This window comes from Apostichopus japonicus, chromosome 16 (assembly GCF_037975245.1).
Source record: "Apostichopus japonicus isolate 1M-3 chromosome 16, ASM3797524v1, whole genome shotgun sequence".
Taxonomy (NCBI): Eukaryota; Metazoa; Echinodermata; class Holothuroidea; order Aspidochirotida; family Stichopodidae; genus Apostichopus; species Apostichopus japonicus.
Genome location: NC_092576.1, coordinates 42,996,311 through 43,119,652, shown reverse-complemented (window position 1 = coordinate 43,119,652; position 123,342 = coordinate 42,996,311). Strand labels below are relative to the sequence as shown.

The following is a 123,342-nucleotide window of genomic DNA, read 5'->3' as shown; positions in this document are numbered from 1 at the left end:
ATTCACATAATTTAAATTCTTGTACGCAGAGATTTTTTATTTTCTTGTAATTGTAATATGGTCTGGTCTCTATTTACTACGATTAACTGATACACAAGCTAACCACGACATTTCCATAAAGGAACTTTTGACAGTATTCTCTGCTGTGCTAATGGGCCCCCGGAATGAAACAGTAGTATTGACGTTTTTGTTTAATAACCCACGTCATCTCAATTGAAATATATAATCGTAATTGTATAATCGGTTTATGTGGATCGTCCACATTATATTATACGTATGATGTTGTATTGTTTATTGATTATAAACCAAAACCGTATAATTGAAAATATTAAAAATTAATCAAGTACATTAATTCACAATAACGGCCTTCTGAATAAGGGCTACACACCCTCATATCTTGATGTGTTTCAGGTAGGAATCAACCCGTCAAATATGGGTCTGTTTTATATCCTGTATTTACAGAACTCGTAGATCTGTTTAAATCATGTGTATTGAATGTATTTAATATATTCATATAGAAGTATTGACGTCTTTTTTTCTGTAACACACGTAATCTCAATTGGAATATATAATCGTAAGTGTACGAGCGGATTATGTGGACCGTCCACATAATCTTATACACATTTCATTGTATTGTTTATTGATTATAAACCAAAATTAGGGTTTGAAATTTATCAACTACATTAATTCAAAACAACTGTGCTGAAAGGAAGGACCCAGCACCAAATATCTACATATTCAGTAAGGAATCAACCCGTCAAATATGGGTCTGTTTTATATCCTGTATTTACCGAACTCGTAGATCTAATAAAATCATGTGTACTGAAGGTATTGAATATATTCATATAGTAGTATTAACGTCTTTTTTTTTCTTTCTGTAACACACGTAATCTCAATTGGAATATATAATCGTAAGTGTACGAGCGGATTATGTGGACCGTCCACATAATCTTATACACATTTTATTGTATTGTTTATTGATTATAAACCAAAATTAGGTTTGAAATTTATCAACTACATTAATTCAAAACAACTGTGTTGAGAGGAAGGACCCATCACCAAATATCTACAGATTCAGTAAGGAATCAACCCGTCAAATATGGGTCTGTTTTATATCCTGTATTTACCGAACTCGTAGATCTAATTAAATCATGTGCACTGAAGGTATTGAATATATTCATATAGTAGTATTAACGTCTTTTTTCTTTCTGTTACACACGTAATCTCAATTGGAATATATAATCGTAAGTGTACGAGCGGATTATGTGGACCGTCCACATAATCTTATACACATTTTATTGTATTGTTTATTGATTATAAACCAAAATTAGGTTTGAAATTTATCAACTACATTAATTCAAAACAACTGTGTTGAGAGGAAGGACCCATCACCAAATATCTACAGATTCAGTAAGGAATCAACCCGTCAAATATGGGTCTGTTTTATATCCTGTATTTACCGAACTCGTAGATCTAATTAAATCATGTGTACTGAAGGTATTGAATATATTCATATAGTAGTATTAACGTCTTTTTTCTTTCTGTTACACACGTAATCTCAATTGGAATATATAATCGTAAGTGTACGAGCGGATTATGTGGACCGTCCACATAATCTTATACACATTTTATTGTATTGTTTATTGATTATAAACCAAAATTAGGGTTGAAAATTTATCAACTACATTAATTCAAAATAACTGTGTTGAAAGGAAGGACCCAGCCCCAAATATCTACAGATTCAGTAAGGAATCAACCCGTCAAATATGGGTCTGTTTTATTTCTTGTATTTACCGAACTCGTAGATCTGTGTGAATCATGTGTATTGAATGAATTGAATATATTCATATAGTAGTATTAACGTCTTTTTTTTCCTGTAACACACGTAATCTCAATTGGAATATATAGTCATAAGTGTACGAGCGGATTATGTGGACCGTCCACATAATCTTATACACATTTCATTGTATTGTTTATTGATTATAAACCAAAATTAGGGTTGAAAATTGATCAACTCTATTAATTCAAAATAACCGTTCTTATGAAAGACCCCGCACCAAATATCGACAGATTCAGGAAGGAATCAACCCGTCAAATATGGGTCTGTTTTATAACCTTTAATTACTGAACTCGTAGATCTGTTTAAATCATGTATATAAAGATTTATATTAAAAACAGATAACTTTATCAAAAACAAAAATATATTTTTGCATGTCATACGGTTTACCTTTAGGTTAATATATTCTTAACAAAACTTTATTTGGGAACATTGGTAAGAAAAAAGTGTAAGCAACATCAACAACCCTGGTTACATGGGTTAGGATTATTATAGGAAAACCCGCAAGAATAACCCTAATCCTTAAGCCTTAATATTAGTATGATAATACTGTTGACCGTTCACATGACTGTCTTAAAAGCAGCTTGTTAAGAAAGATCACAACCAAAATATTTTCTTTTGGTTAATAGAATGTATTTGGATAGTAGTATTAACGTTTTTTTTTTAGTAACACACGTAATCCCAATCGGAATATATAATCGTAAGTATATGAGCGGATTATGTGGACCGTCCACATCATCTGAGACACACGATATTGTATAACATATTGATTCTTAAGCAAAGCTCATCTTGAATATATTCAGAAATGATCAGCTAATCTTATACCCACTGACAGCCTTCTGAACAAGGGCCAAACCCTCAAATCTCGAAATATTTCAGTTAATCATCACTACGTCAAACAAGGGTCTGTTTATATCCTTTATTTTCCGAAGTTATAGATCTGTCTATATCATGTGTCATTGAGCATAGAAATATTGATATTAAAAATAGATAGCCATATAATATTAAATTTGTGCATGGAAGTCGGTTTACCTACATTGTAATGAAACTTGATCTCAACTTTAATTGGGAACATTGGAAGTGAACCACTCCTGTAAACTGACCTCAATGACTACCGGTGCAAAGTTATGGATGGTATTGCTGCCCCCCCCCCCGCACCCTTACCCCCCGACTTAAAAAGCCTGTGAAAATAAAACTTACTACTACCCTTATCCTGTAAGATAATACTCATAACCATTCAAATATTAATTGTTCAAAACGAAGCTGTTAAGAAAATAGTGTGTATTAGGATAGTAGTGTAACGTGAATGGTTTTTATACTCATCCGTAGTAAGCGGTGCACTTAGCTACATAGCCAGCCATGTCATGAATATTTATAGTCAAGTTCGATGTCATTTAGGAGGGTTAAATGCTTATTGATGTGTTTTATAGTCTAATTAAGAGAGTTATGGGTTTAGTAAAACGGTATTATCAGTGAGTTAAATGTCTACAACATATCTGCATATGTTTGTGGGGATAATGTTGTTGTTGTTAATGAAATAGTTAAAGAGTTTTACGTCACATGTTGTATTGTTTTATTGCTTATTATATGTACCAGAGTGTCACCACCGCATCAATTTCTGAAATTAATCTATTATATAAGTTGTATTCACATTTACTAAATATTTGTACCCAGAGATTTTTTATTTTCTTGTTACTGTAATATGGCCTGGTCTCTAGTTACAACGGTTAACCATGCAGGTAAAAACAGAATCTAACCACGACATTTCCGTAAAGGAACATCTGACAGTATTCTCTGCTGTGCTAAAGAGCCCCCGGAATGCAATAGTAGTGTTGAGGTTTTTGTTTAATATTCCACGTCATCCTAATTGAAATATATAATCGTAATTGTATAATCGGTTTATGTGGATCGTCCACAGTATATTATACGTATGATGTCGTATTGTTAATTGATTATAACTAAATGCGTAATTGAAAATATTAAAAATTAATCAAGTACATTAATTCACAATAACGGTCTTCTGAATAAGGGCTACACACCCTCATATCTTGATGTGTTTCAGGTAGGAATCACCCCGTCAAATATGGGTCTGTTTTATATCCAGTATTTACCCGAACTCGTAGATCTGTTTGAATCATGTGTATTGAATGTATTGAATATATTCATATAGAAGTATTAACGTCTTTTTTCTGTAGCACACGTAATCTCAATTGGAATATATAATCGTAAGGGTACGAGCGGATTATGTGGACCGTCCACATAATCTTATACACATTTCATTGTATTGTTTATTGATTATAAACCAAAATTAGGCAATAAAAATTTATCAACTACATTAATTCAAAACAACTGTGTTGAAAGGAAGGACCCAGCACCAAATATCTACAGATTCAGTAAGGAATCAACCCGTCAAATATGGGTCTGTTTTATATCCTGTATTTACCGAACTCGTAGATCTGATTAAATCATGTGTACTGAATGTATTGAATATATTCATATAGTAGTATTAATGTCTTTTTTTCTGTAACACACGTAATCTCAATTGGAATATATAATCGTAAGTGTACGAGCGGATAATGTGGACCGTCCACATAATCTTATACACATTTCATTGTATTGTTTATTGATTATAAACCAAAATTAGGGCTTAAAATTTATCAACTACATTAATTCAAAATAACTGTGTTGAAAGGAAGGACCCCGCACCAAATATCGATAGATTCAGTAAAGAATCAACCCGTCAAATATGGGTCTGTTTTATATCCTGTATTTACCGAACTCGTAGATCTGTTTGAATCATGTGTATTGAATGTATTGAATATATTCATATAGTAGTATTAACGTATTTTTTTCTGTAACACACGTAATCTCAATTGGAATATATAATCGTAAGTGTACGAGCGGATTATGTGGACCGTCCACATAATCTTGTACACATTTCATTGTATTGTCTATTGATTATAAACCAAAATTAGGCAATAAAAATTTATCAACTCTGTAAATTCAAAATAACCGTTCTTAGGAACCACCCCGCACCACATATCGACAGATTCAGTAAAGAATCAACCCGTCAAATATGGGTCTGTTTTATATCCTTTATTTACCGAACTCGTAGATCTGTTTGAATCATGTGTATTGAATGAATTGAATATATTCATATAGTAGTATTAACGTCTTTTTTTTTCTGTAACACACGTAATCTCAATTGGAATATATAATCGTAAGTGTACGAGCGGATTATGTGGACCGTCCACATAATCTTATACACATTTCATTGTATTGTTTATTGATTATAAACCAAAATTAGGGTTTAAAATTTATCAACAACAATAATTCAAAATAACTGTGTTGAAAGGAAGGACCCCGCACCAAATATCGACAGATTCAGTAAAGAATCAACCCGTCAAATATGGGTCTGTTTTATAACCTTTATTTACCGAACTCGTAGATCTGTTTGAATCATGTGTATTGAATATATTCATATAGCAGTATTAACGTCTTTTTTTCTGTAACACACGTAATCTCAATTGGAATATATAATCGTAAGTGTACCAGCGGATTATGTGGACCGTCCACATAATCTTATACACATTTCATTGTATTGTTTATTGATTATAAACCAAAATAAGGGCATAAAAATGTATCAACTCTGTTAATTCAAAATAACCGTTCTTAGGAAACACCCCGCACTAAATATCGATAGATTCAGTAAAGAATCAACCCGTCAAATATGGGTCTGTTTTAAAACCAGTATTTACCAGAACTCGTAGATCTGTTTGAATCATGTGTATTGAATGTATTGAATATATTCATATAGAAGTATTAACGTCTTTTTTCTGTAGCACACGTAATCTCAATTGGAATATATAATCGTAAGTGTACGAGCGGATTATGTGGACCGTCCACATAATCTTATACACATTTCATTGTATTGTTTATTGATTATAAACCAAAATTAGGCAATAAAAATTTATCAACAACAATAACTCAAAATAACTGTGTTCAAAGGAAGGACCCCGCACCAAATATCGACAGATTCAGTAAAGAATCAACCCGTCAAATATGGGTCTGTTTTATAACCTTTATTTACCGAACTCGTAGATCTGTTTGAATCATGTGTACTGAATGTATTGAATATATTCATATAGTAGTATTAACGTCTTTTTTTCTGTAACACACGTAATCTCAATTGGAATATATAATCGTAAGTGTACGAGCGGATTATGTGGACCGTCCACATAATCTTATACACATTTCATTGTATTGTCTATTGATTATAAACCAAAATTAGGGTTTAAAATTTATCAACTACATTAATTCAAAATAACTGTGTTCTTATGAAAGACCCAGCACCAAATATCGACAGATTCAGTAAAGAATCAACCCGTCAAATATGGGTCTGTTTTATATCCTGTATTTACCGAACTCGTAGATCTAATTAAATCATGTGTACTGAAGGTATTGAATATATTCATATAGTAGTATTAACGTCTTTTTTCTTTCTGTAACACACGTAATCTCAATTGGAATATATAATCGTAAGTGTACGAGCGGATTATGTGGACCGTCCACATAATCTTATACACATTTCATTGTATTGTCTATTGATTATAAACCAAAATTAGGGTTACAAATTTATCAACTACATTAATTCAAAATAACTGTGTTCTTATGAAAGACCCAGCACCAAATATCGACAGATTCAGTAAGGAATCAACCCGTCAAATATGGGTCTGTTTCAAAACCAGTATTTACCTGAACTCGTAGATCTGTTTGAATCATGTGTATTGAATGTATTGAATATAATCATATAGTAGTATTAACGTCTTTTTTTCTGTAACACACGTAATCTCAATTGGAATATATAATCGTAAGTGTGCGAGCGGATTATGTGGACCGTCCACATAATCTTATACACATTTCATTGTATTGTCTATTGATTCTAAACCAAAATTAGGGTTACAAATTTATCAACTACATTAATTCAAAATAACTGTGTTCTTATGAAAGACCCAGCACCAAATATCGACAGATTCAGTAAAGAATCAACCCGTCAAATATGGGTCTGTTTTATATCCTGTATTTACCGAACTCGTAGATCTAATTAAATCATGTGTTCTGAAGGTATTGAATATATTCATATAGTAGTATTAACGTCTTTTTTCTTTCTGTAACACACGTAATCTCAATTGGAATATATAATCGTAAGTGTACGAGCGGATTATGTGGACCGTCCACATAATCTTATACACATTTCATTGTATTGTTTATTGATTATAAACCAAAATTAGGGTTTAAAATTTATCAACAACAATAATTCAAAATAACTGTGTTGAAAGGAAGGACCCCGCACCAAATATCGACAGATTCAGTAAAGAATCAACCCGTCAAATATGGGTCTGTTTTATAACCTTTATTTACCGAACTCGTAGATCTGTTTGAATCATGTGTATTGAATATATTCATATAGCAGTATTAACGTCTTTTTTTCTGTAACACACGTAATCTCAATTGGAATATATAATCGTAAGTGTACGAGCGGATTATGTGGACCGTCCACATAATCTTATACACATTTCATTGTATTGTTTATTGATTATAAACCAAAATAAGGGCATAAAAATGTATCAACTCTGTTAATTCAAAATAACTGTGTTCTTATGAAAGACCCAGCACCAAATATCGACAGATTCAGTAAAGAATCAACCCGTCAAATATGGGTCTGTTTTATATCCTGTATTTACCGAACTCGTAGATCTAATTAAATCATGTGTACTGAAGGTATTGAATATATTCATATAGTAGTATTAACGTCTTTTTTCTTTCTGTAACACACGTAATCTCAATTGGAATATATAATCGTAAGTGTACGAGCGGATTATGTGGACCGTCCACATAATCTTATACACATTTCATTGTATTGTCTCTTGATTATAAACCAAAATTAGGGTTACAAATTTATCAACTACATTAATTCAAAATAACTGTGTTCTTATGAAAGACCCAGCACCAAATATCGACAGATTCAGTAAGGAATCAACCCGTCAAATATGGGTCTGTTTCAAAACCAGTATTTACCTGAACTCGTAGATCTGTTTGAATCATGTGTATTGAATGTATTGAATATATTCATATAGTAGTATTAACGTCTTTTTTTCTGTAACACACGTAATCTCAATTGGAATATATAATCGTAAGTGTGCGAGCGGATTATGTGGACCGTCCACATAATCTTATACACATTTCATTGTATTGTTTATTGATTATAAACCAAAATTAGGGTTACAAATTTATCAACTACAATAATTCAAAATAACTGTGTTCTTATGAAAGACCCCGCACCAAATATCGACAGATTCAGTAAGGAATCAACCCGTCAAATATGGGTCTGTTTTATATCCTGTATTTACCGAACTCGTAGATCTGTTTAATCATGTGTGCTGAATGAATTGAACATATTCATATAGTAGTATTAACGTATTTTTCTTTCTGTAACACACGTAATCTCAATTGGAATATATAATCGTAAGTGTGCGAGCGGATTATGTGGACCGTCCACATAATCTTATACACATTTCATTGTATTGTCTATTGATTATAAACCAAAATTAGGGTTACAAATTTATCAACTACATTAATTCAAAATAACTGTGTTCTTATGAAAGACCCAGCACCAAATATCGACAGATTCAGTAGTGAATCAACCCGTCAAATATGGGTCTGTTTTATATCCTGTATTTACCGAACTCGTAGATCTGTTTGAATCATGTGTATTGAATGTATTGAATTGATTCATATAGTAGTATTAACGACTTTTTTTTCTGTAACACACGTAATCTCAATTGGAATATATAATCGTAAGTGTACGAGCGGATTATGTGGACCGTCCACATAATCTTATACACATTTCATTGTATTGTTTATTGATTATAAACCAAAATTAGGGTTACAAATTTATCAACTACATTATTTCAAAATAACTGTGTTCAAAGGAAGGACCCCGCACCAAATATTGACAGATTCATTAAGGAATCAACCCGCCAAATATGGGTCTGTTTTATATCCTGTATTTACCGAACTCGTAGATCTGTTTAAATCATGTGTATTGAATGTATTGAATTGATTCATATAGTAGTATTAACGACTTTATTTCTGTAACACACGTAATCTCAATTGGAATATATAATCGTAAGTGTACGAGCGGATTATGTGGACCGTCCACATAATCTTATACACATTTCATTGTATTGTTTATTGATTATAAACCAAAATTAGGGTTACAAATTTATCAACTACATTATTTCAAAATAACTGTGTTCAAAGGAAGGACCCCGCACCAAATATTGACAGATTCAATAAGGAATCAACCCGCCAAATATGGGTCTGTTTTATATCCTGTATTTACCGAACTCGAAGATCTGTTTAAATCATTTGTATTGAATGTATTGAATATATTCATATAGAAGTATTAACGTCTTTTTTTTTCTGTAACACACGTAATCTCAATTGGATTATATAATCGTAAGTGTATGAGCGGATTATGTGGACCGTCCACATAATCTTATACACATGATGTGGTATGACATATTGACTCTAAAGCAAAGCTCCTCTTGAATTTATTCAGAAATGATCAGCTAATCTAATTCACACTGACCATAACCATGCTAACCACATATTTCGATAAAACGAATATACTTCATTTTAACTTTGGTAATTGTTTTTTGTGTCATACATATACACTATTATGGCAATAAGTGAGTACATTATAAAGGGTCAAAAGGCTTATACCCATATCATTAACATTTCCCTTACATTGGGTAGATTGCATGGGTATTGTCAGTACTTTATGTCTGTATTTGGTGTGTGGCGATTAGATATGCAATTCCACGGATTCGCCACTTGTTTAGACTTTTGGTCTGGATTTTCTTTTAGTATTAAAATGTACGCATATTGTGCACCTTGCATATACAATCGTTTTTACATTGCCTGCTATGTATAATGTATATAAAGTTAGTATACAGGGGGATTATGGGGACTGTCCACATAATAATGTCCACACTATCATGTATACCGACTTTTCTCTCAATAAATAAAATTGCATTTCTGAAGGTATAGATAGCTCCACTCACCATAACAGCAGAAACCACTTAATTTTTACGGGCCTAGCTTGTGTACATCTAGTAGTCCCCGTAACCCTGTCATATGCCAACGTCCACATAACCCAGGTAATATATGTATATATATATATATATATACTTGCATATATATATACTTGCATATATATAGTTGTAAAGTTAACATTTCTTCAACAAAAGTTCATCGTTAGATTGTGACCGTTCAGATATATTCTCACCTTAAAATATTTCGTCTCCTCCATAGCTTAACTGAATGTATGTATGTAAATATTTTAGATCCTCTTGCAAGCAGGAACTCGCGAAGAAGCCTCATTGGCTTATTGGCGAAGTCATTGGCGCCTCATTGGCGAAGTCAGTCTCTTACAATCATATTTAACGTCCATGATTGTGAACTGTCAATTGTCAACAACTCTGTAACTGGACGACATACATTAATCTGGGAGTGACTCGAACCGGGACCTTATGATTGAAAGGCACCGGCGTGCCTGAGCAGGCCACTGAGCTAACACTCCTGTTCTGCTGTTCCTTTCTACGATAACTGTGATTTTTATTTCTCAGACGACTTCAGGAAAACAACCTCACAGAAATACCTGATAACATTTTCAACAATACACCAGAGATATATTACCTGTGAGTAATCTGAAAAATGGTTATAAATGACAGGAATGAAAATGTGTCATGACCGGACAAAATAATTGTCGATTGCAAAGCATACAGTGGTGTATTATACAATCAATTTTCATGTATGATGTCAATATTAGCTATGCTTCTATAATAGTTTAATACTACTCTACATTGAAAAGTCAAGAGCGGGTTCTATGAAATTCTCTTTGAAGTGGTATGTAATGTTTCTTTCATGAACTTTTCGCTGGGGGAAATTAACCAATAATCGTTTGGCCGTGTTACTAACTGAGTCAATATAAATATGTAGTGTGAGCGTATTATTTGCAACTATTTGTACTTGAAATTATTTAAAATGCTCATTTATAATACTTAGTAATGACTTCATTTTGTTGGTGAAATACTTCATTAATAAGTTTTTTTAATAAAATTTATTTACTCATTTCAGGAGTACTTACTCAAACAGACTTGTTAATATTTCCAAAGAGACTATTCACGGCCTCGATGAACTGACCACCTTGTAGGTCGATCTCTGTTGAGTATATATATATATTTTTGGTTTCCTTACAATGACAGCAGAAGAAAAAGAAAAAGATAAACCAATAACGCACTTAAGTATATGAAGACGTGTTCACGTCTTTTTAGTTATTTACTAGCTACCTGTGTTTAAGTGATTATGTGCGGCAGTTGTCAGATTTGAAAGTAGTTCGCGAGTATTGCTATCGGAAGGGATAACTCTATCATAATTGTAAGTTTTGTTTTCTAAGCAACGTTGGATTCTTTTGCTTGTAAACTTAACGGTGAAATCCAAATGTCACCACTGTGTGCTATTTGAATTTACTCCGACCACTTCAAGTGTAGTTTATATATTTTACACTAGTAAATTAGGAGGCTATTAACATGAAAAGAGTCACCAAATCAATTCCAAATTCAAACACAACGATCAAATTTAATGGAATAGCTTCATAAATACAATAAGTATGTCTCTCCTTGATTATAGGTGAATAAAAAAATAAAAAAACTAGGCGGTTCACAGAAAATCGCGCTAAGCATAATGTGCGTGACAGAATAGTCACATATATTTATCATTATACTCGAATGTATGTGATTGGGTAATTATATGGCTCGTTGCTGTAAATGCACCTGTGAGAAGGTCACATGTGTATATCATCGCATCGATATAGTGTAAAGTATCATAGTTACATCAATCCTCTAACGCATGTGAGGATTTGTCACACATAGGCCTATACATAATACAGTATGTGTGTTACACAATAGTCACACATTCAATGCATATATCATTAATCATATAAGCGTTATTCGATATTCACATCCGTTCATGATTTCTCTTATTTTAAAGGAACTTTGGAAGAAATAACATATCACACATACCATCCGATATGTTCATCGAAATCAATTTGACGAGGACACTGTGAGTTGTTCATTATGATTTCTATCAATAGTTAGCAGAAAATTCTTATGTTGATTTCCTAATAATATATATATATATATATATATATATATATATATATATATATATATATATATATATATACATATATATATATATATATATATACATATATATATATATATATATATATATATATATATATATATATCATCTTGATATTAATATGTTTTATCAGTATATCTCCCTATATATGCACTGAATATACATTTACGACCAAATATACAATCTACAAATGCCCAGTCATGTGTAATTTCTACTGCTTAATGTTAATAAGTTGTTTCTATCAAACTTTAATTATTCAATTGTTCTTCTGACAATGTGTTGCTGGTATGTGCGGTGTAGCAAGCGATAGCTCAGAACATTCGATATCAAATAGCCCTCACATGAAAATAGCTCCAATTGAGATGTATGACAGTATGCCTACTCAAATAATGTGTAACATTAAGAAGGGCCTGCAGGATCTTCTTTAAAGGCTGACTAACAGAAACAAAATGGACAAAATACAAGCTCAAAAAGCAGATAGGTTATTGAGCAGGGTGAACAGAAAAATAAAAATGCGGGTTCATTAACAAATACAAAGTAGATTAGCACGTAGATCGAGTATGCTTACTCCTCGAGTGTATAGCAGTTTAGCAGTTGAACTATTAAAAAAACGTTTGTTTTTACTTTACACTACATAACATAAAATACCTCTACGCACAAGGTGCTAAAATAGAACACATGATATTATAATGAGTCCGTCTATTCTTAACAATGTAAATGTGTGTGTTTGTTTACTTTGTAGAAATCTTTCTCGTTGCAGTGATTTATCCCATAATGTCATCTCGGCAATACCCGTTGGTCTCTTCAGTAACCGCAATAGAACGTACAACCTCACCATACTGTTTTTACAAAAGAATAGGATAGAGTTTATACCCAGAAATGCATTTGATGGACTTTATGTAATCCAATATATGTAAGTACCACCTAAGATGATATATGATGTAATGCAATCAGGATCACGTTTAGAGTTAGCTTGCAATGATTTCATAGACGTTTACATTACTGCTGTGATTATGTGATTACATGATTATGTGATTACATTTAACGACATATAGGATGATATTGTACTTATTATCATCTAATATGAATGAATGAATGAATACATGAATGGATGAATGAATTAATTAATTAATGTATTGATGAATTAATAAATTAATGAGTTAATGAATTAATAAATGAATGAATGAATGAATGAAGGAATGAATAAATGAATGAATGAATGAATGAATGAATGAATGAATGAATGAATGAATTTAATTAATTAACTAAACAATGAAATAATGCAAGATGAATTTTGAAACAATTGATATATCATTAATGTCATGTTTTATATTACAATGCAATTAAAATTCAATATATCGCCATAACTATAATGTCTGGGTGACAGAAGCGTTCATAATAAAACGATATTTGTATAGGATATGAAAGTTTGAAGACATTTATGGTGTGTCAACTGACGTCGGGTTTCTGTTATAACAATTGAAATATTTTATGTGTCGAGATAGATGGAAGTTACAGTAAAGTATGCGTCCCTCAATATTAAATAATATCACTAAATAAAATAAACCGTACGGTCAACTCTCAGCTGAGCCAGAAATATGTGCATAAACAAGTTTACTGAGCAATACTTCCAAAAGTACATTTTTTTTTGGGGGGGGGGGGGGTAGGGGGTATTTACTATTGAAGTAAAGGCACATGATCACCAGCGATCGTTTGGTTGGTTTTGAATGAAATGAATTGTTTTTCTTTTGTTTTACATATTGCAATGCTCTCCTGCTAATCGTTTATGAATATTCATGTAGATTCCTCTGTGACAACAAAATCCAATCCTTAGCTGATGGTGCGTTTCAAAGAACCAGTGTAGCGGCAATGTGAGTGTGAACCCAATTCCCTTTACATTTTAGTTATATTGAACCGTTTGATTTAATTATGCTAGTACACTCGATAGAATAAAAGTCAAGCTGGTTCTAAGTTGACTTTAATTTCATAAATGTTTTATTATTAACCATGCCATATGAATCAATCTATTTGAAAAACAATTAGTACATTACTTTTCTGTGTTTCTTGCCAAGATGAGGTTAAACATTCAATATAGATAAGAACGTAGTGTAAATTACAATTTCTGGATATCTTTTCATTAGAGATTTAAGATTAGGGAATTCGTGATTGAAGATAGCATCTATAATGTTGAAAATTTATCAAATAAGCTACTATAAAATACCTCAGGCAGCATTGATTTGCATTTTGTACACGCTTAAATTGATTACATTGAATGTTTTCTGAGGGTTTGAAACTCGTACTTATACGCTCAGATGCATCAAAATAAAAACAAAGCATGAAACGCAAGCATAATTCTACAGGGCTAGAATATTTTAAAGGTAGCAGTAAATGCTTACAAATGTTTTGAACATAAATGAGCTTTCTGAGTTTTTGCCATCTTCTTTTTCGATGATTCCTAATCCTTACACTATCTCGTCATTAACACAATGCATCGATTTGATGGTTACGTTCTGCAAGGATCGTTTAATCAACATAATGTTCGTACATAATGTGGCAAAGAGTAACATGTATACGTACTGCTAACGTTTGACTACATTACATGAATATATCACGTGATTGCGCTTATCGAACAACGAGGCTTTAATCAAACCACTTCATGTTTCTTAAAACGGTAGCTGTAGTCACGTCATACGGTAAGTCGTTAGGCAGAATTATTCGCTTATTTAAAATATTGGTATCGGTTTAGCAAACAGTGCAATTTCTCTTACGAATCCATTGTTACTTTTTTTTTTCCATAGATTTTTGTTCAGTAATAAATTATCATCTCTTGAAGGAAATCCATTTTCAAATGAAAATATATCGGAAATGTGAGTATGAGGACAAACAATTCCCATATATTTGGGAGACTTATTTGAATTTTTAGTAGATCGATTGGAATGAATCTTTGCACGTTCGAACGCGACTTGGTAAAATGTAAATTTGTTGATAACTGGGCGGATAAACATATTTCCTCTAAACTTGTTTTTATATACCATGGATTATAGAACATATTAAGTCCCTTCTGATGAACACATTGTAGTTGAAGCAACGAATCTTTTCCATCACTTTCTCTTGGAGTTTACGTTTTTAACTGCTAGTGATAACGTAAAGGAGCTTCGCAAAATACGGTTGACAAACTTGCCTCATTTCCTTCCCTAAGTGGCGTCTTCTTTACCAATCCAGACCCAAATAATAGTTATATTATTTGTTAATGCATACAAGTGTTGACTTTGTAAGTGTACATCCCAACAATTACACTGAAGGAGAAAAAAACACGGACCTCATAACGTCTCGTCATTTCAATAATTTAAGAAAAACGTCAACTTTTTAGGGTAACATATTCTTATCATGATGGCACGTATTAGATGTCGTAATTTCCACACATTCGTATTTTTTATATCCTAAATCATGCGTTAGTAATGTCATCGATTGAGCTAAAGAAAAGTTTGACATTTCCTTGAAAAATATTCGGATTTTTATACTAATTGTAATGACAAATCACGTTTGATTTTCTCGTTTAGCCACCTCTACAGTAACGAGATTCAACATGTATCTTCATCGGTTATGATGGGATTGAGAAACAGCACAACAGTTACTTTGTAAGTTACGTCTTCTACCCAAGTTTTCGGCACTTGTTCTCTTCAATAGTACCTTAAATTGTCCATTTCTCTCCCTTCAAGCGATTGGTGTACCCTCAACAGCTGAACCAGGAATTTTTAATTTAGCATGTCAAACTAGCAACATGTAATAACATTGAAGTCTCATGCAAATGCCTTCTTCTCAACTGTTTGGTACTTTGTTTTAAATTATTGAAAGTTAATGTCATATTTTTCATTATTTGGTAATGATGTAGGTAAGATTATTTACATGTATAATAATAATAATACACAGTTCTTATAAAGCGCAAGTACACACTTAAGTCTCAGTGCGCTGATTATTATTAACCCCTGGTCATTGGTAACTTGTCACACCCACACACCAAAGTGTGCACAATTCAATCAATCTCTCCTGGGGCACCACAGTGCACCACAACCACGTGTCCCCCGGGGGACTTCCCATAGGGTGCAGCCACAAACCGGCGCAAACAACTATATTTACAAGTTACCTCGCAGGTCCCCATTTATACACCTGGGTGAAGAGAGGCAATGGAGATAAAGCGCCTTGCCCAAGGACACAACGCAATGATCTGGCCAGGGCTCGAACCTGTAATCCTTAGATCACAAGTCCACTGCCTTAACCACTTGACCACAACGCCCTATGTTGTTCTCCTTTTTTATCAGATACCTAAGCTGTCAGTATTTATCAGATGCACCTTGGGCATTCAACCACGTGACAGTGTAAGTGTTAAGCAGGTCATCCTGTAAATCTTGAATATTTTCATAACTTTATAATACTGCAAATGTACTGTATAAGGCATGTACTGTCTTTTTTTGGACTTTTATACCAATGGCCGATGTAACTATAGATCCTCTGTTGGTTTTCATGGAATTCGCATATGCGAAACTTGTTTCGATATAAGTAAGCTTAAAAGGGTATGTCAATGGCATACGATTTTTCTGTAAAAGAGATTTTTATTTTGTTTATATATTCCACACTGTTAGTTAAACACAACATCTCAAAATGTTTGGCCATTACTCAATATATGGTTGATTGGCTGGAACTTAGATTTTACTCACTAAACACTCTATTCTTCCAGGCTGTCATCACAGAAAGTGTGCTGTGATGTCATACCAGCAAATTGGTATTGGAAGCTTGTTTTTCTATTGTAATCTTCTTGTTGCTTTATTATTAATTCCTGATGAATTTAGAAGGTGTGCTTAGTTGCCAAGTTTCTCTGTATTTAGAATTCATCAAAATGAAGATTTCATCAAATTTGATAACAATGCTATAGACATCAGTTTGCACTGTGGATGAGTGAGTTTTACTCTCTAGCCAGATGCATTCCAAAATACCACCAACATTCGCAAACAAAATCATATATTCAGCTTACCAAATGCTATGAGGATGCAGTTGTGATCAAAGATGCAGATAATATCAGGCATTTTATCGACAATGATTCTAACCACCTGAATATCTTTTTAACTATCGTTAAATTTATCCCCCAAAAACATATCTGATAGTAAGTCATTTTTTTTCTTCAAATTAGACATGTTAATTCAAATAACAGGCTTAAATGATTTTACATCTTGATATTAAAGGACTGTTGAATGTATTTAAAAAAAATGTAAACAAAATGTTCTTCAATCATCACTGAAAGTTAACAAAATATTACCTACCAATTTATCTCGCTATCATGTAATTGAATGATTTACCTTAAATCAACAGAAAATGCGCATCTCCCTTGTTTGTCCCTACGATATCATTTACACAAGAATCAATACCAATTGCCCTGCGATATCAACGTTTTACGTGTAACCACACCAAGAGAGGTATAAGTGAGTGCCATCCATGTCCCCCCCCCCCCCCCGGAACGTTTGGTGACGGACGTAATGGATGTACGGCGTGTCCACCAGGTGAAAACATTAAAATGTCTTTTAATAGTAATGCTAATACTTATTTATATAGAGCATTGATCCGACGATCTCAATGAGCTTTACAAGAACCAAAAAAGAGACGAAAGAGAAAACTACTAAACATCTTCTCGACCAGCAAATATTTATACTGAATGCCCTTAAGTGACAAGCAACTAAATCTCGGAGAGTTAAAGTATGGATTTAAGTAACCTATCATGCGGATTTAATTAGTGAAACCATACGATTAAATTGCATAATTTACAAGAACTGATCTACAAGGAATGACTTACAGCTCCAGGGATCATACGTCTCAGTCTATCAGCTCTAAGTGTGAAAACCTGGTGGCATTATCAAGTTCAGAATAATATGATGCATATATAGCATAGGGAGCAATGATTAAATCTCCCAACACTCTCAATATCGTCAGTGCATGTTGTTCATGTTGGTAAATGCTCGAGGTTTCATTCTTTTAACTAACACAACTGGTATCCGTTCATAAAGCAAGTCGCAAGAATATTGTCTAGTGTGCGATTAATCTTCACTGATTGGTGTATACAACATGGTCCAACTACAAAACGAATAGTTTTTGTTACCTTCTTTGTTTGATTCATTTTGAACTAACGTAGGGGGATTTTACCAGGACGAAATTGGACAAATGTCATCTTTTGAAGGAGGCCTGAACTGTAAAGATTGTAATATTGGTACTTTTGTGAGGAATGGAAGCGGACAATCAACAGAACAGTGTCAAGTCTGTCCGGAAGGAACAAACCAAACTATGGCGGCTGGTTTCAGAGCTTGTGTTTGTAAACACGGTTACACAAGAAATAATCGGTTTAAATCTTGCGAACTCTGTCAAGAGGAAGGTCTCAATTGTACTTTTCACGAGTATAAGGCGTTACTACCTGGCTACTACTGGAATTGGTCGTTTCCTACTGCAAATCTTGACGAGTACCAAAGCTTTGCGAAGAATTTGGAAGATGAATCGAGATTCTATGAAAACCAGTTTATTAACTATTCTAAAGAAATTCCAAAAATTTACAAATGCCCGCGATCAGCTAGCTGCGTCAACCATATGAGTTATACATCAAAGGGAATATCTGGATCATGTGGATATGGTTACACTGGCTGGCTTTGAAGCAAATGCAAGGAAGGATTTTTCATGGTTCTTAACACATGCGTCGTTTGTCCCGAGAAAATGTGGCTCATCGCAGAAGTCTTTTTGGTATTAATCTTGTGCTTACTTTTCTACCTGTTTGCTTTATGGCAATAAAAACGCGAACAGAGACTTAATGCGAACCAGCGAACCATTTTAGACACGATTGTTTCTAGAGTCAAGATCATCCTGGGATGTTATCAAGTTGTTGGAGAATTTTTTGAATCACTTCATGATGTTAGTTGGGCTGGTGGACTTCAAGTCATCGGGGAGTTTATCTCATACATCGAGCTGAATGTCATGAAAGTTCTGGTGCGTCCGCAATGTTATGACCAGAACCTCAATTTTAACCCAAAGGTAGAATTCATCATCGGATTAGCTCTTCCAGTGTTCATTGTCGTTGTAGCATGTTTGTGTTATTTTGTTTACAAAGGATGGAGCTCTTACAAGTCAAGAGCAGTTCACTGTCAACATATCATGCAAGATAATCTCTCGAAGTTAAGGACCAAACTAACCACACTAGTTATGGTCTTACTGTTTGTTATGTACCCATCAATCTGTACTGTTATTTTTCAGCTTTTACCTCGAGCCTGCAAAGAATTTTGTCTGGATCACCAAAATATGCACTGCTTTCATCTGCTTCGATCGGATTATGAAATACAGTGTGAGAGCTTGTCATTTTATCAATATGCAGCATATATTGCCACAGGCGTTTACGTTGTATCCTTCCCCTGTGTTCTGTTTTATCTTCTCCGAAAGCACTGTTCGATCAACTCCCAAAAATCTTCTCGTGGAATGTTCATCCAAGAACCATTACTGCAGAACGTAGACGAGAACACTCCGCTATTGAACGACCAATCTGTGCAGCCAGCTATTCCGATCTGGCTAAACTTTCTCTGTGAGAATTATAAGCCACAGTATTGGTTTTGGGAGATTCTAGAGCTAACGAGAAAGGTTACACAGACGGTACTTATAACTTTACTTGGTTGGGAAGATAAGCTTACTATGTTACTGACGATTGGTATATCTGTGATGTTCCTGACCTTCCATGCACGATTCTGGCCAATGAAAGATGCCTTTGATCAGCGTCTACAGGTAATGAATATTGATTACATTAATCAGAAAAGATTTTCGTAAATAATGTATTATTATATTCAGTAACCATGTATCAACAGTTTAAATAGTTTCTAAATACAGTCCGATTGCTTCATTGTCTACTATACCATATTACTTAACATTTTTTTTTTTTAATTTCCAGATGTTTTCACTAACAGCGATTTTTATCAACGTTGTTGTAGCAGCACTGCATGTGCCAGAAGGATACGAGGGAGCCATCAACGTTTTCCTAATCATTTTGAATGTATTGGTTCTCGCTATTATTGCAGGTAATGTAAACAATATTTGTTATTCGCTTTCGAATGTTTATGCTAATGAAACTATGTATAATATTTTTTTTTTATATAATATTGCATCGGTACATTAACAACAACGCAAATGGTACATCCTTACCATAAATGACTTGAATAGCTCCGTTAATTCAAAACCTATTCCTGATTGTGATTCGTTCAATAATATGTTAATGTAGATTTCCGAAATGCATATTAACTTGCTGGTTTAATGCCGCATTTCAATTAAGTTTTTTAGATAATAAAAACAGTCTCAATCACATGTGCTACCTGTTAACATGAAAAGCAACCAACAATCCAATGGAATTTGTTCAATGAGTGTAATAGACTATGAGGTTACTTTTGCTTATAATAATAAAATCAACCAACACATGATCCTGCAAACACATGATCAACCAGCAATATGATCCTGTTTGAGAAGTGTATTTGAAATAATTCTATCAATACTTTTCTGCCTATATCTTAAATATTGTACATAAACATCATAGTTTTCTTCTTGTTTTTGTCTTTAGGTGAAATGATGTATATACTGATCCGAAGGCTTCGGCGACTACAACCTCTCAACATTTTAACAGCCATTTTTCGAAAAGGAAGAACCCTTTTCAAGAGGAAGTTGTAATTCTTGTTAAACAAAACGGGATTAACATTTTTAACCGTCATTTTATAGTTTGTTCAAAGACAGCAAGTCTAAGAAGATTACACAAACAATTACTTAAATGTTGTGTTTTCGTCAACATGTCGATAGCATTTCAATTGAGCGAAGTTTACACATAATAAACATAAAGAATTGATATAATTTCGAATTAGCAACGAGTTGATTATTTTAATTAATTTGATCTTACAAATATTTTTTGTTTGTATCGATGATTGAAAATTTAATCGAAATATGTGACAATCACATTGCTTAAATGCACAGTGTTATTATTGTTTTCATTTAACATCGCCGAGTTGGGACCAATGTGGGACTTGTTAACATATGGTGCGCGTATGTCGTGCTGCAAGTCAGCTGTATACACATTATAACTAATAATATGGAGATAAAAGTTAGGAACTGTGTATACTGTCAGTACGTGTATTATGAAACATGATGTGGGAGGATAGTATGGAGTGGTATTTAGCATGATTAAGGGGTTAATCAACGGTCTAGCGTGCGTTACTGACAGGATTAATGCACGATCGGGGGATAATGCTAGCGATGCACGAGGGCGGAGCCCGAGTGCATCCAGCGATATCATTAACACCCGGAGTGCATTAATCATGTGAGTAACGCACGCTAGACTGTTGATTAACCCCGTTCATTCATAAACTACCATTTTTGTGTGGGAAAAATCATAAAACAAAACATTTTTGGTTACATATAACCAAAGATTTATTAAAGTGATGCCCCGTAATTTTACCGTGCGTTACTCACAGGATTAACCACGGTCAGCTGACCTGAATGGACCAATAGGATTTAGGAATCTTTACTAAGTATGAATGAACATTAGATAAAATGTTCAGTACCTGTTAATACTGTCAGTATGAGTGCTTTGAAGCATGATATGAGAGGACAATAAAGAGTGGTAAGAACATTAAGTACATTATTCCAACTATGATCATGCTTAGTAATTTTGTTTTGTTATATGTCTTTCTTTCATGAACAATTTTTACTTACAGGATTACACTTACAGAACTCCACACTTTACCTGATCGCATATCGTAATCACAAGTTTTGTTGTATACATTTTCCAAACTATTTCTCTTTCCAATCATATTTTTGACTACCTTAAGTGATCGCTATTTTAGTAATCAATATATAACTTCAGTTCACCCAAGTCCTTCTACAGTATCAGTGTCTGTGTCTGTGTCTGTGTCAGTGTTCAGTTTCAGTGTCTGCATTATGCTTGGAGTGTTAGCTCAGTGGTTAACACCGGTGCCTTTAAATCATAAGGTCCCCGGTTCGAGTCACTCCCGGATTAATGTATGTCGTTCAGTTACAGAGTTGTTGACAATTAACAATTCATAATCATGGACGTTAAATATGAATGTGAGAGACTGACTTCGGTCAGCTTGCGGCTTTGATAAACCAATTAGGCTTCTTCGCGAGTTTCTAATTCAAATTCAAATTCAAATTCAAATAAACTTTATTAAGCACCAAAAATGGGCAATTAAATGCTCGCAATAAGACAATACAATGATAAGATGGAATAAGAAAATACAAATAGTATACATGAAAATACACTAAAAGGAAACCAAACTATGAATTGCACATATTAATTTAATAGGATAATAAGAATTCAAACTATTAAGAAAAATAAGAATTGCAACTGACTGAAGGAATAAGAATCAAAACTCTCGAAAATGGTCGAACTATAAGAATCGAAACTAATAGGAATTTAAACCTAAAACTAAAAAACTGAAAAACCTATACGACAGTCTGACGGATCAAAAACGAAAGGATCAAAATTCAATTTTGAAAACAATTAAACTGTAAAAGGCACCTATAAAGCAATATGCTGCTCCTAAACAAATAAAAAATAATGATAATATGCATAAGAGAAAAGAGACTATAGTCTAGTACCCTAAAAAGGTGACCCTAAAACATTGCACAAAGCCTAGTGTATTAAGAATGAAATAATCAAACATAAGAATCGAATTATGAATATTGCACAATGAACCTAACGAAACGCTGCCTATCTGGTGTGAGTATTATTAAAATGTGTCACAGTTTCTGCTTGCAAGAGGGTCTAATATACATACATACATACACCCATACATACAAACATACATACACGCATACATACATGTATGTATTTTTTCAAACCTATGAAATGAACGATGAAACAGCAACATTTTCAGCTCTATCAAAATACATATCAACGGAGATATACGCTATCGAAAAGCACGTTTCCTCAATCCATTTTTAATTTCCTGAGAAATACATGTAGCTGTTTTAATTTGTGTATAGCATTCGTTGCAGAACGGTAAGCTTAATTTGTTCTCGGTTTCAGAAAAATAAAAGGCTATATCATCGTTTTGAGGCAAACTCAGTTCAATTCCATGGGTTATGATGAAATTAAGTTAGTGATAGAAAGATAGAAATGGGCTAAGAAAACAACAACAAAGAAACACCATACGTCTATATATGAACAAAGGAAACAAGAAGACGTGACATTGAAAGTTTTTAGTAAAGCAATTGGTTTACATATACAATTAAAGCGTTTAACTATAAGTAAATGCAATTATGTCACAAATTCATATCCAAAAAGATTTAAACGTCAACTATGGAGACTTTTCGATGAACATAAAATCCCACGTCATCTTGGTATACCGCACTCACAACAATACTCTGAGTGAGTGTAAAGTTGTATACCTGAGCTGCCAAAAGCTTCAACGATATTACTCCTTTTTCCCCGAAGTGCCATAATTCTGTGTTGTCGGAGTTTGCAGTTATACATCAGCCAACACAAGCATCAGCTTGTTGTATCTTTCGAGTAGAAGAACCGACGTAAAACGCCATAGAGTTTTGATCAATTTTGTGAGATCCACGCGAAAAGATTTTTCAGCATCTGGAGTATCTCATGCCCATGAGCATGACCCTGCCTCTGTGTATGCCGCAAATGTCTCACTACTTTCGACAGCTGTGGCGGACATAGCTAATGTGAAATTGACCGTTTCAAGTCTCCTCGTAAACACCCTGGACGTCCTTATATGTAACATTGTATCACGCAATTGACAGTATACTATTTACTGTTTGAGATGGCTGAATGTAGACCGTGTATATAACCTGCCTAGAGTAGCATTGTTAGTACATGTAATGAGTGACAACTACCGCCAGGGATGGCTTGCAGCATGTGTAGATAGCTTAAGTAGGATTTCATCGCATGTATCCATTTCATTTGCTGTATTCCAGTATCGTAGTTCGTGATACATGAGTTATATGTTCCGTTATGTTTGTTCCGGCATCTGTCTGGTCCAAGGAGTGGAATAAAACGGTACTATATAGCGATCGGACGATCTATTTCGTTAGAGACTGTCTTGTGATTGTGGGATGTTACTGGTCAAGGCGTGTTTTTCAACTAGACCTAACTCTATGGAATAACACCGAGTCAGGGTAGTATTTCGCCCAGGATTGAACGAGAAACGTGGATTTGGAAATTCACTGCTAAATTTGGTTTATTGACAGGATACTTTTTCTGTGTTTTACTTTTGGATAATAAAACGAGTAAGTACTATGTTCAGCTGAAGCTTAGTCATGTATATGCTACCCTGGTTGATTCGGGCCAGCGTCTTCTCGTAGTTGTTCGATTATGTTTAGTGTTTTGTTGATAGTAAAGTACAAATAGAGAGAAGACACTGTACGTTCTCTTTATTCAAACATTTTAAGCTAAAAAAGATCTAATGCAGTTTTCAAGGAGAGTGGGTCACACGTGTAACTTAGTGCTCATTTATTTGTCTGCATGAAGGAAGCAATTACTCCTTAAACAAATAATTTACACCGTGGGCTAAAACCATCTAACATCATTGCAAACTGTCTACCGTGCGCAGAGTCCCATGTACAATAGACAGCAGGTGATTTAAAAACTGTGAATATTCAACTAACTTCACTTATCAGAGCCATTCCGTGTCTCAACATAGACAACTGATCCTCAACAAAAACAAAGCTGTATTTTCTTTGACAACAGATCTATTATCCTCCGCAGGACCTCTCCCGCGCAGGTTTCATAGGGGTGAAACTTCTTTATAATTATTGCAGGGCGGAGCTATTAAAATACACAAATCTAATTTGTTTGTGATCCTAAGCTTTTGCACATACATCCTTACGGGGTCATGTACAAGCCTCAGACATACCTATCATGTAGGTACTCAAGACACCAAGACGTTCTTAAGATAACTGCCCGTGTATTGCATCTGGGTATCGGAGATATCTTATTAACAGATTAACATAATCAAACATTTGGATGGCGCTGTGCTTGTACAATATGTGACAATACCTACCGGGTACAAGGACCTCACATGCGCGTGTGTTCATATTTAATTCTGTGTTATGATCTTAATGGCAGTTGATCGTTACCAGCCAGACACAGCCATTACATGTTAAATGTGCATGTAAGCGCACTAACGGCATATATATTTTTCAACTATATATGTCGCATGACAACTGTTTCAACAAGGTATCATGATATGGAACTTGAGGTATAAACCAGTGAAATGCTCAAAATGAAGTCATAAGTCAAGAGCTATTTGGAAAGGTTAGTAGTACGCATGCTATTGAAATTCAAGACGCGCTACTTTATGAAAACAAGTGCACTCTTAGAAGGGATATATTTCATAAAACAACGAAAATAGGTATCAGCATGGCAAAACAATAAAACATGTCCAAAATAACATACTATATTACAAGCTGAAATTAGCTGGGAATAGGAGACGTGCCGTTACAAAAATAAATCTATAAATATTCGACCACTGCCGCTAAAACACAACAAACGACAATTTAATGCACTTGACAATCACACAGTCAAAAGTTGAAGTGACATTCCAGATGGAATACAGACGAACGTAATTATTCCAACCATTGTAAGAAATATAAATTCGAATTCATATTTATTGTAACAACATTTGGTTTGTTTCCCCCTTTTCATCCAATGTCAATCTGACACACACATGAATGATGTCATAGAAGCCTACTGACACATTAATGGTATGCTCTAACTTACATATTACATTAACATTTCATACATCGCAATATAAAGACACCTATGTCATTTACATATTGTTAACTGTAAAATCCCATTAGGTAAAACTGAAACCATAGAAAATAAAGGTCAAGTCAATCCTATTCGCCTGTTAGCATATGATTCACCTAATGACAGTAAACGTGTCAAAATCCCAATGTAGCTATGTAGCTGTGTAGAAATTGCTTGTTAACTTTAATACGATGTTTACAATATGTATGTTTTTTAGTGGCAAAACATTTTCTCTGGATTATCCATTTATTCGCGCCTACTTGCTCAATCTAATTCTCCAACTTGTTCAAAACTAATGCTTAACTCCCGATCAAGTTTGCGTGGCCGTTGATGTTAGTGTAACGGTTTTATTTCTGTAGGCTGGGAAATACAAAACAAATATATTAAAAATTATAACCCAGTCTTGCAATTTTGTTCTGACAAAGTTTCTAAACGTACTGACTTTTTGTTTGTCTTTACGTCTCATATTCGCAGTGTGATAAACAATGTTTAACAGTTCAGGATTTATGTTTTCCTGCAACTAAGGACGTCGCTGGGTTTATATTTTAACGCAGACGGTCATTTTCTATAACAAAAATATCTAGCTTTCTTGATAATTACAAAATTATAATAAAAATCATATTCGTTAAACAATCAACACTTCAACAGATTAAATGATATTCAGGTAAATTATCCAAATTCAAAATCTTAAAGTAACATCTTTTCGCTATGAATGCCTGTGAGCATTTGTTTGTGTAACCCGTGATGTTATTTGAAAAACGTAATGGAGGTGTATTTAATAGTTCCTTTAATTGTCTTCTTGCCCTGTAGTGCCTCTGTTTGTATGTGTGTTCATTAGATCTGACAGGTGTGATAAATGCTTAGAGGTGCCCCTGTAGTGCCTCTATTTGAATGTGTGTCCATTAGAAATGGCAGCTATGAGTAATGCCTAGGTGTCCCTATACTGCATATAATTGCATGCGTGTGTAACACGTGATGTTATTTGAAAAACGTAATGGAAATGTATTGAATAGCCACTTTCGTTATGAGGTCCATCCATCCAGGTGAAAGCTTTCCTTATTGCCTTATCACAGTGTTGAGAATCTTTAGAGAAGGAAGTATTTTAGCTATAAGTGCTGTCTGAGCGCAATTTAAAACAAACGGAGGAAAGTTAAGGTCAATCGATATACAGTTACATTTGTAGCCGTAAACAGATTGTTTCGATAACAACACTAAATAAGCTTACACATATACATCAATAATATCACGGTACACTCTCTGACGGCATGATCGTCTGATATAACTTGTTTGTGAGCGAATCAAATCAGAGGATCAGTCTATGTATTGATTCATTGCCAATGTTCTAAAAATAGGACTGTTCATACTTTACATGTTATACATATTTAAATACGACACTTCTCAAAACAGGAAACTACAGGAAACTACAGGAAGTAATTAAGACGTTGTTTCATTCCATAATGTGTGTACGTGGATTACATTGTATCACATCGTAACGGGGATAAGTATAGGGAACCGTTCCGCCATTTTGTAATGTTAAATTTGAGAGTCTGGAAAGTAAACGAAATAGTTTAAGGGGAGAAAATTGGGTAGAAGTAAGATAAAATTGATCATCAAGGAAAAATAAATAAAAATATTGCCATACAGTTTAATAAACACAATAATTGCCAGTATCAGACTACAGAGCCAGATGACGTTAGTTTCTACCGGTAACGTAACAAGTAGGTTTGATTCGTATGACCAGTCTATGTTATATATATATATATATATATATACTGTTGAGAGGGAATATATAATGAAGATACTACGTCGTATTTTCGTATTTATAGTAGTCGTGGACAGTTCAGTACTACCTTGAAAATAAATAAATTTATATATTCTTAAATAGAACACAATCCGAGGAAGTAAAGCCCATTACAATGAGAAGGTAGAATGGATCTGGAGTCCACTTAGTACTGGTTCTTATCAAAATCACCATGCCTGTGTTTGCTTAAAATCCTTAGTACATAAGCTTTGTACAATATCATGAAGCATATAGCTTATGTATCTATAATGTGTACGTGATTTAACACAACATTACCGTACTTACCCTTTGGCGTTAGGGTGTTGTCCGTTCACCCGAGTTCCGTGATTGCGCACTAGAGAAGCCGTCGTGGAATAAGGAAGTGTATCTCGCAATTACCATTGTAGCATATAGACTAAGGCTGTATGCATGCAATGTAACGTAACGGTTATTCAGGAATATTAAAAAGGAACTAGTGGTAAATCAAAATTTGTTTTACGTAGCCTGTTTTACAACCGTACAAACTTGAAATTAGGGATGATAGTTAACTGGTTCTGCTGAAAATTCCAGATGTCACTTGTTAATATGCACACCAACTTGAGAAGTTTTATCTTTGGTTGAGAACAATACTGAGTGGTTGTGTGGCTAATGGAGATGGAAGCACTGCTTTCCTGAGCTTAAAGGTAATGGTAGCCATTTTTGCTCAAATAATATACGCATATAAAATACGGAAACATGAAATGGTATTGCTTTTGCAACAAAGGCTTGGCATTGTGGACCCTTGGGAGAGATCTACACCACTAACGTATAACTTTTCCTATATTCCGGAGGCTAAAGTATATTGTCAAACACAATTACTGTATATTGTTTGCATCTTTAGGTAAAAAAGCAGATCCTCATAGCATTTTGATTATTGTAGATACACATTCTCAATATTTAGTGATGTTTTATGCTGACATATATCAAAAGCAAACTTAGTTATATCATTAATGCAGTAGAATGTGTTTTTTTGTATGTGTTTTCTTTATAAAATGTACATATTATTTGACCCCAATGGTGTATTTACAAAACTCTTGCATATTAATAAAGTTCTAATGCAAACAAAATATGAGAACATTACAAATGTATTGTACATCGTGACATCTTAAGTGTAAATCAACAGAGGTTTGTAGATAATATGCTCTGATGGTAACACATTAACCCACTATATGTAATCGAACAATATTCGAGAAGGGAACTGATTTCCTGCCCAAAATATGAGAACATTTAGAGAACCATATCTAGAGTTAGGGATGTTATTGCGATGATATTTTTCAACTGATAATTTAACATATTTTACTTTTCCATGTTCTTATCGTATGTTATCATTGCACCGGAATAATTCCAGCTATATCAACGTGAACTTGCACTTGTTAGGTATGGCCCATAGCACCAAAAGCATGAGCTATGAGGTAGACGCAATTTCAAATACTCCACCACCCCCCCCCCAAATAAAAATAAATGAATACAAAAAGTAAATTCTGCGAAGCTTTTCTGTCCATTAGAATCTATATGAAATAACACCAGGTACTTCTTGGTTTTAGTTTTAGCAGTAGCAAGACTATCTTGCAACTTTACCTTCGTATCATACCGGTGTATACTTTCTCTAAGTAATGTAAACCTCAGATAAAGCAATGATTCGATAAATGGTTGTCAAAACTGTCTGACTATATCGTGGTACAGGTATAGGCCTAACATAGTATTATATCAATATAAGATGTATGTGCAAGTTAGGTTCAAATTTAGCCGTAGTGAACATTTGTGCTTGGAGTGATATGAACAGTATACATATTTATGAAGTATGGATAACTTTAACCTATACCTTTAGTGTACCTATTGTTGCGCCAGTTTTGTATTTTGGCATTATTAATCGAATTGTGTAATAAAAATTCATCAAATCTCTAAAACTGACAAACTTTATATTTCCATACGATTTGTGAACTTAGTGGCTTTGAAAACAGGCTTGAAAACAGGCGCTCTTAATGTCCACGCACAGTATATGTATATAAAAGCGAAGACAACACGATTTTTTCTTTCTTTCTTTTTTTTCGTTGGGGTAGGGGTGGTTTGCAGGAAATACAACACGTGTGTCGATATACTTAAAATAAACGGGACAAAAATTATGTGAATCTAAGTCATTATGTAAATACAAATTGCTGCCAATTAATGACAATAACAAGTCGTCATGTGGCGATATTAGCATAGCCACACAATGACCAAGAACGTATTAATTATCAAATAGTCGTTTCACTGTCACACAATGACCGCCAAAACAGACTAAATTCACAAGTTATTGTGTGGCAGTTCATACTGTCACAAAAAGACATTTCCTTATGTGGCCTATCGATTAGCACATAAGTACTCCTGCTCAACACGTTCCTATGCGGTGATTGATACCACGTAGGGACTTCATGTGATCCGTTTCCATCCGGTATGACTATTCAATATTTACACCAGATTATATGTACTCCTTTTACTAAACAGACGCGTAACAATTATACACTGTAAGTATTATGTACACTCGTTCGCGTAAGGTCTTTGTCTTATTTATATTGTGAATGCTGTACGGTTTGGTCTTACTGTAGGCGCTTGGGATGTCGAACACAGACTGGTTAATTAATACTGGATTCCTTGTAATTGAACCCCAACGGAATGGGGGGGGGGGGGGGCGCAGCGGTAGTTGTCAATTAATACCTGTCTCCCACGGAATACTTAAGTTACCTTGTATGTTACTTATTGGTCTCATCAAATAAGGCAAGTAATGTATTGTAGTAGAGCCTGCCAGATACCACACAGGGAACATGGTCTCATCTTAATTGTTAATTTCCATTGAGTTCTGGGAACATATTTAACTATGTAGGGATCAACGATAAAGGTATGCGGGAATGGAACAACGGGATGGATACAAGGGGATGGATACAAGGGGATGGATACATCATGAGCAAAACTCACATTTATACACAAATCTAGGGAGATTTTAAATGTGAATGTTTTCGCATAGGTATTTCATATACATATAGAAGGGTTTCTTAGTGTAATTTCAACAGCTAAATACATGTTATATTTCATACTTAGGATGGATGGCTATGATTCCATACAGAGTACTCTAATAGTCAATACAATTGGGCTGATTCTTCCAACACTTTACAAACACATTGCTCAACGTACAGCGTGTGAAATAGAAAATGAAACCGAATTAAATCCGTTTATAAATTTTTAAGATTTTTTCCGTAAAGAGAATGACCGTGCGATGAGTATATCTAATAAATATCTATGAACAAACTTTGGATTAACATATATTGCATTCTTCCGCCAACCAATCCGACAGTGCATGGTAAAGTGTATTGTTCTCACATTATGATGATATTGTGTCCATTTTATATATATATATATATATATATATATATATATATATATATATATATATATATCTATATATATATATATATATATCGCGTGATTATAATATGACTGTCGTAAGGCAATATCTGTTGCGGGTTTGCCCTCTGCACTAAACTATATGCTGCATTATGACATACACAATCTATAATTACTTCAATTATAAAGCTTCGTGCTGAAAGCCATAGTAATTCAGATGTACCACGGAACCGTTTTTAAGTTTGTTTTATGAGCAGATTGGATCAGGAGAATTGACGTGTACGTACAAACTAAGTTACCTCTGACCTCATGTATAAAAATTAGATCAATCCAATTTACGCATCGTTGTGAATACTGTATGTTTTGTTTACATTTATGTCATATAATTAAGCGAATTATAGTAGTACTTTATTCCCTCTCTATCGTTACACACCAATCTAGCAGGCTACAACTCATTTGCTTTTAACTCAGAGTAATACCATTGCAATAGAGTTGTCAACATTACTCCTCGTATATTCACTCAGACACATAGATTTTTTTCACAATTCGTCATCGGCATAAGTAAACCTATGCCAATTGTTAGGCTTGTTTAGGGCAAAAAAGTAGCTAATTGCGATGCAAATTTTGAATGGATGTCATTTTGTTAAAAATGCTGTATTTCATGTTATTTTATGGCGATGTTGAAAACTGTTTATCAAGCAGGTTCCCTTTTGCCACTATTACGTTCGGCCTCTTTCAAGTAGAGCGACAGAGAGGGGACTATCTTGTAATTTTACTGCTGAGAGGGAGTAAATAATGGACACGACGTCGTATTTATAGTGGTCATGGACAATTCAATACTGCCTTAGACATATATAAATTATATACATATTCTTAAATAGAACATAATCTGAGGAAGTAAAGCCCATTACAATAGGAAGGTAGAATACATTCGAAGTCCATTTTGTACTGGTTCTTATCAAACTTATTATGCATGTGTTTGCCTGAAATCCTTAGTGCATAAGCTTTGTACAATATCGTGAAGCATATAGCATATGTATATGAAACATGTACGTGATTTAACACAACATTTTCCCGTACTTAAACTTCTGTTTTAGGGTGTTGTCTGTTCATCCGATTTCCGTGATTGCGCACTAGAGAAACCGTTGTGGAATAATGAAGTGTATCTCGAAAGCACTATTGTATCATGTAGGCTAAGGCTGTATATACATACAATGTAGCGTAACGGTTTCTTAGATTTACGAAGAGCAGCTAGTGGCAAAGAAATATTTGTTTTACATTTAAAAAAAAAAATGTTATGATAGTAAACTGTTTCTGCTGAAACCTATTCCAAATACTCCACCCCCCCCCAAAAAAAAAATCTGCTGAAAACAAAAAAGGATTTTTTGAGAAGTATTTCTGTCCATTAAAATCGCTATGAAATAATACCAGGTATTTAAAAGTGCAACAGACTCTCCATCTTACACTTCAATGTAATTTATCGAATTTGAAAGTAATCCTCAAATCATATTTACCATGCAGTAGCATCTGGTAGATCATTATTAGGCCCCTAACATAATCTTAGTTCTACCTAGACAAATTAGGAGAATGCCTGGTACTTTGGGTTGTAGTTTAGCAGTGGCAATACTATCTTGCAACTTAACCTTCGTATGATACCGGTGTATACTTTCTCTAATTAGTGTAAACCTCAGATAAAGCAATCATTTGATCAATGGTTTTCTATACTGTCTGAATATATCGTGGTACAGGTGTAGGCCTAGCATAGTATGATATCACTATAAGATGTATGTGCAAGTTAGTCCCACAATAAGCCGTAGAGAACATTTGTACTTGGAGAGATATGAACAGTAAACCTATTTATGAAGTATGAACATCTTTAACCTATACCTTTATTTTTCCAATTTTTTCCTTAGTTTTGTATTTCGGTCTTATTAGGCGAATGGTGTTATCAAATTCATCAACTTTATATTTCAATGCGATTTGTGAAGTAAGTGGCTTTGAAAACAGGTGCTCTTCATATCTTCGCACATTATTTGCATATAAAAGCGAAGGCAACACGATTTTTTTTTGGGGGGGGGGGAAGGGGGGGGTTGTGGTTTGCAGGCAATACAATACGTGTGTCAATACACATCAAATACGAAAACAATATAAAAACAGTGTTTAACCATCTTAATGCTTTCAAAGTAGATCATATCACCGACTGTATGGAACGCCAAACGGGACGCAATTTACGTGAATCTAAGTCATTATGTGAATAAAAATTTCTGCCACATAATGACAATAACAAGTTCAAATGTGGCGCTATTAGCATTGTCACATAATGACCAAGAACATGTTATTTATCACGCGTTCATTGCACTGTCACAAACTGACCGCAGAAACAGACTAAATTCACAAGTCTAAATGTCTCCAACGGAAAACTTAAGTTACCATATATGTAACTTATTGTTCTCATCAAACAAGGCAAGTCATATGTTGTAGTAGAGCCTGCCAGATACCACACAGGGAACATGGTCTCATTTTTACTATTAATTTGCATGGAGTTCTGGGAACATGTATAACTATGTAGGGATCAACGATAAAGGTATGCGGGAATGGAACAGAGCAAAGTGGACGGGTACATCATGAGCAAAACTCACAATTATACACAAATCTAGGGAGTATGTTAATGTGAATGTTTTCGTAATGGTATTTCATATAAATATAGAATGGTTTCTGAGTGTAATTTAAACAGCTAAAAACATGAAATATTTCTTACTTAGGATGGATGGCTATGATTCCATGGAGAGTACTCTAATAGTAAATTCAATTGAAGTGATTCATTCAACACCTTACAAACACATTGCGTAACGTACAGCGTGTGAAATAGAAAATGAAACCGAATTCAATCAGTTTATAAATTGTTCGGATTTTTTGCAAAGGGAATGACCGTGCGAGGAATATATCTCATACATATCTATAAACAAACTTTGGATTAACATTTCTTGCATTCTTCCGCCAACCCATCCGGCAGTGCATGGTAGAGTGTATTGAACTCACATTATGATGATATTTTGTCCGTTATATATATATATATATATATATATATATATATATATATACATATATATATATATATATATATATATTTATATATATGTTTGGCGTTCCATACAGTCGGTGATATGATCATGCCTTGATAGCATTAAGAGGGTTAAACACTGTTTTGATATTGTTTTCGTATTCTATGCATATCGACACACGTATTGTATTGCCTGCAAACCACCCCCCCCCCTAAATATATTTATATATATATATATATATATATATATATATATATATATATATATATATATATATATATATATATATATATATATATATATATATATACATATATATATATATATATATATATATTTATATATATGTTTGGCGTTCCATACAGTCGGTGATATGATCATGCCTTGATAGCATTAAGAGGGTTAAACACTGTTTTGATATTGTTTTCGTATTCTATGCATATCGACACACGTATTGTATTGCCTGCAAACCACCCCCCCCCCCTAAATATATTTATATATATATATATATATATATATATATATATATATATATATATATATATATATATATATATATATATATATATATATATATATATATATATATATATATATATATATATATATATATATATATATATATATATATATATATATATATATATCTATATCGCGTGATTATTTTATGACTGTGGTAAGGCAATATCTGTTTCGGGTTTGCACTCTGCACTAAACTATATGCTGCATTATGACAAACACAATCTAGAATTACTTCAACTATAAAGCTGTATGCTGAAAGCCATGGTGATTTAATATACCACAGAACGATTTTTTACTTTGTGTTATGAGAAGATTGGATCAGGAGAATTGACGTGTACATATATACAAACTAAGTTACCTCTGACTTCATATTTAGGCCCAGTCATAATTAAACATCAGATCAATCCAATTAGCGCATAGTTGTGTATAATGTATGTTTTGCCTACATGTAGGTCATATAATTAAGCTAGTTATAGTAGTAATTTATTTACCTCTCTTGTGTTAAAGACCAGTTTAGCAGGTTACAACTCATTTGCTTCAATTTTAAAGTAATAAAGTGAAATAGAGTTGTTAACATTACGCCTCGTATATTCACTTAGACATATATATTGGTTTACACTTCGTCATTTGCATAAGTAGGCCGATGTAAATTGTTAGGATTGTTTGGGGCAAAAAAGTAGCTTAAATTACTTATTTAATGTTATCTTATGGTAATGTTTAAGACTGTTTATCAATCAGGTTCCTTTTGCCACTCTTAAGTTCGACCTATTTCAAGTAGAGTGGCAGAGAGGGGACTATCTTGTAATTTTACTGCTGGGAGGGAGCAAGTAATGAAGATACGACGTCGTATTTATAGTGGTGATGGACACTTCAATACTGCCTTGAAAATAAATAAATTATATATATTCTTAAATAGAATATACTCTGAGGAAGTAAAGGTAGAATACATTTGAAGTCCAGTTTGCACTCGTTCTTATCAATACTATTTAGCATGTGTCTGCCTAAAATCATGAGTGCATAAGCTTTGTACAATATCGTGAAGCATATCGTTTATGTATATGAAACATGTATGTGATTTACCACAACATTTTCATACCCGTACTTATACTTCTGATTCCGGGTGTTGTCTGTTCACGTTAGTTCCGCGATTGCGCACTACAGAAACCGTTGTGGAATAATGAAGTGTATCTCGAAAGTACCATTGAAGCATATAGACTAAGGCTGTATGCATACAATGTAACGTAACGATTATTTACGAATATTAAAGAGCAACTAGTGGCCAATAAAATTTTGTTTTACAACCGTAAAACCTTGAACAGAAATTTGATATTAGGGATGACAGTAAACTGGTTCTGCTGAAAATTCCAGATGCCACTTGTAAACTTGTAACTTGTAACTTGAGAAGTATCATCTTTGGTGGAGAACCATATTGAGCGGTTATATGGCTAATGGAGATGGAAGCACTGCTTCCCTGAGCTTAACGGTAATGGCAGCCATTTTGCTTAAATAATATACTCAAATCAAACACACACAAGAAAAATGAAGTGGTATTGCTTTAGCCACAAAAGCATTGTGGACCCTTGGGTGAGATTTGCACCATTTACGTAGTACTATTCCTATATTCCCTAGGCTTAAGTTTATTGACTTATTAACACAATTATTATTATTATTATTAACACAATTGCTGTAGATTGTTTCCATCTTTTGGTTAAAAACCACATCCTCATAGCATTATGATTAGTGGAGATACACATTCTCAATATTTGGTGATGTTTTATGATGACATATGTAAACAGCACAATTAGTAATATCATTGTTGCAGTAGAAAGGTTTTTTTTCCTATAAACTGTACATATCATTTGTCCCCAATGATGTATTTACAAAAGTATTGCATATTGATGAAGTGCTAAATGCAAAACACATATGAGAACATTACAAATGTATTACACATTGTGACATCTTAAGTGTAAATCAGCAGACATTTGTAGATAATATGCTGATATGGTAACACATTTAGCCCTCTACACGTGATCGAGCTATCTTTGTAAAAGGGAACTGATTTTCTGCCCAAAATACTTTACATTCAAAGAACCATATCTAGGGTTAGGATGTTATTGCGATGGTATTTCTCCACTTTAGAGTGAAAATATCTTGCTTGTCCATGTTTTTTAATTGCAACCGGAATAATTTCATCTATATCAACGAAAACTTGCACTTGTTGGGTATGCCCCTAGCACCAAAGGCAGAAGACGTTATGAAAATGCTGAATACAAAAATGAATTTCTGAGAAGTATTTCTGTCCACTAAATTCTCTATGAAAAAATAAAAGGTATCTAAAATTGTTACAGACCATAGGGATTCACTCCCAGGCGAATTAACCCGTCCTCCTCATGCAACACTCGGCAACAGCTATGATTAGTGTAGATATACATTCTCAATATTTGGTGGTTTTATGATGACATATGTAAACAGTTAAATGAGTAATATCATTTTTGCAGTAGAAAGGGTTTTTTCCTATAAACTGTACATATCATTAATGCAGTAGAAATGTTTGTGTTTTCTTTATAAACTGTACATATTATTTGACCCCAAAGATGTATTTACAAAACTCTTGCATATTAATAAAGTTCTAATGCAAACAAAATATGAGAACATTACAAATGTATTGTACATCGTGACATCTTAAGTGTAAATCAACAGAGGTGTGTAGATAATATGCTGTGATGGTAACACATTAACCCACTATATGTAATCGAACAATATTCGAGAAGGGAACTGATTTCCTGCCCAAAATATGAGAACATTTAGAGAACCATATCTAGAGTTAGGGATGTTATTGCGATGATATTTTTCAACTGATAATTTAACATATTTTTCTTTTCCATGTTAATATCGCATGTTATAATTGCAACCGGCGTAATTCCAGCTATATCAACGTGAACTTGCACTTGTTAGGTATGCCCCTAGCACCAAAGGCAGGAGCTATGAGGTAGTCGTAATTCCAAGTACTTCACCCTTCCCCCCCCCCAAAAAAAAAAAAAATGTGCTGAAAAAAAAAGAATTTCTGAGAAGTATTTGTGTGCATTAAATTCTCTATAAAATAATACAAGGTATCTAAAAGTGTTACAGACTCTTCCTCATCTAGCACTTGGCAACAGATATGGCTAGCCGATCCAAGTTTGCATATTATCGTAATGCTTTATCTGTAGGATATAAGTTCCTTTTTCACTAGACTATATTTGAGGGTATAAGCATTCGGCCTAGACTACAATGTTATTTATCGAACTTAAAAGTAATCCTCAAATCCTATTACCATACAGTAGCATCTAGCAGATCATTATTAGGCCCCTAACATAATCTTAGTTCTACCTAGACAAATTAGGGGAATGCCTGGTACTTTGGGTTTTAGTTTTAGCAGTAAGCAAAACTATCTTGCAATTTTGCCTTCGTATGATACCGTTGTATACTTTCTCTAAGTAATGCAAACCTCAGATAATGCAATAATTTGCTAAATGATTGTCTATACTGCCTGACTATATCGTGGTACAGGTAAAGTCCTAATGTAGTAACATATCACTATAAGATGTATTTGCAAGTTAGGCCCAAAAGTTGCCGTAGTGAGCACTTGTACTTAGAGTGATATGAACAGTAAACATATTAATAAAGTATGAATAACTTTAACCTATACCTTTAGTGTTCCTATTGTTGCGCCAGTTTTGTATTTTGGTATTATTAAAGTGACCATGACACGAAAATGTCAAAGTCCTATATTTTTGGGATCCATCAAAGAATGTTCTCTGTAACATGTATCAATCAATCTGCCAGTGTAAAACTTGATTTTTCAAGACGAAAATTGAGAATGAATTTACCCTCTTCGGCGGTTGAAACTTTGTTTACTCGAACATTTTCCGATTCGCATTACGTCATGTGGCGTCATGTTATGAACACGTTTGTTGTCGCTGTTAACGATCCTCCGAACATACCATTCACGTACACATTAGACAAGTACACATACCACTAGTAGTTACTAAACGAAACACCGATCACAAGTGCGATATCAAATCAAAATTTCCTGTGAAATGGCGTATCCAGAACCAATTGCGGCAACCGAAGTTCAAAGTGATAGTGGTTCTTCACCAGGCAGTGAAATTGGGCTATAATTAGAGTGCCCTTTCTCATATTCGAAGCAGAGAGTGAAGTCGATGATCATGCCAATATTGAACCGAACGTTGAGGGTGGACCTGAGGTGTTAGAACCGTATCAGTTCGAGCCTGTAAAACGAGCCGAAATTGAAGCTCCACAACATATCGAATAAGAAACCCGTTCGAAACGATTGCAAGGAACATATAACGTGGTAAGAATTTATAAACGAAGCATTTAAAAACAAAATCCAGTCCATTTTGTGCATGTGTTGTTGGAATTCGCGGAACCCCCTAAACCGTATTGCCCGTTGTGTTACGGTAACTTACAACCCATATGTACAGTGTGTTGGCTATTACATATACTTTATAGAAGTAGTAGGGTTGGTTGCATACTGAAAGTTTGATTCGGGGATGTAAGTTGCATTATGCAACCATGCTAGGTAGGCATATGTGTTATTTCATACTCATTATTACTAGGCTAGTACTTTGGCCTGGAGTTTTGCAAATCAATTTTCTGAAACAAAAGAATGTTTCATGATACATGGAAGGTGTAAAATTCACAACAAATGTAACCATAACTGTACATTGTATACCTGCTTGTTATTGTGGACATCATGGGCCAACATTAATACATTTTGAACTTTCATAATTTTTTTTTTCCCAGGCAATACAGATACATATCCTACGGTCAACATGTTCAATGGTTGTGCTACAATTATGTGCAGTCCAAAGGATCAGAAGTGAGTTTCCAGCCAATGGTCATTACACTGGATTCAAGTTGCCAGGAGAAAACTCATTGTATAGGAAGCCTTGGTTGAGAAATTCCTCCAGAAACACCTTTTATATTCTACGATTGTGTTGGATTATCAATCCGTCAGGGTTCCCTCAGTGTTGATATATTGAAATTCAAGACTTTTAATTCAGGATGAAATGGTTATTTTCCAGACCCAACATCAACAATGAAAGAGCATGTTTTGAAGCATTTGGACACAAGTATTAGCGTGACCGTGATGTCATTTAATAAGTAGTAAAAAGGGAACAGGCATTTACCTCCGAGACATGTTTGCTTCGTACCTTTTATCTGGAAGCTAAAATATCAATATCACCAATGATATTTGACACAAAAGTCATAATAAAGACCAATGGAGGCAGCAGAACTCTTAAATGTTTAGACTTTGTTTCTTCAGCAGCAGTTGGTTTGTTTTCAAATCTTTCTTCAGAAACTCAGCAGTACACCCTGTTAATGGTCATCGTTTGTGTTAATGCGTGTTATGCTGTGTTTCACGTTGCCCGTCAGTGCTGTACGTGTCGTTGTAGGCGTGGGTAACATTTTTGCATGTGAGTTGCGTCGTGCAGTGTTTCTTGATTTAAAATACCCTTTATTATATTTGCTTCTGGATTATTCTAATTAATTTGTCACAACAACGACTGATAGCGATGGATATGCAACTGCTTTGTAGGCTTAAAGCAAAAAAAAACAAAAAAAAACATGTAAGTTGTTTTTCTTTAAACCTCCTTTGATGTCACATATTACATTAGTGCAATTTAAGAATGATAATGTCTATGGAAAGTACGTTTTTACTTTTATGTCATATAATACAATGATTGTTGTTAATGTTAGTCAGGCGCGGCGGAACGGAAAAATTATTGGGGGGGCTAATGTGTGGAGACTATCTAAGCGGAGCGCCACCATCGGTTGGCGCGGAGCGTACAAGAAAATTTTGGGTTTTTTCAAACCTCCAGATGGCCGGAAACGGCACTTCCCGAGTGTTTTATGCTGCGAATACCTGGCCCTAAAATATGGGTCTCAAGCCTGCAATTTCTCAGATTGCACGTAAAGTCTGTAAAAACATTGTAATTTGTATATTCGATGGTGTTTTAAGAGAGTAGCTATTACTCGTAGTGTACTCGCAAAGACGTTTTTGAGTGTAGTAAGGGCAGTGGCGGGGCTAGGGGTATTGGACGGGGGGGGGGGGCAAGAATGGTCTGTAGGGGCGCTTTCGACACTATCTAAGCGGAGCGCCACCACAGGTTGGCGCGGAGCGTACAGAAAATTTTTGAGTAAAGATACTCCCGAGATTGCAGGAAATGACCCTTTCCGGGGCCTTGCTAATTTGCAGATAAACGGAGAATAAATAGGTGTCGTCGCCATTTTGTCGGAAAATACACCGACAGAATATGACAAATGTCAATAGGTATATGAGAGCGCAATAAAATAGTCAAAAATCGCGAATAAGTAAAAAGTAGTGAAAAGCTGAAAAGGGCGCCAGCAGTCCATTTGAGTCCGTCAGGGGGGGGGGGCATCCGCCCCTGACTGTATATATGGACGCTCGATCCGCCACTAAGTAAGGGGATGTTGGAGAACTGGCTGAAATGAGGCAAGTCATTGGCCTAAGACGAAGTTGTGTTACGCTTACCGGTACTCACACTCACTGTTTCCACTTTTCACGGGGCGTGAAGACGCGGTTGGGATGACAATGTGGTCTATAGCCAGGGGACGGTCCGAGGGTCCCCCAGCAATTACTAAAATTATTACACCTATAGAGTATACGTGTGCATTGGACAGATCGACAAGTATGCATTGAAAAATGGGCAGATGTACGTTTCGGAGCCTTGGTAAATATTGGGGGGGCTAATCAAGCATTTGCCCCCTCAACTTTTTTATTGGGGGGGCTGAGCCCCCCCAAGCCCCCCGGTTCCGCCGCCACTGATGTTAGTTTAGTCACAGGCTTGTTCAGATTGTCCAGAATGACTGTCTAGAACTGATATTGAATAAACTTTGTTCAATGATTTAAGACTTGAACTACGTTGTGTGAATTTTTGTTTCTGTGACTTTAAAATAAATCACTTTTGAGATTTAAACCTTTTGAATAAAATCTTTTTACCTACCTATTTTGACCCATCCCCATTACCACCACTCCCTCCCCAACATAAAAAAATGTTTTTCCTGGAAGAGGAATAAGAAATTATTGCTATAACTAACTGATCCAGCATATTCCAGAAATAAATTGGGGCACTGAGATTTTTCACAAGAAGATGTAACCCATCACTTCTGAAGCTAACCTCATAGCTTATTAGTACACAACAGAGCAATGAAGATGGTGTTAATTAAGATGACACAGCAAAATCTCTTCGTCTATTGCGACTTCAGTGTAGTAACGCTAATACTAGTACTACTAGTGCTCGGCCGCGCTACCTCCAAAGGATCGCCACTTGGCCCACTGGAGGTTTCCTGTTCCCCGATCTGGTCTTTAGAGTAGTTTTAATGTGGATTACTTGACAGAAGAACGACTCTTTTATGTCGAACCGTTAAAGTCCATTTGTTTTATTTCATAAAAAAGGAGGGATCGTAATATGCTTCCGTGAAGTGTTCGCTTCATACGGAGCTGCATACTGGCTAGGCCCAGTGAAATCGGCGCTGGTGTTGTGCACTAACTTAGTCATAATCGCCGTGTTTTTTTCTTCCTTCGGCCATCGATGAAGGCTAATTGCACGGGTTATGACATTTGTGCAGCCCCGACAACACAACGGACCGGCATTTCTCTCGGATATTACAACATGTTGTAAAACAAATTTGAAAATTCTAACGATATAGCGTAATACAGTGGTTGTTCTCCCAGTGTACGTGAATTTGCTGTATTTCAAGACGATCAGTCTGTAGGAGAATCGTTTAAGGTACCCCCCATGCTAGCATTTCGCCAACCCCCCAACCTTAAATTTCTTCTCACTTCCTCCAGATTCCCCGGCTTAGTGTCCACCTCCGCAGGCAATTTTCCTTGCGGTAAACCTAGATGCCAAATATGCCCCCATATTACCCCAGGCACCGTGGTCAAGATTCCCAATGTTGACTTTAGTCTTAGACCCCCTTCCCTCTCTTGTGATTCTATTAATGTTATTTACATTTTCAATTGTGTACTTTGCAAAGAGGGCAATTATGTAGGTGAAACAGGCTCCCGATTCCGCTTACGTTTTAATAATCACAAAAAATCTATTCGTGATAATTTTGCAGGATTCCCAGTGTCCGAACATTTCAATCTTCATGGTCATTCTCTAAAAAACCTAAAATGTATTTTAATTGCCTCGAACTTCAAATCAACTACTGAACGTAAACGTAAAGAAATCGATTGGATCTTTCGTATGAAGTCTCACATCACCGGCCTCAACATAGACTTGGGACCCCTTAACAACTACCAGTTCTACAAGCATATGTAATCCGTTCTTTGCTCCTTAATCCGCTTCCTGTATAGTCATGGTTTATTTGGTTTTAATTCCATCATTGCAACTTTCACTTATCTAGCGTCATACTTTCATTGTGTCACATTTTGTACTTCTCATTCGACTGCCAAGTATTGCTGACGAAGGTCCCAGGGGGACCGAAAATTCCAATATATTTTCTAAAACTTACTCCTTATTTGTCAATTATGAGTCATATCTTATTTCTCTGGTTTTCTCTAATAATATATATATATATATATATATATATAAGCATAATATGTACCTTAGGTCGACAGTTTATGGTAAAAAAGTGTACCTTAGGTCAACAGTGTACCTTAGGTCGACATTTCAGTGTCGACCTAATGTTTTCACTACCATTTTAAGACACTTTTTTTGCTGTCGCAAATAGCTTTATAATGTTCTCCGTCCTCTAAAACGTTCATTTAAAAGTTTTGGTTAGGGTCGGGCTGCAGGGTTAGGGTTAGAAAAAAGGGTTAGGGTTAGATTAAATTTAGTGTGTAAGTCAATGTAACTGTCGACCTAAGGTAGGATCCATAGTTATATATATATATATATATATATATATATATATATATATATATATATATATATATATATATATATATATATATATATATATATATATATATATATATATATATATATATATATATCTATATCTATATATATATATCTATATCTATATATATATATATATATATATATATATATATATATATATATATCGTGTGATTATTATACGACTGTCGTAAGGCAATATCTGTTGCGGGTTTGCGCTCTGCACTAAACTATATGCTGCATTATGTCATACACACTCTATAACTACTTCAACTATAAAGCTTCGTGCTGAAAGCCATAGTGATTTAGATGTACCACGGAGCCGTTTTTTACTTTGTTTTATGAGAAGATTGGATCAGTAGAATTGACGTGTACGTAAAAACTAAGTTACCTCTGACTTCATACATAGGCCCAGTCGTAATTAAAAATCAGACCAATCCAAGTAGCGCATCGCTGTAAATACTGTACGTTTTGCCTACATTTAGGTCATATATTAAGCGAATTAACGTAGTATTATATTTTCCTCTCTATCGTTACAGACCAATCTAGCAAGGCTACAACTCATTTGGTTTTAACTTAGAGTAACACCATAGCAATAGAGTTGTCAACATTACTTCTCGTATATTCACTCAGACACATAGATTTTTTTTTCACAATTCGTCACTAGCATAAGTAAGCCTTTGTCAATTGTTAGGCTTGTTTAGAGCAAAAAAGTAGCTACTTCCGATCCCAATTTTGAATGGATGTCATTTTGTTAAAATTCTGTATTTAATATTATTTTATGGCGATGTTAAACTGTTCATCAAGCAGGTTCATTTTGCCACTCTTCAGTTCGACCTCTCTAAGTAGAGCGACAGAGAGGGGACTATCTTGTCATTTTAATGCTAAGAGGGGGTAAACAATGGAGATACGACGTCGTATTTATAGTGGTCATAGACACTTCAATACTGCCTTGGAAATAAATTATATATATTCTTAAATAGAACATAATCTGAGGAAGTAAAGCCCATTACAATATGAAGGTAGAATACATTTGAAGTCCAGTTTGTACTGGTTCTTATCAAAATGATTATGCATGTGTTTGCCTCAAATCCTTAGTGCATAAGCTTTGTACAATATCGTAAAGCATATGCTTATGTATCAAAACATGTATGTGATTTAACACAACATTTTCATACCCGTACTTATATTTCTGTTTTGGGGTGTTGTCTGTTTACGTGAGTTCCGTGATTGCGCATTAGAGAAACCGTTTCGGAATAATGACGTGTATCTCGAAAGTACCATCGTAGTATATACGCTAAGGATGTATGCATACACTGCAGTGTAACGGTTATTTACGAATATTAAAGAGCAACTAGTGGCAAATAAAATTCTGTTTTACAACCGTAAAAACTTAAACAGAAATTTTAAATTAGGCATGGTAGTAAACTGGTTCTCCTGAAAATTCCAGATGTCAATTGTAAATATTCACAAAAAGCTGAGAAGTTTTTCTTTGGTGGAGAACCATAATGTGGACCCTATATTCCGGAGGCTAAAGTATATTGTCAAACACAATTGCTGTAGATTATTTACATCTTTAGGTTAAGAACCACATCCTCGTAGCATTATGATTAGCTGAGATACACATTCTCAATATTTGATGATGTTTTATGATGACATATATAAACAGAAAAATTAGTATTATCAATGTTGCAGTAGAATTTTTCTTTCCTTAAAACTGTACATATCATGTGTCCCCAATGATGTATTCACATAACTATTGCATATTGATGAAGTGCTAAATGCCAAAAAACATATGAGAACATTAAAAATGCATCGTCACATCTTAGTGTAAATGAGAAAAAATGTGTAGATAATATTCTGAGATGGTTACACAGATAACCCTCCTTACGTGATCTAGCAATTCATGTAGAAGGGAACTGATTTCCTGCCCAAAATACTTTACATTCAAAGAACCATATCTAGAGTTAGGGATGTTACTGCGATGGCATTTTTAACTTAGAATGTAGCAAAAGTTTCTTTTCCATGTTAATATCACATGTTATCATTGCAACCGGAGTTATGCTAGCTATATCAACGTGAACTTGCACTTGTTAGGTATGCCCCTAGCACCAAATGCAGGAGCTATGATGTAGTCGTAATTCCAAGTACTCCACTCCCCCCCCCCTCCCTCAAAAAATGTGCTCATTACAAAAAGGAATTTCTGAGAAGTATTTCTGTCCATTAAAATCTCTATGAAATAATACTAGGAATCAAACAGTGTTACAGACTCTTCCTCATCTAGCACTTGGCAACAGCTATGGCTAGCTGAATCAAGTTTGCATATGATCGAAAAGCTTTATCTGTACTAGTGGGATAGATTTTCCTTTTTCACTAGGCTATATTTGAGGGTACAAGCATTCGGCCTAGACTAACATGTTATTTATCGAACTTAAAAGTAATCCTCAAATCCTATTACCATGCAGTAGCATCTAGCAGATCATTATTAGGCCCCTAACATAATTTTATTTCTATCTAGACAAAATTAGGGGCATGCCTGGTACTTCTTATTCGTAGTCTTAGCAGTGGCAAGACTACTGCAATTTTACCTTCGTATCATACCGGTGTATACTTTCTCTAAGTATGCAAACCTCAGATAATGCGTAATTCGCTAAATGGTTGTTTATACTGTCTGACTATATCGTAGTACACGTAAAGGCCTAGCATAGAAGTATATCACTATAAGATATATTGTTCAAGTTAGGCCCAAATTAGCCGTAGTGAACATTTGTACTGGAGAGATATATACAATTAACATATTTATGAAGTATGGATAACTTTAACATATACCTTTAGTGTTCCTATTGTTCCGCAAGTTTTGTATTTTAGTATTATTAAGCGAATGGTGTTATCAAATTCATCAAATATCTCAAACTGACAAACTTTATATTTCGATACGAATTTTGAACTAAGTTGCTTTGAAGACAGGCACTTCTAATGTCTGCGCACAGGATATAAAAGCGGAGACCACACGATTTTTTTTTTTTTTAAGGGGGGGGGGGGTTGCAAGCAATACATCACGTTTTTTAATATACAGAAAAATACGAAAACAATATCAAAAGAGTGTTTAACTCTCTTCATGCTTTCAAAGGAGATCATATCACCGACTGTATGGAACGCCAACCGGGACAAAAAATTACGTGAATCTAGGTCATTATGTGATCCAAGCGGGACACAAATGATGGGGATCTTATTCATTATGTGAATACAAATTGCTGCCACATAATGACAATAACAAGTCCTTATGTGGCGCTATTAACATTGCCACCTAATATCCTAGAACATATTATTTGTCACACGGTCATTACACTGTTACATTCTGACCGCATAAACAGACTAAATTCACAAGTTATTGTGTGACAGTTCATACTGTCACATAATGAAATTTCCTTTTGTGGCCTATCTATCGTCACAAAATGGACTTCTGCTCCACAAGTTAGTGTGTGGTGATTGATACTACGTAAGGACTTCATGTGATCCGTTTACATCTGGTAGGACTATTCAATATTTACATCAGATAACTCGTACTCCTTTTACTAGACAGACGCGTAACTACTATACAAAGCAATTAATCTGTACACTCGTTCGCGTGAGCTCTGTGTCTTTATTATAATGTGCATGCTGTACGGTTTAAGTCTTACTGTAGGCGCTTGGGATGTTGAATTTGGTAGCCAAATTCGAAGAGCACAAGGTAAGCATATAACGCGCAATACTACTCCTACTACTAGCCTAGGAATTATTGGGCTAATTGTACTAAAGTTAGTAGGCCTAGGGCTAGTACATTGTATACAATAGATGAAGGCTTGAGATAGGACCTATGATCATACATTCTATGGTATGATGATAATGCAAAGTTATATAGGCATAGGCGTAACCTATAATATAAACACACTATGTCTAAAGAAAAAGGGTTTATGTTCTTTGCTTTGGCTTTAACTGAAACGTAGAGAGGGTCTCTGGGCATAGCCTGTGTTACGATTATGTCTAACCTAATGCAGGTTGGTTTTGGATGGCTGTGTCCGTTTCAACGAACTTACAAAGCACATTGTTCTATTTTGAAGAGCTCAACTGAAAATAAGATAAGTTGTGTTCTCAAGTCACTTTGCCTGTGTTTATTTGAACAATATATAAATGATCATTCGTGGTCGCGTATATTTGTAAAGTACTTGTCCTCCAATGTATTATTATTATTATTATTATTATTGTTATACACATGTAGTCTCCTTTCCTTAATAGTGCACTAACCTGGCAGCTTGTCTGCATAAGTCAAGTCAAAGCAAAGTTAGGAGCAAACTGTTTGCTTACATGTTGTTAAGCATAATTTTCCAGGAATTCATACTCATGCGACATTGTTTGGCCAAATAGTTTTTGTTGTTGGAATATTTATATGGTGAACAATATTTCTGAAAACATTTAAATATGGTAAATGGTTATCGAAAAATTGACTTAGTATTTAAGCCATTGGTTTCCAAGTGAACACCTAGGCCTAACTGTAGTACAACTGTTACCTTTTCTAAAACGTATGTGTCTTTGCATTAACTATATAAGATAGTACTCAATGTATTTTGTTCCTGGAAGATATGGAAGAGGCATAACTTCTTTCTCTCATTCCAGTCCTCCAGTAATGGAAAATGGGGAGAATCTGTGCTGCCATGGTATGCTCCGACAGAACTTACCAACCTTATAAGTGGCATTGACAGTTATGTGAAGCTCATTGGGAGCTGTGATAACATTTATTTCTATAGCATGGGAACGAAGGCCTTAGATGTACTTATCACAAAATATTCTGTTTTATTTAAATATTTAGTAGATCTAGGATATATTACCTAACTGATAGAGGATTTACTGTAAAGAGAGATCTCCTGAGACATGCTAGCCTAGATATCCTACCTCTAAGCAAAGAGAAAACTAGATCAATAAAAAGAAAATAGAGAACAATAACATAAAACATGGGGAAGAGGGTTCAAACTGGTGTTGTTGTAACTGCGAATGTGTATTTAGGAAACATTGGTGGAAGAGGGTTGGGTTGGAGCGAATGATTCTACACATTTGCTGACAATGATTTATATTAGAGGAGCTCAATGAATTGTATAGTTGCCAAATCTTCCGCCATACAGCCTAATCCAAACAAATAATGTTGCGTTATAAAGAGATGCAAAATTCCATTGTTCTTTGACTATAAATTTGCATAATAATGTCATTATTCCAAGAAAAGCTAAAACTGTTTAATATATACCTAGCCTAAACATCATTGCACATATTCACCTAAGCTGAAAAAGTAACTCGCTGAGCTCCTTTAAGCACATATACAACATTTTAAGACGACTAACTGAGAGTGCTTTCTCATTTGATCTGATAAGAAGTGTTCAAAAATTGACGGAGCATATATAAAATAAAATAAATTGTAATAAAGAATACAACTTAAAGTTTCTTTATTTCGTTTTATTAGTAGACTTAAAAAAAAAAAAATCTGTGCAATCAGTTGCCTAAAGAAATGCAGCACAATACTTTACTCATAAATCATATATGTTACATTATTGTTTCTTTATGAATTCAAATTAGCTAATTATGCACATTGATCATGTAAATGAAGTGACTGTCTAATATTCTGTTATGCTATTCCTTGTTTTCACAACCTTCGTTTGAATACAGGTTTCTTAATGTTTTGACACATTTTACAGTCTTCCTTGAAAAGAGGAATACAACAGTATTTCAATGATGTATATGGGCTTATAATTAAGGGTTATTACTGTCTAAAATTAAAGTAAAACGCGTCATAGTTTGCACATATTTAATGAGTTTAAGAGTATATCTTTCAAAGGTAAACTTTATTCTAGAAAAAATCAACATATTTTGAATGACATTATCACATAAGGTCTGTGTACTGCATACGTGGCAAATTGGCGAGGTGTCCATAGTACTAATGGACTATGTTATATGTTACATAGTAAAATTCTCAATTAATCAATTAATTTTACTAAAGTAGACACAGATCCGTTTGCACCAGTCTTTTGTAACTTTTAAGATCGAAGTATTTGTAAGTAGCCAAAGCACGAACACAATTTAGGAACATTTTATTTACCGTGCTCTGAGTATGTGTACGTGATCGCGGCAAAAATGTTGATTGCTACAAACATGCAGAGCGTGATTGAAAATCATATCTACGAAATGCTGCTAACATTTTTTTAACATAAAGCCTTAAATTTACAACAACAAAAAAGACCATGTTCAGTCAGAGTAATTACATCCGATATAACTACGAAGCAAGAACTTGATTTTGATCAGCATTCTGATAAGTTACATGGGTGTATAGTCAAATTAATTTATGATTAAAGGTTAAAAGTAATTATTCAGAGATGTTTATATACAACATCTAAATTTTCAAACAATACGTGCTAACCATGTTTGTTTATTATCAGTACAAAATCCATGTTATTTGTGTATATGCTTTCAAATTTTTTTTGTCGGTGACGTCGTATTTAAATAATGATAATAAACTTGCTTTTGAGTTTGTTTCTTTCTTTCATATGCCAGACTAATCAACAATTCAATTTCGTATTATTACTATAACATTACATGCTTTATGTACACTAAAAGGTAGCTTCGTACAAATCATTTATATCAATTATACAGTTTGCACCATCGATCGTAAGAGGGTGACAGCAAACTGCTAAAACACTAACCATTCAAAATATCAACAGTATGGAGACCCATTGATATCTCGAGTAATCCATTTATTGTCTTGACTGTGGAACTTTACAAAGAATTTGCACCTAAAGTAATTCACCTTCATTTTTATTTTACATGAGAAACTACAGACCTAATATAGATGCCAAGTTTAATCCCGTGGACATCAAACCAGATGTGGAGAAGACAGTGAACAGTAAGTTTGAAAGCTGAACAATTTGCATGCATTGTGTGTTGTCTAATTTTTGCTAGGCTGTTGTATGCACAATCCGTGGTACACTGTGGCGTTTGCAATTTTATTTGAGAAGCCATCTTTACATTTCTTTGACAAAATCACGTAACATTGGCGAATTAAAGGGGATATCATAACATATATTGACAACATGATATCTGATGGAAATCAAACTTTTGAAAGTGAAGGGATTAAAAGATCATTACGTTATGATCAATAAGTAAAAAATGTTTACGTTCATATCCCTAACATATCAGTTGTTATAACATTCTATCACATATGAAGGAGTGCTTTGTGTGCTAGTTTTATCTTCTTTCTTTTTGCTCATGCGGAGGAGCCAGTTAGTTTGAGGTGTGTTTTTCTCACCAAAACGTTATAAGGATATTTGACCTACGTTTCTTGAACTTCTACGACTAATTGTTCGCATAAATTTGCCAATCTGACACTAACTTAATTAATTTGAGATTGGAACCAAAACAGTTCCTTAAGTTATACTTTTTTGAAGGATTGTAAGACCAATTAAATCTCTTTCATTTTACAACATCATAACACTAACTACCACTACTACTACTACTCTAGCTACTCTTACTTGTCATATCAAAATGTTTATTAGTTTCGTTTCAATGAAAATTGAAACAGAATGCAGTGTTTTGGACCCGCAACTGCATATTTTCTGTATCATTAATCACGCAATTAAACTACCATTTTTCATGAGCCTTCGCCCCTGAACCCCCCTAAGGGGTCCCACCTTGAGTCCACCGGGGCCTTAGGCGGGCCCCTGGACCCCAAACCATTATGCCCGCACCCTAGGCCTATCTGTGCTCTGTAAGTTTGCTAGGCGAACATAGACAAGAAATCGGCAGTTGTTTGAAATGTGTTTGCAGGAAATTAAACAAGGTTTGTCAACGCTGCAAGTTGAAGTTGATTATAATTCTGACGTTGAATTGGTGAATCGAGTGTGGTTTTATTAATCTGGTATCTTTTGTAAAGTGAATAAGTTAACTTGACGTTAACTTTTTTACATTTTGTTTTACAGGTCAATAATGGCAGAAGCGGAACCCTCACAAAGCACCGGGAACGACACAGAGAAAAACCCTGCAGCAAGTAAAAGAAATTCAGTCAAAATAAAAACAAATTGGCCTACATATTTATTGTTTTCTCTGTCCTTGCATCAAAAAGACTCTTTACTTAAAGACAATAGCTACATTTTTTGGGGTGTTTTTTCAGCAGACATACATTTTAAGACATAACTGAGCATGCAGCAAGACGGGCAAGGGTTGTGTGTACATTCATATGTTCAGGTAAGCAGTTCATAAACGTGTATGCTCAGTGGACTGCATTGTAAAGATTTCTCTCGGAACGTACAGTAAATCTAGTCATTTACAATGCAATAGCCATAACACAATTGTAGTATACCATTCATTACTTGTCCTCAATCTCGAGTACAATTTGTACCTGTGTACTGGAGTATTTGCTTGAACTTTTCTAGAATAACTAAGTGGACACAACATTTTTACGACCGATTAGACTTTCTCGTTTAAAACATAGCCGTCAATAGCATCACCAAACTTTTTCAAATATTCTAGTCTTTTGCTGCACAAGAGAGAGCATCATAGGCCGTGTATTTTTAAAGTAATTTGCCCACAACTGGTCACATTATACGTCATATATTTGAGAAAAAAACACATTCAACTTGCAAGGGTGTCTTCAGTGAGTAGAGGCAGAGAAGTAAATATTGGACTAGGGTAGAAGAGGTTCACTGTGTGTGCTAACCATATCCTATGCAAACCACTCTTAGCTGCATAGTGCAGATGGAACAATTAGGATTAGGAAATTCTAGAATTAAACACTGACTTGTTTCTAAGTCGCAGGTTTTGGTGGTTTCAAAGTCGACCTACCTGACCATTGGCCTCTTCTTGTGAGTCAACAATTATCAAATTGCTTGCCTTCAAATCTGGAAAGATTGATAGAAACGATTGATTTGAGACACATGTGTGTAAGTCAATTTGAGTCAAAAGCCTTTGAGCAATAATTAAAATTTCCGCCTTGCCCCTGATGAAAACCTAACGATTTTACAGATACATAAACCAGCCTATTATCACAGACTGGTACTAAATTTGCTAACAATATAGGTAACTAACTACATGGGTTAAGTAACGCATGGATGCAAATGTCGTGTTTGAGTTATGTCATGGTAGTAATATTTATACATTACGACAGTACACAAACCCAATTAACTTTTTTGACTGACAGCATGACAGTTCAGCACATGTGGCAAAATAGTGAAAAGCAAACAATAACGTTCAACTATCGATAACCTGTAGTAAAGTTAAGTTAAGTATCCTTTTGACGTGCAAAAAATCTTTGTGTCGTTACTTGTAATTGCGTGAGAATATCTTCTCATACTTATGTTCGCTTTAGCTTGATGTTTTATTTTCTTTAGTGTTAAAGTTTATGTTGGGGAGGAAGGTGTGGGCGTTTTTCATTATTGTACATATCGTTTCCATCACGCAACTATGACTGCATGTCTTGTTTATCATGCAATCTAAAATTCAACAGCAAACAAATGTTTTAAAGAACCTCTTTGCATCGCCTTCATTTGTTTCTGTGTCGCAGGTTTTGGTCGTTTCAAAAACGATCTAGCTGATCATCTGGACCATCAGGTGATAAGGAAAATATCAAATTTCCTTGGATTAAAACCTGGAAAGATTGAGCGCATCACGAGATCCCAATCACCTGGACATGACATGGTGGATCTTTTGTGGAGTCGACAAGATATTACTCCTTCTAGTATAACAAATCTTGTAAACATGTTACACCAATTGAATCTGTCTGGTCTCGCTGAGAGCATACAAAATTCTTTCCAAGCAACAAAAGGCCAGAGTCTTCCTCTTGAAGGTAATTATCTGTTCACAATATTCATGTCATGCTTAAAGTAACTCACACAAGAGACAAAAAGTCACCAAAGTACTGAAGATCGGGCTATATCATGAACAAGTGTTGCCCTAACTGGTGGCTTTGATAACAATAGCGCTCATTTTCATAGATCCCGATAGGCTTTGAATAACTTGAATATCTAAAATGAAGGATTTTAGGTTGAAAACAAGACAACCAGATAAAGGAGAAAATGTGTGATGTCTCGGAGTATCATAATAAAAATAATTTAATAACTTATCCAGTATGTAACAGGGAGCTAACTAGAAAATAATAAGTCCCTATATATATATATATATATATATATATATATATATATATATATATATATATATATATATATATATATATATACATACATATATATTTGTATTTACTCTGTTCTCTGAGAAAAAAAAAGATCATTGACTGGGATTTGAAGAGAAATGCGGCTTTTGTAAATACATAAAATGAACTTCAACCGAGGGACAATAAATAAATAAGAGGTAAACCCTTTGTCTGCAGCAATATTCAAAGTGTATTAATGAAATAACGTTACCTATATGCTCTCCATAATAATTGTTAGATGATAATTGTCGATAGTGATCTTGTTTATTCATTGTGTTGCGCGTTTTCATAGAAAGCAAGCATATTTCAAACTACTCTGGACTGCACTTGTTTATATATTATATTAGGAGTGTACGAGTCAGAATGAAAATGCTCAAAACTGCATTTTCTGATAGCAGCCAATGTCCTCCTGAGTCAACAAAGGAAAGTAGGTGTGTGGGTGTGCGCGTTTGTGGCGGCAAGCTTGTTAACACGATATCTGCAGAAGAGAAGGTTCTACCAACTATATGTTTGGTTTATTGCAGTACCACATTACATACAAAAAGCTCATAAGGGTTACCAGGAATCAAATCGTAAAAACCTTGTAAACAATATGTCAAGGTTAACTTAGGTACATCTCATTTTTTTAAATGTATATAGAAAAACACATTGAATACAAGAAGCCAATAGTTTTGGGGGAGATCAAAAGTCATTTAGGGTCACCAGATATCAAATTGTATTAACCTTTTAAACATGATATCTCACGTAGGGAAGTTTCGGCAGACCTCACATTTTACGTGTAAAAGTACCAGATTAAGTTCAATAAGCTTAATTTTTTAGTAGAGTTCAAAGGCCATTTGGGGTCATCATATGTCAAATTGTGAAACCCTTGTAAACGATATCTCAATATTGGAGTCTTGGAAAGACCTCATATTTAGTGTGTAGAAGTACTACATTGAGTAAAAGAAGCCTATTGGTTTTTGGTTTTTGTAGAGTTCAAATGCCATTTGAGGTCAACAACACAGAAACGCATTTCCTTTACTCCCTTCTTAACTGTCACTCTACACTAAAACACATTCCTAAACCTAAAATTACAACAGAAGCTTGAACAGCTCACATATTTGGTATGTAAATTTACCATATTGAGTACTTGAAGCCTGAAGTTGTCGGCGGAGTTCAATAGTCGTGAGTTCACCAGTTTCAATGAAGGCAGCTGACATATTTAGTATGTCGATGTATCTCATTTACTGCAAGACACCTGTTGTTGAGGTCAATAGTCATTTATAGGACAGCCAGTGCCATTGTGAATTTATATACATTACACTGTTTCCACTGTATTAATATGATCAAGTATGCTGTACACCTTCCCTATACATTATGTCATGTTAAATGACTCATGGGATTCATGTTACATGCCTCACGTTATATCATCGAAACCACAATGCATTCTTGCCATTCAGTTTTATTTTTTAATGTGATTGCGTTATAGAGACGATCCTAATGAATTGTAACGGGAAATGTCGTTACCAAGTAAAAACAGTAAATTACAATTTCTGTCCGTAGAATTCCACATTATAATATTCTATCGAGTACCCACAGGCTAAGTGACGTACAACGTCTGCATGTTTTAACAGTGGACAGACAGGTTAACCATCATATGAGAGCATGCAAGACATGGAAGTATTGCCACAGGGTGATGATCACGTTCTTTCACTAAAAAATGAACTATATAGTTACATTGAGAGTTCCACACTCTATAGAGTGAGATGACGGAATTATGTAAAATGCCCAATGCTATTGGTAGAGACTAGTGTTTTTTCTTTGTTTGATATTTAGCCTAAAGCAGCTCTTTGCGTCCCTTTCTATTATTTTCACGATGCCATAACGACATACATAACTAGCCTATCACTTTGCCGGCTTCGTTAGCAAGCCAGTACACCAATATGTACTACAACACTATACTGTGTGTACATTGTATATGGCAGTGATACAGGCGCAGCGTTTTCGTATTGCTGTGAATGAATCTATTTTAAGCAACGGCTCATAAATAAACATATTAGATATGAAGCTACTCAGTCAGTTGGGACAATTTCCTACAGTCAGTGCGGGCCTTCTCATGATTCGTTATATGGAAGAGAGAGAACAAATAAAGCCAACAAGTATTCTGAAACTTCTGAGTGCGCTGAAGAAAATGTGTAATTATGAGACCGTGGAACGTGTAAAAAAGCTGTATGAGGAACATACAGGGAGACTCCCAGTGATGGTCAGTCTAAGGCTCAAGAAGAAGGTACTGTAACCTAAAGCATATCGTTTTATTTGCATGTTGATGTAGCTCTGGCAGAATATAATGCGCATTACTCATATCGATTTACTGCGATTTACTAGGATTTGATACAATCTTATTGGTGAGTCGGTTATTTATTAAAAATATGTGAGATCATTTACAAATCACCATGCACGGAAGGCTGTTCAGAAGTTTTTCGGATATATTAAGCTCTAAGGTATCACACTCAACTTCAACAGAAAGTGGAGTTTGAAAAAAAAAATATAGCTAGAATTGTATTGCTCGTTTAACAATTGAAGATAAAAAGTTTGCTTGTAATGATAAAGCAAGGTGATAGGGTGTATAATGTCTTAGTAATACAGATTTTCAGTGATATAAATTTGGTATTCTCGATGATAAGGTCAAAGCCGTTTACAATACATCTGAATATGATATTTTACTATAATTCTTAAGTAATGCTACACATACAAACTTCAATGTCTCATTGCCTCATTTTACAAACAAATTCACAGTGACTTTGTGTGACTTTATGTAAAAAACAAGTTTCTGGCTATTGTTCAATGAATGGAACGAGACTGAAAGTGTGTACTTTTTGAATCACTGACCGCAGAGAAGACAACATATTCCAGTTAAATGCATACTTCTAACTTATCCCATTTAAAAATGGCTTTATGACAATTTTATTTATCTTTTAATTCATAATTATATGCTAACTTCTTCGAACGAGGGCGTGTTTTAAAGTGTTTGAGGCCGATAATGTTTCGGTTTTTGTTTTGATTCGTTGCGCCTGAAATTTGTATTCTTCTTCCGGGTATAACTGTAGTAAATAGTTTAGATTATTGTGTCTAGGATCCCGACCGGAGCCGACTTACAACCGGCAAATTCATGTCCAGAACCAATCTTAAGTCCACGCACAGTGCCTGACTATTCATGATTGTTGCGTACAGTTGTTATAGTCGTACAGTGTGGGACGGGCTGAAGATGACACTTCCGCACTGCACAATGAATTGTAGACAATTGTTATCTTAGCTTGTGTGAAGATCTGCTCACTTGTAATACGCTATTTTCACCACGTTTCTCACTACAGGTAAACTAAAGATCTTCAAGAACTCTTTAAAACACACATACGCACGGTGGTACAATAGGATTCAGCCAATCCCATACGTACGAGGCAATATATACTGCGTTCATGATATATATGTTGAGTCTGGCTTAGAGCTTGTGCACCAACCCTCTTTCTTCAAAAATGACTCGCAATCATTTGAAGAATCAGGTTTAGTGAGTCTGAAATCTTACCGAGACATTTTTGACATTGAAACAATTCCATCTAATCGAATCTTATTAGAAGGAGACCCCGGTTACGGGAAATCAACCGTTACTCTTCAAGCTGCACATGACTGGTGTTTGGGAAATGTTGCATCACCACTCAAAAATGTCGCTGTTTTCATTCTACTTCCCCTGAGACGTCTGGGAAATATTTCTTCAATATTTGAAGCTATTCGTGTTGTCTTGATGCCAGCGGAATCACCTCTGACGAAAAATGATATCCCGGAAATACTTAGATACAGTTTATCTGTGGTTATCGTGTTTGATGGATATGATGAGTATCCAGATAAGAATAGTGTTATAGAAACTGACATTATGAAGATACTCGCTGGAAAGATGTTTCCTAATGTCAAGGTTGTGGTATCCACTAGATCATCTTCATTACCAACATACTTAGATCCCTCCACTGTTACTATTAGATTGACTGGATTTGATGAAAAGTCCAGGGATGAATACATTCGACGAACAGTTACTGGTGGTGACAAGGAAAAAAGTAGACAGATAACAAATGCTCTGAACAGCAGTCCAATTCTAAATGATATTTGCCAGGTGCCGATGTTCTGCGTCCTATTTGCCCATGTTGCCAATGATCAGAAAGGTGTTATCGAGTTTAGTTCAGTGACGAGTTTCTTTAAGTACGTGATAGACTGTTTGTACAATCACATGTGGAAGAAAAATCTTAAGGAACCAATTCCCCAGTCAATAAGTGAATACTCTAAGCTGAACAGACTTGCGTTTGATAGTCTCACTGGGAAAACTCAAATGATTTCTTGGCCCAAACGTTCCTTCATCGAGACAGTTGGAACGGGTTGCTATGAAGAACTTTTGAACATCGGCATTCTTATCGTAGATGAAATTCATGAGATAATCAACGAACCAAAAGAATATGATATTCATCACATTAAACAAATTGAATTCGTACGTTTCTATCACAAACTATTTGCCGAATGGTATGCCGCTAGGTATTTGTCGTCGTACGCCGGGAGCTTTTGGCCTTTCTGGCTTAAATATAACTTGAACAAAATTAATCCTATCGATCTTCAATTTGTGTTTCGTTTTGCTTGTGGACTTAACAAGAAAGCCTCGAGCAGAATAATCAAATATTTGAAAAGTGTGGAAGGAGGAGCGTCCTTTGCATCTCTATGTTTTTTTGAACAGCCAGATGATCCAGAGGAGGTCGATGAAACTGTGAAGGGATTGTGTTCTGATGGCATGATAATACGATCTTCTGACAGCAGACTCTTACAAAGATCAAATATACAGCTACTTGATATCGCATCGAGGAAAAAGGTACTCACAGGTTATTGCCATATGTTGCACTGTTAACGTTAAGTGCCATATTCTAAAAATGCAAGCAATGGTGTATTCTGTATTTATGATTCCACCATTGTGTGATGTTGGTGGAATATAGGCCTACATTGCATCTGGGTGCCAAATTATCGCAAAACGAGCGTGGCTCACGGTGATAGATGTTTAAAAATGATTTCGAACAAAAATAATCAACGTAAGTATTAAATGTATTGGTTTAAGCTAATGTATAACACACGCTAACAGCATCAGGTAGTGAACATTGGGCATGGTTTTATATATGGAATATTTGTGGTGTGTGAATCGAGTAAAAAATAATGATTTTTTAAGGTTTAAGAAACACATATTATCAACAACAGCAAGAATTGAAGATAATTTATTTATACTCAATTGATTGTTTCAAAATATTTCCAGACAATAAATGTATTTAAAATATGAATGTATTGAAATCCAATGTAGCTTTAGGAAGCAACTGTAGCACACTGTTGCTTTTGGTTGTTACCTTTTGTCAAATACATTGTACAGCAATAAAAGACAGTATGGACTATGGTGTGGCAGATACCGAAGTGTTTATGTCAAACTAAACGTTACACGAAGAATATAAACAATATAAGCCATCATATTCACATGCAGTTTTATTCGCATTAAAATTAGTATTACACATCTTAAAACCCTTACAATGCATACAACTGTTCAATAAAGCTATAGAAGCTGCCAAGAACGAAAAACAAAAACAGCCTATATAATTAAAAGACAAATGATTTGGGCTCAGCTGTTTACGTATTTCACTGGTCAAAATATAATTGTCTGTTCAAGCAGTTGATTCATTCCAAATTAAAATTCGTTAAGATCCCAGTCAAACTGTCTTGTTCAAGGTACATATGTTAGTAAACTACTACAACATTAATTAACCAACGCGTCTGTATCCAGATTTGGCTTGAATCACAAACTTGAGTTACATGTTAGATATGAAAATGTGATTATTTGTAAGCCAACATTTTACCGTAATTATCTTTAGATCCAAGTACCCTGCCTCCAACTTGACCAAAGTTTCAAGGTAGCACACCAAAATGAGATAACCCTGGAATCCGGACTTAGTGTTCCCGTGCTATCATCAATTGAGAAACTGATATTCACAACACAAGCAGAACACGAAATTTCCCAGGAAAACATGTTAGGAGTGGTCAAATATGTACAACGGTGTCTTCAGCTGAAAACCTTAGCGTGAGTAAACAGTTCATAACAATAATAATGGGTCATATTTAAACGCTTTTATATGGATTAATATAAATAGTAGTAATGTGAATAACTTCTTTGAATAAAGGTAGTTCATTATTTTACAAGCTACAGTTTAATTCCTGTTAGTTCGAAGTACACAAATGCCTTCTTGGAAATACTTTATTGATGATTTCAATCTGAGTGTTGTTGTAAAGTTTTATGTTCGAACATGTGAATGTTCTCTTCCCCGTCACGGATGTCATTTTCAAGCATTCGCCTTCATGCTGTTACTATAAATACATAATGTAAAATTTGTTTTTATTTAATCACAGATTCCATGGTAAATTTATATTACCTCTGTCCCTAACAGTAGAGACATTGATATCGAACATGAATTCAAGAAGTATTACTGGTAAGAATATTCCACAGCATAAAAATTTATGTTTATAAATTTAAGATACTACATTTCATGTATTTAATTATCGATTCATATCAATGAACAATTCAATTCGACAACAGAATGTTGAGCAATTAACGCATAGATGTCGATGTCGTTTCAAAATTACTAAAAATAACGTTTCAAACTTACATGATTATTAACTTTTCTTTCCAGTATTCTGGCAACTTTTGGAATATGTCTTTCAGTTAGATGTTTCCTCTGGAAAATGGCGACTGAGCTCAACTGATTCTTTGACTTCCGGTGTAAGTTCATGGGTAACATGTGTATATATATGGGTAATATATGTATATATATATATGTATATATATTCCATAGCAAATGCATATTCAGTGGAAACCAAAATGTATCAAGTGTTCAGTAATGATGCAGGACAACCATAAAAACAATTAGGATATTATACATTATATCCAGCACAGCACAAGGATTTACTTGGATTAATGTTGATATTACGCCGTGTTAGATGAGAACATTGTCTTCATATTCTGGTAGTGTATGTCATGATGCATTTGAGACTTTTCTGTAATTGAAATGTCTACTACTCACAATGCAGTTATTGTATTTCACAGTAAGAAGAAAACTCGACGAGATTATCTATCCACGACATTGAAATCGTCTATTTTGGAATGAAACAACTTGGCAATGAAAGACCAATAGTGTAGGAGCTTTTTTTCTCTCTTATTATTACTGCTGGAACTAAAATCTCTGAGCCAATGGTGTCTTATTTTGATTTCTTAACAGTTTGTTGAACCCGAGGAGGATTTTGGTATGTTGAGAAGTGTTTGTTCCGGTGAAATGGCACTTAGATGTACTGATAGCAGACTATTACAAAGAGCTAAAATTCAATTTCTTGAGATTGCATCAAGGCAGAAGGTAAACTGGTTTCATTTCAAAATTGTAACATGCAATTTTAAAACATATGAAACAATAGACTCGATCGGGACCTACTAAAATGGTAAAATAAACTCCATGTTTCAACAATTCTTTTGAATATTTCTACATTAATTGTATTAACAGATAATTGGTGGGGTTAATTCATACTGCCATTTAGTTAGCTGATGGTTTCTAGCGTGATGTCTCTCCTTCGGAAAAGTAGCAATTAAAAACTTATGTTAACACTTTTACCCGGGAAACGTAACAAACATGACATGTTTTCATTAAATAAATATGACAACATAACATCCAATTAAAATCCAGTTTCCTAGTCAATGGGTGTGTTGCACCGAACAATACATACTCGCTTACAAACTTAATTCATACAAATGTGGTTTCTATCTTTATCAAGATTCCATTATCCTGTCTGGTACTCGATACATTTCTTGAAGCGGACCAACACAGTATAACTCTGGAAAATGGAAACCATGTTCCTGTACTGTCTACTTTAGAGGAAATGCAAATCAGGACGGAAAAGAGAATTGAATTCACACAAGAACAAATCGTCGGGCTACTTTGTTATGCCCAGCAATGTCCAAAATTGCAGACAATTTCGTAATTTAACAAAGATTATATTTTATAAATGAGAAAAAAAATGATTTTACATACTTTTATTCGAGAATTTAAAATGTATGTGACATGTGTGTCTAATTATTGATTTATTTTATACCTGCTTAGCTGATGTGTACATTAAAACTTAGGTATTGAACGTAATGCATATTGGTTATTTGGATGTTGATATGATCATACTCATCAATAATACAAAAAAATAAACGATAGTGAAAACGAGCATATATATCATAACAGCTAGGCGTGCATAATGTATTTGTAATTAATTGGTTAATAATTGATAAAATTGCAACAAACTTTAATTAAGAAGAAACAGCATAGTTTATTGAGGATTTTTTTCTTATTATACTGATAAAGTACGGGTTTTTGTCTTTCTACACAGATTCATCGACTGCTTGGTGCCTTTGTGTTTTCCAAACGACTCCCTTTGGCCTTGTAAATCAGACACACTCAAAGGTGAGAGAAATTAAAACATGACCATCATGCAACGAAACATTATGCAATTATTTTGAACTGAGAATACAATGCGAAGGGAAAGAAATTTTTGCAAATGTTTTCACTAACATGGAAGAACAGCTTGTTAAGTTTGAACGTATTCATAAACTGAAGGTAGAGACAATGCAAATACCAATTAAAATTTATATAATGTTCACCGTACATATATGTTCATTGCTCCACAGTCTTATGGAAACCAAGGGAACATGAATTTGACTTAAATTTCACTAGAAGTAGATGGACTTTGGTATCCCAGGAGTACCTGGCTCTTGAAGTACGTATTTGTTAAACTTCAAAATAAGTAGTAGTTGGATTGGTCTTGCGAATAGTATTAACAATACCAATCTACAAGATCAGCTGAGTTTTGTTGCATTTCCATTCCTCTTTGTATAATTCTAGAAAAGATATGGCTTAAGCATCTCATAAAACTCATGCAGGGAATTTGTATTTTTACAGTCTTATTATAAAACCATTGCACTTATTGGCAATGCATCACATACAAAGTGTCCCGCCATCAGTACTATGCGTGTGTCTGTACAAAAAGAGGTCATTGCATCTTTTCGAAGACATTGAGTTTGTCTAGCCGTAAAATACCACGTGTGACATTACCAGTTCCAAGATAGAGCGGTGTGTAAGGAAGTTACTTTTATTTGTAAACATTGAGGAATTAGAGACATATCTGACAAACATATTTTTTTTGTAAATCATTGAGAGATGAGATCGTAAAAACAATTACACAACAATTGAATTTAGACGGATACAATTAAGTTTGCATTATATATGCTTATGATGTGTACATTAATAGGACAGTGCGGGAGGGGGTGGGGGGACTTTTTGGCCTTGAAAATTGTATCAAGTTTAGATTACATAATAACTTACAAGAATGATATGAAAGTGTCTTTAAAACAATCAAAATCAACTTTTCCTTTAGACCATCCATTTGATACTGAGCATATACTAAAATATTCAGAATGTATCTATTCATTTACATGTACAGACTAAGGACCAGCATAGTCTAACCAAAATGTGTTCCGGGACAGTTACTCTGCACACTAATGATACCAACGAATATCATAGGTCTGTTATACTGCTACTACAAATTGCAGCGAGTCAACAAGTAAGATACCGTCATGTTATGAAATGTTGCTTGAATATTGTTAAATCCTCTACATTTTGTTCTTTATGTTTAATGTTAGCTGCTATGATTATTCATCTTCCACGTATGAAACGAATCTCAAATTCCTACATGTTATGTTACATGTTTTGTATACTGTTACAGGTAAAAAAGAAATAACGTATTCAAACAGCTTTTAATTAATGTAGAACAAACATGACGAGATCAATCAGAGCATTTGCTATGCAATAATATTGAATTGACACGAAATACAGTCAGTCAAAATGGTCTTTGCGAAGTTTGATGAGCAGCTGAGGAAATATGATCTTGAAGTAAATATAGTGGGTAAACGACTATATTTTCCAAGTCACAATAAAACTATAACACCAAATTTAAGCAATGGAATACAAGAATACTTTCTCTGTATGTAATGTCTGGTTATGCAAATTAGTTGCGTGCATATTATACACAACGATGACCGGTGATTAATTCCAAATTACAATTTGTTTAAATCACCGTCAAGTTATCTTGTTCAAGATAGTTGCTGTTCATATAAGACTACAACATCAATAATCAACGAGTCTGTATCCAGATTTGGTATGAAGAACAATCTTGAGTAACATGTATTGTAAAGAAAATGTGATGATTTGTAAGCCAACATTTCACCGTAATTATCTTTAGATCAAAGTACCCTGCCTCCAATTAGACCACAGTTTCAAGGTAGCACAACAGAATGAGGTAACCCTGGAATCCGGACTGAGTGTTCCCGTTTCATTATCAATAGAGAAACTGGTATTCAAAACACATGTAGAACACGAAATTTCCCAGGAAAACATGTTAGGAGTGGTCAAATATGGACAGCGGTGTCTTCAGCTGAAAACCTTAGCGTGAGTAAAGAGTTCAAAAGCATCATAATGGATCACATTTAAAACGCTTTAAATGAGTTAATCAAAATATTAACTGTGAATAACTTCTTTGGAAAAAGGTACTGCATTTTTTACATGTAAGGAGTGGTCAAATATGGACATCGGTGTCTTCAGCCGAAACCTTAGCGTGAGTAAACAGTTCATAAGCATCATAATGGATCATATTTAAAACGCATTTACATGGATTAATCAACATAATAACTGAGAATAACTGTCTTCTTTAAAATACTTTAACTTGTTTTTTTCAACATGAGTGTTGTTTTAAAGTATATGTCGAACTTGTGAATGTATTCTTTCTCGTCACGGATGTAATTTTCAAGTATACGCCTTGATACTGTTACTATACATACAATATGTTGATTTTGTTTTTATTTAATCACAGATTCCATGGTAAATGTGTATTACCTTTGTCCTTAACCGTAGAGACATTGAAATCAAACATGAATTCAAGAAGTATTACCGGTAAGAATATTCCACAACATTTTAACAATATGTTTTATAAATGTATAGTATGTTTTAACTACAATTCATGTATTTAATTATCGATTCATATCAATTAACACTTCAATTCGTCAGCAGAATGTTAAGCAATTTACACATATATGAGGACGGTTGGAAAACTACCAAAAAAATGTTTTTAAACGTTATCAAACTAAAATGATTCATAACGGGTTTTTTCAGTATTCTGGCAACTGTTGGAATATGTCTTTCAGTTAGATGTTTCCACTGGAAAATGGCGACTGAGCTCAACTGATTCTTTGACTTCCGGTGTAAGTACATGGGTAACATGTTTTCTGTCATATGAATGTCATATAAATATTTCATAGCAAATGCATATTCAGCGGTAAACCAAAATGTAGCAAGTGTTCAATAATGATTCAGACTAACCCTGAAAATATTAAGGATATAATACAATATATCCAGCACAGCACAAGGTTTCACTTGGTTTAATGTTGATATAACGCCATGTTAGATGAGAATAATGTCTTCATATCCTGCTAGTGATGATGCTATAAAGACTTCTCTGTAATTGAAATGTATACTTACTTCCCTTTTACTCACAATGTAGTTAGTGTGTTTCGCAGTAAGAAGGAAACGCGATAAGCATGACTATCCACGACATTGATATCGTCTACTTTGTAATTAAACCAGCTGGATGTAAAATACTAATAGCGAAAGAGTTTTCTTCTTCTTATTTTTTCTGGGATTAAAGTCTCCGAGTAAATGGTGTCTTACTTGGATTTTCTTAACAGAATGTTGAACCCGAGGAGGATGTTGAGATGTTGAAAAGTGTTTGTTCCGGTGGCATGGCACTTAGACGTACTGATAGCAGACTCTTACAAAGAGCTAACATTCAATTTCTTGAGATTGCATCAAGGCATAAGGTAAATTGGTTTAATTCAAATATTGTAAAGTTCAATTGCAAACATATGAAAAAACTATGGACTCGATCGGGATCTACTAAGAGTGGTATTAAAAAATTCATGTTGCAACAATTTTGCATATGACTACATTACTTGTATTAACAGATCATGGTCGAATCAATTCATACTGCCATTTGGTTAGCTGGTGATTTTAGCGTGGGGTCTCTCTTTCCGAACAGTAGCAATTATAAACTTATGTTTATACTTTTGCCCGGGAAACGTAACAAGCATGACATATTTTCATTATATAAACGTGACTACATAACATCCAATTAAAATCCATTCTCTTAATCTATGGGTATGTTTCATCGAACAATACATATTCGCTTAAAATCTTAGTTTATACAAATGTGGTTTATATCTTCATCAAGATTCCGTCATATTAATAAAAATTGATTTGATATGATTAGAATCCATCATACTTTTTTATTATGTAGAGTGTTAGCTGTTATTATTCATCTTCAACGTAGGAAACGAATCTGAACATCTGACATACTGTTAAGTATACTGTTACAGGTAGAGAATTAAGGTTCACGAATTAATCTAGAGAAAGACCTTGCGAGGTCATTCAGATCATTTGCTATGCAATAGTTTTTAAGTGACGCGAAATACATTCAGTCAAATTACTCGTTGGGTAGTTTTAAGCAGATGAAGAAATTTGACCTGAAAAGTTAAAATGGCTGGTAAACGATGATATTTTTCAAGTAACAATGGAATAATAACACCACTTTCAAATAATGAAATAAAAGCAGGTTAATTATATATGTAATGTCTGGTTATGCAAATTATTTGCGTGCATATTATATACAGGTCCGACCACGTAGCAGCATATTTCGACTTCAACACGAGCTATCAACGATAATCTGGTGTTAGTAACTCAACGAGTTCCATCCATCCGGGGAGGCGACAGCTTTGTCAAGTTATTAAATTGCAAAGACATATACATATATATATATCTATCGCGAACTGGTAGAGTTCTCACTGTCAACCTGCTTAGACTGAGAATCAACTTTCTATTTCTTCGATTAGTTGCCATCTCTTCTATAGTGTGAAAAAAATATGTAGTGTGTGTCTCTATTTTGTAAGAAAACAATCACCACGCCATCGCAACGAATCACTCCATATATAGACCATATAAGGCTAACATAAACGACATGGAATTATACATTGATTAGTATAACGTTACTTCCTTTTCTTACACTGGTAGAATTCCTTGAAATATATCACCGAATGTCATGTTTTTACACTATAGTAAAGTAATTACAGTATTATATTTTTGGGGCTTTGTTTGTTATTCTGGAATATCATGTGACATATACCGTGGTGAACAAAATAAACCTTTGACTGTGTACGGTTGTCTGGTAATTTCACAAATGTCTTTCCTTAGATTCAGATTACCAGTCTAATGTTGAAGTCATTTAGCTCAGCGGATCAGAATCATGTTATCCTGGAAAGTAGAAACCGTGTGCCTGTACTGCCCACCTTAAAGGAACTACAAATCAAAACTAACCTTGGGAAAGAATTTACACAGGACCAAGTAATAGGAATACTTTGCTTTGCACAGCAATGCAAAAAGTTGCAGAAAATTTCGTAAGTAATTGCATACCATTTACTGTTATGTGCTTTATATACGTTAATTTACTGAATGGTAAATAACCAACCGGAAAATTGTAGAACTTTTTCCTTGAATATAACATTTAGCTGGATGTTCGATGAATAAATACTTTCTGGACGTATATGCTTGTAGATAAAAATTATTTTAGCATTATAAGAAAAACTGATTTCTTCATTTCATAACTTTTCAGTAAAAATAATTAACATGACAGATATATCTCAAACATGACATCATAGTTACGTTATTAATGACAGACTACCATAAATGCTTAATCAATTAACACACTCACCACCCACAAACGTCCTTTTTTACAGATTCATTGACTGTTTGTTACCTCTGTCACTTCCCGTCGGTTCTCTTTCTCCTCTTACGAAGTTACATGACATTGAAGGTGAGAATACAGAAACAACTCAATGTGTAACTCATCGCAAACAATTTGTGATCATTTGTGGGATACTAAACGGGTAACATCCTTACATTTTAAAGGTCAACGGAGAATAGCATATCAGTTATACATTTACCTTATTATTATGTACACGTTTTATGTATATAAACATGTTTGATCTATAAACAAATATTTTCATGATTCTTCTACCCAGTTTCATGGAAACCGTCTAAACCTGACTTGCATTTAGATTCTTCCAGAGGTAAATGGGTGTTGAACTCCGAAGAGGGCATAACACTTGAAGTAAGTCTTTGACCACTCTCTAGAGTGCAATGATGCCTTGATTGTTCGTTTTAAATCATTAGTTTGGCAACATATTATTAAATATTTGTATAAAGGCAATACCGATATTCCAATTAACATTCACCTTGGCAAAAGCAAAATAGCACCGGACACGAAATTTTACTAGTTAATTTATATGCATATAATACAAATACTAGCTAATTTAAAATACAAACTGAACTTTCGATTCTAAATTACACTTTATGCCATTGGTGTACGTAATCTGAACAAAAATGAATCAGCCCCATTTTGATATATGGTACCATTTACCGGCTTTATGGAGGGCCATTTCAACGTTTGGCTATTTTCCATAAGCCCATTCCTTCGTACTCACACCATATTCCACCAGTAAGTAGAATACAGTGAAAGAAATGACACCGGTAAATTGTACCTATCGTAACATAATATTTGTACAATGTTTTCATTTTAATTTTGTTTTCAAGGCATTAAAGCGGGAAGCAAACGTAACTCACATTTGAGAATACGTTCATATAATATACTGCTATTTTAAACAGGTAACAACAGGAAAACTAGATTTGCACTATAAACGCATTTTAACTGAATTAAAAAAAATATAATTGCATTTACTGCGAGTAGAATTCACGTTGAGGACCATGACAAGTTTATTTCAACGTTGTATTACACCTCAATTTTGCAGCATAGCATTTTACTCCAATACAATACTAACATTGGTAATAACTTAATTCAATTGTTTAAAACGATCATGTTATTGATCAATTTTACTTTAAATACAGTTGAGCCACTCAAAAATGTCATTTATTACAATTCAAGTTTTGAAAATGTTTGGTTCGACAGATATACTTTCATTCATTCATTCATTCATTCATTTCACTTCACTTCACTTCACTTCACTTCACTTCACTTCACTTCACTTCACTCCACTTCACTCCACTTCACTCCACTCCATTCCACTCCATTCCACTCTATTCCACTCCACTCCACTCCACTCCATCTCATTCGATTCCATTAAATTCCATTTCATTCAATTCAATTCAATTCAATTTCATTCCATTCCATTCAATTCGATGCAATTTAATTCCATTCAATTCAATTCCATTCAATTCAATTTCATTTCATTCCATTCCATTCCATTTCATTTCAAATCATTTCATTTCAGTTCATTTCATTTCATTCCATTTTATTGGATTCGATTCCATTCGATTCCATTCCATTCCATTCCATTTCATTCAATTCAATTCAATTCAATACAATTCAATTCAATCCCATTCAATTTCAATTCAATACAATCCCCATTCAATTCCAATTCCAGTTCAATTCAATTTCAATTCAATTCAATTCCACTCAATTCCATTCAATTCCATTCCATTCCATTCCATTCCATTCAATGCCATTCCATTTCATTCCATTTCAAATCATTTCATTTCATTTCATCCCAGTTCAGTTCAGTTCATTTCATTTCATTCCATTTTATTCTATTCGATTCCATTCGATTCCATTCCATTCTATTCCAGTCCATTCAATTTAATACAATTCAATTCAATACCATTCAATTCAATTCAATTTCCATTCAATTCAGTTCCATTTAATTCAATTCCATTCCATTCCATTCCATTTCATTTCATTTCAAATCATTTCATTTCAATTCAGTTCATTTCATTTCAGTTCATTTCATTTCATTTCATTTCATTCCCTTTTATTCGTTTCGATTCCATTCCATTCCATTCGATCCCATTCAATTCCATTCCATTCCATTCCATTCCATTCCATTCAATTCAATACAATTCAATTCAATCCCATTCAGTTCCAATTCAATTCAATCCCCATTCAATTCCAATTCCAGTTCAATCCAATTTTCATTCAATTTAATTAAATGTAATTCAATTCAATTACATTCGATTTCAATTCAGTTCCCATTCAATTCCAATTATAGTTCAATTCAATTTCCAATTCAATTCCAATTCAATTCAATCCCCATTCAATTTCATTTACAGTTCAATTTCAATTTCCAATTCAATTCAATTCAATTCAATTCAATTCAATTCAATTCAATTCAATTCAATTCAATTCAATTTCATTTCATTTCAGTTCATTTCATTTCATTCCATTTTATTCGATTCCATTCCATTCCATTCAATTTCATGCAATTCAATTCAATCCCATTCAATTCCAATTCAATTCAATCATCATTCAGTTCCAATTCCAATTCCAGTTCAATTCAATTCAATTCCATTTCATTTCATTCCATTTTATTCGATTCCATTCCATTCCATTCGATTCCATTCCATTTTATTCCATTTCAATACAATTGAATTCAATTCAGTCCCATTCAATTCCAATTTAATTCAATTCCCATGCAATTTTAATTCCAATTCAGTTCAATTCCTATGTAATTCCAATTCCAGTTCAATTCAATTATCATTCAATTATCGTTCAATTCAATTATCATTCAATTCACATTACCATTCCCTTTCAATTCCCATTCCCATTCAATTCAATTCCAATTCATTTCCCATTTAATTCCCATTCAATTCCTATTTAATTGAATTCAATTCCCATTCAATTTCCATTCAATTTCTATATAATTTCTATTCAATTCCCATTTAATTCCCATTCAATTCAATTCCTTTCCATTCCATTTCATTTCACGCTCACAGCTTTCATTTGAAATTGTCATACTCAAGGGGCAATATTAATATATTATAACTTGTAGTTCTTCATATTTTTTTAAAGACGCCTCTATTTTCCTTCTCAGACTAACGGTCAAAACAGTTTACGACGTCTGTGTTCAAGTAATATGCCTCTAATGAGACATTTTTCTAAACAACGCCAGATGTCTACGATATTGCTCCTTGAAATTGCATCAAGTCACAACGTAAGTTAATTATTATAAAACACAGTCGAAAAATATCTTTACTTCAAGTTTATACGATTATTGCGATATTTTTAGAGTATTTATAAGTTTAAAGTTTGTCACTTGACAAATAAAGGCAACTCTAACCATTCTTAGAACGGTACATTGAATTCTTATGTGTCCATAATAAGCAAAACATATTTTAATCGATCAAAGGTTACACATCTGACCGAGATGATTAAATGTTATTTAGGCTCAAAGTTTCAGTGTCTTAGAAAGTGGTGTGTAACAGGTGTGACACGATTTCCCGTTATACGCAGCCCATGGTATCACTGATTGTAATAGTTCAACACCCCAACAACACAGAAAGAGCATACACCTCGATACGACATAGTGACGTCCTTCTTTGCCTCAAAAATATCAGCATAAACATATGTGATGATATACTGTCAAGGATGTATGGTATTCTGTACTATTAAACAAAAACGACAGCGGACCGTTCATTTATCTCCAAACGTTCGTTTCAAAAGTATAATTTTTCATAGAAAAAGAGTTATTAACGAAAGTGTTATTTTTCTTTTTCTGTTTTGGATTAAAAGGAAATTAATTTCATACGTAAAACTAATCTTGGCTGAATGTTATAGACGAGACAAGTTTTACCGACCTGTTATGTAATCTGGTACAGTAGGAATTTTTAGGAAGAATAAGAAAGCCCACACATTTTTAACATGTGTAAGCTTTCTTTCATCGTACCAGCAGTACATTCAACAATACACCTATTCCCAAATTCAAAAACAGCCGCACAGTGATCATCTTTAGTGGACGAAGTGTGTGGTGATTGTGATGTGATAGAAGATGGTAGTGTGGTTGTAAACAGCGTTCAGTGGGGACAGGAGAAGTCGAAAGGAAGAATGGTATTGTGTGGGGATTCACAGAGTTCTGCAGGGCGGATAAAGCAAAAAGGGTCAGGGTATGTTTGCCAGGTGCTAAATCCAGGATGTCAGTAAAAGGGTTAACAAAATCGTGTCAGATGAGGAGGTGGTTGTGGTGCAGGTAGGCACCAATAATGTGCAGAAGGAGTCACAAACCATTATTCAGTCTAGGTACCATGAGTTGATGTGTCGACTAGCATCAACCCGGGCTAAAGTTGTCATATGTAGTTTGTTGCCAAGATTTGACAACAAGGTTCTGTCAGATAAGATTGTAACTTTGAATGGTTTATTGTACAGTCTGTGTGCCGACTTCGGCTTCACATTTGTTGACATGTGGTCATCTTTCCAGGGTACAAGGGATTTGTTCACCAGGGATGGTTTGCACCTAGCTAATACTGGGGCCTCGTTGTTTGGTAGGATGGTGAATTACTCTGTTGAACAGCTATGTTTAAACTAAATTGGGGGTCGATGAGGTCAGGAATAATTTTGGATAAGGATTTTGTTCCTAGTGGAGGCGATTATAGGCGTTTTGAAAGCAAGAAAAGTGATAGTCATGGTTCTAACTTTAGGAGGCATTCTAAGGTACATAGTTTCAGGGATAAGCTGAAGATTGTCTTTACCAATGCTAGAAGTATTCGTACAAATTTTGCTGAATTTACTGTGCTTCTTCAGGATCTGAAACCGGATGTGTTTGGTATCACCGAATCTTGGTTGAAGGAGGACATTGATAGTGCTGAGGTTTCTCACCCGGGGTATGTTGTGTATCGTCAGGACAGAAGGGATACTCATAATGGGGTTGCTGGGGGAGTTTTACTGTATGTTAGGGATGACATTGTAAGTGTTGAGAAATCTCAGTTGCAAGCGGCTTTTGTTAATTCTGTCTGGTGCGAGTTGTCCACAGACAACTCCAAGAGGTCCAGGGACGTTATCACTGTGGGTGTTGTTTACCGCTCTCCTAACAGCAGCGATGATATGATGTCTTGCTGTTTGATTCAATTAGAAAGGCTGCTAAAGGTGATGTTGTTATAATGGGCGACTTTAATTTTCCTGATATTAATTGGATAGATGGTTCTAGTAGTAGGAAGGGTAGTAATTTTCTAGATGTTGTGCAAGATTGCTTTTTACATCAACATGTTACTTTCCCTACTAGGGGGGATAACATCCTGGATCTTGTTTTGAGTTCTAATCCAAGCAATGTTGTTGATTTGACGGGTCTAGGAAAACTAGGAACTAGTGATCATGATATACTAGCTTTTGATGTTGTTTGCACAGTCGTAAATTCTGTTAGCAATGAAAAAGTCCCTGATTTTTCGAGATCAGATACAGAGGCAATTAAAACTTTACTAAAGGGTACAGATTGGATTAATTTGTTTAGAGATATGAGTGCTTCTCAGTCTTGGATTTGTTTTGCTGATAAATTAAAGGTCATTATGGAGAATCATGTTCCGAGGAAGAATCGTCGTCGTAAAAGCAGTATGCCTCACTGGATGAATAAAAAAGTTAGATGTGCAATTAGGCAAAAACGTAGAATGTGGAAGTTGTTTAGGAGGACTTAATCTGAATCTCTTTTGGCCAAGTTTAAAATTCATCAGCTGAAGGTAGAATGCTTAGTCTCTGATGCAAAATTGAATGTCGAAAAAAAGCATTGCCCTAAAAATTAAGGATAACCCAAAGGCCTTCTTTTCTTATGTCAGGTCAAAGCAGAAAGTTAAAGATGCAATTGTTTCTCTTAGGGCACCACAGGCTGATATTATAGTTACTGATAGTCAGGATCTTGCAGATCTTTTGAACAACTATTTTGTGTCCGTTTTCACAAGGGAAGATACGAGTAGTATTCCAGATTTTCAGGGGGGCAGTGATAGGCCTAAACTGGATACGGTCTTATTTTCGGATGAGGTTGTCTTAAAGGAACTGCTTCGTCTAAATGTTCTAAAGCTTCTGGACCGGATGCAATCCATCCGTATTTGTTGAAGACTTTTGCACACCATTTCTCCGTTCCACTCTCGTTGGTTTTTAGTAAATTTATGGATGAAGGTTATGTTCCTAGAGACTGGAGACGTGCTAATATTACCCCAATTTTCAAGAAGGGTGATAAGTCTAAGCCCTGTTATTATAGGCCCGTTAGTCTCACTAGTGTAGTTTGTAAGGCCATGGAGTCTATTGTTAAAAGGTCTATGGTCTGTCACTTCAGCAGTCAGTCTTTGATCAGAGAGTGTCAACATGGCTTTTGTCCAAAAAGGTCTTGTCTCACTAATATCCTTGAGTTTATGGAAGATGTTACAAGTTCACTTAATAGGCAGAGGTCTGTAGATGTTGTGTTCCTGGATTTCCAGAAGGCCTTTGATAAAGTTCCCCACCAGCGTCTTTTACTTAGGCTGAAGAGCATGGGTGTCATTGGGAATTTACTGTCTTGGATCGGGAATTGGCTTGGTAATAGGGAACAGAGGGTGGTAATTAAAGGCTGTACTTCTTCTTGTCAGAACGTTACTAGTGGGTTCCACAAGGGTCTGTATTAGGTCCTTTGTTGTTTGTTGCCTATATAAATGACATCGACGGCGATATTTTGTGTAAAGCTAAGAAGTTTGCTGATGACACCAAATTGTATTCTGAGGTCTCTTCCAAAAGCGATTCTGAGAAATTTCAAGCGGATTTGGATAAGATTTTTTCCTGGTCTCAGGGGTGGCAAATGCTTTTTAATATTGATAAATGTAAGGTAATGGTGTGGAGTTACAGGAGGTTGAAAGAGACCTAGGTATCTACATTGACTCATCTCTGCAACCTTCTAAACATTGTCTTGAAGCTGCTAAAAGAGGTGATAAGGTTTTAGGTATGATCAAGAGGAACTTCAGTTTTCTGAAAGTGGACATCCTAGTTAGGCTTTATAAGCAATTGATTAGGCCTCATCTGGAGTATGCTGTGCAGGCTTGGAACCCTTACTTTGCTAAGGATAAGGAAGTACTTGAAAAGGTCCAGAGGAGGGCTACTAGGATGATTAGTTCCTTCAAGGGGGTTCCTTATTATATGCGTTTACAACTGTTGAATCTCACCACACTGGAGCTCAGAAGGTTACGTGGGGACTTGATCCAGGTTGTCAAGATTGTGTATGGTTTCGACAATTTATCCTTTACCGACTTTTTCTTGTTTGCTTAAAGTAGTTGTACTAGAGGTCATTGTCTTAAACTCCAAAAGTCGCATAGTAGGATTAATATTCGGCATAACTTTTTTTTTCTAATAGGGTTGTGAATGAGTGGAATGGTTTGCATGAGAAAGTTGTACTTGCAAGTAGTGTGAATGGGTTTAAGAATGCTTTGGACAAGCACTTTAAGCATTGTAATCGGGTCTGAGTGTCGGTGTCTTCAGTTTTTTTCTCTCTCTATAGGGTCCTTGATGGGGACTTAAGTGTCCCTCCTGATCCTTTTTTCTACTAAACTAAACTATCTCAGCACGTAGACGTATGTACACTATGTGTGGAGGTTCAGTGTGTTGCCTACTAATACGTAAACCGTGTACTGAGTCACTGCTAAGGGAATTACACGTGCATGGTTTGCTGGTGTTACTTAAACAAAGGTAATTGTAGGCTTGGCAAATTTTAAGTTAACAAGTATAGGCCTAGGCATGCTTAATATCAGTTGTCGTCTTTTTGTAACATTGGTCGTTGAATACAAATTGAATGAAGGCACATTCCTTCTTTTTATCACCGTGTCTGTCTGAACTGTTCCTGTTGTACTACATTGGTTCTTATTGAGGTTTGCGACAGAAGAGGTCAAAATGTTCGTGGAAAACATCAGCAGAGTAGAAATTACTTGAACATTTAGATGATAAACGAGAAATTTAGATCTACAAATGGAAATTGATTTAATCCACAAAAGAACATGTATTTTAAACGCTGTTCTCAAACATGGACATCCGGTCATCTTTTGGTAAAGTGTCAATACTTATGAGTCCTGGTTACACTAATAAAAGTTACGATGTCAAGTATTTTGCTATCAAGTTGTTGGTCATCGGAAAACAACGTTAGACTTTACTTTAACCGTTAGCTACGGCTATTATAATATTCTCTTACGGAGGAAGATAATAGCTTAGAGGAATTAGATATAAAGGCCTATATCTCCCAGACAGCCTTCGTTTTTAGGCTAGACCTACATTTATTCAACCGTGAGAGAGCTAACGATTACAGAAAAAGGGTTTCGAAATTAGATTCAATAAATATTGAATGATAACGTTTGACGCAAATGAGTCTATGAAATGACTTTATAATATGAAATAACAGTGGCTTCGTTCACACTGGATATGCTATTTTAAACCGGGCCGGCTATCGGCCTACTGCTAGAGTACTGGTTTGTCGGTCGGCTGGTGATATATATATATATATATATATATATATATATATATATATATATATATATATATATATATATATATATATATATATATATATATATATATATATATATATATATATATATATATATATATATATATATATATATATATATATATATATATATATATATATATATATATATATATATATATATATATATATAAAATGGGACCAAGATCATCACCTAAAGTGGGGTTGGTGGCATGCTCACGAAGAAAATTTTGACAAGCGATAATTCCCTCATCATGAGGGATATTAGTGTACAAAGAGGATACATCCATAGTAACGAGTAAGGAATTAATTGGTAACGCCTGAATAGTGTTGAGAATTCTCAAAAAATGCGTAGTGTCCTGTATATAAGAAGGAATATGGGTTAATAGAGGGTTGAGTACGGAGTCCATGTATCCTGAAAGATGCTCAGTTAGCGTACCAATTCCTGAAATAATAGGTCGGCAAGGAGGGAATAGCTTGAGTTTCCTGGCTAGCTTACAAATGTCAGAACGGCGGATATTCTCAGGGTCAGAAGGGGTCACTCCGGGTAGTGCTTGTTGAGCCTCTGTTATTAATTTAGGTAGTTTGTGGACTTTAGGTAAAGTATAGAACGTACCCAACGACGGATCCTTAGGTGTAAGTTCTGCTATCTTGGTAGGTAGTGTCCAGAGCAGAGAGATACTTTTCTAAAACTTACTCCTTATTTGTCAATTATGAGTCATATCTTATTTCTCTGGTTTTCTCTAATAATATTTTCTTTTGGAGTAAACGTGGATTTTCGTTATATTATGTTTGGTCCTCGCCTTGACGGCGAATCACTCCACGCTAGACGGCAGCACGAACTTCTTCTCAATAAGTTAGCTAGGACCCGATCGGATATAGTGTTCCTATCACAATGTAAACAGCTGAACATTGTACCTAAAGGACTCCGGATCAGCAACCCTCTACACAGTGGTGACAAACGTATTGATAGCATATCTGACGCCATATGCTCTCGAGCCTCCCACCAACTACGTAACCATGCTCTTAAGTTCGCATATACCAAACAAAACAGGTTATCGAAGGAACTTATACATACCAAGGATAGTTTACAGAACCTGGTTCCAGATACTGCCGCTAACAAAAAGGTTCTCTCTGCTCTGGACACTACCTACCGAAGGGGACTTAAGAATTGTTTTAAAAGGAAACTGCGTAAACTTGAACAACTAACCACACAGGACCCGCTACTTCACCATCTGCAAAGCACTGGCCATCCATACATCACCAGTAAGTTTCCTAAGCCATTATCTCATCGGGCTGAAAACGTTACTACGGATAACGTCTTAAATCTATCGGACTGTGTTCTTACCAAAGACGAACAAGAGGTTTTACAAAATGTTCTATCTTTCTGTCCCTCCCGCAAACTAGATCCAATTGGTCTATGCTTTGACTTGGATAATTTTGTTCGCCGTATGAGACTTAGAGAGTTTTTCGAAGATAACACTTCCGACCCGATTCCAGACATCAACAGCAAGGACACGCAGCCAACACTACATGTTCCCAACACAAAATCCAGTTGGACACCACCAGAAGGACGCAACAGATTTATAGACTCATTTGCCTGCAAAGCCAAAACTTACCTCGACAAATTTATTTTAGAGAATGCCAAACGTCCACTCTCCTCTAACGTCAACCGTACTCAGTCCATGGCTATTAAGAAACTTCGGAACAACCCGGATGTCGTTATACGACAAGCGGATAAAGGAGGTGCCACCACTATTCTTAACACTACCGACTACATATTTGAAGCAGAGAAGCAACTTAGTAACTCTGATTTTTACAAGATATTACCGGAAGACCCTTCCAGACTCTTCCAACCCAAAATTGACGAATTATGTCAATCGGTACCACAACACGTAGCAACCAAGATAGCAGAACTTACACCTAAGGATCCGTCGTTGGGTACGTTCTATACTTTACCTAAAGTCCACAAACTACCTAAATTAATAACAGAGGCTCAACAAGCACTACCCGGAGTGACCCCTTCTGACCCTGAGAATATCCGCCGTTCTGACATTTGTAAGCTAGCCAGGAAACTCAAGCTATTCCCTCCTTGCCGACCTATTATTTCAGGAATTGGTACGCTAACTGAGCATCTTTCAGGATACATGGACTCCGTACTCAACCCTCTATTAACCCATATTCCTTCTTATATACAGGACACTACGCATTTTTTGAGAATTCTCAACACTATTCAGGCGTTACCAATTAATTCCTTACTCGTTACTATGGATGTATCCTCTTTGTACACTAATATCCCTCATGATGAGGGAATTATCGCTTGTCAACATTTTCTTCGTGAGCATGCCACCAACCCCACTTTAGGTGATGATCTTGGTCCCATTTTACGTTTCATATTAAGTAATAATTATTTCTCTTTTAACGGGAAATATTATCTACAAATCAATGGTACCGCTATGGGCACTAAGATGGCACCTTGTTACGCCAACATATTTATGCACGAATTAGAACAGGAAATGCTATCCACTTCTCCTCTTAAGCCATCACATTATTATAGATATATTGACGATATATTTTTTGTCTGGCCACATGGTGAAGAATCTCTTAAGTCTTTCTTTGATCATGTTAATTCTTTTCATGACAGCATTACATTTTCTGTCGAAGTTTCCAAACATCAAATTTCATTCCTAGATGTTCTGGTCAAGTTGGATGGCAATTCCTTAACCACTTCGGTCTATTATAAGCCCACTGATATTCATATGTATTTACACTTTAATAGTTTTCACCCACATAATCTCAAGAGTTCTATTGTTTACAGCCAATGCCTTAGACTTAAACGCATTTGCTCCAACCCATGTGATTTTAAACACCAGGTATCCATATTAACTGGTTATTTCTTGAACGTCGGATACCCCCTTCACTTAATTAGACAGGGTATTTCCAGGGCCGACAAGTTGAGCCGTGAGGACTTATTAAAATACAAGTCTAAAAGTCCCAACACACGCATTCCGTTCGTTACCAGTTACAACCCCCTCATCAAATCTTTCATTCGCTCCATCATTTCGTCAACCCCCCAACCTTAAATTTCTTCTCACTTCCTCCAGACTCCCCCGCTCAGTTTCCACCTCCGCAGGCAATTTTCCTTGCGGTAAACCTAGATGCCAAATATGCCCCCATATTACCCCAGGCACCGTGGTCAAGATTCCCAATGTTGACTTTAGTCTTAGACCCCCTTCCCTCTCTTGTGATTCTATTAATGTTATTTACATTTTCTATTGTGTACTTTGCAAAGAGGGCAATTATGTAGGTGAAACAGGCTCCCGATTCCGCTTACGTTTTAATAATCACAAAAAATCTATTCGTGATAATTTTGCAGGATTCCCAGTGTCCGAACATTTCAATCTTCATGGTCATTCTCTAAAAAACCTAAAATGTATTTTAATTGCCTCGAACTTCAAATCAACTACTGAACGTAAACGTAAAGAAATCGATTGGATCTTTCGTATTAAGTCTCACATCACCGGCCTCAACAAAGACTTGGGACCCCTTAACAACTACCAGTTCTACAAGCATATGTAATCCGTTCTTTGCTCCTTAATCCGCTTCCTGTATAGTCATGGTTTATTTGGTTTTAATTCCATCATTGCAACTTACACTTATCTGGCGTCATACTTTCATTGTGTCACATTTTGTACTTCTCATTCGACTGCCAAGTATTGCTGACGAAGGTCCCAGGGGGACCGAAAATTCCAATATATTTTCTAAAACTTACTCCTTATTTGTCAATTATGAGTCATATCTTATTTCTCTGGTTTTCTCTAATAATATTTTCTTTTGGAGTAAACGTGGATTTTCGTTATATTATATATATATATATATATATATATATATATATATATATATATATATATATATATATATATATATATATATATATATATATATATATATATATATATATATATATATATACATATATATATATATATATATATATATATATATATAAGTCTTTCCAATCACCAGCCGACCGACAAACCAGTACTCTAGCAGTAGGCCGATAGCCGGCCCGGTTTAAAATAGCATATCCAGTGTGAACGAAGCCACTGTTATTTCATATTATAAAGTCATTTCATAGACTCATTTGCGTCAAACGTTATCATTCAATATTTATTGAATCTAATTTCGATACCCTTTTTCTGTAATCGTTAGCTCTCTCACGGTTGAATAAATGTAGGTCTAGCCTAAAAACGAAGGCTGTCTGGGAGATATAGGCCTTTATATCTAATTCCTCTAAGCTATTATCTTCCTCCGTAAGAGAATATTATAATAGCCGTAGCTAACGGTTAAACGTAAAGTCTAACGTTGTTTTCCGATGACCAATAACTTGATAGCAAAATACTTGACATCGTAACTTTTATATATATATATATATATATATATATATATATATATATATATATATATATATATATATATATATATATATATATATATATATATATATATATATATATATATACGCCACGAAAGTAATATAGGACTATATAATATTTGTGTCGTTACCAACATTGAAAATGATTTTATCGTAATTATCATGAAATTGATTGCACATAGAATATGCACGATAAACACACGTATCGAGATGCGCTGTATCTCCCGGGAAGGAAGTCTTTTGCAGTGGGCCACTCACTACAGGCACAAAAATAGAATAGATTACGAAAACTACAGAAATAGTCAATGTTTGAGCTAAATATTATGTAACGGGCAAATGATATATAATTTTTTTTTACCTGAATTTCGTCAGTTTGCTAACTTAATTTTCATAACTTATCAATATAATCAAGCTTTTGTGACTACGTTTGGCAAGCAAGTTTGTACAAGTGACTGCGGGTTTTTTTTTCAACTTCTACTTTAAAGGAAATATAATCCCTTATGTTATGTAAACAATAAATGAAGAATTAAGTACAGTTCTGTTTAAAATGAATGATTAATTTATTAGTTTTGTAGTCATTTTGTTTTCTATTCCATATACGTTAAAAAAATAGCCAGGCGTATTTATCCATCATGGATGAACTATAAGATAAGTTAACTGTGATCTTTCTTTCCTATTCTTCAGATTCCAATATCTCATCTAAACCTATATGGGTCCTTCATTGGATTTGACGGTAAAGATATCAGACTTGAGTCCGGTCTTAGTTTATCAAGCCTATCATCGGTAGAGAAGATATCCATCAATGGAAAAGGAAAGGGAAACACACTTAGTGAGGAAGAAGTGATCGGATTTATAAACTATGGAATAAATTCACCAACATTTAAACAACTATGGTAAGGTGAAAATATTGTGACCTTAGCAGATAATATGTGGGTAAATCAGAGGGGTAGTCAGAGGGGTAGCATATGTGGTATATAGGTGGGGATAGGGCAGGGGTTATTGTGCAGTGATATTTTTATTTTATTTACATTTACAAGATTTGCATTGAAACGTGCGCCTTAAAACATTGCACAAACTATGCCAAACGGTGAGTTGGGTAGGTGTCTTTTAGTAAAATAGGAATAACAAACAACCCTAGAACCTAGAAACGAACTAAAACTAAAAGTGCATTGAAACGTTATTTCCATTGTTTATCTTAAAATACAATTTTTTTTTTTTTTTTAAATGAAAAATGTTTCCAAGAGTTATGCAACTCTAAATTATAATTATAATTATAAATATTTAAAATCAAATATTGAATACAAGATTATAAGGAGGGGTGGTGTGAGGGTTGTTTCAGCACCATAAATTGTGGCTGATACCTGTTACCTCCTGTCACAATCTCTCTTTTTTTTCAATAAAACAAAGAAATAGACAAATTCATTGACCTTCACGATATTTATTTCTGTAATTCGGCAAGCAGGTCGTCTCCTCGGGAAAAATCAGCCAACTTTGCATACTACATATTACCAACTACTGAGAGTTTAAATATATAGAATTATGAGCGATGATAGCCACCCACTCCATCAATTTTTCGAAAGAACGGTTATTCCTAGAAGTGGAAGGGTGCGGCTACCACCGTCTCATACGAATCGCCATTCTTCCTCATTCATTCCACAATGCATCAAACTTTATAATAAATACTTTCAACGTTAGATATCGTCTGGCTGTTTCTTCTATTCCGACTGTACTCTCTTGCCATTGTCCTGAGCTCTACATATTGTTTTACTGCATGTTTTAAAATGTCTTATGTTTTCTAATTTCTTACAATTGTTTGATACTGTACGTTTTAGGTTTTCATATATTACTGTTTGTATCTCATATCCTGTTTTATAAGAGCATGCAATTACCATCGTGGTTTAATAAAGTTGATCTAATCTAACTTAATGTAATCTAGATGCTCGTTTAGTTTATAAACTATTGAATATTTAATTTATCTGATTTATTTACCTCTGAAGGCTTCATAACTGTAAACTGCCGTCATCGATCAATTCAAATACCATTTCAGAAGAATCAAGATCAAGGAATATTAAAGGTACGGTATTACATTATGAATGAAAATATTTAATGATCAAGTAGATTGCTTTTATTGCAAAATTTCACGTTTTTCCGGCGAGAGAGAGAAGTGTGGTGGATGGGTTAGGGTGTGTGTGTGTTTGTGTTTTGCGAGGGGGGGGGGGGGCTAGTATCAAGAGATATATGTTGGCAAGCATAAACCTAGAATGGTGATAAAGAGGTATTTCTTGGATACAACAAATAGACTAGTGATGTCTGAGGTTAGGATTAAAGGGGGAGGACTTCTGAACACGTATGTTCCTTTGGTGTTCCTTGATCTGATTGAAGCCACTTTTCTGTGAAATATAATATGTTTTAGTGTTTTCAGTATATCATATATTATTTTTAGCTGGTAAATTAGGACTGAAGTACGCAGGAAGTATTAGAAGAATAGAGAGAATACCATTATTGGTTGGATTACTAGTGACTGTTGATTGCTAGTACTTTATTATTAATTAGTAGTTAGAGAAAACATTTAAACGGTTCAGTTTACTGATATTTGATTCCTCTAGTACCGGTACATTAAATATGACTGCTAACATATTGGGAGTGTGTGGAACAAACAAATATGGAATCTTAGGTATTGTTTATATATGTCATTTTTACTGTAATAATTGATCAATTTTATTATTCCATCCATTTTTACAGTCATATCGTTCGATAAAGACAATGTTCTTGATCTTGAATCTGGTACATGGAGGAAGGTTGGTAATATATGGTATTTTAAAGTAAATTATAATCATTAGTAATGCTAGTTGCGTTCATCAGTAACCAGCAGAACAGTGAAGGAGTATAGAGGGTTGTATCAATTTTCAAAATATAGTCATAAAAATCCAGCTTCCTTATTGATAAAATCATACATTGTTTCCCGACAGGGAATATTCTGGCGACAGATGATATGATTCTTACAGGAAAGACACACTATTCCACATTCCTAGTGTTCAATATCTTGCTCTTAACTCTATAGATGGATTTATTTGGATCTGATTTATTTCATCATTCAAGGAAATGTATCTCGGTCGAAGTCGTGTAAAGTCATCAAGCAGCGGGTTCTTCAAAAACCTTTTTTGTTTTGCTGTTGTTTTCCTAAATCTGATAAAATTAAAATGTTAAATGAATTGTCATTGTACTTTAAATTAAAGGGATTCTTATTGTTGTGGTAACAGTATTTTTATTACTCCGTTGGAAATGTGTGTACATTAATTTGTTTCAACCTTAGTAAGATGATGATGTCACCCATTCGTACATTTCTAGATGCATTCATTAATGTTAACGCATTTGAATAAAGTACATACCCACTAAACCTAGTGTGAGAGATTCACTGAAAATAAAGTAAAATGTACATATTCAAACAGTAAACTTTAACCAATTTTAAACTTTGTTTTAAATATCTGATGATATAACCAATCTATTAATCTCCGCTATTAACCCAACATTTCGTTTTCTCTCTAACGCCTCAATTTTACATAAAAGTATTGTACTAAATAATTACTATTTATTTCTGCCAATAGCCCGATGATATCCAGACTATTATAGAGATGAGTCCTAATGGTGTTGACATCGACAGAGACACCAGTGTGTCTGTACAGAGGTCAGTCATAGAGCTCCTGGTAGAAGCATCCAATCATGACGTAAGTAAAACATAAAGGGATATATTGAATAAATACATCGATCAATGCAAGTTAAATGATTTACAAGTTAACACCGGTGTACTTCTTTAGAAGAGATTGGATCTCTTTAGTTATTAAATACTTAACTATTGAATAACAAAACAGGAATTACGGGTTTAAATTTACATATCTTTGTCAGTTCAAGATAAGACAGAATCGAAAATACAAACATTAATTAGACATAAAATGATAATTAACTTTGAATAATCATTGTTAAGTATTTCTCATGGGTAGTATTCAGTAATACCTCTTTTCGTCTTACCGTTGTCGATGTTATCTTCAAAATCTTATCTTAACTTGAAGTATAAAATGACATTATTACAAAAATAGTCAATAAAATGTTTTCTGTTTTACGGATTGTGACAAAAACAAATTACTTTTGTATAAATCGAAATTGAAATTAATAAAAAAAAAATATGAAGTGATTGCAAAACATTCCTAAATAGTAGAATACCTCAATAAGAAACTGATTCCTAAATATGAACTGAAAAACTAACCATATCTCAAACTGATCTTCCCGATTTAACTCTTTAATAGCATTTACATAATTTCAAACTTATCAGTTCCGGGTCATACCCCTTTCCCACCCTAATCCTCTTCAAACCCAATGATATAACTCTTTCTCATTAAAACTATGGTTACAAAGTCACAGGAACTTTAATCTAGAACCTGATAAATTCTAGATAGGAACACAATACAATTGATTACTATGCATTTTCTGAGCACTCCCCCACCTTAAAGCACTCCTTCCTTATAAACACCTACCACACCCCTCATTATGCAGTATGAGGGTCTCTCGCTCATCCCTCGTACACGCTTTAACAGTAACAACATAATATTCTCCCTGCTGCTCTAAGGCACCACTCATATTACCGCCACCAAATATCACTTAACCCTTAACACATCTTTCCTTACTATAACACACCCCTTCCCTACACCCCTCATTACGCCCCTTGTTCCGTTCATCCCTCACCCCTCTTACACACCTTTAATTATCTACACATAACAATGACTGAACTAAATGATAACCTTTCCCTCTTGTTTACCCTTTAACATCTTTCTATAAGAAACAGAAAAGATAAAAAAACACTAATCTCTTTTTACAATTCAAACCACTAATTATGCAATAATCAACGAAACACTAGCACAATATGATCTAAATAAACCAAATATCATTGTATTGATATTAAATTTATTTTTATGTTATCATTTTCGAGTTTTTATTCTGTAAACAAACATGTTGATATTAATTTCATTTGTTATTTTCCTTTCTTCAGATTCCCATATCCAGGTTAAATCTAAACTTGTCCTTTAGTAAGATTGATGAAGATGGGAACATTATCCTCTCCTCTGGTCTTTCTCTACCAATCATAACATCAATAGAGAATATGTACATACAGAGAGAGTATGGAGGAGAAATGAATAAACATGAAGTTAATGGAATATTAAACTATCTACAACACTGTCAAAGATTCCGGATACTGCTGTAAGTATAATTAATAAATATACAAACAATATTAGTGATTAAAAATGTAACTACTTAAAAGTAATGAGGAATTATTAATATAGTAATATTTAATAATTTGTGAAGGTTTATTGATAGGTTTAGATAATTGGAAAAGTAAAACAAAAAAATAAAGCAAAAATTTAATACAGAAATAAACTAACAGTGAAAGAACAGTCATCAGGTGAGAAATATGATTAATGGGAAAGTAAATTTGAGACAACCTGAGACAGAGAAGAAAAAACAATGAATTCTTTATAAAAATGAAATGTATTGATATTAGGAGAAAGGAGGCCCTAGCTTAAACTTACAAACATATTGAAAATTTGAAAAAATAAAAAAGTAGGATGTAATTACACCAAGATATGATTACTCAATAATGCAAGATATTATCATATTAGAGTTAAAAAGTAAACATTTTGCCAAAATCTACCCAAAATATATAAATCAAACTTTGATGAGTTAGAAAAAAGAAAGAAAAAACCATCAAGCTGTTATACTGAAGCTGAATATTTCCTCCCATTCTATCAGTGGGAAACTTTCTGTAATTAATTTATAAATTAACTGGTAATTAATGCACATTTATGTTAAGGTAAAAAAAAACAGTTACACACATTACACAGAGTGTAATTATCTTCAACTATTAATAATGCACCCCTCTATACTACCCTACACTTTCCCTAATCCACCTCTCCCCCTTCCCTCTCACCACAACTATGCCGGACCACGCACCCAATTTCCTTAATCTATGTTTATAACATTTAGGTTATCTTATTAACAACCCCCTTAATCATGGCGAATGGAAGTTGTAGGCTTGTATAGTATCACAGATGTGGGAAGGGTTAAGGGAGTGGGGTGGTGTCGATATTTTGAATAGAAAGGTTTGAAAATACAATATACCTTCACTACCGCAGTTATCCAAAATACTTCAAAGGTTGTTTGAATAAAAGGCTGGATAATATTTTTGCCCAGCACCTTCTCCTTTCTGAAAGTCCGTTAGGTTTCAGGCCTGGACGGTATACATACATAATTAGAATTACTGCAAACATCACTACGTCAGGCTAGATGATAAACAATCAAATATTGGCGGTTCATTGATCTGAAAAAGCTATTGACACAATTGACCACTGTTTAGCACTTAAGAAGCTTGAACATTATGGAAATCGGTAAAATGTGTGTAACTGGCTAGCTAGTTATGTGTCAAACAGAAAGAAGTATGTCCAATTCAAAACTCCCAGGTGTGTATTTTTTAATATATTAGGCGGTGTGCCTCAAAATAGTCTTAAAAAAAAGTGAAGTTGGCTATTTGGCTTTATATTGGAAATATAAATGATTTATTTTAGACGGACATTAATATTTGCATACTTACTACCATACTCATTCTAACACAAGTTTTAACAACGGAACCGAGCCTCCTTTGAGCGAGATCAACATTGGAAGGAAAAGCACAACTTTATCTTCCACTTCCTTTAAAAGCAATCCGTTAACATAACATGTACACATCTATTGCACCCAAAATTATTCCATCCACCCCGTAACTACTGCCGCATCAGACTCCGTAATGTAATATTTGATTTACCCCTTCTTTCCTTTTCACTATTAGCTGTTTCCACAGCCCCCTCTCGTTCCAACGTTACTCTAACCCAACTATGTTCCACTTGTGGTCGTAACCCTCGGCCCACCCCCTTCCTGCTGATAAATGAACATTACTGCAAACATCATTGCTTTACATCGTCTCATTTCACTAAATATGTATCGCATCTCTGATATGTCTTCATTAAAGGAACCCTTAACCTGTCCCATATCGTTCACGTGGTCAGTCTCTCACTCCTTTCATACACTGCTCATGTCGCTGTTTTTCATATATAGACAGTGTTGTGTGGAAATTATACCACTGAATACATTTATCATTACGTCTGTACCTGATATGTATTAAAAATTACCTGGTAGAAATTCCAGTAGAACTCAGATCAACTAGGTTCTACTAGGGCCTACTATGTTTAACTTGTTTTTAACTGTGTTTAACTGGGTCTTACTGGGTTCCAACTGCACTATGCTGTACATGAGCTAGGTTCAACTGGGTTTACACAATTTTCAACTGGGTTTGTTCAGGCCCAACTGAGTTTGATCTATGTTTGAACTAATCCAGTTGGGCTTCTACTAGGTTTCACTGGTTTTTTTCACTAGCCCAACTGGGTTTGTACTATGTTGACTGGTGAACTTGCCCTATTGGGGTTGACCTAGGTTTCATTGGTTTTGCATTGGCCTAACTGGGTTTGGACTATTGGTAGGTGAACTGACCCAGCTGGGGTTTAACTAGGTTTTACTGGTTTGCACAAGCCCAACCGGGTTACTGGTTACTGGTGAACTTGCCTTGTTGGGTTTGAACTAGGTTTCACACTGGCCCAACTGGGTTTGGACTATGTTGACTGCTTTTTATGGGTAATTATCGAGAATATTATAATGCAAGTTCATTAGCAGTAACCGTATCGTACTATATTGAAAATACTAAATTAACCAACTTATGAGGGGTGTAAACTAAATCTTTGTCATATTTATCACAGTTATGATTAAACGATTAAACTTTTGTACCGCAATGATTAAAAAAATGCAATATTTACTATTTAATAAATTTGAAAAAATTATGTTATACCTTGTTCTGCGATTTGGACAATCGGTAGGCAAAATGCCTTTATAGTGCAAAATAGTTTGATCCGACTAAATTTGAACTCTGACATTTGTCTTGCGTTAGCGCTAAACTTATAAATTCCGAAACTGCAAACCACATACGCCAACAGAAGCTTCGCAGAATCGCATTTGTAACCGATTTTACCAACAATTTCAAATTATTACCGCGGCTCAGTTCCCTCCTTTGTAATCTTGCAGAATCTTTGTATAATTGACACATACTTGTAACGTTATAATTGACTGTAAACGTACTCTTTATTGTAAATAGTTGAATTGAACAGAAACTTTATATATAGTGGCATAGGACTATAGTATAGGCTAGGCCTAACAAACCGGTTTCCTATTAGGTATACTACATAGTACATTTACTAACGTTAGACATATCCTAACTGTATAGTTGCCTAGCTTATAGGGACCTAGCCTATAGTTATACTCAAGTTAACACTTATATTTAGCCGCATGTTTTTAAGAAAGCTATCGTCAACTATCAAACATAATGGCAATTTCTTAAGGTGTCACAAACAAAAAAGGCTCACAGATATTTCAAAAGTTATGCAATTGCCTTGATTGTTGTTTCAAACATGAAGTGTCCAATTGGCATAATAACATACTTTGCGAGAGTCATTAGTGAAGTATACAGCATACACGTATATGCTAAAAATGTGAGGATGCTCTACACTGAACATTATGAACATTATGAACATTAAACTATCAATTTAATTTCAAATGAGGTTTCATTTGTACAGTATAAGATGGTCAGCTCTTACATACAGTTTTGTTTTGTACCATTGTTTTACTTGTTTATTAGTGCACTGTGCAGTGCTCACTGTACAGAGGGCTATACATTTGTACAGTGTATTTGTATGTTGTCTTGTGGCTGCAAAAGGATGGTTTAACACCCCTCTCTCTTCTGGGTTGCTAGGCAACTATCTTGCTCTTCCTGGAAATTATCCCTCACAGGAAATGGGGTCTGTGCGTATATTTGGTAGGAACAAAGACGTTTTGTGAGGGTATAGGGAGTTAGGCAGTTGGTTATGAGTATCTGAGCAAGGCAGTTGTAAAAGAAGAGAAAGGTAGTTTAAATGGCTGGATAGTTTGTTTTAAAACTTAATTTACATAGTTCAAGTTACTGTAGACCTTATTATTTTATGGTATGTGATATTCAACTGACAGTCTTGGACACTATTTATTATAAAGGATACTGTGTACTATAAAGGATATTATTTTACAATAAAGGATATTCCGGGACACCATCACTTATAAAGGACAGTATTTTACTACAAAGGATATTGACATTATTTATTGAAAGGATACCCTGGAACAATATTTCATATCAATTAAATGATACTATTTTGTTGGGATCGGACATTCATAATACCATTTATTGGGTTCAACAATACTGTTGTCGTAGAATATCTAAAGTCGTGGAAGATCTGAGGTTGTAGAATACTTGATGTCACTAGCAGGCCAACTCACCAGAACAGACTTTTAAATTAAGTGTATTTCCTTTATTGTGTGGGCGCACCTCACGACTGTAAGTTGTTTTATTTAATTCTTTCACTTGGCCCAGATCAGCTGTACATTGTTTGTTATTTAAAATTATAATTTCTTTTGACCTTACCCAGTTGAGTTCTCCATATTTTAGGTGTCTTGCCCTGTGATTGGTCATCACACCAAACCCAGAGTTCTATGATCAAGAACAAACATTTATTTTCAGTGGCTAACACCCTTACATACAGTATAGATCTACTGTAAAAAAAAAATAAAATAAAAAAATAAAAAAAAACTTTTTATAGTGTGGTTTTATAATGTGTACATAACACTAGTTGAGAATCCCAGTTCAAACTATTTAAAAATATAAGCAGTAAAATATAGTTGACCCAGTTGAACCCAGTAAAACATAGTTGAACCAGTTGGACGCAGTAAAACATAGTTGAACCAGTTGGACCCTGTAAAACATAGTTGAACCAGTTGAACCCAGTAAAACATAGTTGATCCAGTTGGAGCCAGTGAAACATAGTTGAACCAGTTGGGAACCCCAGTGAAACATAGTTGAACCAGTTGGACCCAGTAAAACATAGTTGAACAAGTTGGGAACCCCAGCTCACCCATTTCAACCTAGTTCAAATTTGGGCCAATTTCCATATATAAAATTCCAGTTGAACCCAGTTCAAAAGTCCAACGGGAATTTCCACCAGGGTCATTAACGTTCCTTTATTTATTTATATTTCACCCAGTTTATTGTATAGATTTTGTAATTACCTGTCAATTAAATAATTCTTTATCTTTTACAGTATCATTCGCAAATTTTAATATCAACCAGATACGACTGCCTCACCATACTCTTTGAAATATGTATCCATATTTAGGAGTCATTGGCTATTATTATAATATATCGTGCAGTGTGCTCGCTGCATCTACACACACACTGTGTTTATCTAACATATGATATCTGTGTACGGACCAACTCGTGAATGTTAACTTCCATTTCAGTATAACCTCTATTTATAAAATGGTGTACACTGTATATCAAGCTCATGGTATTCTTTATACATAAGTCAATGGATACGTCAGTGATCTGTTGTTCTGGAGGTCATTTTGACAAGATCTGTTGTTCTGGAGGTCATTTTGACAAGGACTAAATGTCTCTCTGTAGTATTATAATGTTAGTCATACGAATGGCTTAGAAGGAAACGAGACTAACAATACAACTATCTGCTTTGATATATTTAATATTACTTTGTCTAAAACCATTTTGGTAAATTGATGGTTGTCTTTAAAATTTCTGACCGACTTATCTTTGAATCTCTTGAATTTATGAATTTCAAGTGAATAAACTTATGGTTGAAGGCGACCGTAATTAACATATTATAAATATGTGTCATCAATAAGGTGCGCAAGGGGTAGGGTTGGACATGCCCTCACCCACCTACGACCATAAATTCTCCTGTGGAAGATTAGAACCACTACTATACATATGTACCGCCCACTGTCTTTTAAAAGCAGTACTACTGATGTTACATCCCCCCCCCACCCCCTGTTTTTAACATTTATTAGGAAATTTGCGTTTTGGTACTTCACTTAAAGTCAAAGTATGCTTCAGAAGGTACAATTTGTCAACATTTTCTTTTTCCGGGTAGAACCCCAATCCCCTACACTGGAGGTGGCTTGAATGACCCCAGGGCAACATACCCTCAGTTATAACATATTTCATTCGTATCTGAACCTGCTATGAAGGATCATGTCCGTACCATAGTCAGTCGGAGAATGTTTGATCTTATTATTATTTACTAGCACAATCTTCCGTTTAGAACTAATTTATAAAAATAAAATATAATCTAAACACGCATCATGTGGCTTCAGATGTTTCTACATCTAGATGTTTGCTTGTTTGAACAGCAATTGGTGTGGATTGATTAATCTCGAGTGGTATAAACTAGTATATTAAATATGGTAAAAACCGGGAATAAAAATGTGTTTTTTTTTTGTAATATGTACATAGTGCTCCAATATATGAATGAATTTTCCATAGCATATATTGGTATCAAACATATCATAGTAGAGTAGTAACGAGAGCAGTGTCAATGGAGGATTCGATTCACAGACAAACATGCATTCTGATGGTAGCTGAAGCCGGTATATGCTGAAGGGAAGTCATATGGGGATTTATTTGTAAATTAATTGTTATGTTTGGGTGTTTGTTTGTTAATATGTGTTTTACATGCCAAAAAGGAACTGACTGGGAGCAAATGAGCTCATTGGGTGGACAATATATCGGAAGGGGAGTCGGGACCCCCTAGTTCGTATGCTTAAAAAAGACCCAATATTTACTTATATTCACAGTGACTCAATATTCTTAGTTAACACATCGGGGCACTGATACAAGGGCTAGCAATGAAACTAACAGGCATATAACAAACACATAGCTGCCTGCATGTTATACGGCCATGTTTATATTTACTGAAATTGTTGAACATAAGCGGGTACTTTCAGTAGCTGACAAACAAACAACAACACATTATAATGAATCTTTGCAACATGCACTGCTTTAAAATTTCTCCCGCCAGGAAGAGTTGAATAAAATTTATAATGATAAACGGACGGGGAAAGCTTTTTAGAACTGCAAAAGCACGGTGCCGTACCTAAGCACTCAACGAAAAAAAGTAAACGAGTGGTAGTGGAGGGGGAGGGGGTCGGTGGAAGGGAGTGGAAGGATTGGACCACAGCTTATACATATGAAGTAAATAAGTATATTCATTTATGGGGTACTTAATGAAGTTACATGTTTCCGATTACGATCCATTTTCAATATCACCCACACTTCCAACAGTATCTACCTCACCCCAGCTACGACAGAACCCCCCCTCCCTTCCCCTTCAAACGCCCTTGATACGTCGGATATTCCTTCTTTGTAGGGTCAGGGGCGTCGGAGCCGGTACGGCAGGTCCGGCGAACGCAGGACCAATAATCACGGCGGAAAAAAAATAGGCCCAAACAAAAATGGCAAAAAATAAAGAATCAAAATGAAACAAGCAAGTAGGCTAAATGTGACTACTCTGGCATGGCAGGGGTCTTGTTTTCAAGCTCGGGAAGTGCCATTTCCTGCAATCTGGGGGGGTGGGGGTATTTTTTCCAAATTTTGTCCATTACGCTACTCGCCAACCATGGTGGCGCGTAGCGTAGTTTGACCTACCAAACTTCTCCCCGATAAATATGATAGGTGGCCACACTCTGATCTGCCGTACCAATTCCAAATAGCTTCCGACGCCCCTGAAGGTATGTTGAAAATGATCAGTTATTTTTAGTTACTGATGAACAAAAATAAACGAATGGATAATGTAGGAGCAAAGCATTGCAGGATATACATTTTGTATACTATCTATCTTCAGATAGAGTTTGGAAATCATTTCAGTCTACATCAGAGTTATCTGTCTGTTTGAACAAGTATATGTATATATACTAGTACGGTGCCGTATCTTAGCACTCGACCATGACAATATCCGGCTGGGTGGGAAAGAAGAGGGGTGGGGCTGGGCGGGTTGATAAAAAACGAAACAGAACCGTACTTAAAGTTGTCCATTCATTGTTGACCCACTGTAATACTTTTTTCAATCGGTTACCGATTGAGGGCTCGGCGTCATAATGGAAGCTGTTTTGAGGCTTCGGGATTTGGAGTTAAACATTTGACCTTTACGTAAAAAATTCCATCTTTTTGAAAATATCTTTTTTGTTGTTTTCAAACTTTGCCGTAGCCTCTGTGCTACCGGTCTTATCTAATACTTTACGTGTGAGGAAGGAAGCAGGTATGGATGTATTGCGTTCTAAGGAATTATCTTGATACTGTATTTAAAAAAGAACAATTAAAGAAGGATGTAATGACTGATTAGTTTTCTTTTTCTGTTTATAGTATATCTGACTGTCTGCTGCCCTCATCGATACCTGTCGGACCATCTCTGTCCACACTGAAATCTCGGGGAGTGAAAGGTAAAGTTCTTACTGTTTAGTCGGTGAATGGCTAATAAGGTGTCTTGTTGTTTACAGTTCAAACAATTCCCGTATTCGACATGATTGGATTTTAGTTTGAACCAAATAGAAGGCGCCTGATCACCAGGCTTCATTGCAGTAACATGGATTTACAAAACTAGCGAGATATCATTAACTTTTTGATGTTGTATGATACAGGGTATAGTGTATTTTGCAACATTGGAGTATTTTGTTGTTGTTGATAAAGTCAACCTGCTACATGCTGCATTGAGTCTGATACGTCACCTACATTATTAGAAAAAAAAAGAAGGAAATACAGATGACAGATAACTGAGCCCATCCTGCAGACACAAATACTAGAATAAATTAAAGAAAGGCCTTCTGATTGCGTAGGCCATTAGAAATAGCAATGAGCACAGTATCGTATGCAGTAGTTTAACCATAAGGGAGCAGAAACCGTTTTGTTTTGCAGAACTTACAAATATGAATTTCCGTTGTTTGTTTTCGGTACTACGGTAGCTTAAGTGGGACACTGGAAATGTCGCTATTTTATACCGAAAATTTATAATTATAATGTACAGATTCCTCTAATGTTCAACTGATTTATCTTAAAGTAGCACTATGTTCCTCCAAGCAAGAAAGTTATCTATCGAAATGTGAATTTTTTTTGCAATTTGCAATTCTTAACTTTTGATCCACCCGGTATTTTTGTTCAAGCCAATGTCATTTTCTGTTCTGTAATTGCAAATTATTCCCAAACATACCAATAATTAATCGAAATGCTAATGTTGCTTCTCGAAAAGTTTTTTTTATAAATTCAGAATTTCGACTATGGTTTTATTATGACTGAAAATATTGATTAACTTTTGTTTATTATTGAAATCGTTAAATTGATGTCAAAAGCTCCTTTAGATCCGTTCAGTGAACTTTGATTTTCTATGTCAAAACTATACATTCTGTAGATATTTTAAATTGAAGAGCACTGTGATGGTATTTTCGTGTACCATTAAACAGTTATAGTTAGAAAGACGTACTCAACTTGTGTTGTCAATATTGTTGTATTTTTATTTCATTTCATTTCATTGATTTGTTTCTTCTCAATATACATGTTTAACAGTAAATATGCACTGATATAAATGTAACTACAACGTGTAAGGAGGTGGCTTAGAAAACCTTGCAAGGCTTAACGGTATTGCAACTCCCTCATGCAAAGGAAACTATATTAAAAGACGAAACAATATATAATATTTAATAGGAGGACAATCCAATATGCTGCAAGAGAAGATAAATAATATGCATTCATAAAGATAACACTGTTGGATATGGACAATAAAGCTCACAGTAAAAGCAAGTCCGGTTGTTACTACTGTGTTTTAATCAAAATGTTCCATTAACTATTACACCATATATATTGTTGTATTCGTTCATTTACTGTTTAATCTTATTCGCATGTAACAGTTATCTGGAAGCCGGATACTCTTAAGTGGCATGAAAACTACCAGCTTGATCTCAACTCTGGTCTTTGGCTGGTAAGTAGATTAATTATTACTTCGTCAGATCTGTTTTATTTTGTTGTTCTGTTTATTATATTATTATATTTATATTATTTTCATTATGCTATTGTACTTACTAAAGATATCATCAATCCCCCGACAAGTGTATAACTTGAAGGCGGTATGAATGGATGACGTCACAACTAATTTATGAAGTAAAGTAGATATGAGGTAAGTAAAATGGCCTTCCGAGTTGGTGTGGGTTTTGGTGGATGTGTTTACATGGAACTAATAATGTAATACATCTTTTACATAACACATCATTGGAGTCTACATTAATATTAGTGACTAAACACCAAATGGACAGGTTAAAGTAATGCGATGGTTACTAAATATCAAAAGGACATGTCCGCTTCAACTAATACATAGTTACTATATAACCCAAGATCAGGTTAAAATAATACATTGGTTATTAAACTCCTAATGAGTTATTAAAATAATAAATTTATAATAAACAACACGTACATGTCAGGTTAAAGATAAACATTATTTAAAAACCACTCCGTGAACAGGGCAAGCGAAGCAATACATAAGTTACTAAGCAGCCCTTGAAAATGCTTCCCCCTCCCCCACTTCTGATCGTCAGTCCGGTGAAAATTATTCAGTCGGGAGAATTTGCATTTCGCCGGGGTAGGATAGGTCCACTACTAACTACTCTATCACAGCCACCTAACCTACCCCCCCCCCCCCCTTACCTCCCTTTTCAACCTCACAAAAGTATTTAATATAGCAAAACTTTTCCTTTAAGGTTACTTCTATAGACCTTAGTTACAGTCTGAATATGCCTCAGAATTCATCATTGTTCGTTTAGTTTTCATTGCCGCGGGTTGTCTTAGCATGCACAGAATGGTTACAATTAATGTAGAAACTTATTTATCAAAATATGAAATGAGTGAATTAAAATGAAGTAATTAACACATATATCCAAACATGCCAAGAGTGGATTAAAGTTATATATTGAACAAATAATGCTAAGAGAAAATGGATGGATTAAAGGGATGCAGTCATCAATTATTACTAGAATATAATGGATTGAAAAATATGGATGTAGTCAACAAATATTACTAAACATGCACTGGATGGATTAAAGGGATGCAGCCATCAAATATTACTAAACATGTAATGGATTGAAAAAAAGGGATGTGATTAACAAATATTACTAAACATGCATTGGATGGATTAAAGGGATGTAGTCAACAAATATTACTAAACATATAATGGATTGAGAAAAAAGGGATGTAGTCAACAAATATTACTAAACAAGCATTGAATGGATTAAAGAGATGAAGTCAACAAATATTACTAAACATACAATGGACGGATTAAAGGAATGCAGCCATCAAATATTACTAAACATATAATGGATTGAAAAAAAAGGATGTGATTAACAAATATTACTAAACATGCATTGGATGGATTAAAGGGATGTAGTCAACAAATATTACTAAACATATAATGGATTGAGAAAAAAGGGATGTAGTCAACAAATATTACTAAACATGCATTGAATGGATTAAAGAGATGTAGTCAACAAATATTACTAAACATACAATGGTCGGATTAAAGGGATTAGTCAACACAAATTACTGAACATGCATTTGGATCGATTAAAAGGAATGTCAACAAATACTACTAAACATGCAATGGGTGGATTAAGATAAGATAGTTAGCACATATTACCACACATCCAATAAGTGGATTAAAACGATGATATTAAAAATATGTTTAACTACAGTACAATGTAATAGTCGGTTCCTTTCCAGTTAGATCAAGTTCAGGATCGGTGAATTTCTAACAAAGTAGCAATATGGTACAGAACTTATACCGTTCAGAGTTAAAGTTGTTTATCGCGAGTTTATGGTAAAAAAGTGTACCTTGGGTCAACAGTGTACCCTAGGTCGACATTTCAGTGTCGACCTAATGTTTTCAGTACCATTTTAAGACACTTTTTTATTGTCGCTAATAGCTGTATAATGTTCTCCGTCCTCTAAAACGTACATTTAAAAGTTTTGGTTAGGGTCGGTTCAGGGTTAGGGTTAGATTAAATTTAGTGTGTAAGTCAATGTAACTGTCGACCTACGGTAGGATCCATAGTTATATATATATATATATATATATATATATATATATATATATATATATATATATATATATATATATATATATATATATATATATATATATATATATATATATATATATATATATATATATATATATATATATATATATATATATATATATATATATATATATTTCATTATATATTGAGCGAATAAATTTAATTGCGCTTACACGTATAATTAATCATGCAACAGAAATGTCATATTCATGTTTTTCCTACATTACCCAGCGATTGTCATTAATGGTAAGAATTTAGGGTTTAGAGGAGAAAAAATAGAGTACTCACTTGTTGGTCTTTTTATTTAAATTTCAACCGTTATTCATCAACATATAAACAAGTATGGTTACCCCGCCCCTTACAAAACAACAATTAATACTCACGGGTTTTGTTTGCGTACGTTTTCTTCCTGTTCGTCCTGTAGAAAGATGGATCCTGGTAGATGAATTCAACAAGCACTTATTCCTGAAGACAACCTGTCATGATCCTTCTGCTTCTGGAAATGATTGTGATCTCAGTAAATATTCAGAGCCATAAATCAAGGAAGTTGACCATATTCCAAAGTATTAACAGCGGCGCCATACTACAGGGGGTGGAGATTGCTACATAACGATTGTGATGTCATAAGTAAATGCTAACCTAAGCACCCAATTTTTTCTCTCGAATCTACCTTTTTTAACTTAACGGAACTTAACAGCCCTGTTTCTACTCTGGTACAGCGCGTCCCTACCTCTCCTCTCGAGCATGGATACTCTACCTTACCTCCTCCCTACATTTTCTCAGTAACATAGCCCCCATACATTTAGTCTCGAACTAGCCTCGCTGTATTATCGTGTTAGTGGTGCTAGAGTTATTATACACAACTCAGTTCATCGATAAATGCTTGCCCGAGTTTTACAAAAAAACGAATTGTTAGAGTGTGGGGAAACTCCAAAGGGAGTTCGGATCTATATAATTTATTATTGTGACGTGCGTAACAACATTGGCCATCGTCCTCTTGAAATATTTTACTTTGCTTTCATCATCTTGCTGTTTCCATACATTGTGTCGATATATGTTTACATTTCTTGATTAGGGGAATGCTATATATAGTAACTTGACTTGACCGTGCTATGGAACAGATGCAACTAATGGCAAAGAAATAAACAACTTACTTAAGTGCTTTATATCATTTGTTTCATTAAAATCACAGTGATTGTTTTTAAGTAACTATCTATTTCTTCTGCAAAGGACATATTACTGTCATAATGATGTGCTTATTAATCACTTATACTGAAAATTTGATGAAAAAATAAGGGGGAAAAAAACATCTAATTGTACTTGATGGAGTAATTACAAAAGAAAGTGGAATTTTGATGAGTTTTGAGATTCCACATTGTGACATGTATATATAGTTTGAAAAAAAAGGTAACGTAACACTGTAGATAACGGTATGGTTCGTGGTAGTAGTAGAAAGACGGTACTTCCACGTTTCCAAGTTGTGATTGAGTTGGTGTCACAAAAGGACAAACACCACCCATCATTGAACCAGAATATCTCGAAAGATCGAACACTGATTTAACAGTATTTATGGAGTTTACCTACGTGGCAATGAATGTAGAGGTGTTTGTTGTCATTGTGAATATAGAACAAGAATCGGTGAGTTAGTGGTTATGGATGGTGTCAGTCAGTGAATGGTGGTAGGGGTGGCGAGAATATGACGGTATTATTACGTTATCGAAAAGTCCAAACTGACTCTTTACTTCTTGTCATATCTGATATATATTTTTAAATAGGATTAGTTAATGACCATTGTTAACATACGAGTTAATATTGTTTTATATAGTTTCTATATTTCGTTAAGGAATGCAAATGTTGAGAGGGTTTATTGGTACCCTAATGCTTCTGTAAAATAGCCATTATTTGTTGCGTAGAAACATTTTAGAGCAATGATTAAAAATATTCATATGTAATTGCATGTATTTTGTACCAAATCCTTACATTTAAATTTCACTTACCTTTTCCTGGGTTCCTAGAACCCATGGTTAAAATCATGTAGGATCGGTTGTCATATTTAGGATTATTAAGTATTACACATTACACGATTACTCTGATTGGTGACTGTTTGTAACTGTTGGATATACAAACTATGCAAAGCGAAGATCTTTCATTGAACATCAACTCATAAATGGTAATAAAAGTAAAGGAATCCGTCTGTGCATTGATTTGTCTACTTCGTTAACACTCCGTTAACACTTCGTTGTTTCATCTCTAATTCGTCGTCCTATGTGATACCACTTTTAAATAACGCCTTACTGGACCAGAGTGAAAGGTACGAAGCTCCCTTAATTAATATACCCTTGCAAAATTGTTCTCTACGGATGTACGGAAGTGCATAAACGAGCAAGGATACATTACTGCGAAACAGAAACAGGACTCAAATTTGCTTTGACAAGGTATGTTTGACGTCAACTTGATGCGCCTTGTCAATGTCGATAATGGACAGAAGCAAAAAACAACAACAGTTTACTTGTCTTTAAGTAAAGTCTAAAATGCAAAATGTAAGAGCAGCACTCAACAACAAGCCATACACTAGTTCCAATAACAAGTCGTTAAGGGAACACTCACTCGTGAAACAAGCCCCCCCCCCTTCCCCCATCCCTCTCTATGGCACTAGGCCTATTTACTGATAGAGCACTTGGTCCCACTTTGGATGGCCTAAACTGAAAATCAAAAATTTAAATCACATTACCATGGTGATTGTTTTATTATAAATAAGATATAAAAACAGTTAAAAGTTATGAAGCATGAAATAGCATGTATTATATGTACAAATAATAAATCAAATGTTAAAAACAAAAATTAAAGTAGGTTTTTTTGTAACAACATTCTGAATCAATATGGCAGCCCTATAACGAAATATTTTTTTTTAAAACGCACAGTTTGAAATGTTGGCGTGATTGTCTTATTTCACAGTTATAATGAGTCTGTTGAAGAAGTGGCTTCAGCTCGCTGTGGAGTCAATGTTTCTCTTCTCTATGAGTTAAAAATCTCTGCATTGTTAACTTGTTTAATAAGGGTTTTATCATCTACGCTTACATCTAGGTTAACATCTAGGCTAACAGCAAATATATATGAGGTAAAATATAGTTATTAAAAATTTAAGTTCTTTCGTCCAACTTAAAATATAGCACTATAAAAGATTAAGTAGACACGATATAATAAACCCTCTTTAAAGTTCTGAAAATATGACAAGTAAAATTAAGTAAATTGTCTTTACACGTCCCTAATACATCGTTTGTTCAATACGGTCAACTTAGGCACCCTGTATCACATTTTCCTTTGCTTTGGAAGTGAGTAGGCTGTAATGTTTAATACTAGCATTTTTCAATCATGTCTTGAAATTTCTAAAGGTTCAGAAGTAAGTTTGTTTTGTTTTCACAGACAGTAACAACATGAGATACCACAGTTTCGTAATTGATTTGATCCACATTATGTGACGATTTATATAATCTAACAGAGATTGCTGTGTCTTCTGCATATTTGATGACATCAAATTGGATTTTCTTATTTCGTCATTGTAAACTGTAAATAACAGTACTGATGATGGACCGTCCTTGGGACCCCAACGCTGATTTTAGATTTGTTGTAAAAACCGTTTTTTTTTCAATTTAATTTGCCCTGACCACTCTTCCATGAAATCAGCCAGCCAGTGCTTAATCCAGGGATATTAAACAAAGATATTTTAAATCATGAAGTAACTGATTAGGTTGTACGGTATTAAAACACTGGAGAAAAAAAAAGAACACTGAATATGATTATGCTTCATATTTAGAGTGAGAACAATATGATAGACAATTGTGCGAACGGCATCCATACAGGAAAACAACTTCATATTAGCAAATTTTCATTGGTCACCATGTGTATCGATGACATTGTCAAATATGGCAATAAAATATTCTGCATATATTTATAGCTCATGCTGGGAAGATCTATGGATCTGAAGTCATTAACCGAGGTAGGTATTTTAACTTAGGTATTGGCGTTGTGACGGCATTCTTCCAGAAGTTGGGTATGTGACATTGGTTCAAACGTTCGTTAAAACTAAGTGAAAAAATTCCAGCTAGTTCATCAGAAAAACTTAAAAAACCCACCAAGGAACTTGGCCATAGCCCGATGAAACACCTTTTCTGACTATATTAAATTGTCTTCCAACTTAGTTCTCTTTAACCATAGGACGTTCGGCCAACCGATCAGGTATGTGTATTATTACATCTTTTATAACTGTTGAATGGAAACGTCTAAAATTATGGCTAAGTCGCCCACCGAGTTCCTTAGAAGTAAAAATGGTTTCTTCATCTTCAGGTTCTCGAGTTGTCTTGATTAAGTCCCATAAGCTGTTAGAGTTTTATCTAATAACGCTTAAGAGCTCACTTCTGTCTTTGTGAACACGTTTGTTGATTTCACTTTGTATCCAGTTCCTCTTAGCTTTTTCCCTTGAATCATTTGCCATTTTCTTTTCCTTCATTAAAAGTATTTATCCTTTTATCTGTTGAAACGCGTCATCATTTTAGATGCAGATGTCAATTTCTTAGGTACACGTAAATCGCTGACGAATTTAATGTAGTCATAGGTTACTTATGTCCGTTCATCATGGCTGTCCGAACATATCCCAGTCAGTTGAACTCTTCATAATTTTTAATGCGCTGATATATTCCCTCGACAGGTCCCTCTCTAATTTCACCTTCCTTTTCGTTTGTTTTTGATGTTTTTTTCTGGGCACAACACACAGGCGTATTATACTAAATAAATTTACCCTGTGTCCAATTGGGCTGTCATATTTTTTTAACAAGTTAATGCCATAGAAATAAATTAAACATTCAAAGGCATAGTGAAATTAGCTTATTTGTTCTGATTCAGTTTGTATTTCATATGTTTTATATCTTATCCATTATATTTTATGATATCATAGAAAAGGAGAAACTCGATGAACTTATAAACCTGTGTTATGTATTGTTATGTATCTTATTTATCAGGAATCCAAGTTAATGTCATAGAAAGAAAGATTCATGCAAAAGCATAGTTCACTTCTCCTTTGTTACTTTGGATTGTTATGTTTTATACTTTATTCATCAGGAAAACAAGTTTATATCCTAGAAAAGAAGAAACATTCACCAGGATGCTCTACTAAATTAACATATGCTGTGTTAGTTGGGATTGTTATAGTTTAGAAAACGAAAAGGAAATGAAGATATATTCACAGGCTTTGACTAAGTAATAGTCTCTGTCAATAGTTTGGACATCAAATAATAGCTGAAGTAAACACAGAAACTGGTAATAATGTACACAGAGATACAATATGTTATAATGACTACTATCTATAAGTCTCATGTTACTTTTCTTAAAGCAATATCTCCTCCTTGGAAATGCACATATACTGTTTGATTTGTGTCAGTAAAGTTGATTCCATCGGGGAGTTTAAACTAACATCATGAGCAATCTTCCAAGGTAAACTTTGATATCAGCAGCTTTTCTTAATCAATTTCAATCTGTACAGCCGAGTGCTAGTTACGACACTACTATGCAAACCAATGAATGTTTTTTTCTTGTGGTGTTTAATTCTATGTTGCTGTTCATTAAATTTAGACACCTTTCTCTGTATATTTTACTTGTAAATTACTATACTTGTAGGTTAGTGTACATAATCTACGTAGGCTAGAAACAGAAAAAGAAATATCATTAGCAGAACACATACACAATTTGAAACAGCTTATCGGTAATCAACTTCACACGTATGATAGGCCTACTCATTTTAGGAGTGAAGTATCGGATGTGCTAGGTCGCTAGGGTATTTAGACATGTATTATAATTGTTACACCTACACTGCACTATAATCCTATCTAGGTACTTCTAGGCCTAGGCTAGTACGAGTCCTAAGCTAGGCTCTAACTTGTCTAGTTACGATTTACACACCTTTTAATATTTAATGCAGGCAAAATTAGCCTATGTTTCTAATTTGCTATTGCCGAAGTCATCCATTATATTTCGTTGTAAACTTGATCGTTTCATTTTCGTGTCGAAATTTAAGCTATATAGATATGTTTACAATATTACATTCTTTGGACGCCCGAGCTACATATTTGTTGTGTTCCTGTTACACAATTCTGTGTAATTGAGAACTTACACTTGTGTTGTGTACAAATTTCAACACAAACTTTGTTATAGTACAATGACCGATAGATTCTGTGATAATTCATAATATTGTTGCTCGACAATGAAATAATTCTTACAATAATCCAATATAATTGCGGAAACACACAGTAACAAGACGTACGCAAAGTAACCTGCAGTTAAACTGGTCGAGGTCCGTCGTTTCTCCGTGCACGAAGATGTAAGCTAAGAAACCCGCCCAAAATGTACCCGTTTAAGTTTACACTGAACTCGTGTTGGTCAGGCATTCCGACCCAGTACAAGATCTGACCATAGGATAAAGAATTGAATACCTCTCTAGGTATCATTGGAATGAAGTACGTGAAAATTTAATACATAAGCAAATTACCGTGCCCGATCAGAACACAATATAAAAACAAGAAACTTCTACTCACGTGTCAGGTCACAAAATGTTACTTGAAAATAAATATCATATATATATATATATATATATATATATATATATATATATATATATATATATATATATATATATATATATATATATATATATATATATATATATATATATATATATATATATATATATATATATATATATATATATATATATATATAGTAGAAAAATAGTAAAATTTGCTAGTGCTAATGATAAAAAAAAGAAACACGACGTTTCGGGTATAAACCCTTTAACAAAGTGAGCAAAAAGACTACTAAAACTGTAAACAGCGAACGAAGAAAGATAAAATGGTCCAATGCACACACATGAAAGAAGCGAAAAGTAGCAGGGTAAAAGGACTTACAACAAATCGAATTTAGAGTTTAAACCATAAGGGGATAAGGTGCCAAGTCGGAAAATTAGTCTATTTTCGGATTTAAGACGATCGATACCCAGCCAGCAAGCCGACGTCGGGCCGCCGGCGGCATACCAGCGGCATATCGGCAGCGGCAAACCGCTTAATACCCGCCGGTGGGCCGACGTCGGCTAACATGCGGCTTGCCGACGTCGGCCTGCCGCCGGCGGGCCGACGGCGGTGAGCAGGCGGCAAGCCGCCCTCGGTAAAGGAGCGGTTTACCCCCGGCGGGCCGACGGCGGTGAGCAGGCGGCAAGCCGCCCTCGGTAAAGGAGCGGTTTACCCCCGGCGGGCCGACGGCGGTGAGCAGGCGGCAAGCCGCCCGCGGTAAAGGAGCGGTTTACCGCCGGCGGATGAAGGCCGAGATGCCACCGGCGGCAAGTAAGCGGCATACCGCCGGGGAGCCGGAGGCGTCATGCCGATATCGCTTACTTTACGTATTTAAGCCGTTTTGAGTGACCTGTTCATATCGTAAGCTGGAAATTTATCGGTAATAGATAAGCAAATTAAATTTGCCGTCAGATTATCGTTCTATATAATCCTAATAACAGATCCGCTTGGACTTATGGATTACGTGTTAATTCACTGCAAATGTTAAATATATGAATATAACACCGGCCGTTCCGATCCAGTAAAGCTGCATCGGCGCCGCGTGTATATGGCAAAGCCATATAGGACAAACACCGCATATATCCTCGTATTAATATCCTCGTATTAATTCGAATTCATACGTGTTTTAATCATATATTGCATGTCTTATATCTGTCACCCGCATTAGCCTCGCCAGTTCAATAAATGAGAGATGACAAAGTTAGTCTCTATATTGACGTACGCCCTGGCCAACGTACTAAATCTAGACCACATCATGACTTAATACGCGATATATATTATATATATATATATATATATATATATATATATATATATATATATATATATATATATATATATATATATATATATATATATATATATATATATATATATATGAATTAAACCGCGTGCATGGACTTACCCAGGGGAGCAATCACTCCCCAACCCTCAACTTTGGAGTACCCCGAAAATTCAAATCAAATAGTAAAAAGTAGGAAATATCATGAAAGCCTTCTATTCCGGATGAAGGACGCTAAGCGACCCTTCTCAATCTTACCCCTGGAAGTTAATTCGTCAACTACACACGGAGGCTTAATAGGAACAAAGGAAGGAAAAAAGTTGTCCTCAAATCGCAAAATGTTGATTTTTTTTATCTCATAATTTTTAACTTTCTATCTCAAAATGTTGAGATTAAAAATAAAACAAATCTCTTTTCATCCTATCAAGTATATTAAAATATTTAAAATATTAAAATATTGACTTTAAAGTCAAAATGTTGACCTTTTATTGTACCTTTTATGTCACGAATTTGACTTTAACAATCAAAATTTGGAGATAAAAGGTCAAGATTCTGACATTTTGTATACCTTTTGGGTTAAAAATTTTGAGGAATTAATCCTCATATATGTATTCGAATTAATTCGTGTTTATAATCGAATTACTACGCGGATATATTTGGACCTTATGATTGGTTAAAAATATATACACGTATTTGTTCGAATTTAATTATACGCGTATATATTCAAATTAATACGCGGATATATTATGCAGTGTTTGTCTTACATGGCTTCCCATACGCGTTTGCCGTCGATCACGTATACTTGAAGCCTACGTGAGACGTTGCTATCCGTCATCGAACCAGAACACAAGGAAAGTGAACCAGACGATATTCGTTTCGACGCATGCGCTCATGCCAGAAGTAGTGGCAATGTGGGCGCGGCTATAGCATTGTGCATGCGCATAAGGGAGAAAAGAGAAAAAGCGCCAAGTTATGAAGTGCAAGAAAAGTCGGAAAGTTGATCATTCAAGCTAACGAAACAGAATGAGGTAAGTCGTGTCAATTGTTGTTATTCCTTAATAAAGAACTTAATGAGTTGATTTGGTGGGATTGGCTGCTTAATTGATAAAGAGTAATAGCTGTTCAAATTTCTTCCAAATGTCAAATAAAAATATAGAAAAAAAAGAACTTTCTACCTGTTAAAAAATGTGCATTTACAGTGGCAAACGGGAGCTTAGTCTTATCGGGAACGGCCAGAAAAATTGTGTACATGTTTAGTACCACTATAGTAGTACTGAGGGCCCCTACTGCAGGCTTACTAAAATTAGTACTAGGCCTACATTTTTAAAAATGTTTACCAAATTTAGCAAAGAAATATAGGAGATCAATGAAATTCCCAGCAGAAAAAAAAGTTAATTATAATTCACATGTACACATGGCATCTAGACTTCATCGCTGGTCTTATTTATAGGTCAGGGTCAGACAGTAGGTGTGTATATGCATCAACGAAAATTTGTACAGCAAAATTTGGAGCATTTTTAAGTATTCTTTTCCTCAAGATTGAAGGTGAAGCACATATTATTTTAGAGAATTGCAATAAAAATTAGCCAAGCAGTAGCAATATTAAGTTAAAACAGCTGATATTTTTATAATATTCTCAGAGGCTAGGCATTGGCATACAAAAAAATCCTGATGTTTATGTTCCTTTGAATTTAAATTAAATGTTGCCAATGGGTCTAATTTTTACTTGCTACAATTGGCATCTTTCAAACTCAATCTTGAAGTATTAAATGAGTCAATGATATTTTTATGAATACTCCAGTTTCCAAATATATGGCCTACAATATGGCCTACAAAGAAATCCTGATGTTTATTTTCCTTTGATTTTAAATTGTTGTTAGGCCTAGGTATGAAAATCTAATTTCTTTTAAATGTTAGGCCTAGAATTGGCATCGTTCATACTCAATGTTGATTTATTAAATGAATCCATGATACTTTTTTATGAAAACTCCAGTTTCCAATATATGTGGCCTGCAATATCGCCCACAAAGAAATCCTGATGTTTATGTTCCTTGATTTTAAGTTGTTGTTAGGCCTATGGAAGTCTAATTTTTTTAATTTCTAAGCCTAGAATTGGCATTGTTCATACTCAATCTTGAAGTATTAAATGAGTCCATGATATTTTAATGGACACTCCAGTTTCCAACATAAATGGCCTAGCCTAACACGATGTCCACCCTCTGCGGGTAGCACATGGGTCCATACTCAAGACAAATCCCCAATAATGAGCCAAGTAATTTTACCAAATTTTTAAGTATCAATACATCTTGATTCCTAGCATAAAGCATATTTATGCTGGTGTAGCAAAGGCTATTTAATTCAATTTTATATATGATATGTTTAATTTTGATAGCCTACTTACCAACCACAGGCTTCTAACTATACTAGCACATCCTTTGCTTTATAATGCATATAACTTGGACTTTATATATATTGCTTAGCCAAACCTGGGTTAGGTCAGACCTAGTCATTTAGGGCATAGCCTATAGCTACATAAATACCATGAAAATAGATCTTCCCCATCTAACCGATGACAGTATAATTATACTAGAGTACACCTGGACCAGGGCTACCAGTAAGGGGTACAGGGCCCATTTTAATTTTGAGCAATTATTAGTAGCAGTACAGCATTACAACTTACATGTGCAATGAAACAGGTTTCAGCCTGAGAAATTAATTCTTAAAAACTTGAAGTATGTTCAGACTTAAAGCAGCATATGGTGAATATAACATCCTATTACTAGGCCTTGCCTACCTACTGCATAGACATGATTGGGTATCTGAACAAATTTCAGCCTTGCATAACAATAATACTAATAACAATGACATATAACTATGGCCGTGGCTATTCTTACGACTAGTCGTAACAATTATTTATAAACTATTCTTACGACATTGGCGAATTCAAACACAGTAAAGTAAATAAAGCAACTGCGCATGTAGTAGGGGTAACCCTAACCGGAAATTGTTACTCCTAGTTGTAAAAATAGTACTCCTTTTGTAAAAATAGCCATGTTAAAGCAACTGCGCATTTATAAATTATTCTTACAACTAGTCGTAAGAATAGCCACTTTGTATTACTGTACTATAGGCCTACCCAGCATTATTTGCTCGTTTTTCTTCCAATAAGAATACTTTGTATATTTTGCCTAGGCTACATAATGATACTGACATGATTGTTACTTCCTAGCATTCTTTCCATGTACAGTATATACCAATTAATATACACTCATAATACTAACTAATAAACAAATCGAGCGCATTGTACAATAACTCTAGGCCATTCAAACTAGAGTTGGGTTTCTCCAACCCCAGCTTTATATAACTTTTGAATAATATGATACAACTTTTGCAAGTATTGTACATAGGACTACAGTGGTAATACTAGTTCTATTCTATAGCCTTTGAACTACAAAGGCTAGAATAATAGGACTAGTACAACAACTAGGCCTACTGTACTTGCTGCTAGACCTACCACATATTATTAAATAGCCTACACAGGATCGATTAAAAGTGCCTTACCTAGTCTAAAGCCTAGGCTAAAATTCATGTCAAAGTTCTCGACAGGGTATGGTACATACTCGTCGTGAATAGCTGTATACCACTGAAAATGCTGCCTATTAATAACCCATTGATATAAGGCCTAAACTCACGAGCTTATTTGACCGTGTGTTTGTCTCTAGCTTAGACACGTTAGGCCTACTAACTGTGTAACATAAATCTAAACATAAATCTGATCGCGTACAAAAGCCTAGCCAGACTTTAGAGGCCCAACGTGAACTAGAATAATTCAGCTTGACTCGCTGATTTAAGCAGGAAAGTTACTACATGCGATACACAACGTATGTAGACTGTATCCTTTCAGTACGCCTAATCTATGTCAAACCGAAATGCGTACTCGCATGTTTGAATGTATCACAGATTATGCAAAATTCACTACTGTTCTCGGTAAAAAAAATAACCTTTAAACTGGCCTAACACAGTACCAGCACAACACTGAAGTACGTCAATGTGGGAGATGCACGCAAGGTACGTGCAAAATGCGATCTGCTTTGAAAAGAAATGGAACTGACCAGAGCACGCTTCGATATTTCGGCTACATTTCTGTCAAACGAACCATTGGATTCGTAATCTATGTTGAAACGAGTTATGCTATAGTCCAAAATATGGTCATCTATTTTTACTTATTGGGCTCAGTACGTGAACTGACTGTAAACAGTTCAACACAAGTGAATGTGCTAAAACTGTAGTAATGTTCTACGTTGAAGTGTTTCACCAAAAATGCAGATATATATACATATGAAAAAATCTAGGCAGCCAACTGAGCACAGTTCATTTTTTTCAAAAAGAATTGGGACAAACTGCCTAAAAGGCATACACCATATTTTCCTTCTAGAAGTAGGACTTTCCCGTTTAAGGGTTGTAATTTGTAGCCGCTTTCAGCCACCCTTGACTGTGGAATGGGACTTGCCTTAATGTGAAAAGTTCCCTCCTGCACTCACACCTTGAAAAATAACATTCATAGAAACAATATTGCTTGCAAAGGTTGTAAAGTTAAAACTCCCCTTTATTTAACGAATAATTTGGCAATCAACAAATGCTAACTGAATTTCTGTTACTAAAATATACATTTTAACATTCGAAACCATAAGATAAAGAAGCTAAAATAGTGAAGAAAGGCTTATTTAAATGGACATGGTATAAATACATATATGATGCATTACACTTATTACTTATCTAATAGACTGAAGGATACTGGTGAACAATTTGCAATTGGGATTTGGTTTTCAACAAGTAATACAGAAACAAGGCAAATTTTTGAAACAACTTCACACAATCATTTTAAGCATTGTAATCAGGTGTCCCTTTTTGTGTATCGGTTCCTTCTCTCCAATAGGGTCTTTGATGGGGACTTAATTGTCCTTCCTGATCCTTTTTTCTACAAAACTAAACTAAACATTCACCACCTAATCTATACTGTATGTACTGTAACTGTTCCAAACTTGGTTTATCTCCCTGATAGCTCATCATGGATCATGGTCCACAATCATATCGCACCAAGAGAAGAAAAATCAATGATGAAGTGTTAAACTACATACAAACAATATCAGATGAATCTTGCGGGCAAAATAATTTCTCTGGACCAATAGATAACACCAGGAAGGACAATGATAAATCTTTACATATCAAGGAAAAAAGGAGCCAACTGCAGCAGTTGCACCAACTGGAACAGTTGTCTGAAAATGATGTTGCTGATGGTGTTGACAGTGATTTGTTCCAGACCTTTCACTCAGATGTTGATGAACTATATTCTGACTCAGATGGTGAAATTGATGGAAGTGATGAAATAAATTCCACACTGAAAATTGAGCTTGGGCAATGGGCCTCAAAGTATAATATTTCTCATGCTTCACTCTCTGAGCTCCTTGTCATTCTGCAAAATGACCATCCTGACCTTCCAAAAGACCCTAGAACTTTACTAGGCACGCAAACCAAAGTGGACACAACAATTGTCTCAGGAGGTGAATATTACCATGTTGGAATTGAGAATGGAATTACCTCTATTCTGAACTCAAGACAAAAGTCCCTAAGTAGTAAATACAAAACAATAACGTTGCATGTAAACATTGATGGTTTACCTCTATTCAAAAGCTCAAACTCGCAGTTTTGGCCCATATTAGGTATGATCACTGCATGTGAGAGAAAGTGTCCTTTTGTGATTGGCTTGTACTATGGGAAAAGGAAACCAACTGATTTGGAATTTTTGAATGAATTTGTAGCAGACTACCAAAATGTTGAGCAAAATGGTATTCAAGTTCAGGGAGAAAAGCTTACAGTGGTTATGACAGCAGTCATATGTGATGCCCCTGCAAGAGCCATGGTCAAAAACATCAAGGGTCATAGTGGCTACTCCGGCTGTGAAAGATGTGTTCAGAGAGGCGTGTACATCAACAAAGTAACTTTCCCAGAAACAGAAGCAGATCATCGCACTGACCAGTCATTTAGAAATATGCTAGATGAAAATCATCATCTAGGGGAAACTCCACTATCCCAACTTTCATTGGGTATGGTATCCAACTTCCCTTTAGACTACATGCACCTAGTATGTTTGGGAGTGACACGCAGACTGGTAAAGCTTTGGTTGAAAGGTCCACTAAAGACAAGACAGAGCCCTCAACTTATCAGAGAAATTTCTGCAAAATTGCAATCGTTGAATGGTGCTCTACCACGTGAATTTGCTCGCCAACCTCGATCTCTGAATGAGTTTGAACGGTGGAAAGCCACAGAGCTTCGGCAATTTCTTTTGTACACCGGTCCAGTTGTTCTTTACAGAATCATTCCAAAGCCATTTTATGAAAATTTCATGCTTTTATCTGTTGCTATGTTTATATATTTGAGTCCATTCAACTGTAGCAGTTACTCTCAGCTTGGTCACCAGTTAATTGTTACTTTCATCAAGCACTATGCAACTCTCTATGGCAATGACATGATTACATACAATGTACATGGACTTGTGCATTTGAAAGAGGATGTACAACAATATGGTGCATTGGACAATGTATCCTGTTTCCCTTTCGAAAGTTATTTGGGACAGATAAAAAGAATGGTTAGGAATGCAAATTACCCCTTACAACAAGTTATTCGACGTCTTTCTGAAAACCATGTAGCTTTTCCTACTAAAAGCAAAGAACTTTTTGAGCAGCCCCACAATGGTGGACAGATTCCTGAGACCATGGTAACTTCCTCACAATACAAAGTACTCAACCTTCAAGATTGCACTATCAAAATATCTATGGGGGACAACTGTGTTAAAATTGGTGAAGAAATTGTTCTTGCCAGAAACTTCTTTGTCAGCGATGGCAGCAAGTTCATCTTATATGAAAACTTTTGTCACAAAGAAAATTTTTTCACATATCCACTGGATTCCACCAAACTTGGCATATTCAAGATCAAATTACTCAGTGGGAAACTAGAGTATGCTCCAATCTCAAGTATCCTGGAAAAATATGTCCTTATTCCTCGGAAGAAAAGCTTTGTGGTAGTGCCACTCCTCCATTTTTGAATTTGTACCGTACCTGATCATGGCTATTCATTATCATCATTACTGTCTTTCAGCATGTCTGATACTCAAACTTTCTTGGTTGTTGCCTTTGCTGGTGAAGACGGTGTAGGAGTCATTCCATCGCAATGGAGAACTGGCGAAAGAGAATGCTTCTGGCCACCATATAAATCTTCTACAAGGTTTGAGAAGGCAGTCAAGTCAGTGGAAGCCCCGCAAGCATCTTGGACGAGACATACCATTCGGGTTCTGTCAACAACAGGTATTGTAAACACAATTCAAATGAAAGTGTAAAATGATTTGCAATAACAATGTTTCTTTCAATAACATTATGCTTTGTGGTTACTTTGATGGATCAAGGTGCTACAAAGACCACAGTATCTCACTGTATAGTGTTGTAAATCTCCACGACGTAAATGTTGAAACTGAGAAAAGTGTATCTTTCTGTACATGTGTGTTCTGTACGAGATTAAAACCTTTCAGTTACAGATGGGACCATACCACTGTATAGTGTACAGTAGTTTACTAGTTCATCACAAATGCCCACTATCAAGATTTTTTTCAATTGTTTCATTTCTTCAGGTTCCTATGCACGGGCAATGATCTTATTGACAAGGGCTGAGGAGACTTCAGACTTAGCTACTGAAAATGAAGATGAGAGGCCATCAAAGCGCAGGAAGTTGTAAGTGTCCAATATATAAATATGCTAATGTTCGATTTAAATATACCAAGCAAAACTGCTACAAAAATAAATGCAGGTTATACTGTACATTCCAAAATTACCATCACTGATCTTTCTCATAGAGATGCTGACAGTGAACATACAGTACAGTCTCACTCTAACAACTTAAACCAAAAGTGCCATCCTTACTGACTTAACAAGTATGAAACTCAGAAAGTTCAGTAATATTTTATGAACTCTAGCTCCATATTTAAATTGACCTATAATCAGCTTAAATCATATCGGACATAAAAATCCCATATGTTCAAATCAGACACAATACTCTCAACATGGATGTTATGGTAAAGGAATATCTGTGATGTACTTACTCAATGTCTATTGCCTTTTCATACTCATAGGCAAAATCGCCGGTATGTGTCTTCCTCTGACGACACAGAAGAAGAAGCTGAGAATTTCACCCTGCCTCCACCGATTCAGCCATTGGTTCCCCTCACAACGCCATTGACCTCCAATATAAATCCTCAATCACAGAGGCAAAATTTTCCTGATGCTGTCGTATCACCAATAAGTGCAAGGCACTCTACCGGGTCTACCCAGTCACTAGCAGGGTCCAGTCGTAACATATCTCCCATGTCAACCCCAGATTTGATTGTTAATGGTGTGTAGTACCGTAAATTTAAACAAAGCATTGTACATGATCTGCATTTGTAAAGGTTCAAGTACTGCTATAATGCACATTTCTTTGACCTGCTGACCAAGCCTTGGTGACTGGTAATGTGGCAACCATGCAAACTATTACTCCAGTTACTGTTTACTAAGGCTAAATATTTCTCTCTTTTTCTTAATTACTGTACTTCTGTGCCAGGGAATGCAATGTATATACAGTACCAGTCTGCTATTCTCACATTGCACTTCCACTTCAAAGTGACTACTTTTAACATCTGATGTTGCTTTTACGAAATTTTCTCTGATTTTGTCTCTTAACAGCAACTCAGAAGAAGATCCTTATGATTTTGGCAGAAATAAAAGCTGAAGTAAGGGACCTGAAGCGCCAAACAGTTGCAAATTCCCATTTAATTCAATCCCTTAAGACCTCCCATTTGGATTTGGAGGAACTGCCAGATGATGTAAACTTGCCCCTTTCATCTGTTCCACTTCTGACAGCTCTGGATGAACTTGCCCGGACTGATTTTAATGTGGAGAAACGTTTGGTAATTGCCCATACTTTGTCCTATGTAAGAAGGAAAAATACATACACTATATATAAATACATAGGTTGTACTGTATGAAATAAGAACTCACCACTTACTAATATAGCTTAGCAAATAACGAGTGTGCGTCAATTATGAAGTATTTAGCAGACTCGTCAACTCTCCCTGTTTCAAATGGAAGCCTACTAAAGAAACCCTGTATAAAGCGAAGTCAGCTGCTGCAAACTACAACAAGAAACACTGATTGGAAGATTCTCTCACTGTATTGCATAAGTAGCCTAGGGCCTATACTTATTTAGGAGTATTTATATCATTTCAGTTGAAAATGACCAACCTCCCGATTTTCCCCTTGTTCTCCCTATTTTTTGGCCATGAAAAATGTTATTCTCCCTATTTTGGGGTCAAACACAGGGGCGTAGCGAGCGGGTAGGTGTGGGGGGGGTGTCACACCCCCCCAATAATTTGGTCGCTGTCGGCAAATTTTGGGTCTGTCGGCAAAAGGAGAAAAGGTGAAGAGAGCGGAAGGGGAAGAAAGAAGGAAAGCTGAATAGAGAAAAGGAGAACGGGAGCTTCTTCCGTGCCAAATTTGACTTAATATATGCACCAGATTGCATCTAAGGACGTTTCAAAACTAAAAAATTTCCAAAGGGGAGGGGTAGACCCCCTCCCCTTAGACCCCTCCCCCATTTCAGTCACCAATTCCAGATCCGTCGGCAAATCAAATTTGACTTAAAATATGCACCAGATTGCATCTAAGGACGTTTCAAAACTAAAAATTTTCCAAAGGGGAGGGGTAGACCCCCTCCCCTTAGACCCCTCCCCCATTTCAGTCACCACTTCCAGATCCGTCGGCAAATCAAATTTGACTTAAAATATGCACCAGATTGCATCTAAGGACGTTTCAAAACTAAAAATTTTCCAAAGGGGAGGGGTAGACCCCCTCCCCTTAGACCCCTCCCCCATTTCAGTCACCACTTCCAGATCCGTCGGCAAATCAAATTTGACTTAAAATATGCACCAGATTGCATCTAAGGACGTTTCAAAACTAAAAATTTTCCAAAGGGGAGGGGTAGACCCCCTACCCTTAGACCCCTCCCCCATTTCAGTCACCAATTCCAGATCCGTCGGCAAATCAAATTTGACTTAAAATATGCACCAGATTGCATCTAAGGACGTTTCAAAACTAAAAATTTTCCAAAGGGGAGGGGTAGACCCCCTCCCCTTAGACCCCTCCCCCATTTCAGTCACCACTTCCAGATCCGTCGGCAAATCAAATTTGACTTAAAATATGCACCAGATTGCATCTAAGGACGTTTCAAAACTAAAAATTTTCCAAAGGGGAGGGGTAGACCCCCTCCCCTTAGACCCCTCCCCCATTTCAGTCACCACTTCCAGATCCGTCGGCAAATCAAATTTGACTTAAAATATGCACCAGATTGCATCTAAGGACGTTTCAAAACTAAAAATTTTCCAAAGGGGAGGGGTAGACCCCCTACCCTTAGACCCCTCCCCCATTTCAGTCACCAATTCCAGATCCGTCGGCAAATCAAATTTGACTTAAAATATGCACCAGATTGCATCTAAGGACGTTTCAAAACTAAAAATTTTCCAAAGGGGAGGGGTAGACCCCCTCCCCTTAGACCCCTCCCCCATTTCAGTCACCACTTCCAGATCCGTCGGCAAATCAAATTCTCCACACCCCCCCAACAAAAACCCCTTCGCTACGCCCCTGGTCAAACAGGTTGACAGGTCTGATTTAGTAAACCTTGTCAATTGAGCTACATTAGCCTAGTCATTTACCGAACCTTCCACTATACAGTACTATTGAAAAACCTATACTACAGTAATACATACCTTATCAATGGTAGAACCTTGAAAATTGTAGTGCCTGCACAGTAAAGTAATCGTTACTCGATAGTAACGGCATGACTTCTTGCATTGTTTTTGCGAAGTCATAGAAGTAGTTGTTGTCGTTGTACGTAAAGACATTATTTTTTTACAACAGGTATTCAAAGTTGGACAGTTCACGATATAATTTGGAGCAATATTACTTTAGACGAATACAGGATGTGGAATAAGCTATTGATTTATGGTAGATTGTTGTATCACTCACTGTCTCGTGCACGTTTCTGGTGTAAAATAAGCATGCTGGAAAAAACGTCAAGTTGAAGCTAGTTGGAGCATAACGCAGTCCTCAGAAAATTCTGGCTTCCATGAAGACTCAAAGATTCACAACTGTTTTCTTCCAGATTTTGACACTGTCGTCAGTAGGTGGGCAGATCTTGCCTGTAGCAGTCAGGAGGATGCTGCAGGAATTGATCCAAAATAATGTAGCCAAATGCATTAATTGGACTGGTCAAGGGGAGAAGTTGGCATTTAAGGACCTGTTCCTTCGAAAAGTTTTAGAAAGTTCGTACAATTTATTGAATATTTGCTTACTTTACATTATGTACGCCTTACTTTTTGCAAAGCTATTTTCCCGTATCTATTTGCTTTATTGTAACGAGAACGTCCCCGGCATCGCTTTCGATTGATAACGGACAGATCCACGGCCAAGAAAAAATCAGTAGACAAGCACTTAGGCCTATTATGATATGCATATTAGATAAGGCTATTAGTTGATAATTGTATACCAAGATATCTTCGGCAGAGACTTAATTCATATGTGCTTCACCTTCAATACTAAGATTATAGCATGCTATAATTTGGGGCCAATACAGAATACCCTAAAGCCCGCAAATGAACTGACGAACGTGCTCCGGTACGTGGGAGCTGCAACATGGGGCGCGAAACTCGTGGCTCACACACTCAGAAAAACTACCTGGAATTTGCTGGTTTCATGGTTGGGGTTCATATTAAAACGACGAAGTTCCCTTTTCTCTAAAATATACACAAACGATGTATTATTATGAAGAACTTACCTGCATGTTCTTTCAATGTAAGGAACTAAAAGGTTTCTTTTTGACTTTCTTCTTTTTTTTAACTGTAGAAGCTATAAGGAAGAACCAACCAACTTCCAACTCCACTGCAGTGGAAATACAAAGGGAATTTGTAAAGTTCTTTAAAGGAGCCTCTGATAGAGAGGGGGGACGTAAGGCAAGACAACAACGCCACTTCGACGTTCAGTTTGGCTCTGAACAGGAGGAATAACCTTTCGTTATAGCTGTATCCTTCGGCAGTTTAATATATCTGCAGAAATAAAAGCCATGTATACATGGCTTTTATTTCTGCATATATATTAAACTGTTACACTTACATTGTTATACTCTTCATAATTTTCTTGTATTGCAGAATCTACTATGTTCCTCACGTCAGTTACAGCCATGGATTCACTTCATGCAATTGAAATCTCAATTTGTGCAGTTTAATTGTTACGATATATGCAAATGCATGCTTACCAATATGGTCATATATTTTGGCTCATCCTTTTGGTAGTATTTTACATATTTAACCACCAGTCAAGACTTATCACCAGTACGTCCAATTATTGCATATACTGTATCTCTCCCCTATGATACTTTTTGTAAGAATATTTGGTTGTTATACTGAGTTTTCCCTCAAGAGAAATACTCTTCAGTCGTAGTATTGTTTAATTACATGTGTATTTAACGAAACTCTAGCTCATAATGAGATGTAAAGGCCAACAATGCGAGGTACGGAATGATCATGATATTCCGAGCAAAGGGTTCAAGTTCTTCAAAGTCCCTGATATTAATGCCCTGGTATAAAAAATAACAAATTGGTGTCCCTGTATTACCAAATAAGTGGTGGCCGGGGGGGGGGGGGGTACGGCAGGGAGGGTGAAACGTTCCGTTTGTAAAAACATGTTTTCTCATATCATATCAATGCGGTTGCAAAGTCAACATATAATGTACTGATTTTGCTTTATTCTTGTTGAAACAGCTTTGTGATGGTCCACAGTATAATTAAGCAAAAAATGGAGGGAACGACGACTGCGCATTGTTCCTTTCTACACTGTTTCTATTTCGGCGCACTGTGGGCGTCTTCTTTAGATATTATGATGGCAAGTATTTTGATAAATTTGCTTCACTCTTTTGCTTCATTCTGTGGCTTTATCAAATAATTAAAGTTAATTGTTCATAAATGGCTAAAACATCTGGTAATTAAAGGAAAATGCATTAAATTAATAAATTGTGACAATGTTATTTCAATGCTCCTTGTCTTATGTTTTTATTAAAATTTTGGTTTCACTTAACTGTCGTTATATCTGGAATACAAACTTCTAAAAGTTTTGTTGTCCCCTACAGTGTTTCTGGATATTCAATTAATAAAACTTTTCGAAAATGTCCCACTTAAATACACACATGCAGTGACTAGTTTCCAGCTGGAAATGTAATGCGAATTCCATATTTCATCAACCGTCACAATTTTTGAAAATAATCTATTTGACTATTACAGCGGGGTCTCAGTATAAATATAAAGTATAAATGGAAGAAAAAAATAATTGAAAGACATCAGCATACCACCGACAATACACTCAGTATACGACTGTGGACGAGCCTCGAATTGCGGGCGGTCCAGCGGCGTGCCACCCCAGGGCTGCTGATTTGCCGTCGGCCAGCCGCCGGCGGGCCTGCTTTGAGCCGCCGGCGGGCCTGCTTTGAGCCGCCGGCGGGCCAGCCTTGAGCCGCCGGTGGCCCGCCGGTGGCCCGGCGGCGTTTACGCCCGCGGTCCGCCGACTTGCCGTCTGCCAAATCTACGGCGGCCCGCCGGCGGCAGCCGCCGTCGGGCCGACTTCGGTGCCGAAGCCGGGCCGCCGTCGGGCCGACTTCGGCTTGCTTGCTGGGTAGGGCGACATTGGCAATTTAATGTATATTTCATCAAACTGGACCACTGTTAGGACTCCAGTATGGGTACTATTGAAAGTTTTCCCTTTGTAAAATAAATATAGCAAATAATTTAATTAACTAAGTAATTAATTACACATATACAAGTTGTTCCATGTGAATTTATCTCTTTTCACAACACTTAGGGCGACATAGCATAAAAACAACACTTAGAGCGACATTAATGGCAATTTAATGTTATATCATCACACTGGACCACTGTTAGGACTCCAGTATGGGTACTATTGAAATTAATCCCTTTGTAAAATAAATATAGCAAATAATTTAATTAAGTAAGTAATTAATTACACATATACGAGTTGTCCTATGTGAATTTATCTCTTTTCACAACACTTAGGGCGACATAGCATAAAAACAACACTTACAACAACATTGGCAATTTAATGTTATATCAAGGGCGTAGGAACCGGGGGGGCTGGGGGGGGGTGCCAGCCCCCCAGTGAAAAATGTGGAGGGCGGAAGTATCATTCCGCCCCCCCCCCCCCCCAGTTCGCAAGTCAGAAAACCCCTTTTTCATTTCCAAATGAGAAAAAAAATCTCATTTGGAGCACCAAATTGCATCTAAGGCCAGGTGAAAATGCAAAATTATTTACAAAATGGAGTGGGTGTTGAAGTGTGCTATATTGCACCAAATTGCATCTGAGGCCACCTGGAAAGGCAAAAAATTCCAAAGGGGAGGGGGCACCCCCTCCCCTTAGACCCCTCCACCAGGCCGGCCATCAGTCTTCAGCCCCCCCACTCAAAAGTACCTTCCTACGCCACTGTGTTATATCATAACACTGGACCACTGTTAGGACTCCAGTATGGGTACTATTGGAAGTAATCCCTTTGTAAAATAAATATAGCAAATAATTTAATTAACTAAGTAATTAATTACACATATATACAAGTTGTTCCATGTGAATTTATCTCTTTTCACAACACTTAGGGCGACATAGCATAAAAACAACACTTAGGGCAACTTGGGAAATTTAATGTAATTCCATCACACTGGACCACAGGACAGGGGCACATACTCAAAAACCACTGCAGTGGTAGTCCAAGATGTCTGCTTTGTTAATCATAAAAATATCTTCTGATACCTTCTTAAAAATAACAGTGACCATAATAATGTGACCATTTGGTGTAAGTATATACTGAGAATAAAAAGCCTTGCAGAGGTTCAATCCAAATCATAATAACAAATGAGGAAACAACCTGTCTTTATGTTGATGTGACAAGGACTTACAGAACCAAAATGATGGCAAGTTCTTCTCAATGTCAAGAATTATTTAAAAATTTCTTGAATATGCAAACTCCTGTCATACCCATTAAACAATATTCAAAGAACACAATTGTTAGAGGAGATACTAGTTCGGCTATTTGAAAATCTAAAACTTGAGCATATGCTTGAGTATAAAGTGCAAGAATGCCTTCACTCAAGATGTTTTCACTGAAAAAGATTATAAAAAGAGGGAGCACCAACCTAAAAATTACTGGGTTTATAGATACATTCATTATCTATTACCATTGGTAAAACATGTTGCAAAGGTCCCTTTGTAAGAAAAGTAAACTGACCTTTGGGTGCATGCCCAAAGAAATTTCAATGATAAACAATGTTTGTTAAAATTCATATCGAAAATATTTCCAGGTATGTTCTTTATAAAGTTGTATGAACTGGTCTTCTTAACCCACCCCTCCCCTTATCCACAAGACAAGGTTTTTTGGTGGGGTGGAAGTAGATCACTTTGCATATTTTAGTGGAGCTATGTTATGTTTCTCAAAGAATTGCATAAAAAGTTCATGTTTTGGTCCCTACATTCACTCAAATGTCCAATGAATTTTAAAGCGAATCTAACACCTGACGTCACACAGTCACATTCTGGAGGCAAGGGTGTCAATGGAGCATCAATATTGACTGGGAGCCCATAGGGTTTGGTTACCTGGGAAGGTAACCAATTGCCTTGTACATCACAATGTTCACAGTGCATTCCTGTATATAAACCAGACGACTGGCAAACTGGCTGTGGTGGGTGTGGCCATCGCCAGTAATTATTGGTGGTGGGGTACAAGCTTTGCCAGCCTCACGGATGACCTAGGTCAGCTCATGAGGTTACCACTGGAAACCAACTGGAAAATGATGGTTAGGACTTCAGATACAAGGGATGGGCATTTCCCGTCATTTTTATTGGTTGGTACCCCTGCCAGTAGACCCCCAAAATGCTCATCCCTTCATTGACCTAGGTCAGCTCATGAAGTAACCAGTTGAAAACTACTGGAAAAGGATTAGCAGGACTCTATATGTAAGGGAAAGGCATTTTCCAGTAATTTCTATTAGTGGGGAACCCCTGCCAGTAGACCCCCAAAATGCCCATCCCCTCATTGACCAAGGTCAGCTCATGAGGTAACCAGTTGAAACCTACTGGAAAATGATGGTTAGGACTTCAGATAGAAGGGATGGGCATTTCCAGTAATTTTTATTGGTGGGTACCCCTGCCAGTAGACCCCCAAAATGCTCATCCCTTCATTGACCTAGGTCAGCTCATGAAGTATCCAGTTAGGATTAGCAGGACTCTATATGTAATAGAAGGATTAGCAGGACTCTATATGTAAGGGAAAGGCATTTTCCAGTAATTTCTATTAGTGGGGAACCCCTGCCAGTAGACCCCCAAAATGCCCATCCCCTCATTGACCAAGGTCAGCTCATGAGGTAACCAGTTGAAACCTACTGGAAAATGATGGTTAGGACTTCAGATAGAAGGGATGGGCATTTCCAGTAATTTTTATTGGTGGGTACCCCTGCCAGTAGACCCCCAAAATGCTCATCCCTTCATTGACCTAGGTCAGCTCATGAAGTATCCAGTTAAAAACTACTGGAAAAGGATTGGCAGGACTCTACATGTGAAGGATGGGCATTTCCAGAAGTTTCTATTAATGGGATACCCCTGCCAGTAGACCCCCAAAAAGCCCATCCCCTCATTGACCTAGGTCAGCTCATGAAGTATCCAGTTAAAAACTTCCGGGAAAGGATTGGCAGGACTCTACTGTATATGTAAGGGATGGGCATTTCCAGTAATTTCTATTAGTGGGGTCCCCCTGCCAGTAGACCCCCAAAATGCCCATCCCCTCATTTACCTAGGTCGGCTCATAAGGTAACCAGTTGATACCTACTGGAAAATGATAAGTATCACTTCATATGTAAGGGATGGGCATTTCCCGAACTTTATATTAGTGGGGTACCCCTGCCAGTAGACCCCCAAAATGCCAATCCCCCTCATTGACCTAGGTGAGCTCATGATGTATCTAGTTGAAACCTACTGAAAAATGATAGGTATCAATTCATATGTAAGGTTTGGGCATTTCCAGAAATTTCTATTAGTGGGATACCCCTGCCAGTAGACCCCCAAAATTCCAAAAAGCCCATCCCCTCTTTGACCTAGGTCAGCTCATGCAGTATCCAGTTAAAAACTACCGGAAAAGGATTGGCAGGACTCTATATGTAAGGGATGGGCATTTCCAGTAATTTCTATTTGTGGGGTACCAGTAGACCCCCAAAATGCCCATCCCCTCATTGACCTAGGTCAGCTCATGAAGTATCCAGTTGAAACCTACTGGAAAATGATAGGTATCACTTCATATGTGAAGGATGGGCATTTCCA

General features: G+C 35.3%; 4 protein-coding genes across 7 annotated transcripts; all 4 read left to right on the top strand.

The window, feature by feature from the left end:
- The first annotated feature begins 10,134 nt into the window (after positions 1–10,134).
- LOC139982549 (uncharacterized) lies at positions 10,135–18,796 on the top strand. The gene is made up of 9 exons (XM_071995442.1): positions 10,135–10,602; positions 11,954–12,025; positions 12,852–13,022; positions 13,912–13,980; positions 14,908–14,976; positions 15,670–15,747; positions 16,429–16,485; positions 17,474–17,661; positions 18,288–18,796. Exons 2-9 carry the CDS (start codon positions 11,994–11,996, stop codon positions 18,794–18,796), a joined length of 1,173 nt encoding a protein of 390 aa, XP_071851543.1. The 5' UTR covers positions 10,135–10,602; positions 11,954–11,993.
- A 318-nt stretch (positions 18,797–19,114) lies between these two features.
- LOC139983290 (uncharacterized) lies at positions 19,115–22,034 on the top strand. Its single transcript, XM_071996752.1, has 3 exons — positions 19,115–19,909; positions 20,073–20,199; positions 20,733–22,034. The coding sequence occupies exons 1-3, from the start codon at positions 19,115–19,117 to the stop codon at positions 20,837–20,839; spliced, it is 1,029 nt and encodes a 342-aa protein (XP_071852853.1). The 3' UTR covers positions 20,840–22,034.
- A 6,105-nt stretch (positions 22,035–28,139) lies between these two features.
- On the top strand, positions 28,140–100,582 carry LOC139983273 (uncharacterized). 4 transcript variants are annotated; one of them, XM_071996722.1, is made up of 29 exons: positions 28,140–28,409; positions 50,521–50,585; positions 51,658–51,725; positions 53,238–53,519; positions 57,233–58,761; positions 59,798–60,003; positions 60,330–60,409; positions 60,611–60,699; positions 61,196–61,327; positions 61,740–61,942; positions 62,340–62,413; positions 62,638–62,726; positions 63,450–63,569; positions 64,248–64,453; positions 64,875–64,954; positions 65,174–65,262; positions 65,746–65,877; positions 67,304–67,506; positions 67,846–67,922; positions 68,131–68,219; positions 70,993–71,112; positions 81,518–81,726; positions 82,831–82,907; positions 83,576–83,631; positions 84,439–84,558; positions 85,875–86,083; positions 94,197–94,273; positions 95,732–95,802; positions 98,373–100,581. In XM_071996722.1, the coding sequence occupies exons 3-29, from the start codon at positions 51,665–51,667 to the stop codon at positions 98,388–98,390; spliced, it is 4,698 nt and encodes a 1,565-aa protein (XP_071852823.1). In that variant the 5' UTR covers positions 28,140–28,409; positions 50,521–50,585; positions 51,658–51,664; the 3' UTR covers positions 98,391–100,581. The 4 variants fall into 4 exon arrangements, with proteins under 4 accessions (XP_071852823.1, XP_071852826.1, XP_071852824.1 ...); XM_071996725.1 differs by having other exon boundaries at positions 51,658–51,922; XM_071996723.1 differs by lacking the exon at positions 28,140–28,409 and adding an exon at positions 43,856–44,034 and having other exon boundaries at positions 98,373–100,582.
- A 12,418-nt stretch (positions 100,583–113,000) lies between these two features.
- LOC139982860 (uncharacterized) lies at positions 113,001–118,860 on the top strand. Its single transcript, XM_071995992.1, has 6 exons — positions 113,001–113,205; positions 113,526–113,625; positions 114,024–114,283; positions 114,613–114,836; positions 117,086–117,245; positions 117,826–118,860. The coding sequence occupies exons 1-6, from the start codon at positions 113,001–113,003 to the stop codon at positions 117,984–117,986; spliced, it is 1,110 nt and encodes a 369-aa protein (XP_071852093.1). The 3' UTR covers positions 117,987–118,860.
- Positions 118,861–123,342: the final 4,482 nt, after the last annotated feature.

Coding starts and splice junctions, on each gene's coding strand:
- LOC139982549 (XM_071995442.1), top strand. CDS start 11,994: ATGTTCATCGAAATCAATTTGACGAGGACACT. Junction 13,023..13,911: donor CTTTATGTAATCCAATATAT/GTAAGTACCACC, acceptor ATATTCATGTAG/ATTCCTCTGTGACAACAAAA. Junction 14,977..15,669: donor AATGAAAATATATCGGAAAT/GTGAGTATGAGG, acceptor TTTCTCGTTTAG/CCACCTCTACAGTAACGAGA.
- LOC139983290 (XM_071996752.1), top strand. CDS start 19,115: ATGAAAGTTCTGGTGCGTCCGCAATGTTATGACCAGAACCTCAATTTT. Junction 19,910..20,072: donor CCTTTGATCAGCGTCTACAG/GTAATGAATATT, acceptor TTTAATTTCCAG/ATGTTTTCACTAACAGCGAT. Junction 20,200..20,732: donor GGTTCTCGCTATTATTGCAG/GTAATGTAAACA, acceptor TTTTGTCTTTAG/GTGAAATGATGTATATACTG.
- LOC139983273 (XM_071996723.1), top strand. CDS start 51,665: ATGGCAGAAGCGGAACCCTCACAAAGCACCGGGAACGACACAGAGAAA. Junction 62,414..62,637: donor TAAATCAGACACACTCAAAG/GTGAGAGAAATT, acceptor ATTGCTCCACAG/TCTTATGGAAACCAAGGGAA. Junction 64,454..64,874: donor CTTCAGCTGAAAACCTTAGC/GTGAGTAAAGAG, acceptor ATTTAATCACAG/ATTCCATGGTAAATGTGTAT.
- LOC139982860 (XM_071995992.1), top strand. CDS start 113,001: ATGTCTGATACTCAAACTTTCTTGGTTGTTGCCTTTGCTGGTGAAGAC. Junction 114,837..117,085: donor TTAATGTGGAGAAACGTTTG/GTAATTGCCCAT, acceptor GTTTTCTTCCAG/ATTTTGACACTGTCGTCAGT. Junction 117,246..117,825: donor CCTTCGAAAAGTTTTAGAAA/GTTCGTACAATT, acceptor TTTTAACTGTAG/AAGCTATAAGGAAGAACCAA.